The 144,179-nt window shown below is 42.6% G+C and overlaps 2 protein-coding genes and 2 long non-coding RNA genes across 7 annotated transcripts in view; 2 read left to right on the forward strand and 2 right to left on the reverse strand.

The window, feature by feature from the left end:
* Positions 1–10,836: 10,836 nt before the first annotated feature.
* On the forward strand, positions 10,837–60,332 carry LOC139551117 (fibroblast growth factor 12). 3 transcript variants are annotated; one of them, XM_071362519.1, is made up of 6 exons: positions 22,690–24,009; positions 25,378–25,425; positions 29,852–29,962; positions 39,903–40,006; positions 57,933–58,131; positions 59,214–60,332. In XM_071362519.1, exons 1-6 carry the CDS (start codon positions 23,811–23,813, stop codon positions 59,324–59,326), a joined length of 774 nt encoding a protein of 257 aa, XP_071218620.1. In that variant the 5' UTR covers positions 22,690–23,810; the 3' UTR covers positions 59,327–60,332. The 3 variants fall into 3 exon arrangements, with proteins under 3 accessions (XP_071218622.1, XP_071218621.1, XP_071218620.1); XM_071362521.1 differs by lacking the exons at positions 22,690–24,009; positions 25,378–25,425 and adding an exon at positions 10,837–11,528; XM_071362520.1 differs by lacking the exon at positions 25,378–25,425 and having other exon boundaries at positions 22,688–24,009.
* Positions 41,888–45,449, forward strand: LOC139551118 (uncharacterized). The gene is made up of 3 exons (XR_011670205.1): positions 41,888–42,808; positions 43,480–44,456; positions 44,580–45,449. It is a non-coding gene; the product is annotated as an uncharacterized lncRNA (long non-coding RNA).
* A 15,620-nt stretch (positions 60,333–75,952) lies between the features above and the next one.
* On the reverse strand, positions 75,953–77,006 carry LOC139551357 (uncharacterized). Its single transcript, XR_011670264.1, has 2 exons — positions 76,790–77,006; positions 75,953–76,357 (listed from the first exon to the last, which is right to left on the reverse strand). It is a non-coding gene; the product is annotated as an uncharacterized lncRNA (long non-coding RNA).
* A 23,460-nt stretch (positions 77,007–100,466) lies between these two features.
* The window catches only part of LOC139551119 (collagen alpha-3(IV) chain-like), a 69,015-nt gene continuing 25,302 nt past the window's right edge, over positions 100,467–144,179 (reverse strand). For both annotated transcript variants that reach the window (XM_071362523.1, XM_071362522.1), the window contains exons 2-52: positions 134,830–134,883; positions 134,600–134,689; positions 134,241–134,285; positions 134,099–134,143; positions 133,906–133,968; positions 133,078–133,131; positions 132,953–132,979; positions 132,800–132,859; positions 132,229–132,291; positions 132,094–132,129; positions 131,814–131,861; positions 130,938–131,012; positions 130,251–130,295; positions 129,761–129,823; positions 129,415–129,459; positions 128,617–128,670; positions 127,279–127,320; positions 126,982–127,081; positions 126,796–126,831; positions 126,524–126,697; positions 126,218–126,310; positions 125,935–126,024; positions 125,236–125,306; positions 124,098–124,286; positions 121,577–121,751; positions 119,361–119,453; positions 118,974–119,081; positions 118,735–118,829; positions 118,417–118,567; positions 118,051–118,167; positions 114,831–114,995; positions 112,156–112,242; positions 111,851–111,985; positions 111,487–111,585; positions 109,233–109,328; positions 108,754–108,893; positions 108,444–108,570; positions 108,270–108,350; positions 108,068–108,166; positions 107,913–107,960; positions 107,552–107,725; positions 106,959–107,089; positions 106,735–106,807; positions 106,075–106,149; positions 105,776–105,901; positions 105,429–105,524; positions 105,125–105,334; positions 104,143–104,320; positions 103,824–103,938; positions 102,653–102,825; positions 100,467–102,017 (exon numbers count right to left, since the gene is read on the reverse strand). In XM_071362523.1, coding sequence (XP_071218624.1) covers positions 101,936–102,017; positions 102,653–102,825; positions 103,824–103,938; positions 104,143–104,320; positions 105,125–105,334; positions 105,429–105,524; positions 105,776–105,901; positions 106,075–106,149; positions 106,735–106,807; positions 106,959–107,089; positions 107,552–107,725; positions 107,913–107,960; positions 108,068–108,166; positions 108,270–108,350; positions 108,444–108,570; positions 108,754–108,893; positions 109,233–109,328; positions 111,487–111,585; positions 111,851–111,985; positions 112,156–112,242; positions 114,831–114,995; positions 118,051–118,167; positions 118,417–118,567; positions 118,735–118,829; positions 118,974–119,081; positions 119,361–119,453; positions 121,577–121,751; positions 124,098–124,286; positions 125,236–125,306; positions 125,935–126,024; positions 126,218–126,310; positions 126,524–126,697; positions 126,796–126,831; positions 126,982–127,081; positions 127,279–127,320; positions 128,617–128,670; positions 129,415–129,459; positions 129,761–129,823; positions 130,251–130,295; positions 130,938–131,012; positions 131,814–131,861; positions 132,094–132,129; positions 132,229–132,291; positions 132,800–132,859; positions 132,953–132,979; positions 133,078–133,131; positions 133,906–133,968; positions 134,099–134,143; positions 134,241–134,285; positions 134,600–134,689; positions 134,830–134,883 — 4,911 coding nt within the window. In that variant the 3' untranslated portion in view covers positions 100,467–101,935. The remainder of the gene's footprint in view (positions 102,018–102,652; positions 102,826–103,823; positions 103,939–104,142; positions 104,321–105,124; positions 105,335–105,428; positions 105,525–105,775; positions 105,902–106,074; positions 106,150–106,734; positions 106,808–106,958; positions 107,090–107,551; positions 107,726–107,912; positions 107,961–108,067; positions 108,167–108,269; positions 108,351–108,443; positions 108,571–108,753; positions 108,894–109,232; positions 109,329–111,486; positions 111,586–111,850; positions 111,986–112,155; positions 112,243–114,830; positions 114,996–118,050; positions 118,168–118,416; positions 118,568–118,734; positions 118,830–118,973; positions 119,082–119,360; positions 119,454–121,576; positions 121,752–124,097; positions 124,287–125,235; positions 125,307–125,934; positions 126,025–126,217; positions 126,311–126,523; positions 126,698–126,795; positions 126,832–126,981; positions 127,082–127,278; positions 127,321–128,616; positions 128,671–129,414; positions 129,460–129,760; positions 129,824–130,250; positions 130,296–130,937; positions 131,013–131,813; positions 131,862–132,093; positions 132,130–132,228; positions 132,292–132,799; positions 132,860–132,952; positions 132,980–133,077; positions 133,132–133,905; positions 133,969–134,098; positions 134,144–134,240; positions 134,286–134,599; positions 134,690–134,829; positions 134,884–144,179) is intronic.

The following is a 144,179-nucleotide window of genomic DNA, read 5'->3' on the forward strand; positions in this document are numbered from 1 at the left end:
GGCTGTACAGCACAAACCGACATGGGACCAGGCTACTGCTGGGCCTCCAAGTTGGGGATAGCGGTAGAGAGAGATGGTGGAAATGTAGTTTCAAAGCATTACTGAAGATGTCCAGTTCAACTATTTGCAGATTTATTCCACATTTTTTACCAAAAAGTGAAGTAAAAATGGCTGAACAGTAGATAGTTTGAGGTAACTAGTGGGAGTGTGAGAGTGTGGGAGTCTTCCCCTTCAGCCTTCTTGCTTCTTTCTTCCTGTGTAGGCCTCTTCTCTTCTCACCTGATACAGCTGCTGGGCACTGTCATGTTGGATTCCGATTTCGCTTCTGCTGCTGGTATTGAAATATCCGACCGCTGCTATTTGCTTGTCGTTTACTTAAGCACGACCATGACCCTTTACCCTTGTGACAAAGTCACCACAATCGTGTAGCAGTCTAATGCTTGTGGCTAGCTGATGAAGTGGAGCTGCTGCATGGTCTTAGCGTGGTTGCTGTTTCTGTAATCTGTGAGGTAAGTTCTACAACTGTACAAATCCCCAAATGACCACTACGAATGTAATTTGTGTGCAAGAGGAGTAGAAAAGCAGTATGAGGGTCTGCGCTCAGTCTTGAATGAATGGTGGCCGGTGCGTGAGAGAGAGAGAATATTCGGCAGGTACTCCCACTCAAACCATAAAAATGAATAAAAAATCAAGGAGGCTAAGATGCAAAAATATACTTAATTTAATTCCATGCTCAAAATAATACAAAAAGTGCCAGTGTAAAGTGCTAAACAGAAAAGAGCATACCTTTTGTTGCAATGGCATCATTGTGCTGTACATTTTTGTATTTTTGCCTCCTTGCCTTTTTCCCTTTTTATGGTTTGAATGTGTGTGCCTGCTGAATTCTATGCAAGACGAGTGCCAAAAGTCTGTGGGTGGAATACAGTTCTGCACGTCTTAAAGAAAGAATCTTACATGCAAGTGAAAGTTGAATGTGAAAAAGAAAACAGAAATGATTTGGGCTTATTATTATTTTCTTAAATAGTTAACAACTAACTTTTGTTGTTACAAAGGATTGATTTTTACATTCACAAATGTTACATTCATAAAAGCTACCATTCACAGACTTTTGGTACTAAATTCACTCCATATGTGGAGTGCGTTTTTAGTGCCTAAATACATAAAACATGTATTTGAATAACAGGTTATCAAGTCATTTCACATGCTCTGGAACATGTTAGAATTGCAAAAGGAATGTGTTAATTTTCCGTTATCTGTAATTGAATAGTTTGGATCGTAACAACTTGCCATAAAAAAGATTATGCATGCAGCAGTGTGTAATCTAACAATAGCAGAGACGGACTGTCCATTTTTAGCCTAGTGGGACGGTATAAATTGGGGTTTAAGCACAGAATGATCATTATTTAGCTAATCATTGGGTCCTCAAATCAAAAAGTGGGCCGGTGTGGGGGCCTCGAAGAAAAAAATGGCCTGGTGTGTTAGAAATTCCCAGGACGATTTCTGTTCCCAGTCCCTCCCTGAACAATAGTGACCTTGCTGTTGCTAAGAAGCTGCAGCACTATGACATGGCATGTTCCAGAAATAGTTATTGTTTATTCTATATCCACATAAACGGATATTGACACATTTGATTATTGTTATGAGGGATCTCAACTGATGTTTATGATTACTGTATATTATTTACTGATAATTACTATGGCGTATAATAAGATTTAACTTTCACTTTAACTTTGAGCGTTCAGCTTTACAGTTCCTGTTACTGCCTGGTTTTAAGCTCCTATCACCTTACAAGGTGAACATTTTAACCTCGCTACTGTTGACATAATTATGTGAAAGGAGAGAGGGGTCGGGCCAAGCTTCTGGCAACAACAGTATCGCAGCCAATAATGAGTTGACTCAAATAGAATATATACTGATAGCATACTTATCAATGTGTAGGCCTATACATCAAAGGGTCTACATTGCGATATTTCCCTTTTAAATGTATTCTTAATTGCATAATTTGGTAGGAAATGGAAAGAGGCAAGCAGCAAGCACTGGTATATTCCCATATTAAAAAATAATCTATATGAATTATATAAGGATTCTTATATGGGTACTCCTGAAACATTTTAAGTAACATACAGTTGAAGTCAGAAGTTTACATACACTTCGGTTGGAGTCATTAAAACTAGTTTTTCAACCACTCCACAAATTTCTTGTTAACAAACTATAGTTTTGGCAAGTCGTTTAGGACATCTACTTTGTGCATGACACAAGACATTTTTCCAACAATTGTTTACAGACAGATTATTTCACTTATAATTCACTGTATTACAATTCCAGTGGGTCAGAAGTTTACATACATTAAGTTGACTGTGCCTTTAAACAGCTTGGAAAATTCCTGAAGATGATGGCTTTAGAAGCTTCTTATAGGCTAATTGACATAATTTGAGTCAAATGGAGGTGTACCTGTGGATGTATTTCAAGGCCTACCTTCAAACTCAGTCAGTGCCTCTTTGCTTGACATCATGGGGAAATCATAAGAAGTCAGCCAAGACCTCAGAAAGAAAATTGTAGACCTCCACAAGTCTGGTTCATCTTTGGGAGCAATTTCCAAACGCCTGAAGGTACCACGTTCATCTGTACAAACAATAGTACGCAAGTAAAACACCATGGGACCATGCAGCCGTCATACCGCTCAGGAAGGAGATGCGTTCTGTCTCCTGGAGATGAACGTACTTTGGTGCGAAAAGTGCAAATCAATCTCAGAACAACAGCAAAGGACATTGTGAAGATGCTGGAGGAAACAGGTACAAAAGTATCTATATCTACATTAAAACGAGTCCTATATTGACATAACCTGAAAAGCTGCTCAGCAAGGAAGAAGCCACTGCTCCAAAACCGCCATAAAAAAAGCCAGACTACGGTTTGCAACTGCACATGGGGACAAAGATCGTACTTTTTGGAGAAATGTCCTCTGGTCTGATGAAACAAATATAGAACTGTTTGGCCATAATGACTACTGTTATGTTTGGAGGAAAAAGGGGGAAGCTTGCAAGCCGAAGAACACCATTCCAACCATGAAGCACGGGGATGGCAGCATCATGTTGTGGGGGTGCTTTGCTGCAGGAGGGACTGGTGCACTTCACAAAATAGATGGCATCATGAGGGAGGAAAATTATGTAGATATATTGAAGCAACATCTCAAGACATCAGTCAGGAAGTTAAAGCTTAGTCGCAAATGGGTCTTCCAAATGGACAATGACCCCAAGCATACTTCCAGAGTTGTGGCAAAATGGTTTAAGGACAACAAAGTCAAGGTATTGGAGTGGCCATCACAAAGCCCTGACCTCAATCCCATAGAAAATGTGTGGGCAGAACTGAAAAAGCGTGTGCGAGCAAGGAGGCCTACTTAAAGGCAATGCTACCAATTGAGTGTATGTAAACTTTTGACCCACTGGGAATGTGATGAAAGAAATAAAAGCTGAAATAAATAATTCTCTTTACTATTATTCTGACATTTCACATTCTTAAAAGAAAGTGGCGATCCACACTGACCTAAGACAGGGAATTTTTACTAGGATTAAATGTCAGGAATTGTGAAAAACTGAGTTTAAATGTATTTGGCTACGGTGTATGTAAACTTCCGACTTCAACTGTATGTGGTATGTCTTATAAGACGTAGGCCACAATCATACACAGGCATAGTACAATATTCATATTTTTTTTACTTATACGTTGTATATACCTACTGTATATGTGATAAACACATGAATTGTTTAAGAATTATAAGTGTTTTTTGTGTTTTCTTATAGGAAGTAGGCCATAATAATCATATAAGATTGACTTGTATGACGACTGACATAAGTAAAATGTGTATGAATCCTTTCCATATGGTTTGGCAGAGAATCGTCTTGTACAGTTTATACTGTAAAAACACAACATCATTGGTGTACACCCCTTCTATCTGCACACTGTTTAGGGTCTATGTTATCTTCTCATAGTTATCTTTTTGTCACCTTCTTTTGCCATTTCCATCTAAGGGCAAAATCTGTGAGACTTCCTGCTGTTCAATATTCACATAATGATATATTGATATTTGAAGAATTAAAACTTATTAATAATGACCTTATCCATTAGTACAAGTGTCTTACTGCATCTTAACTCAAAATCTAAAGTTGTATTGCTCCATTGTTTATGTATTTTTTTATTTAACCTTTATTTAACTAGGCAAGTCAGTTAAGAACAAATTCTTATTTACAATGACAGCCTACCCTGGCCAAAGCTGTTTCTCCACTGACTATTGGATAAAGGGAACCATGAGGTGTTAACAACGCTCGCTGGAGACTAAAGATTCTGACTGCCAATGTGTCCAGCCTGAGACATGCCCTTAACACTAGAACCGCTGGGCCTCGAGGGACGCCCCTTCAGAAGCGCTGGGCCTCGAGGGACGCCCCTTCAGAAGCGCTGGGCCTCGAGGGACGCCCTTTCAAGTTAAAGAGCAGTCATTCTGATTTCAACATTCTAACAGTGTAATTAATAAATGTCATATATGCTATTTGCAAAAAAGAATAATTTGGTTGTGTTTATAAAGGACTTGGGTAATATTAGAATAATGTTTATTTTATTTCAAATAACGCAATAGCCTTTTCATTAGTTTATGTTACTGTAGGCTATATGTAAAAACAAAAAACACAAATTCAAGTGTTCAATCAATTTTATTCATGGAGTGTCTTTGTTACAACTATGAAACAGAAAGCATATGTGTTGGAACACGGTAACAGTTTATTTTTATAACGACAAAATAAAAAACTATACCCCAACCAAATTATGAAAACATATCCTAAACATCATAAGCGCCAAGTGGCCTTGATTAATAGTGAAACTCAATAGTGGCATATACAAAACATTGCGCACCCCCCCCCCCCCACCCCTCCCTCCAGATAAGCCTAAACTCTTCGGGGCATGGACTCTACAAGGTATAGAAAGCATTCCAAAGGGATGCTGGCCCATGTTGACTCCAATGCTTCCCACAGTTGTGTCAAGTTGGCTGGATGTCCTTTGGGTGGTGTACCATTCTTGATACACACAGGAAACTGTTGAGTGTGGAAAAACCCAGCAGCGTTGCAGTTCTTGACAAAACCCTACTACCATACCCCAGTTTAAAAGGCACTTATATTTTTAGTCTTGCCCATTTTCCCGCTGAATGGCACACATACGCAATCGATGTCTCAATTGTCTCAAGTCTTAAAAATCCTTCTTTAACCTGACTCCTCCCCTTCAGATACACTGATTGAAGTGGATTTAACAAGGGACATGAATAAGGGATCATAGCTTTCACCTGGTCAGTCTATGTCATGGAAAGAGCATGATTTTAGTGTGATGGTTTTAGTGTTACATTATCCTGACACTCACACCTCACCATTGTTACAGCTCACCCTCCTTTGTCCCCCCCCCCACCCTTTATTAATTCATCATTGCTACCAACACACAAACGGAGCGTGAGTTAGCTACATCGACAAATCTATTTTTAGTAACAGAGTGTTGTCCAGACAAGTATGGAATAGATGGCTACCAGATTGAGCTACTCTTCTTTGCTAACGTTAGCGAGCTTACGTTAGCTAACGTTGGTCAAAGATAGAACGAACAAACAAACAAACATGTTTTCTCTGCTGAAGGTACCAGTCTAGCAGTGACTACCATGGCATAGGCGTAATTGCTTGACAGGTTGTATCCAAAATATAGTCATCGGCTAAATCATATAACGTAAACTCACCCCATTCTGTACAAATGTGCGCAACCGCAACATTCAAACGAGGCTACAAGGAAAACTAATGGGACTGTAGCGACTGTGTTGACTTCAAAATCGGGGGTGTGAACTAGGTTTCTATTCATGCGTTGATCGACATGGTAATGGCTCTATAGTATTGGAGAAAAGTTGAAAAAACGGACCCTCCGTTACATCGTGACGTGTCATGTCGTAACGTACAGCACACATAAAGCAACTATTTCTGTCTTACAATCTCTCTCCACCAAGTGTAGCACTTCTCTCATCGTTTAAAAACAAGAAATGGACAGTGACGGGGGTAAGGGGGGATACCTAGTCATTTTTTGCGTCATCATTGCATGCGATCATCATTCTCAAAGCCGCTGTTTACTTCTAAGATCACTTTAGCACCGCCCTAAAAACCTGATTCAAATTCGACACAAACCTTCAAATAGGTATGTAATGACACATTATATAAACTCTTTATAGTGTTTTATTTACATTTTAGAGGCGATAAGGTGATAAGTGGGACAGATCGAGTGAAAAAAAGCAATTTTCCCACACAACATCTCTCTTTCTCACTATCACGCATTAGTTTCGTTTCCCCACCCGCCATTTTTAAAAAGACCCGACGGGGCTCATTGCCTGCTTGAATTATGCAGAAACGGGCAGCGTTTAGGTCATGTAATTGATTCTGTTGTAAAGGGGAGAAAGTGTGCTTTACAATGGTATTGACATTACAGTTGATCTGGAAGTATTACGTTTTTGGGGCGCTAAAATAAAGGCAATTGTACGGACCAAGGCGATGTACGAGTTTACGTGAGTTTACGTTAGCTAGCTACCTTTCAGAGTTCAATACAGGACTGTAACATTAACGTAAACTCACTCTCTTTTGTACATCGCCTTGGTCCGTACAATTGACCTTATTTTAGCGCCCCAAAAACGTAATACTTCCAGATCAACTGTAATGTCAATACCATTGTAAAGTACACTTTCTCCCTTCAATGACACCTTCCCACTCTCCCTCCTTCTGCTCTCTTTTTCTCTCCATTGTCTCTCTATCCCCCAGCCAAGACCCCACTCATCCCTAAACCCTCTTATACAACGTCCTAATTCAATCAAAGCCCACATTTGGTTTATGTCTGCTCCAGGGCAATCCAAACACACCAAACTCATAAGCATGACTACAGTTCTACCAGTCCCTGTTCTCAATGTGTCTCTGAGCGTGGATACCATTACTGTGTCGTACACATGTTCTTGATACAGCTTGTTAGTGTAACAGTTTTGCTTCCATCCCTCTCCTTAGTCCAACCTGGGCTCGAACCAGGGACCCTCTGAACACATCGACCACAACCACTCACAAAAGAATATTGACTTTCCACACCTACCAATGAATGATGGCATATGTCTTGGCAGGGGACCTTGATCGAACTTTGTGGATGTCTTGAACTATGCTACTTTCTCCACCTCTCCCTTTCCCCTCATCCTTGTCTACCTCCCCCCCTCCCTGTTTAAATCTCATATTCTCTTCTCGGCTCACTCTCCATGGAAATGTAATCATACAGCGCCCTCTACTGTAAAATAGGATGTATTGTGATTATATTGTGCTAAGCAACGCTGAGCAATAATAGACACTACAGCGTCCTTTATATTGCTTTATCATGACTTTTTAATGTGAGCACTGTGTAGGGAAATGTAAATAATCAAATGAATTAATGTTTGGAAACATTTGCCTGTTAACAAAATGATGTGATGTAAGCACTGTTTTGTTCTGGCTATGTGTGATCGGGTCATAATCCAATCACAACTGATCTTGGGTCATTTTTAGTTACCTCATTTTTTTGGCTGTTAGTTTCCAGGGTTAAAGGAAACAAAACTCTTCCCATGCTGTGAGAAAGTACTCTATGGTTTTCCCAGAAACGAAAAGGCTCTGTGCTGAAACGGTGACAGTACAGTGTTTCTCAATAGAGAACAAGCATTTTATCTGGAATAATGTTGTCGATTTTTCAAACAGAGTCCAAAAGACACAGAACTCTGGACTTTTTCAAAACAGTAGTTGCCTTCTCAAAACACAAATGCATTAATCAAAGCTATATTATACTATCAAAATTGGAAATACATGAATCAAAAGAACATACCCGTTGGCAAAAAGATGAATGCAAGCTGTTAGTCTGTCTTTTAAAAATCCCAGTAGATCAATACATTTTCTTTGCATTCACTCAATTATGACGATCAAAACTGGAAGTACAACTATCCAAAGTTGCAGAATTATGGGAAATTACTCTCCTTTTACGCATATTCCACCAAACAATTTCATACACATCAAATAAAATATTATTAAAATAAGCACATTGTGTGCAGGATTCATTCATCGGTATCATCACAATCCAATTCCATGTATTCAATACAAAGGTTGGTTTGCTCATAGTTTTGTAGACTTTCCAGTGGCGCACAGAAACACAATCCACAATAGCAATAAGGAAAGATAAATACAATGGAAGATCACAACTGATATGAATGTATAGGCATAAATCCACACCAAAGGAAATCTCTATAATGGAAGATCATGATGATTTAGGACTTAATATTCCGTGAACAAAACACTTAACAGTACATTTGTATTACTGATGACATTTGTATTTCAATTTGAGCAAAAGATGGTCAAAGTACCTGACTTGCAGATCTAAGGCAAGAAAATGATCAGAAGTTCTGTAAATGTATTTGAGCATTTGATCATTGCTGTTCTGCTATAGATACAGTACATTTCAACACAGATCTAAAAATGTACACGATTAATAAAAACTGTTAATGCTCTCAACTGTATCCCCACCTCTCGCTTTTCAATGGTATGTAGGCTAAGGGGATGAGCATTGACTGTGTAACGATGATCGCCTGTATTATTAATTGCCCGGAAACTCAGTCACAAGTTTTGGCATATCAGGGGGTCCCCTGTGCAAAGCACCAAAAGCAATGGTGTAATTGAACATCATTATTGCCTTGTTAAATAAAGGTAAAAAAAATGCCTCATCATAATAGACAAAAACACCATCATCCCAATAGTTAGAATTACAGGTTGACCGATTAATCGGCATGGCTGATTAATTAGGGCTGTTTTCAAGTTTTCATAACAATCGGTAATCTGCATTTTTGGACGCCGAGGAGACTGCGTGGCAGTCTGACCACCTGTTGCGCGAGTGCAGCAAGGTGCCAAGGTAAGTTACTAGCTAGCATTAAACTTATCTTATAGAAAAAACAATCAATCTTAACATAATCACTAGTTAACTACACATGGTTGATGAAATTACTAGTTTAACTAGCTTGTCCTGCGTTGCAAATAATCAATGCGGTGCCTGTTAATTTATCATCGAATCACAGCCTACTTCGCCAAACGGGTGATGATTTAACAAGCGCATTCGCGAAAAAAGCACTGTTGTTGCACCAATGTACCTAACCATAAACATCAATGCCTTTCTTAAAATCAATACACAAATATATATTTTTAAACCTGCATATTTAGTTAAAAGAAATTAATGTTAGCAGGCAATATTAACTAGGGAAATTGTGTCACTTCTCTTGCGTTCTGTGCAAGCAGAGTCAGGGTATATGCAGCAGTTTGGGCCGCCTGGCTCGTTGCGAACTGTGTGTAGACCATTTCTTCCTAACAAAGACCGTAATTAATTTGCCAGAATTTTACATAATTATGACAACATTGAAGGTTGTGCAATGTAACAGCAATATTTAGACTTATGGATGCCACCCGTTCGATAAAATACAGAACGGTTCCGTATTTCACTGAAAGAATAAACGTTTTGTTTTTTCGAGATGATAGTTTCCGGATTTGACCATATTAATGACCTAAGGCTCGTATTTCTGTGTGTTTATTATATTATAATTAAGTCTATGATTTGATATTTGATAGAGCAGTCTGACTGAGCGGTGGTAGGCAGCAGCAGGCTCGTAAGCATTCATTCGAACAGAACTTTCCTGTGTTTGCCCGCAGCTCTTCGCAATGCTTGAAGCACAGCTCTATCAACTCCCGAGATTAGATTAGATTTTTATTTATGTATTAAGTTAAAATAAAAGTGTTCATTCAGTATTGTTGTAATTGTCAATATTACAAATATATATATAAAAATCGGCCGATTTAATCGGTATCGGCTTTTTTGGGTACTCCAATAATCGGTATTGGTATCGGCGTTGAAAAATCATAATCGGTCGACCTCTAGCTCGAATGGTCCATTGACAATGGAAAATGTGGTTTCTGAGAGCGCTATGTACAGCTGACCATAATGGCACAGATACAAAGATGAGGCCTCTTTATATCTCTATGTTGTCAATTGGTTAGATTGTGACAGTTTCGGATTGGACAAATTATACTTATTTTTTTACTTATTCACTTTCTCGAACGTTTACAGACAGACTACTCACCACGTGGCCATGCTGGAGAGTGGTGGAATCTCTTTGTCTTATTATATTTGTAGGGGCTTAAGACACACACATTCTAGTCTTTTAATGTGTGTTTCGGTAGTGACATCAAAGTTGCCACAGCATTTTTTGAGAAAGATGTTTAAAAATAAACGAATTGACTAATTATATCAGTATCTTTCAATGTAATAATTGAACAACTCAAGATGTTCTATGAAAAATAATAGTGTTGAAAAAAATGACAATAATCATTCCTCTTTATTTTCAAAAACTTCCATTAAGCACTTGTAGGGGGTACATCCATCAAGAGACAATGGTATTTGATATTAATCAAATCATATTATTATATCACTTATCATTAAGATATTCACAAGTCACAGGAACTTTCATGTCTGTTTTATTTCACCTAAGATTGGGGAGCTCAACAGAATTGGTACTGGTACCTATTGGTACTGCAAGAAATTATTTCAAAAATCTGTCCTGGCCAAATATAGTCGTATACCCAGATGTCTAGGTTGCCTACGTCATCACCAGACAGTGACCAGTGATATGTCTATGCACAGTAGGCTAATAGTTGATGTAGAACTCAGAGTGAGTCAACCTTTGTAATAGACTTGACATCTGCATGGTAGGCTATTGGCTAAAAGTTTCTTTACGCTACTCTTTCATCATGACCGTGCATTTGCTCATCTTTTGTCTTTAAACTGTCGGCTGCATCTGACGTAGGTTCTACGTTGTCCTCCGGTTTCCTATGGATCGCGGAACATTGGCGTTTTAATCCCAACAGCTGTGCAGCGTCTCTCGCATTGTCTCGGCTGGACAAACAGCACGGTACCGCATTACCCCATTCATGGCCGTCCCGCCACTTACCCCTGCAGTTTAACTTTTGCGTGCACGCTGCTTGCACTAGGACTCTCTCTCTCTCTCCCCCTCCCTGATATTACGTTCGCTAGTGAAGACGCGGAGACGAGCTGTACAAATTAGGAGCACATTCTAACGTCCTTGCGTAGCCTAGCCTTGGAAGACAGAGTGTTCTGAATGACCGTCGGTGGACGAGAATAGAAGAGGGAAAAAAACACTCACTATGCCTCATTTTTTCGTAATTTGTCCTGGAGACTGTGCCCTTCCGGCGTTTTGAAGCTTGTGAACCTAGAGAGCGGCTACTCTAAATCGAGGTGGCTATACGCTATGCTACCTCGCCCAGTGTTGTGATAGTGTGTCCGGATTGCTTGGATTGAGGAAGGCTCCCACCAAACCAAATCAATGAGGATTCTGAGGTCATTCCTTCAGAAAGGAGCGCATATGCTGCAGTGTTTCTGTGGAGAACGATCGAAGTCGACCACAATTACCGCCGGTGAGACATAGCCTCTACCCTTGCATGCTTTCTCTCTTGGGCGATGATGAAAAAGAGGGGGGAAACGATTTCATTGGCCACCCGAGTGTGTGAGTAACATCTTCCGAGTCTGCGGTATAACAGGCTCCCCTTGCACTTGCACTTGCCTCTGTCCCGAGTTTTGCCTCTCGCCCGCCGAAGCGCGGCGCAGTGACGGCAGTGCGCGAGACTCGTCATCCCAACACTACTGTAGAAAGACCCAAGTATTTGTGTTCCAAGTCCTCATACAATCTAACACACATCAGACATGTGGTCTTGTTCATCGGCTTTATGTGACATACCTGCCATTTATAGAGCTATTAGGAAATGCTATTTTAGGAATTAGTAATTTACAGCACTGCATATTAAGCAGGCCATCAGGACAGCCAATAGGCGACAAAACGGGTTCATGTCTTAAACTTACGCGGCCTGGAATGTCATTTCATACATTTCATAACCCTAGACAGCAACCCAGAGCTTCCAATACGTTTAGGTTTAAGCACCAAAGACAACGAATCATATCTTTCCATGTATGCTTGCGTTTCAACACCATGGACAGCATACACAGTCGCAGTCTTGAACTCAGTTATGCTGGGAGTAGATTCCCCTGCTTTTACCATTTCACTCAATATTTATGTTTCAGCACCATGGACAGCATACATATTCATAGTCTTTGTTAGTGAAAGATGCCAGCATCAGTTCACCCAGTTAGACTTGAAGACCCCTGGCAAGTCCTGCAGTCCCCTCGTCCCACAACACACTGCAACGCTGCTCTCTGCAACGATCCAACTCACTTCCTTCATCAATGACACTAAACACTATTAATATTCCTCATCCTGATCTGATCAAATTCAGTTTCTGTTAAATTGAAACAAAGGCAACACCATCCCATCACACTTCCTTCTCATCTCATCACATAGGACCTCAAGTCGTTTCAGTTCTAGCGCTTCTCAGATTCAGGGCAGAGACAATTAGAAACTCCATTAAGCACAGTTGATTCCTGGGGGGTAGTTGGACCAAAAGCAGCATCCACACTGGGATCTCCTGGATAGAGAAGCACAGTCACTGACTATCCTATACAGCAATTTTGAAGAAGTTCAAGTGAACTGATTAGACTTGTAATTATACTTATACAACAAGAGTCAAATCATGGCTAAAACAGCATGTGATTATGACTATTTTGTTATAGTATTCTAGTGTCAATTTAAGACATCACAGATGAGTGGTTAAAAAGGACTTAACGGCTTAAATAGTGAAGACACCCTTTAAGAAGTTGAAGTGAAGGGAACTACAACAATCTCCTTCAAAGCTAATTCAGCAGTTCATTTCGCTTGTAATATCATTGATTTGAGACAGATATGCCCCTATAGAGATATCAGTATAGGTACTAAAGTCATCCCCGTTATACTAAAGCTTATTGGTGAATCGGTGCCTTATACAGATGTCTTGAAGTTACACTTCCATATTCTTACTTTGTTTTAAGTTTCACATTTTCCATTCTTCCACGTGACAGGAAATGGTATCTGCAGCAACTTGTAAATCTTACTGAAGCAACTTAGAAAAACGAATAAACTAAACTCAGCAAAAAAAGAAACGTCCTCTCACTGTCCTCTCACTTTTCAGCAAACTTAACATGTATGAATATAACAAGATTCAACAACTGAGATATAAACTTAACAAGTTCCACAGACATGTGACTAACAGAAATGGAATAATGTGTCCCTGAACAAAGGGGGGGGGGGGGTCAAAATCAAAGTAACAGTCAGTATCTGGTGTGGCCACCAGCTGCATTAAGTACTGCAGTGCACCAGATTTGCCAGTTCTTGCTGTGAGATGTTACCCCACTCTTCCACCAAGGCACCTGCAAGTTCCCGGACATTACTGGGGGGAATAGCCCTAGCCTTCACCCTCCGATCCAACAGGTCCCAGACGTGAGATCCGAGCTCTTCGCTGGCCATGGCAGAACACTGACATTCCTGTCTTGCAGGAAATCACGCACAGAACAAGCAGTATGGCTGGTGGCATTGTCATGCTGGTGGGTCATGTCAGGATGACCCTGCAGGAAGGGTACCACACGAGGGAGGAGGATGTCTTCCCTGTAACGCACAGCGTTGAGATTGCCTGCAATGACAACAAGCTCAGTCCGATGATGCTGTGACACACCGCCCCAGACCATGACGGACCCTCCACCTCCAAATCGATCCCGCTCCAGAGTACAGGCCTCGGTGTAATGCTCATTCCTTCAACGATAAATGCAAAGCGTCTCACAGTGCGGACATTGCAATTTCTTGCCCTGGCCACATCTGCAGTCCTCATGCCTCCTTGCAGCATGCCTAAGGCACTTTCACGCAGATGAGCAGGGACTCTGGGCATCTTTCTTTTGGTGTTTTACAGAGTCAGTAGAAAGGCCTCTTTAGTGTCCTAAGTTCTCATAACTGTGACCTCAATTGCCTACTGTCTGTAAGCTGTTAGTGTCTTAACGACCGTTCCACAGGTGCATGTTCATTAATTGTTTATGGTTCATTGAACAAGCATGGGAAACAGTGTTTAAACCCTTTACAATGAAGATCTGTGAAGTTATTTAAATTTTTACGAATTATCTTTGAAAGACAGGGTCCTGAAAAAGGACATTTCTTTTTTTGCTGAGTTTAGCTAAGTCGATTTTTATTAGACAATGGTGCATGACTGAGATTTTGCAGACTAAACTAGATTTTCTAAAACTAGCCTACTATTGCAGGTTTCTGACTGTATGCGATGCAGATTATTCTTGGGGTTAGCTTTGTTCCCACTTATGAGAACATTGTTCTGTCATTGTTTCACGACGTCTGTTTGAGAATGTTAGGGGAGGGTTCATTCCTAGCCTCGGTACAACTCTGTGCGGTCATGCCACTCCTTTCCACTCATTGTCATTTGGCATGACAAGGAGTCGACATGATAGCACAGACAGATCTGGGACCGGGCTAGTTCATTCAATAGATACAAGGTATGATGTGTATAATGCAAATAACCATTTGTGTCAATGACATATCTATAGTAGTCCCAGGAACCATCATTTCAATTTACAATGAAGTAGAAGTACAATGAAGTAGAAGTACAATGAAGTAGAAGTACAATGAAGCAGTTCAAACCAAGTGCCTGTCTTGCTAAGTGGTTTCACCTGTGCAAAGTTTACACCCGTCTTTGTTTCCATGTTTGTTATTATGTGCAGTCAATTGGTGTAAAAGATGGAGACTCACGATCAATCAGAGAAACAACAGGTACGAAGAGAAGAGTTTTTAAGTTTCGTTTTGGTGAAGAAATTCTTGAGTTTTACTAGCAATTATAAATATTTGGGTCTTGAATGAATATATTACCTTTCTTATCGGCAGCTCAGCAGGTAGAGCTCTTGAGGGGAAAAAAGAAGAAAAAAAAGAAACCCTCAAAGATATTGGTTATGCCAAACTATCAGACATGCGTGGGTCCTGTCCATAACAGAGCAGTGCGTTATACTTTTAGGTCCAACAAGTTTGTGCCTATATTGGCAATAACTGGGGACATGGGCTGGGAACCATGTGAGGTGAGATGGAAGGTGTGCATGGTGATAGACTGTTGGCTATGCCAATTGCCAGAATAGCCAGCAAAGTTTTTCAATGGGATCTATCCATAGGGGGAGCCTCTGCAACCAAAATGTCTGACCTTTTACAACAGTCTGACTGTGAACATTTGTACAAAAAACAAAGTTGGAGTTTTCCAACTGCAAATTAGATTTAGAAACTGCAAATTAGATTTTCACATGATTGTTTTTCATATATGAACTTGCAATTCCACATGTGAAAGTGAGATTTTCACATGTCCATGTTTTTTTCACATGTTAAACTGCATATCCAATTTTCATGTGAAATTATATATATTATAAATTATATATATTTATTTTTTCCTTTGGTACTTTTTACCTCTTTCGTGATATCCAATTGGTAGTTACAGTCTTGTCCCATCACTGAAACTCCCGTGCGGACTCAGGAGAGAGCCATGTGTCCTCTGACACACAACCCCGCCAAGCCGCAGTGCTTCTTGACACACTGCTCGCTTAACCAGCTCCACCAATGCGCCCAGCCCGCCACAACACAAGGCGTCGCTAGAGGGAAATGGGACAACACCCGAGTCTGTAGTGACACCTCTAGCACTGCGATGCAGTGCCTTAGACTCCTGTGCCACTCAGGAGGCACCTTACATGTGAACGTTTTTAACATGTGAAACCGCAAATTTCACATGTGAAACTGCAATTCACATGCGAGGTGAAAACATATTATTCTCCTGCAATATGAAAATAAATGGGTGGAGGAGATTAATCATAAACCCAAATTGAGAACCTTATGTTTGATTAACCTTTTACTGCAGTAGGCTCAATCAGGGTCATCCAGAGTGTTATTGGTAGTCTTAAACAAATCTACTTTGAAACAAAAGTATACACCTCACACACATGGTTATGGGCTTAAAAAAATAAGACACCTGTACCATGTCAGATATAGAGTTAAAACGTATTCAATTTTGAGTTTGCATCCCAATATTACACTTCACAGAAGACTGAAATATAACAAAACCATTTGACATGATTCTCGGCTGTTTTTTTAATGTTTAATATTTATTAAAATATAAAAAATATTATTAACATTCTACCCATGAGGCCACTAGGTCATTTGACTGCAGGAAAGGGCTTTGAGTGAATTTGTGCTTGCGATATATATTATGTACAACCTACCTAAAAGCAAGATATCGCTATGTGCACAGGTAAGATCAGCGTATTGAAACAGGTCAGTATTGTGGTCAAAATGGAAGAGGAAAGAGTATGTAATTACTGTGACATCGAAGAGATCGAGAATTAAATAAATATTATCCTCTATTGAACTTTCTGCTACTGTAACGCTCGTCGTATGAAGTAGAAGGAGACCAAGGTGCAGCGTGGTAAGCGTTCATGATAGTTAATCAAACTGAACAATGAAACAAAATAACAAAGTAGAACAAAACGAAACAGTTCTGTCAGGTGCAGACACAAAACAGAAAACAACTACCCATAAAACACAGGTGGGAAAAGGGCTGCCTAAAAATGATTCCCAATCAGAGACAACGATAGACAGCTGCCTCTGATTGGGAACCACACTCGGCCAAAAACAAAGAAATAGAAACATAGAATGCCCACCCTAATCACACCCTGGCCTAATCAAAATAGAGAATAAAAACCTCTCTATGGCCAGGGCGTGACAACTACGATATGCGCTTGCCCTTATTCCAGAAAGCCCACCAGATATACCCTGGTATTATGTGGCTGAGCGATGAGGAGAAACTGCAATGTTTTCTGAATTTTTAGTTAAAGCCTGGAATAAAAGAAAAGCGGTGACCTATAATTAAAGTATACAAATATTTATCTCCAGACATATAGCAAAGTGCACATACTTGTATGCGTGTAGGCCAATATCTCTCACACTTGAATCTTCTATTTGTGCCAGACCGGGTTTAAACGCCTTCCTTTTCATTTCTCTGTATTTTATTTTTTACTGCTCTAGGGTTATTATTATTGCTTGGATCACCTTATTTACTATTATGTATTGATTTATTTTTCATGATTTATGTGGTGCGCACTTGCACAGAACACCAGAAGAATTATCACTGTGAATCATTGTAATGTTTGTTTATGTGTCAATTAAACCCGTAAGGGATGGGATGCCAACTGGCCATTTGACACAAAAATTGTCATTCATTCATTCCAAGAGGGACTAAAATGCAAAGGTTGGCACTAAGTGTAAAGACAGATTATATTTTATTGTAAAGTGTAACTAAAGGTGCATTCTGTGATCTGTTCCCCTCTGTAAATAACAGGTTGATACATGCACACAGTTGCAAACGTTTTGTAAATCTGGCCCCAGGTTCTTTGCTACGTCATCCCTTACAGAATAATTTTTGTGAACAGTATTATACTGGTTTTAAAAGGTGGATATGCCTGTTAATATCATACACACTTCAAAACCTAATAGCTAAATGACGTTATATTTGTGGTCACTCTGATGTCATTCTCATATGAAAATGAAAGCAGAGTAGTAACTGGGTTTCATTTAACTTCCCATCTTTCATTTTTTTGTGATCGTTTAAAAATTTTTTATGTACATTATCAGGGAGTACAGAGAAAGGCAATATAGAGCATTATTCACATTGATCCTCCCCCATTTCCCTCTCCTCATTGTCCTTTACCACAATTTTAGTCCCAGCATATTATATATCACATAACAGTTACAAATGGGCTGGAAGCACATTTTCATTGGTGGAAAAGTAAGACAGCAAATACTGGAGGACAAAATGTAGGCATCCTATTGATAATCAACCTAAACAAGCCGGACGAGGGATTTGAAACCTTTCCCTTTCCCGCCCAGCAGCATTGTGTCTATTGACTGACATTATTATCATCTCCATAGGCAATTATAACACAAATTCCTCATTAGAATTTCAGCGGGGTATTCGGGAACGGAATCAATAGTAAAAGATGATAGCAACGATTATGTAGGTTGCCAGAGATTTGACCCCATCATGGCCTGCTTTATGTCAGAAGTTGACCTCATCGCATGCATACTTGGAATATCCAAAAGTGTGTGTGTTTGTGTGTGTGTGTGTGTGTGTGTGTGTGTGTGTGCGCATGCTCTATTACAAAATAATGGCCAACTGGGCATTTTTATACATGACCCTGAGTATGATGAGAAGTTAATTGCTTACTTTGTATCCCTCATTTACTCAAGTATGCCCTTTATTTTGGCAGTTACCTGTATCTACTCTGACCTTTCACATAATAGGTGGCAGGTAGCCTAGTGGTTAGAGCGTTGGACTAGTAACCGAAAGGTTGCAAGATTGAATCAAAATAAAGAATCTGTGGTTCTGCCCCTGAACAAGGCCCCAGAACAAGGCAGTTAGCCCACTGTTCTTAGGTCATCGTTGAACTTTTCAATTTGTTCTTAACTGACTTAACTAGTTAAATAAATATAACAAATGGAGTTCAAAGCTATCAGAATGTGTACTGTTCATGGTGCTGAAACGTAAACATGTGCATAAAGCTGGCCATGAAATGTATACTTTATTACCCGAGGGCACTAAAACTGACATTCCATCATGCTGCATTATGGAATGGGGGAGAGGGTTGCAACTATGTATTCCAATAGTGACAAGAGTGCCAATAGAGTATACAACGTAACACAATCTAAGATGCACTTCTTATTATATCATGAAAAAGTTCAGTATCACACTTCCCTTTGTGTCACATTTCCAGTACAGTAAATAGTTTTATATACAAGACAAAACAAATGCAGTATGCTCTAATGACAAGACAACTGAAATTGAGCACTAAAATACTTGACGCATGACAAAGACGCAATGTCCACAAGATGGCGGTAGATATAAGGAAATCTGTAGTGCTCTTCTTGGAACGCCGTGGCCTGCTGTGGCACTGCACCGTAGGGTTGACAGGCTCACAGCTGGTGAACAAGATCACATTGGCCACGTTGTTGTAAATGTTTCAATACTTTCAGAATTTGAAAGAATCTATTAAAATTCTAATTTTGTTAGTGATATTATGAGTTTCCTGTCTAGTAAAAGGAGAATCACTCTACAACAGACTGAATGCTGATTAAAGGCCCAGTGCAGTCAAAAACGTGAAATCCTATACATTTACATTTAAGTCATTTAGCAGACGCTCTTATCCAGAGCGACTTACAAATTGGTGCATTCACCTTATGATATCCAGTGGAACAACCACTTTACAATAGTGCATCTAACTCTTTTAAGGGGGGGGGGGGTTAGAAGGATTACTTTATCCTATCCTAGGTATTCCTTAAAGAGGTGGGGTTTCAGGTGTCTCCGGAAGGTGGTGATTGACTCCGCTGACCTGGCGTCGTGAGGGAGTTTGTTCCACCATTGGGGTGCCAGAGCAGCGAACAATTAAAAAAAAAAAAAAAAAACTATGTTTTATATTGTAACGACCCTGGGTTTATAAGCGCGGAAATCGACTCTGCCGTTCGAGCATGCGCCGGACTTCGGGCTAGAAGGTCGAGGGTTTGAGACCTGCTCATTTCAATATGTATTGAATATGTACTGTTTCATTACAATATGTATATTTCCACACTAGGAGGTTGGAATAATACTGTGTAATTGTGAAAATTATGATAATGCCTTTTTAGTGTAAACGCTGTTTGAAAATATGGCCTGAAATTTCAAACTGTTTTGATGTGATGGAGTTTTGGCCTGCCTGGTGACATCACCAGGCGTTACATTTGTTAATAGACCAATAAGAAAGAGTTCCAAACCTCTCTGCCAATAACAGTTCGTTTTCAGTTTCCCCCTCTCCACTCAGACCCCTCCCAGACAGTCCGACCAAAATTCTTGCTTGAGAAATTGATCTTTGCTAAGAAGCTATTTTTGTTTCGTTTTGACCATTTTCATATAATTTTTTTTCTCAGTAAAATACTTAATTGTTACCCAGAAATGATTTGATATTGATGTAAAAACAGCTGCATTGGACCTTTAAGCTTTGTTGAGACAAAAATGACTTCATTTTGTTGATTAACAAATAAAGGAGCATTTGTATCCCACAGTGCAAAAACTGGTTGAATCAACGTTGTTTCCACATCATTTCAACCCTAAAAATCTTTGTGATGACGTTGAATAAACGTGGAAAACTAATTGTCATCAACGTAAGAGCATTTCATATTTTTTTCTCACCCAACTTTTAACCTAAATCCAATGACATGGCGATACATTTATTTGATTTCACGTTGAATTCATGTTAGTTGACAACTCAACCAAATGATCAATCAAAACTAGACATCGGAACTGAAGTCTGTGCCCAGTGGGATTTGAACAGTGACAACTACACAGGAAGTATTTCCTAACATTTACATACACATATACTGATATGCTCTGATATATGTTGATTATTGCCTACAATATGACAAGTGATGAAGTAGAAAAACATAAAACCTTAAAAAAAAAAGGAATGACAAAAAAAATATCACTCACTTGACTCTGATGGGAGACATTTCAGGTTATTGATAGTAGAAAATAATGAATGCTAATCAATGATCAATGCTACACCGTAAATATATTACCTATAGGGGTATATACTATAGAGAAAACAAAAACAAGAATAGGTCATGTAATAGAGACTGTTTAATGTTGACATTTCAGCACAACAATATAGATTGAATAGAGTTAAACAATGATAACATCCACAAAATGAAAACAAACGATGAGGGGTTTCTCAACTACTTGTGTTACAGTAAATAGCACCACACACAAGAAGACATTGTGTGTGGACAGATGGAATGAGGCAGTAGGCATCTTGAGGAGAGAGAACTTACATATAATGTAGAATTCACTTTGCGTAAAGTAGTTACCCATTAGGGAAAAGCTTATTTTTTTATATATTTTTTAAATCTTATTGTGACAATGACATACGTCCCCGTTGGGCCTGGTCTTTATTCGGCATCACAGTGGAGCCACCATAGAGAGCTATTCTATAAGAGATGATATATAATTTAATTATGTGGGAGCCACTTCCCCTTTCCAAGAATTCTCCATAATACCCATGAACCCCTTCTCCACGGAATGGTATATCAGAGAATTACGTGGGGCGACAGACAGTGAACGCATCCTACAGTAAATGGCATCCTAATCCCTACATATTGCACAACTTTTGACCAAAGCCCTATAGGCCCTGGTCCAAAGTAGTGCACTATTAGGGAAATAGGGTGAAATAGGGTGACATTCAGGGCGACAAACAGTAAACATGATAAATTAAGTCATTTGGGATTTGCTATTGATTATATTTTCTGGTAGTAATTAAATATCAGTTTCGACATATATGCGCTTGGACCCCCCCACCTAACAATATGCATGAACAATTTGGCACTAACTCACACTGCGAACACACACACACACACACACAAACCCCTTTCACCGCCCCAGACTTATAAGCTATGGATCCCAAGTGGCCCCTAGGTTGACAATTTTGTCTCTTACTTTGAAACTTACTTGAGAAGACAGGGGGTAGAGTCGAGACAAGGAGCGAGACAGTAGCTTCCTCAATCATTGATTCCGTTTTCAGAGAAGAGATGTCAAACCCAGACAAAGTTTACCCCTGAATGTTTCATGCCAACTCTCTGTGGCAGGGAGGCAAGAGGTTTTCCATGTATTGTATGACTCACGTCATTCTCCCTCCCTAAGACGCTGTCGTGTGTGTGCTCCTACATGTGGACACACACGTGATATAGGACACAGCACCAGAAAAAAATAACACACACACACACACACACACACATATACAAACACACACCGCCATTCATCAGTTAATGCAACAGAGGTCAGGAGTTGGCACTTTCATTGAGAGGGCCTGCCACTGCCAGAACACTTTAACACGGGCAGACTTGATATAACACTTGTTATAACGTGTCATGACACCCTTGTAATGTAATGACACTGTAATAACGCATGGAGCAGAAAATATTACTTTCACCAAATTAAAATTCACAAAGTTACTGTATTTCATGTGATCCATGTGTGTGTATATGTCTGTAATTTCGTTATGTTGTGTTGTCGCTGCCTTATCAATGTGTGCTTTATTTCTACCCGTATATGCGTTGCATTGTGCGCTGGGATTCGTATACGGTGATGTTGCATAAACGCTTTAGCCATCACGTGTCCATTGACACTTCGAACTAAGGTGAGACCCAATTAAATAGGGATGTACTTGAATGCTGCAGTATATAAAACAATATAATATAAAACTGATGTTTACGAAATTAACTCATAACCCAATGGAATTTGAATGGTATTAGTGTGAATGCCATTGGGCCAAGTTGTCTCTGTAGCACTAGATGATATAACATTCTTCACTCCTCCATTTCAAACTGAAGAAAGACTCTAGTCCCATTGTCCCATGAAAAAAATGTGGTACCGACGTGCTTCTCAAATTCGTGGACAGTTTGGGGTTGACCGCGTGTAGGGACGACAACAGCACACCGTTCTTTTGGAGATCCGCGCTCTCCCTCTCTCTCTTACGCATACACGTACACTCTCTCTCTCGCTCTCTCTCTCTCTCTCTCTAACATGCACGTGTACAGACACACACTCTCCCTTGCTCCGCTGCCCCTCCTGTCCCTCTCTCTGTTGTCTCTCTCTCTCTCCGTGCCCCTCTCATTTTTTCCGTGCCCCGTTGAATTCCTCATCCAAACCTCAATCACGTATGATTGCGTAGAGTGAGAGAGCTCGAAAGGTGAGCCCATTCACGCTTTCCTGTCGGCGAGAGCACACGCCACACATCCATACGGAACGCATTGGAAATACTCCTTTAGGCTACACCAATGGTTTTGTAGGCAATAAGAAAAAAGGCGTTTTGGGAAATCGTTATAGCCTACCTACGGACAATAATAACAACAAAACGCATATTTGTTTTCTCTCATCGTAAAAGCCCAATCACCATGTTGCTGCTGCATTCTCGCAGACCATTATCTTTCCTGGACAGTGCTCGCGGGGTCTGCTACTGGTAGAGAGGCTGGCGCGCTGGCACAAATGCCCGTAGTCCTCGAGAGCGAGTGGGGCAGCCAAATAGACAGTCGCCTAGCTCTCGTCGCCTCTCGATTCGGCGTTGTATTTGGCTTAATACGTTGAAAAGTTATGAGGCGTTGCATTAACGCTGCTGTTGATGAAAGTGTTTACAGTGAAGTTTAAGGTGTCTCGAATGCATTATGGTGCTGGATATTTTGCCACTTACCGACTTTCCGTGCACATGAGGATTGCACAGAGGGGTCAGTCGATCTTGTCAGATTTGGCGCCATTCAACCGGAATACCTGAGACTCAATTGTGTGCACGCACGCTCTGACAACACACACACTTATTTACCACTGTTGTAATTTTATTTTTATTTTTAAATAGCCTACATTTTGTAGCCATGCTTTTATCCATGCGTAAATTGGCGGCATATGTTTTATGAGTCAATGGCATTTGACGCTTTCCCTGCAAGGAATTTGTGACTGTAGGCTGGTATCGTTCCCCAGGATGCAGTATAAAGCCCGATGATGCGCGGGACTTGGTGGATTTTCTAAAGTGGATCGGAATGACATTTGAGTAAACCCCCGTGGACCGTAAATTCGATTTTCTCCACCCGGTTCTTTTTGCACCAAACAGCCGCACACAACTCGACATCTGTCCAACGATTCTGGGCTCGGTTTCGGTTCGGCTCGCCCGCGAGGGAGATGGCCGCAATCGCCAGCTCCTTGATCCGACAGAAACGCCAAGCGAGGGAGTCAAACAGTGACCGGGTCTCCACTACTAAACGGCGCCCCAGCCCCAGCAAAGACCCACGTTCCATATGCGAGCGGCATTTCTTGGGGGTCTTCAGCAAAGTCCGTTTCTGCAGCGGCAAGAAAAGACCAGCCGCTCGGCGGCGACCAGGTCAGTGCTGTAGTTTTGTGTGCAACGGTTCCCCCTGCCTCTGCCCCTCGACCGAGCCTAGCTAAGACACTACTGCAGTCGAAGGCTCTAGCTAGCCTATCTAAAAAGGCTGCAGGTAGATTTATCCGCGGTGCCTGAGAATGCGATGCGAAAAGTCCACCTGTTCCATAGCTCACATAGCTCTGTCGAGAACCACCGCAAGACACTACAGTTTACCCACATCCTACCGTATCAGCCTCAATGCAAAACTATGTATATGTTGTGACGTTACCAATATGTATGTTATATTGCTGTGGTCAGAATGATCGTTTATCTTGGCACCATTATTGCCATCCTATCATATAGTCAAATGCTGTGCATTTCTATTAGAAGGCAAGGCAAATATTGGCTTACATATATTAACATTTATTTTTAATCCAGATTTTTTTTTACATCTCCCTTGCCAAGTAGAATAATGCTACCTTAAAGAATTCAATAATGAATGCAAATTGAGACTTAGTGAAGATAAGTTGCACCACAGTGCACCAAGGCTCTTTTGAGATGAAATGTTTAATGGTAAATGTTTATTGCAGTTTAGTGAGGTAGCTATAGTGATTAAGAGGCTACCCAGCCGTATTGATGGACACAGGCTCCGTTCCTACTATGCTAAGGTATCATTCTTCCCATCCTCCTGGTGCACAGATAAAGAGGAACGGGCAAATCATTCCTTATCGAACCAAAGGCTGTCATGTAATGTACAGCAGGTGCACCATCCCCACAGACAGACAGGGAGACAGACAGGCCAAAACCACAGACAGGCAGGCAGGCAGACCAGAACCAAATACAGACAGACAGACAGAAGAGAAACACAGACAGACAGACCAGAATCACAGACAAACCAAAACCACAGACAGAGAGACCAGAACCATAGACAAACTGACAGACCAAAACCACAGACAGACAGACCGGAACCATAGACAAACTGACAGACCAGAACCACAGACAGACCAACACCACAGACAGATGGACCAGAATCACAGACAGAACAGGACCGTAGACAGACAGACAGAACAGGACCATAGACAGACAGACAGAACAGGACCATAGACAGACAGACAGAACTCTCTATATGAACTATAGACCGATAGACAGACAGAACAGGACTATAGACCGATAGACAGACAGAACAGGACTATAGACCGATAGACAGACATAACAGGACCATAGACAGACAGACCGAACTGGACCATAGACAGACAGACAGACAGCACATGTCCTTTACCTCATATCCCTATACTGCTATAATGATTTTAGCATTTTGACAAACAGCCAATGCTGGAGGAATTTGTCTGTTAAAAGAATCTTGTTTTTCCTTTTATCCCCTGTAAGATGCACCCTCCAAACCTCCACAGGTGTCCCGTAAGGGCGGCAGGCTAGGTTAGTAGCTCAGCCTCCATCCGTGTGTGCTGTGTTTTTTTCCGTCTCCACCCCCCGCCCCATCTCGCGCCCATGTCGATACCCCTGTTGCGAGGGAGGGGAGGTGGGTGGGTGATGGCTTATAGCACCTGTCTGGTGCCGGTGACCCCTCTGCTGATTTGTTTGACACTATGCTTTCAATTTTTATTTTTGTATTTTTATTTATTCCTTGTAACGCTCTCTTCCAGTAGTCTCTTTGTCCTTGGCTACTCTCTCCCTCTCGTTTCTTGTCTCAGTCTTTCAGTTCGTATGTGTCAGATCAGTTTTTATTCTCTCTCTTCGTTTTCCTCCTCCAGTGTGTCTTTGTTTGTGTTTAACATGTGTGTCACATGTGGAGCATTGCTGTGTGACTGGGTGGCGGTCTGTTTATTTGTGTGCGTCGACCTGCTGTGTTTTCCCTGTCTAACTTGTCGACGATCGCAGTTGAGGTGATCATTCGCCATTTCATGGTCATAACGCCATTTGTCAACATACCCAAATGTCCCTGTGTATGTCTCTGCATCGGTACACGTAAAGTTGTGCAATTTTGAATGGCTCCAGTCAGCATTCATACACACAGGCACATTCTCCCGTACTAGGCATATCCCAAGCGCAAAAACAGGTCATTTGCTCCTTCACTGTCCACCCGTTTCTCTCAAACTCATACTTAAAACACTCCCTCGCCCTCTATTTCTTTCTCCTCTCACACATACCAGCATACTTCACTTGCACGTAACCGCACCCGCGCACACAACACAACACACAACACGCACGTCCATTCTGTTTCCCGCCCCTCTGAATGGAGCTGACGCGCTCTGCTGTCAGGGATTACTTAGCCCTTTATTTACAGAAGTGCAGTTATCACATGTGATTTAGTGAGGTCCCCCCAGCTAGCCCCCACTCTCTCTGCCCTACCCATGATGGATGATGGCGGGCCTGTCCCAGAGATTGATGGCTCCACCCCCGAAGGGAAGTGAGTTGTGGGTTGATGGACAGAATAGTGTACAGCTGAGGCGACATGAACCTCCACTGCTGCGAGGTCAGCTTGCAGGCCAACCCTGGGCTCAACTACAGTATGGATCAAATGCCACTAATCTGCTCCAGGACCAGCTCTGTAGGCCTACAGATCCACTGTGGACACTAGCCATGATTCTGATGCTACACCATCAGCCTTATCTGAACCCGTCCACATGTTCCCACTACACCTCTAAAGATCTGATCTTGATCAATGAATGGTTTGTTTAATTTAAAGACCAAGAAAATTCAATTGAATAATGAACTTGCATCCAAACACAATTTTGTTTGTTTAGCAAAGTGAAGGCAAAGTGAAGGATTAATTATGCGACTTTCACTCTCAGTTTGATGATGAACGTTATTTTAAACTTTCACAGATTATACGATGGTTGATCCAGTTGGATCACAACTGCCTTAACTTCAACCGTGCTTCAAATTAACCTTTGCATGACTCCATAAGCAGCATCACTTCCACAATATACAGTGCCTTTGGAAAGTAATCAGACCCCTTGACTTTTTCCACATTTAGTTAGGTCACAGCCTTATTCTAAAATTGATTCAATCGTTTTTTCCCCTCATCAATCTACACACAATAGCCAATAATGACAAAGCAAAAACAAGCTTTTAGAAATGTATGCTAATTTATAATAATAATAAAAAAGGAAATGGCACATTTACATAAGTATTCAAACTCAGTACTTCGTTGAATCACCTTTGGCAGTGATTACAACCTTGAGTCTTCTTGGTATGACACTACAAGCTTGGCACACCTGTATATAGAGAGTTTCTCCCATTCTTCTCTGCAGATCCTCTCAAGCACTGTCAGGTTTGATGGACAGCTATTTTCAGGTCTCTCCAGAGATGTTCGATCGGGTTCAAGTCCGGGCTCTGGCTGGCCCACTCAAGGATTTTCAGAGACTTGTCCTGAAGCCACTCCTGCGTTGTCTTGGCTTTGTGCTTAGGGTCGTTGTCCCGTTGGAAGATGAACCTTCGCCCCAGTCTGAGGTCCTGAGTGCTCTGGAGCAGGTTTTCATCAAGGATCTCTGTATTTTGCTCCGTTCATCTTTGCCTTGATCCTGACTAGTCTCCCAGTCCCCTGCCACTGAAAAACATCCCCACAGCATGATGCTGCCACCACCATGCTTCACTGTAGGGATGGTGCCAGGTTTCCTCCAGATGTAACGCTTAGCATTCAGGTCAAAGAGTTCAATCTTGTTTTCATTAGACCAGAGAACATTGTTTCTCATGGTCTTAGAGTCTTTAGGTGCCATTGGCAAACTCCAAGCGGGCTGTGCCTTTTACTGAGGAGTAGCTTCCGTCTGGTCACTCTACCATAAAGGCCTGATTGGTGGAGTGCTGCAGAGATGGTTGTCCTTCTGGAAGGTTCCCCCATTTCCATAGAGGAACTCTAGAGCTCTGTCAGAGTGACCATCAGGTTTTTGGTCACCTCCCTGACCAAGGCCCTTCTCCCCCGATTTCTCAGTTTGGCCAGGAGGGCAGCTCTAGGAAGAGTCTTGGTGGTTCCAAACTTCTTCCATTTAAGAACGATGGAGGCCACTGTGTTCTTGGGGACCTTCGACGCTGCAGAATTTTTTTTGGTACCCTTCTCCAGATCTGTGGCTCGACACAATCCCGTCTCGGCGCTCCAGGGACAATTCCTTCAACCTCATGGCTTGGTTTTTGCACGGACATGCACTGTCAACTGTGTGTCCTTATATAGACAGGTGTGTGCCTTTCCAAATCATGTCCAATCAATTGAATTTCCCACAGGTGGACTCCAATCAAGTTGTAGAATCATCTCAAGGATGAACAATGGAAACAGGATACACCTGAGCTCAATTTCGTGTCTCATAGCAATGGGTCTGAATACTTATGTAAATAAGTATTTTTTTAAAATATATTAACAAACATTTTTCTAAATCTGTTTTATCTTTGTCATTATGGGGTATTGTGTGTAGATTGCTGAAGATTTTTATTTATTTAATACATTTTAGACTAAGGCTGTAACGTAACAAAATGTGGAAAAAGTCAACGGGTCTGAATACTTTCCAAAGGCACTGTAGGTGCTCCTTTCATGCCTCTGCTGTTCAATCCAAATCGAACACGTGCTTTCATAAAGGCCAAATATTGAACGACCAAAAATCCCAAATGCAAGATAGTTTACTCCGAATCTATTTTCACTGCTAAGTGCTACCGGTGATGAGCTCCATCGAAATGAAACTATCCACACAATCAAAATAACTGCATGTGAATCATTCCTGAGAGTTCGCAGATGATTGCTTCTCACAGCGTGATCTTCTAGCACCCCCACCCTTTCCCAACGATAAACAGTCTCATTCACACATACATTTTTTTCTTGCCTTGGGAGAGACGACTCCTATAGCCTTGGGCTAAAACTCCGTATCCACCTGCACCCTCACAAGTGTTGATTGCTGCAACCAGAGCCCAGCACTAGCTCGGCTCTCCTCCAAATATCATCAGCACCACCAAGTTGGAAGGTAACTCAGAGTTATTTATAGATGGTATAACATTTTGGGCCGACTCTCCTCAGGATATAACCATAGCCTTTTGATTTGGGGATCAGTTGTGGTGTTGAAAGCCCTAAACGGCACAATCAACATACAGTTGTGGATTTTTGTTACTCAAACCCACATTATGAAGTCCCGGCTCACCGACGTTACCAGGCCCATCTAGGAGCAAACTGTTACTTAGGGCAGAATACCAGTTTGAGATGATTGTGCACAACTGTTGTTTTTGCACAAATATCCCAACGACATCAGTTCATTGTTTACCCAAAAGTTCAACTTAAGCACATAAAAGGTTAGGATTCATCCCTTGGTGAACAGTGACAATCTGAATATTCCCACAAGGCAATCATCTGATAAAAATTGTGAAGAACAGGCAAATCTCAACCCTCAAAACCCCCAAACTTAGGCCAGTTGCTGTTGCACCATAATATACTGTATTACATTTCAGATTACATCATTACCTTCAAGAACCACTCATTAACATCACCAGTCTACAAGAGTGCAGTAGATATACATCATTGTTACAGATGCATCCGGATTCGAGGGTCAGTTTGTCATATAAATGTTAGGAGATACCTTAGCTAGCAAGTTGGCAGTACAACAAGGTAACAGTTAAGATGTGTAGGTTACTGTCGTGACTACGAGCCCACCCATTGATTCTCTTGAATTTTCTTGTTCTATGCCAAGTCAATTCTCACCCCTGACCCCAATCTGGAACCCAGGCTTTTTACCGTTAACCACATCCCCAACATCTGTTTAACTAGTTTGTCAATGTGAGCAGCAGTGGCGAGGTGTGACGTGATAGGGGCGTGGTCTGACGTGCCCCTGGGGGGTGGGGCGTGGTGGGGGTCTGTCCTTTGTTTCAGAGCCGCAGCTGAAAGGCATCGTGACACGATTGTTCAGCCAGCAGGGCTTCTACCTGCAGATGCAGCCGGACGGCTCTATCGATGGCAGCAAGGACGAGAACAGCGACTACAGTGAGTAATTGGGTTCGGCACTACGACTCCCAGCATGCCGCATGGTTACCACTGGCCCAATTCCAATTTCTTAAAAGCGTGTCCTTCCTTTTCTCGACAGAATACTGGTTAGACATGATTTGACAGGTGAACGCAAGGGCCCCACCACACAGCTTTCACCTGTCTAGTCATTTCTAATCAGTGATTACTTTAAGGAAGGAAGGAAGCACTTTTAAAGAGTCTGAACTGGGATACTCACGTTACCCCATTTAGTATGACTTCCTTTACGGTATGGTATGATCAAAGCATGACAGACTTGCTAAGCTAGCCAATTTGGCCTGCTATTTAGTATTTACTGTGAAACAAAACGTGTGTGCAAATGTGTGTGCAGTTTTGTTATAGTTAAGTGCTAACATCTACTGCCAAGATATATAACTATGTAAAATACACCAGCTGCGAACAATCAATTGGGCGAACTTTTAAACAATGTCTTGCAGATTAGCAATTTGCATATATAATTTTTTGCCTCTTGTGACAGTTTTAGACAATATTACACATCAGTGTAATATTGAGAAATAAACAGCCTAGGGTTTGTGTCAAATCCATTAGAATTTTGATTGAAAAGAAAAACTATTTGGATAAAAATTTTCATGTCCAACTGAGAACACTAAAATATGTTTTTTTTAATATCAAATGGAAGCACCTCCCGGCGCCTAGCAAAACATCCCTTGTGTGCCACTGTGTGGATGTAAGTACCACATTAACCAGGTTTCCATTCAACCTTTTTATGCAAGTCAAGCACTTTGGATAAAGAATGTCAAAACGCCTGATGGAAACAGAAAATGTGTCAGTAAACGTTCCAATTGTCGACAAAACAAAAAATGCTAGACCAGGTAAGGATCTTTTTGTCGGTAAAATGAATTATGCGAGAAATGTCGGTAGAAATGCTTTTATGGACAAATATTTATATAATAACCATATATATCGAAGTCAACTTGGATTCACGCGGTGACGTGTGGTCCTCCCACTACAACTTGTCGGGGAAAGCATGCAGTTTATTAGGCTACATTAAATAAGTTATAGTTATGATGAACTTCACAGGGTGGTGAAAGTGCAAGGTGATGAGCTTGATGCTCCTTTCTAATAAATATTGAGGGTCTTATTCTGGTGACATAATCATCGATGCTTAGCTGCCGTTTGACAAATTCAAATAATTTTGGTCTTTTGTCCATAATTATCTCATAATGTAGGCTATACCCACACTGTATCTGTGAGCTGTTGGCTAGAGCACAAGTGCCAATACCAGAGTGGGCACACGCTATATAACTCAACATGTTTGGTGAGAAAACCATCAGTAGAGTTGAAAATGTGATGAAAACATATTTAACTTGTATTTTTTATTCAATGTATGGGAATTTAACAGCAAAGGGTATTTTTATGTGCATTACATCATCACGCACAGCCTTTTATCCGCAACAAGTCAAATTCATGGTAAACCCATCTGGTGGGAAATTGCACATATTGTTTTAATGCAAATCTTAGAATATTCGCATGAAAATCTGTCACCAATTGGATGGAAACCTAGTTAGTGTTTTGATTTATTCAGGTCTAAAGCCTGTGATTATCACAACTGCACTTTCGCTGTGGATGTTCATGGCGGGGAATAAATCCAATCGAAGGAACTTCATTCTCAGGAGAAATCTGGTCCAAAGGATCATTCCACGAGTCATTTCCTTCCACTTTTACAGTGGTCGCTCGCTCCAAATCATCTGTTTGCCATGCACCGAAGCAGTAATCTTTACAGTGTCTCCCTAGGAACCTTGTCACAGTGAAGAAACAGCTTTCCCTAAAGGAGTCACCCTGGAGGAAAGTGTCTCAGGGGGTAACAGTCTCTGCATTGTGAACAATCCCTCAGGAATAGGGTAAGCCCCAGGATCAGTATTTATGTCGAACAACAGCTTCCTAGTTGCCAGTGGCGCTACTCAAGGACTACTTTGCCCTCTAGGAACCGTAGTTGAGAGAATGCCAAGAGTGTGCAAAGCTGTCATAAAGGCAAAGGGTGGCTACTTTGAAGAATCTAAAATATATTTGTTTAACAGTTTTTTGGTTACTACATGACTCCATATGTGTTATTTCATAGTTTTGATGTCTTCACTGTTATTCTACAATTTAGAAAATAGTAAAAATAAAGAAAAACCCTTGAATGAGTAGGTGTGTCCAAACTTTTGACTGGTACTCTATATTATATATATATATATATATAATAGTGTAATAAGGTAGTGTATATCTATATTATATATATATATATATATATATATATATATATATATATACATACACTACCGTTCAAAAGTTTGGGGTCACTTAAAAATGTTCATGTTTTTGAAAGAAAAGCAAATTTTTTGTCCATTAAAATACAATCAAATTGATCAGAAATACAATGTAGACATTGTTAATGTTGTAAATGACTATTGTAGCTGGAAACGGCTGATTTTTTATGGAATATCTACATAGGCGTACAGAGGTCCATTATCAGCAACCATCACTCCTGTGTTCCAATGTCACGTTGTGTTAGCTAATCCAAGTTTATAATTTTAAAAGGCTAATTGATCATTAGAAAACCCTTTTGCAATTATGTTAGCACAGCTGAAAACTGTTGTTCTGATTAAAGAAGCAATACAACTGGCCTTCTTTAGACTAGTTGAATATCTGGAGCATCAGCATTTGTGGGTTCGATTACAGGCTCAAAATGGCCAGAAACAAAGAACTTTCTTCTGAAACTCGTCAGTCTATTCTTGTTCTGAGAAATGAAGGCTATTCCATGCAAGAAACTGAAGATCTCGTACAACGCTGTGTACTACTCCCTTCACAGAACAGCACAAACTGTCTCTAACCAGAATAGAAAGAGGAGTGGGAGGCCCCGGTGCACAACTGAGCAAGAGGACAAGTACATTAGAGTGTCTAGTTTGAGAAACAGACGTCTCACAAGTCCTCAACTGGCAGCTTCATTAAATAGTACCCGCAAAACACCAGTCACAACGTCAACAGTGAAGAGGCAACTCCGGGATGCTGGCATCAATTTGATGTTATTTTAATGGACAAAAAATGTGCTTATGTTTCGAAAACAAGGACCTTTCTAAGTGACCCCAAACTTTAGAACGGTAGTGTATATGACAATTGTATCAATTGTGTAATTGCGTGAGATGATAGCATTTTGCAAACCATCTCCCCCATCGCCCCAAGATGAATGGTTCTGACCACAAAAGTTTTACTCCACTACACGCTCTACTGCTTTGATTGGTGTAACGTTAGCTAGAAAAAAGTGTCTATCCAGATATTGAAAAGGCACATGCAAAAGAACATTCAAGGAACTTATAGGACAAGAACTGTGACTTCCTTTCCTCTCTGGAGCAGGGCTCTGCTGAAAGGAGTGATAACTGGAGTGGTGTTAAGTGTTGAGGAGGATCAACTGAAGTTCGCAGTGTCTGTGACACCCGCCGTTTGGTGCGACGCAGACCCAGTGGAGAGTGTGGTGAAACAGAGAAGACACTTTCTGTACTACTGAGTTCAGATAAAGTTAAGTTAGGATGGGTCCGTTATCCCGTGAGAGCTTTTGTCTCGAATCCATTACGTTGTTTTAGGTGTCAAGCTTATAGTCATGTGGCAGCAGTGTGCATGAGGGAGTTTCCTAGATGTGAGAAAAGTTGTGTGTGTAAACTGTAGGGGTTCCTATGGTGCTGGAGATCAGAGGTGTCTGGTGAGAGAAAGGCAGGTTGAGGGTTCCAGGATCCGAGTGGTACAGAAGGTGTCGTATGATGAGGCAGTGAAGAGAGTAGGAGAGAAAGATGGGTCCAGGGTGAGGGATCTTAAGAGGCTACCTGTGAGTAGACTGAGGCCAATAGAGGGATAGGAATAACGTGCTTCAGTAAGGTTGTTCTTTTGGCATTCATGGCCACGGTTGTCAATTGTACCGCAGGACTGGAACGTAAATCACAGAGGATAGATGTTGTGGTGGAAGCTGCAGAGAAGTACTTGGGTGTACGCAGTGGCGATTTTAGCAGATAAATCTTGGTCGGGCAAACAAAAAAATATGTGGGATGCATGCCAGCATAGCCACTACACAACACAACACTAAACAATACATTAATTGCACTATAACGGTGACAAACGGTTAGGGCCTACATAAAGCTGTCCCAACAGCTGTCCCAACACCTTACCACTGCTACACCTAGCGGAGCCTTGTCTGGCAGCGAAACGGTTCATTCATCCTCATTTACTGCATTTAAAAAAAAAAAAACATAGCTGATATGGCTGACTTGCTTAAACAAATGTGGTTGAGATGTACAAACTATGGCATAAGGGGACGACAAGCGGATAAGAGGCAATCCGTAATTTCGATTAAGACATTAATGAGCGAGCGATGACGGACGTAATCAATATAACTATTTGTTCAGCACTTTTGAAATGTACAGAGACAGAATTCAGAACATGGGCCGTTCTTCCATTGTACTCCCTGTACACCAAGTCAGAACCGTAGGATAAATAAAGGGGGCATATAAGCAGACAATGAAACTCATTTTCGATGATTACATTTCTCTAAAACAGGTTATAGGCTATATGTGCACCACCAAGAAAGAACAGTAGGTGAAATTAAGAGGTGAAAATAGACCAAATTATTAGAGTGAACCAGTTTGGGTCTTTGCGTGTCAAAAAAGGATACACGTCAAATAACACTGATTCCTTCCAAACCACTCATTGTTGAATTTGCGATTTCCAATTTGTTGTGTAATGTTTATAGCCGATGAGCACCGATACATTTTATCTATTATTTCTCGTCATTATTTCTCTTCATTTGACAAGGATTAAAAAGGATTTGCCAGTAGATTGTCGACTTGATTCATGATGATGACTGCTAGCTAAGATTTTGAAAGTAAGATGTTGACATGATCAGCTACTGTACATACAACGTGATTTGATGTCATTTTATCTGTGGCCAATGACCTTGAGCCTTCTTGGCTCTTGGCTTCTTTGCTCAAGGGCTCGTCTAATGTAACTCTATGGCAGGACCCAAAGGGTATAAATGTTCGATGTCTACCCTTACTAAGGACTTAGACCTGAAAGCCAGTTTCTCATGAGAGCCAGTTTCATCATAGTGCTTGATGGTTTTTCCGACTGCACTTGAAGAAACTTTCAAAGTTCTTGAAACTTTCCGTATTGACTGACCTTCATGTCTTAAAGTAATGATGGACTCTTTGCTTATTTGAGCTGTTCTTGTCATAATATGGACTTGGTCTTTTACCAAATAGAGCTATCTTCTGTTTTCCACCACTACCATGTCACAACACAACTGATTGGCTCAAACGCATTAAGGAAAGAAATTCCACAAATGAACTTTTAACAAGGCACACCTGTTAATTTAAATGCATTCCAGGTGACTACCTCATGAAGCTGGTTGAGAGAATGCCAAGAGTGTGCAGAGCTGTCATCAAGGCAAAGGGTGGCTATTTGAAGAATCTCAAATATAAAATATGTTTTGATTTGTTTAACACTTTTTTGGTTACTACATGATTCCATATGTGTTATTTCATAGTTTTGATGTCTTCACTATTATTCTACAATGTAGAAAATAGTACAAATAAAGAAAAACACTTGCATCTCGAGTGGCACAGTGGTCTTAGGCACTGCATCGCAGTGCTATCTGTGCCACTAGAGATCCTGGTTCGAATGCAGGCTCTGTCGCAGCCGGCCGTGACTGGGAGACCCATGGGGCGGTGCACAATTGGCCCAACGTCGTCCGGGTTACAGGCTGACTACACTGTGCGCTCGCGTTGCAAAATAATTTTTGAAATCTATACTATTCAATTATTGCACCCACACTGCTCACGCACGCCAACGAGCGTCTGAGTTTGTCATTCATAATACAGCAATTCTTTCCCCACCCACAGCATTATCCCACAATGCACCATAATTTACAGTATGCTGCAGTAAAACATTTCTGAGTATTTTACTGTTGATAATACCCCAAATGACCATATAAATGACCGTTTTCCATTACAGTGTGGTTTGGGTCAGTGGTATCTCGGAAATCTTCTCAATACCCAGTAATGCTGGCCGTGGGATGGAGGAGTGCAGTAAACTGCAGTAAATAATTCAGTAAATAGAACTAAAAATACCTCCTTCTCCATTTGTACCAAATTAATAATTCCCTCTGCGAGAAGCTTCATGTTCAGCGACAGACTGAAGACGACACAGAGAGGGAAGGAGAGAAAAACCTGGCCTAGCTGGCTCATGATGTCTTAATGTTATAACTTCTGTTTATTGTATAACCAGATTGCAACCAACTGCACTGTTGTTCATTTGAAGTGCTTTTACTGATTGGAATGATTGAAAATTGCACTCTGGTTCATTCAACCTTCTATTCAATTTTTCTGAAATCAAATTATGGTTTTGTCATATCAATGTGATTTTTTAAAATTGAATGAACACTTCTAAGTTGCTTTCAACACCTTGCGCATGTGCGTTGAATTGCGGTGGGGGCAATATAGCGGCGGCAGCCTATCAGAGGAGTTGGAGGCATGGCTAATTTGGGGTGTGGCTTTCAGGTTGTAATTTTATACTAAAGAGTCTGATAAGGTTTCTGTGTTAAGGTAGCCTTTGCTTGGTTATGATATTGTGCTTGCTAAATGTGAAGGTCTTCTGTAAATAATATAATATTTTATTATTACAATTTTTCAAGCTGTTGAATAAACTTAGTTTACAGGGAATTTATTTCATTCCAAAGTAAAAACAAGATGGTTTGTATTTACATTAAATATTAGTCTGTATTTGTTATTTATTAGGTTTAACCAAAGGGGAAAAGTTGAACTTGAAATATAGGTTTGTTAATAATCAAATATAACAGTTGACATTGAATCATATAATTGGTTTCAACAAATGTAGTGTCTTTCAATTGGGAAAGACAAACTCATTTACTAGTAACCAATTGAGGTATTTTTGGCTGGGTCATTTTTTACATTGTGGTTTCTTTCAAAACCAGGTAAAGATGCATTTTTGCCATGATGAAATCAAATTATTCAAATTGTCATGGTAAAGACGTCATATTTTGGTTGTTACCTGGTTAGATATCCAGATTACAACCAGATAAAAACTGCTTGCTAAAAACCTTTCCCTAGACAACCCCTATACAACGTGCCCATGAACATTTTTAGAATACAGTAAGAATACAGTAAGAGAGAGCTGGAGAACTGTTGAGCAATAGTTACTAATAGGCATGTAGGGAAAGGAGGGAGGTTTGAGAAAGGAGAGGGAGAGAAACGGAAAGTGAAAGCTTGGCATTCAGATCCTATTGATCTGTGTGATGGATTATTAGAATAATAGATTACCTCCACCCTTGAACCGCTCGACCTCCGACCTCTGCTACATTATGTGATGCCGCGATGGCAGGAATAATTTACTTTCAGGAGACGGTTTGGTTGTACTTTTGGGATCAGCGGAAAAAACACTAACTGCATACTAGGTGTGACCAGCTATGGTGAAACCAAACAGACATTTCAATTACATTAACTTTCCTCCAATAAAGAATGGTCCATGCTTATTCTTTAGGCAGCAAGCTGAAGGCAAATCTGACAAGGATAAACTGTTGATTTCAGAGAACAGGAGGAATTCATGCACAAATACAAAACATTCTGTTTAATTATCCAAAATTAGGCATTTGGTTTCTAAATGTCATGATATTTGTTGGTGGGTTGATAGAGCTGGTTTAGGGTGCAGGCGGCTGCATTTACAGTACTGAGTGGGCGTTTTATTGGTAATGTGATTGACTGGTAGGTTAGTACACAATTGCAAGAGAGTGCTGGAAACCACCATTAAATTCATTACCAACCGTGTTCAATTTTGAGTCAGCAACCCGACACTAATTTCATCGCGTATTCGGTTGATCGCTCCTCTATAAGTACCTGCACAAATTGAGGCTCATGAAGACATCACTGGTTATGGAAGACCAACTCTATATACAGTGCTAGTTCTTCGCCTGCTCTATCATCTCCATGGCTAATGCTCTTGTTTAGCATTAGCTGTTAGTGCAGCTGAGAGAGCCTTGTCTATCTGTCACAGTAAGCCCCCTACTTCATCTCACCAAATTTCACCCAAAGGATGTCCCTCAGGATTTTAGGAACTGCTCTTCCCATTTGCACGGCCCAGCATTTTCTAAACTGTCCCGGGGTTTTATTATCTACCGAGCCCATATTAGCGCATCAAACAGGCTTACCATCCCTTTTGGATTCGCCTTGGCCGATTACAGCTCCTTCGGAGGGCTGACATTCCTAGGAGTTGGCGTTCTTGAGTCACTTTGACACGTTTGTCTGCCCTTTTGATGAATGAATATTTCTGGAAATCTTTTTACACTCGCACACGGCAGGTTAGGCCAGCTTTAGCTGGTGTCTGTCAGCTAAAGTTGCAATTATAGACGTGTGAGTTACGCTTGCCTAGTTAAATGAAGGTTAAATAAATAAAAATGAAATAAAAACTCGCTGTTTGCCAATGTCTTTGCATGCATAAAGGCCATGATTGTTGAATCATTCGATAAAGTAGGGTTTTCTCTTACGGATTCGAATGTAGGACAGCTCCTGTCTCATTAGTTAAGTCACAGTTGTTGAACAAGTCAAATGAGAGCTCTGGCAGCTATTAATCATTTCATGATTTCTACTCCACACATCCTACCACTTCTCTGATCTCAGGCAATGGCAATGTAGGTCTGTCTGAGGGGACTGCATCTGGTCTGATTGAACCCTACAATATGTCTAGGTCTGTCTGAGGGGACTGCATCTGGTCTGATTGAACCCTACAATATGTCTAGGTCTGTCTGAGGGGACTGCATCTGGTCTGATTGAACCCTACAATATGTCTAGGTCTGTCTGAGGGGACTGCATCTGGTCTGATTGAACCCTACAATATGTCTAGGTCTGTCTGAGGGGACTGCATCTGGTCTGATTGAACCCTACAATATGTCTAGGTCTGTCTGAGGGGACTGCATCTGGTCTGATTGAACCCTACAATATGTCTGTGCGTTTGATGGCTGATGTAGCGGCAGCTCTCGTCCAGAACATTCTGTCTCACGCTCATGAAGTCATGCCCAAATCCTCGGCGAGACAAGTTTGGTCATCAAAGCAACACAGAGGCCTCCGTCAGAAAGTGCAACCGAGCGAGGGATGAATGAAAGAGAGAGCGAGAAAATGGAAGAAAGAAAGGAAACTATGAGGTGCTGGACAACCCCCGCCACATTGGGCCCAGAGTACAGTAGCTGGAAGATCCAACAAAGCCCTTTCAGTGTAAGTGTATCTCCCGCCTGGAGATCCTCGGGGGACAATTTATACTATAGCTAGGCGAAAGCGGCATGTCGATTTTTATTGAGTGAAATTTAATCTGCTGGGCGGACAGACGTGTGTTGGCACCTCTCCTCTAATCCCTGTGAGCTTCATCTAAGCTTTATCTGATTCCGTCACCACTTACAATCTTCTTAGTGCTCGTGCTGTATCCCTAACCACTCGACATGGAAATCCACCACTGGAGGAAGTCCACTTTAGGACAGAGTCCACCTGAGAGGGATGTCCACGTTTTGTCAAATATTTGCTCTCAGGGAAGACACTTCAAAAGGAGTGTCCACTTCAGAGGGGATTCTGCCTCAGAAGGAAAAGACATGCTGTATAACTGCAATGTCAGCCACTGTTCAAAAACGCCACTTTAAGAGGTGTCATACAGGAACATCAGTCAGGTCACACTGGTGTCAGAAGTGGGATCCATCTCCTGGGTAATTCAGTTATAATTGCGCACAGCAGGCCGTTCACAGGAACAAGTTAAATACTAAAAGTGCAAGGTCAAAAGGTCTCAGATGAGTAATACCTGTCTTTTCTCTCTCTCGCTCTTTCTCTCTCTCTCTCTCTCAATCGCTCTCTCTCTCTCTCAGCCCTGTTTAATCTAATTCCTGTGGGTCTGAGGGTGGTGGCCATCCAAGGGGTGAAGGCCGGCCTCTACATTGGCATGAACGGAGAAGGATTCCTCTACAGCTCAGTAAGAGCCACCGCCTCTCACAGGCGTGTGTGTATGTGTGTTTGTGCCTGTTGGTTTATGAGTCCATGCGTGTCTTTTAGTGTGTGTATGAATACATGCTAATGTTGTGCAGTGTGCATGCATATGTTTTTGTATTTGCTGTTCCTGTTTTGTTCCGTTAAAGGTTTTCCTTCATTGTACATTACCACATTCATTCTACATTGATACATATTTCAATTTCTGTATTTGTGTGTGGAGCCGTGTAAAACACTTGTTTTATTGTGCAATAATTGCTACCTTGTTCATTATTTCTTTCTAGTACCGTGCATGCACTTAATGCAAAAACGGGTTTCACTTTAGAAAAAAAGACTACCTGCCCCTAAAATCAAACTTCTCCTTTGACAACTGCCTATGTGGCATCGATATGTGTCAGAAACATTTATTCTTGTGTGAAATGTATTTATTTTTTCTCCACAATTTCGTGATATCCAATTGGTACAGTCTTGTCCCATCGCTGCAACTCCCGTACTGACTCGGGAGAGGCTAAGGTCGAGAGCCATGTGTCCTCTGAAAGACGACCCTGCCAAGCTGCACTCCTTCTCGACACACTGCCTGCTTAACCCGGAAGCCTGCCGCACCAATGTGTCAGAGGAAACACCGTCCAACTGGCGACCGTGTCAGCGTGCATGCACCCAGCCCGCCACAGGAGTCGCTAGAGTGCGATGGGCCAGATATGTAGTGACGCCTCTAGTACTGCGATGCAGTGTCTTAGACCGCTGCGCTACTCGGGAAGCCCTCTTGTCTCAAAATTGACTACAAAGTGTAAATAGGATAGTTTTGGTCATGAAGTCAGTCTCGTCCAAAACAGAGTTTGTAAGTGAGTTCGTCACGACTTACTGGAGGGTTGCGTATGGGCTACTTACAGTTGAAGTTGGAAGTTTACATACACCTTAGCCAAATACTTTTAAATTCAGTTTTTCACAATTCCTGACATTTCATCTGAGTAAAAATTCCCTGTCTTAGGTCAGTTAGGATCACCACTTTATTTTAAGAATATGAAATGTCTGAATAATAGTAGAGAGAATGATTTATTTCAGATTTGATTTCTTTCATCACATTCCCAATGGGCCAGAAGTTTGCATACACTCAATTAGTATTTGCCTTTAAATTGTTTAACTTGGGTAAAACGTTTTGGGTAGCCTTCCACAAGCTTCCCACAATAAGTTGGGTGAATTTTGGCCCATTCCTCCTGACAGAGCTGGTGTAACCGAGTCCGGTTTGTAGGCATCCTTGCTCGCACACGCTTTTTCAGTTCTTCCCACAGATTTTCTATGGGATTGAGGTCAGGACTTTGTGATGGCCACTCCGATACCTTGACTTTGTTGTCCTTAAGCCATTTTGGCACAACTTTGGAAGTATGCTTGGGGTCATTGTCCATTTGGAAGACCCATTTGCAACCAAGCTTTAACTTCCTGACTGATGTCTTGAGATGTTGATTCAACATATCCACATAATTTTCCCCCCTCATGATGCCATCTATTTTGTGAAGTGCACCAGTCCCTCCTGCAGCAAAGCACCCCCACAACATGATGCTGCCACCCCGTGCTTCACGGTTGGGATGGTGTTCTTCAGCTTGCAAGCATCCCCCTTTTTCCTCCAAACATAACGATGGTCATTATGACCAAACAGTTCTATTTTTGTTTCATCAGACCAGAGGACATTTCTCCAAAAAGTACAATCTTTGTCCCCGTGTGCAGTTGCAAACCGTCGTCTGGCTTTTTTTAATGTCGGTTTTGGAGCAGTGGCTTTTTCCTTGTTGAGCGGCCTTTCAGGCTATGTCGATGTAGGACTCGTTTTACTGTGGATACAGATACTTTTGTACCTGTTTCCTCCAGCATCTTCACAAGGTCCTTTGCTGTTGTTCTGGGATTGATTTGCACTTTTCACACCAAAGTACGTTCATCTCGAGGAGACAGAACGCGTCTCCTTCCTGAGCGGTATGACGGCTGCGTGGTCCCATGGTGTTTATACTTGCGTACTATTGTTTGTACAGATGAACGTGGTAACTTCAGGCGTTTGGAAATTGCTCCCAAGGATGAACCAGACTTGTGGAGGTCTACAATTTCTTGTCTGAGGTCTTAGCTGATTTCTTTTGATTTTCCCATGATGTCAAGTAAAGAGGCACTGAGTTTGAAGGTAGGCCTTGAAATACATCGACAGGTACACCTCCAATTGACTCAAATGATGTCAATTAGCCTCTCAGAAGCGTCTAAAGCCATGGCATAATTTTCTGGAATTTTTCAAGCTGTTTAAAGGCACGGTCAACTTAGTGTATGTAAACTTCTGACCCACTGGAATTGTGATACAGTGAATTATAAGTGAAATAATCTGTCTGTAAACAATTGCTGGAAAAAATGACTTGTGTCATGCACAAGGTAGATGTCTTAACCGACTTGCCAAAACTATAGTTTGTTTAACAAGAAATCTGTGGAGTGGTTGAAAAACGAGTTTTAATAACTCCAACCTAAGTGTATGTCAACTTCAGACTTCAACTGTACATGCCCACTTTTGCCGATGATGCCCAATTGCCCAGAGACAACACATTGTGGTCTTTCCTCAGCTGCCATGTGGACATTTGTTGTCAAGTTTGCATATGGGTGACACACACGCACATTTCACTCGGCAGATTGGAGGGACAATTTGCTTCCATAAAGTTGAACAAGACTTCCAATGCATTTCAACAATATTGCCAAATGGCCAGGAATGGATTTCCTCCGACACGGTCACTTCTGCCGCATGTCAACCGTGAAACCGCTGGTGTTGGTGAGTACTTTAGCAAAGTAGATAGCTGGTCCTAGCTAGTAGCGACGTTTGGTTATACAACATAATTTGATCATGCTAGCGAGCCAGGCTAGCTATGATACCACAGATGAAAAATGAATGATACTGTACTGTAGCTAGCTAAATACATAGAGCTAACGTGTAATGTGATGTAACTTGTCAGAGGAAGATGTGCAGCTCATGTTAGCTAGCTACCTTGCTAACAACAGCTAACTGTAGCCCATTGGCATTTAGGGTCAATACAGGGCAGGCACTTGGATACTAGCTCTCTAGCTAATCAGAGGATGTAGCAAGCTTGCTTTCAATAATGTTTCAACTCAAACTGGCTAGTCAACGTTAGCTGGCTGGCCAACTCAGGCAAAGATTTGCAAGAGTTAGCTAGCATTTGGGGTCTTCGTCTGCTCACCCAAAACAACATGCCTGTTCTCATAAAAGTCGATTGTGTATTTTCTAGGGCAAAAATAAATATAGCTATGGCTCTGTCAGCAAGCATTCAGCAAAGTACACAGTTGGTTGCATATTAACTGTGTCAGCATCACCGGCCTTAATCTATTGTGTCGTGGCAGCCCCTCTATTAGCATATAAATTACTTCCAAACTAAAGTAAGTTATTTTTCTCGCTAAATGTTTATTGATATTTTATTTATTTCACAGGCTACGTACAAAACCTACCATATCAGGAGCTGAGGCAGTGGCCAGACACCAGTCCTGCTTCAGAGTAATGGAGGACACTTGAATAAGGTTGGTCACATTTGATTTGGTTAAAAGTCCTGGAATTCACCTAACCACCATTGATAATGTAACCAGTGCTGTATGATGGAGGAAGGCCACAAAAAATCAGAGGAAGGCCCAAAACATTGTCAAAGACTCCAGCCACTCAAGTCATAGACTGTTCTCTCTGCTACCGCACGGCAAGCTGTACCAGAGCGCCAAGTCTAGGACCAAAAGGCTCCTTTAACAGCTTCTACGCCCAAGCCTTAAGACTGCTGAACAATTAATAAAATGGCCACCTGGACTATTTACATTGCTGCTACTCACTGTTTATTATCTATGCATAGTCACTTTACAAATTACCCTGACTAACCTGTACCCCTGTACATTGACTCGGTACCCCCTGTATATAGCCTTGTTATTGTTTTTATTATTATTATTTTTCTTCACTTTAGTTTATTTTGTAAATATTTTCTTAACTCTATTTAATCAACTGCATTGTTGGATAAGGGCTTGTAAGTAAGCATGTCACGGTAAGGTCTACACATGTTTTATTCACCGCATGTGACAAATAAAATTTGATTTGATTTGTGTACAGTATGTGTGTCTTGTATGTTGTAAGGAGGTGCCCCCTTCCACTGTGCCAATGGTCTACTCCTGGGCCTGAGTGAGTAATGTCAACCAGGCAGTGCCATGCTGGCACGTGTCCCTTGTGAATTAGCTGTGAATCATAATCTCTGATTGGCTATGTTCAACAGTGTATTTACTGTTGGCTTCCATGACTGTATGGTGACAGACTTTCTCTCTCCCTCTGTGATATACGAGCTGGGTCAGATATAGGAGCCTAAGTCAGGCTCCTTTATGACCAGTATCTGTGACAAGAGGGACCTGGAGCCGATCAACGCTGCCACGGACATCAGGTATTGGCAAACACCACAGAAAGGACAAAAGCTGATAAGTAATAAGAGAGGACATCACAAGTATTTAGTAATATCACTCTTTCAGTACATGTCACTCATCAACTCATCCTTGTTTTACTACAGATGGAGGACAGAAGAGATGCTTTTGAAATGGAGTCCTCAGGTTGATATTGATGTCTGAACTGGGACAGAGATCTTGCACTCAAGCATTCAAATTATACAAGACATCTACTACTTGTTGTGGTCTTTTGTTATTATTGAATCGGACTGTACTATCCATGGGGGGACGGGGGGGGGACGGACACCATACAAAAAGGTATAATATTTGCACATTGTTATATTAGCAGAACACTGCTTCTACAGTGTTATGTGAAGTAGGGTTTATTCTACATGGAAGTGTTGCACTTGAAAGTTATCTACGTAAGTGGCTCTGGATAAGAGCGTCTGCTTAATGACTAAAATATCAAATGTAATAAGTTCAGTAGTTGCACTCTTCTAATATTACTGATTAGGCTACTATCCTTCTGGAGGAAGCTTTGAATAGCCTACAGAGTGATATGAGAAGTGCGCCATCCTCCACATCGGCCAGTAGTTATTGAACTCTGCCTGCTGGACCCATGGGTTGAAGCGAACTCTGTCATATCCAGGATGGAGTGTCATGCACTCCACTTCTCCTGTCCCCTGACAGCACCTGTCCAAAACTTCTAAAACATGACATAGATGGAAGGGACTTCATCACCCACTGGAGACTTGAAGACAGAACCTCACCCAGAGAGCTGTACATCTCAGATTAGGCCAAATAGAATGCCATTCTAGTTCTGGTTAGACAGCTGAAGTTGTACAATACATACAACATATTTGTATTTGCTAGGCAAGTGCAGGCATACTGTCTTAATCAGCACATCAATATGATATTTACAGCATAAAATGTATTGTCTTTGTAACACGAACACACATCATTTTGTTGTTGTTGATAAATGTATCTACACTCAAGTTTGGTGATATTTGTGCGAAGTTGACATGTAGCTTACACCTGTTGGGATATTAGTAGATCTAACAGCGGGCATAAGAAGAGATGAGATGAGAAAAATTGTGCCAGTTAAAGAACTAGTGTTGTAGGAGAGCTGAGCTGACTCAAGACCGGGCATTGGACTCACAGTTGACACCATTTCCACAGTAACATATCTTTACATGAAGTGATGAAACATTGAAACTAAGTTGCAAGCTATTTTGGTAGCAAGGTGTTGTAGAACAAGTGTCTTATGGAACGCATACCAGACACTGGCTCTTGCTATCTTGCCTTAACTGATTTCACAGAGAAATATCAGCTCGATAGGCTAGACAGCTACAGCTATCCCCAAGCTATACTAGCTAGCTGCTGTCAGCTTGGCTAAACATAAGGTCAGCACAGGCTTTAGCCTACACAAATAACTGAATTAGCTGACCACCTTGAGATGACAAGTCAGTCAGGTGGGGAGAAGTCCTTCACTTCAATATTTGGTTCTCTCCATAACAAAGCCAGCTAAGTTTACCTCACTGTACTCACTACTGCCTTGTTTGTTGCAAAGACACACCCACAGCAAACCACACCCACAAGACAACTCGTTTGGCTTCAGTCATGGCCACTAACATTTATTCATGACCAAACTTCAAAATAAGGCCAAATCAGGAAATTCAGTCGTTCTTTAAGTTTAGGATGATACAATGTTTCTGTGGGGCTCAATTGTGGGTGGGGGGTTGGGGTTTGTGTGTGTGCGTGATAGCTATGGGGAGGGCGTCATAGCTGTTCCAATTGGTGACGAATGCATGCCTCTGCACTGACCGGAGAGGCTTGAGCACGTTTGTGGGAATGTGGTGCAGCAGAGAGAGAGAGAGAGAGGAGGATCTCAGATTGGTTACGTAATGGACAGCAGCACAACTTCCTAATCCTGTTAAAGACTATGTACGCGGAGAAGAGGGGCATGTGGTCCCCCAGGAGTGTCTGACTGCTGAGGGACTTGTGGTGCCGCTCTAATGGCCATCTGATCACTGCTCAGCCGTGATGAGTCTGTCAGAGAGGCTAGCTCGGCTTTAGACGTCTGGTGGCAACAAGTTCACAGAAATACACATACACAAACGTATTCCTGCACGTACACACACATGTCCACACAAATGTATATAAATACATAAATAGAGATACGAATGCTAACATATTTATAATCACATGATGCTAGTACACCCACATACAGATACATAAATCCACCAATACTTTTACAAATATACTCACACAATCACAGATACACAATATATATACAGAGACAAGTAAATGACCACATATACACACCAACCAGTACAAACACACTTAAACTTAAAAGATACAAATCACAGATTATTATGTACATCACATGTGCATTACATTACAGTTGAATTAAACAGTAATTTAACAAACATTAACTCAATGCAAAGCTAATTTAGAGTGTGACAGTGGAACCGCATTTCTCCGGGATCTCCCCTATAGTCAGTCAGGTTATAACATTCAATTACCAACATCTTGGGAGCCAGACAGACTTTAACCCCAGTGTCAAACAGCAGCTTTTAAGGCTTTGCTACACAATCCTTCATCACTTTTATGGGCTGGAGCACAAATCTTTCCCCTTACACAAAGAAGATAAGGAATATGTCAGAAGCCATAAAGGCTGAAAGACCCATTTTAATTAAACAGAGAGCAGCCATATACAGTGGCCCATCTCTCCAGACATGCATCATGGGAAATTAGCATGACGTGGCAGAACGCAGATCACAGAGGCCTCGGCAAACAGTTGAACCGGGTCGTTAACCCGTGCTGCCCTCAAACCAAGACTGCTAATTATTTATAGGCTGTTTTTCAACATTTCAAATTCAAAACAGTTTGAATTGAGGTGTGTTCCGCCTCCTCATGAATTCACATAGAAGTATCCCATTTCACTGTTTTGGACAATTTATGTTTGAGGCTTTACTAAGCCGGACAAACTTCTCTTTTCGAGGAGAGCCCAAACACTTTCACAGTGTTTCCGCAGATCAAGTATGCAGACATTTAGTCTAGCACAAACTTTTTCCCCCTAGCACATTTTATGGCTGGCGCTCACATTGCCTTCATTTCTGTTTTCCTTATAAATAATAACTTTGGACATTTGTGCGTTCCTAAATGCCTTATTTTCTGTTGTGTTGTCGTTTCTAGTGGAGCATACTGTATGTATGTATGTATGTATGGAGCATAATGTATTTACAGTTTTATTCACGCTTTCAAGTATTGGGTGACAAATCATGCATTCCGATTCTTGCATAGATTTTAATGGACACATACAATGTGTGTAAAATACCTTTTGGCAAGTTGTACTGATTATGATGAACTAATGCTAAGCTACACTACATGACCAAAAGTATGTGGTATGCTCGTCGAACATCTCATTCCAAAATCATAGTTATTAATATGGAGTTGGTCTCCCGTTTGCTGTTATAACAGCCTCCACTCTTCTGGGAAGGCTTTCCTCCAGATGTTGGAACATTGCTGCAGGGACTTGCTCCCATTCAGCCACAAAAGCATTAGTGAGGTCGGACACTGATGTTGGGCTATTAGGCCTGGCTCACAGTCAGCGTTCCAATTTATACCAAGGTGTTCGATGGGGTTGAGGTCAGGGCTTTGTGCAGGCCGGTCAAGTTACTTCACACCAATCTCGATAAGCCATTTCAGTATGGACCTTGCTTTGTGCATGGGGCATTGTCATGCTTGAAACAAGAAAGGGCCTTCCCCAAACTGTTGCCACAAAGTTGGAAGCACAGAATCGTCTAGAATGTCATTGTATGCTGTAGAGTTAAGATTTCCCTTCACTGAAACTAAGGGCCTTAGACCAAACCATGAAAAACAGCCCCAGACCCATACAGTTGACACTATGCATTGGGGCAGGTAGAGTTCTCCTGGCATCTGCCAAACCCAGATTCATCCATCGGACTGCCAGATGGTGACGCGTGATTCATCACTCAAGAGATTGTGTTCCACTACTCCAGAGTCCAATGTCGGCGAGCCTTACACCACTCTAGCCGAAGCTTGGCATTGCACATGGTGATCTTAGGCTTGTGTGCAGCTGCTCAGCCATGGAAACCCATTTCATGAAACTCCCGACGAACAGTTCTTGTGCTGACGTGTCTTCCAGAGGTAGTTTGGAACTCTGTAGTGAGTGCTACAGGGCAATAATCATTTAGTTCAGTTACCTTCGCTTTCTTGAGTACAGGAACAATGGTGGACATCTTTAAGCAAGTGGGGCCAGCAGACTGGGACAGGGAGATATTGAATATGTCCGTAAACAATCCAGCCATCTGGTTCTGCGCATGCTCTGGGGATGTGGCTAGGGATGTCGTCTGGGCCGGCAGCCTTGTGAGGGTTAACACGCTTAAATGCCTTACTCATGTCGGCCATGGAGAACGAGAGCCCACTGTCCTTGGGAGAGGCGCTGGCCCACATCGGCAACACTCTGTTTTCCTCGAAGCGGGTGAAGAAGGTGTTTAGTTTGTCCGGTAGAAAGACATCGGTGTCCACGACGTGGTTCGATTTCCCTTTATAATCCGTGATTGTCTAGAGTCCCCACCACAATCTCAACCATATTCCCAGTCACCTTTCCGTGGTTAAATGCAGTTGTTCGCGCGTTCATTTTTGTGTGAATGCTGGCATCTATCCATGTTTTTTTGGTTTGGATAGGTTTTAATCGTCACGGTGGGAACAACATCCCCTATAGACCTCCTTATGAACTCAGTTACCGTGTCAGTGTATGCGTTAGTGTTATTCTCAAAGGCAACCTGGAACATATCCCAGTCCGGGAATGATCAAAACAATCTTGAAGCATGGATTCCGATTGGTCAGACCAGCGTTGAACAGTCCTTACCATGGGTACATCCTGTTTGAGTTTCTGCCTATAGGAAGGGAGGAGCAGAATGGAGGCGTGATCTGATTAGCCAAAGGGAGGGCAGGGGAGGTCCTTGTAGCCGTCCCAGAAGGGATAGTAGCAATGTTTTTCATGTGCGAATAGCACAGGCAATGTGTTGGTAAAACTGCGGTAGCGTTTTCCTCAAATTTGCTATGTTAAACTCTCCAGCTACAATAAATGTGGTCTCAGGATAGGTGGTTTCCAGTTTGCATAAAGTTCAGTGAAGTTCTTTGAGGGCTGTCGTAGTATCCAAAAGTTATTTCCGGCTGTATGTAATAATGCCAAAACTTTCTGATCTAATAATATGAGAAGTAACACAAAAAATATATATTTAATGCAAAGTTGCTTAGGAGCCAGGAACGAGGCGACCATGTCTATCGGCGTCATCTTGTTCAGTTGAATAAAAATTCCAAGTGTTGGATATCCCTAACTTCGGCTGGATTCCAATAGGAATTACACAAATACTTTGCAAGCCAGCATAATGTGACATGCAAGTAGGGTTTCAAAATTCCGGTTGGAAGATTCCTGGAAATCCTTCAACCAGGATATTTGAGAAAATCTGGGACTTTTAGGAAAGTCTATTCAGGGATTATTTTGAGGAGATGGGAAACTCCATTGGATTCGTTTTTGAGGTTGCTAGTTCTCAAAATAAGGCCTTATGAGATACATTATGTATTTTCATAAAGAGTTTAATTATAATGAAAACGATTTTTCACAGTGACTATTATCATGTTGAGTAATGACTACAAAATCACTTTAAGTAACTGTACTCCGGTATATTAAGTGCAACGGGTTTCCTCAAAGGTTTGTCTAATGACACCACATTGGGGTTTACAATGTAGTCAATATGACCTCTGATTGGTATTAGGCATGCTGCTCATGCTACCACGAATGAGATACTTCACATGTAGTGGATGGGGAGATGTTATTCACCATAATGGAAGGAGTATAAGGAGAGGGAATGGTAAAACATTCTACCTTCCTTCACTCTTTTGTTTTTTTTATGGTCTCTTCAAGTGTTGCTGTCTGAGTGGCTTTTCTAATGCTTTTCTTTTCTAATGTATCAGACCAGAGCTGCAGTGTTGTGTTCCCCTTGGGAGGTAATTACAGAGGTGTATCCTCCTACCTCTCTAACACTCCCCCCCTCCCGCCTGTGCTCCGGACCATAGGGACTAGTGGAAAGAGGTTTCAGTGTTTCTTTGGTTCTTTGGCCTGTGAACTTGGAGAAGGGCTGGGTGTGAGTGTGAATTAAAGAATTGTGGATGAAAGTTGGGAGTTGGTGATCTCACTGATCTGTGGGAGAGGGTGTTGAGTGATCGGTGTGATGTTGCTCGATGGTGTTAAGGTCAGTGTTGAAGAGGGGTATCTTGGAAAGTTAAGTGTTTTCATTTGAGCAATAATATTCTAAGGTTGGTTATCGTCCTGGAGATAATTTCTGGTCCCAAAATGTATTGTTAAGTGTAACAACATAATTTCTGTGGGCTTACATGTTGTTTTCAGAGCTTGGCTAAAAAGAAAGTGACGTCTGTGGTTTTTTACAAGCTTAAGTTGGTAATTGGTAACACCTCATGGAAGGCAATTAAGTTAACTCCATGACCAGAGGCTTGCATTTTTGAGAGCAAGTAAAATACACTGAGTGTACAAAACATTATGAACACATGCTCTTTCCATGACATAGACTTATCAGGTGAATCCAGGTGAAAGCTATGATCCCTTATTAATGTCACTTGTTAAATCCACTTCAGTCAGTCTAGATGAAGGGGAGGAGACAGGTTAAAGAATAATTTTTAAGTCTTGAAACATTTGAGACATGGATTGTGTATGTGTACCATTCAGAGGGTGAATGGACAAGACAAAATATTTAAGTGCCTTTGAACGGGGCATGGTAGTAGGTGCTTGGTTTTTCCGTCAAGAATGGTTCACCACCCAAAGGACATCTGGCCAACTTGACACAGCTGTGAAAAGCATTGGAGTCAACATGAGCCAGCATCCCTTTCAACACCTTGTAGAGTCCATGCCCGGGGGGGGCATAGCTCAATATTAGGAAGTTACTCTTAATGTTTTGTACACTCAGTGTATGCCATTGTGTATGTGCCAAACTCACTACCAGGTGAGTGGGATGTTATCCTGATTTTTTTTAAATATAGCAATTTTCTCACTGGGGAGTGTTTTAGGGAAAAGTTTGGGAAATACTGGTACTTGCTGCGATGCTCAAGAAAACCGGTTCCAACTAAGAACATAAATGACATCATGTCAGCTGTTCAACAAAGATAAAAGGAGGCAGAATTTTTGGTTTGATTCTTTGCATTCATCCCAGGTAATATCACCACGTTTCGGTTTCAGTTTAGATTATTAAACAATAATCACCGTTTTCGATTTCTTTATTTTTTATTGCGACTTTTTCATTGAATGCAGTATGCATTATGTGGGTTGAATGCTGTAACAACACAGAATAAAACAATAAAAGGACAAATATACAATTAATGGTAGTGACGGCCTAGTACTGCTGGTTCTATTTGATGACTTTATTATTTAATTCCAAGACATGTCATCTCTATAGAGATGCTGCCTATACTGTCTGACAAAATCACTATTTTACTAGATCTAAGTAAATAAGGCCTACTTGAGGGATGAATATCAACTATCAATCACTTAGATCCTGTATTTTCATGGTAGAGATACCTCGCGAAGCAAATGCTTTCTATCCCTCTCGGTCGCTCGTTCTCTCTTCTCTGTCTGCTCCACACTGTTCTTATAATTTTCTCTACTTTTGGATATTTTTGATTCTGAACGTCGTCAGATCTTCAACCAAAACCTAACATTAGATAAAGGGAACACGAGTGAACAAATAACAGAACCATTACATACTTATTTCATTTATTTCATAAACAAAGTTATACAACACCCAAAACCTCTGTGTGAAAAAGTAATTGCCCCCTTACACTCGATAACTGGTTGTGCCACCTTTAGCTGCAATGACACCGACCAAACACTTCCTGTAGTTGTTGATCTGTCTCTCACTTCGCTGCGGAGTCATTTTGGCCCACTCTTCCATGCAGAACTGCCGACATTTGTGAGTTTTCAAGCACGAACTGCTTGTTTCAAATCGTGCCGCAACATCTCAGTTAAGATTAGGTCTGGACTTTGACTAGGCCATTCCTTTGACTAGGCTTTTTAGCCATTTTCATGTAGACTTGATTGTGTGTTTTGGATCATTGGCTTGCTGCATGACCCACCCAACTGTGCATCAGCTCACAGGCGGGTGGCATGACATTCTCCCGTAGAATTATCTGACACAGAGCAGAATTCATGATTCCTTCTATGAAGCAAGTCATCCAGGTCCTGAGGCAGCAAAGCATCCCCAAACTATCACACTACCATCACCATGCTTGACCGTTTGTATGAGGTTCTTACTGTGAAATGCAGTGTTTGGTTTTCGCCAGACATAATGGGACCCATGTCGTCCAAAAAGTTATACTTTTGAATCATCTGTCCATAGAACATTCTTCCAAGAGTCTTGATGATCATCCAGGTGCTTTTTTGACAAACTTGAGTCAACTTTTTGGACGAAATGGGTCCCATTATGCCTGGTGAAAACCAAACACTGCATTCCACAGTAAGAACCTCATACCAACGGTCAAGCATGGTGGTATATTAGGTTTTGGTTGAAGATCTGATAACATTCAGTATAAAAAATATGCAAAAACAGGGAAATCAGAAAAGGGGCAAATACTTTTTCACGGCAATGAAGCTCATTGTAGTTAAATTATGTTGAATATTGGCCTCTTGGAAACTACAACTCCCTACTACATCGCACAGTTCAGGCTTGATCTGATTTATCTCTATAGAAACGGCACATTGAGCTCACAGAAGAAGAAAAAAACGCAGCGAAGTGGAATTAAAATAATTGAACTGAAGTCGGTCAATTAGTCGTTTAAAAAACGGTTTATCACTCAGCACTATAAAACGGCCACCATATTTCAACTTTTTCAATAGAAATCAACCAAATGAGGACGTTAACCTTTTGTGTGTTATTTTGAGTACTGTGTATGTTGAAGTATTGAGATGATTGACTATCAGTGCAGTGTGGATGTGAGTTTACATAGTTCAGATGCTGAGTACTGTAGCTAGTCTTGGTGTCCTACAGTCTTTGGACTTGGGATCCGGAACGATGATCAACAATGCTGATGTTGGTTTGGTTTGGAGGGTGATGCTGATGTTGAGAGCTGGGATGTGTGGGGGTTCATCTCCAGTGAGGAGATCTCCATTATTTATAACACTCACTGTGACCTACTTTGCAGCACAGCAGTAACCACTCGCTCGCTGTATTTCAAAAAGCATCTATCTTTAACTAAGGGACAGGAGGCACGTACACACTTACACTCTCAAGCAAAACATGAAAGTGAAGCTTAATAAACGCAAAGCCTCACATAAAGCATACCGTTTATGTGCAACCAATCACTCGAGCACTCGTGCATACCATTAGACTCACACACTCACACACACATTTACACACACACACACACACGGGCTGCTGATAATCCCGCCCTGCAACTGCTCTCTCTCCTGTTGTACCTGGCCTTCTAAACGGTGTCTAAATTGTTCCTATTGTTTCTCTCAATCACCCACTGACCTTATTGCTTCTTATTTATGCCTGTGCCGCCAGAGACAAAAAATTGTGCCGCAGTAAAACCATAGAGTGGAGGCTGTGGGGAGGAAGTGACCGAAGGGAGGAGAGGAGGGGAAGGCAAGACTCCAGTTTTTCTTTTTAGAGATGGGGCCGCCACACCGCAAATGAGAAAATATCATTTTTTTGCGAGAGAGTGCTGTGCAGTGTCTCTGTTCTCCAACCAAAGACTGATGTGAGTATGTGGAATGGAGCAGATTACTGTGAAGGTGCAAGCTCTGCAGTCTGATAAAGCGATAAGACTGTGTTGCGGCTGCTAATGAGATCTAGCCTGGTGGCCTTCTGTTAGAGAGAGAACACTGGAACAGAACTATTCATTTCATTCTCTCTCTGAGGGAGCCCCATAAAAATTGTTCTTGCTGTAAATTGTGTGTGTGTGTGTGTGTGTGTGCGTGTGTGCGTGTGTGCGTGCGTGCGTGCGTGCGTGCGTGCGTGCGTGCGTATGTATGTCTCTGTATGTACGAACATGTCCTTGTGCATGTGTAGGTTCTGTCTATGTGTGCGCTTGTGTCTGTTTTCGTCTGTGTGTGTGCATATGTGCGTTTTCTGTGTGTCCGTTTCCATGTGTGTCTGTGTCCGTTTGTGGGTGTGTGTGTTTGGTCATTAACTGTGTAATATATGTCCTCTGTGTCGTTCCCACACTCCCAATGTCACTGAGGTAGCTGTCTAGACTAGAGTGGTACAGCCCCAAGCTGGAATGGTAATGATACCGAGTAGAGGGGATTCAGACCCACAGAACAACAAATCTCGATTCAGATTCAATTGAAGGGCCTTTATAAATATTTATATATTTATATATGTTGTTTCAATTGCTGTATGGTTTCAACATGAGAAGGGGACTTCTAAAGCCTGAGGAAAGGTATGGGCTAGTCAGGAAACACAGGATTTTATATTGGTGAGTCAACTGGATTCACTTTCTGTCAGTTTACACTGAACTGGATTCACACTCTTGGGCTGGGAATCAATCAGTTTGTGCGTTGATTGAGCCGAGATATACAGTGTTTCCTGTGAATGCGATCTCTGTGAACGCAGGAACATTGCTGTTAAAAGGCACATTGACAACAACGTGCTGTTGAATCGTGTCCCGGCCTTAATCTGTTTACACTGAACTGCATTCAATTTCAGTCTGTTTAACTGAACTGGATTCACTCTGTCTTTCCACAAACTACTTTACATTCTCTACCCTTACTGTGTGCTTGGTCTACCATGTTTGCACTACATGTTGTGCATATATCTACGCATCAGTCTGACTATTGTTTACATACAGTATACGTTGAAGCTCCGCATGTACAGACCACTCGGTCTTGTTTGTATACTCTGTGTCCATTCTGTGTCCATCTGCTCTATTTCTATCTCTCGTCTGTCTGTCCTGTCTATGTGCTCTACACTCTTAGAAGTAAAGGAGCCTGGAAGAGCCATTTGTGGTTCTAAACATTGCCACACTGGAAGAACCTTTCCGGTTCAAAAAGGTTCCTCGAGGAACCCCCATGTAAAAGTTCAAACCGGAACCTTTTTTATGATGGAAGGGTTACATTTTGAACCTTTTAAATAATATATTGTAGAGTTGGCAGCCTATCAGAAGATTGGAGGCATGGCTTATTGGTGGCGTGGCTTTTCAGCTAGTTCTTTTTGGCCACCCGTTACAGTAAATGTAATTCTTGTTCCTCATGTTAAGTTTGTACACTGCAGCTTTCAATTTCCTTGAATATTTACACATATTACCTGTTTGAACATAATGTTAACATTGCTGATTACATATGGTAATAAAGTGTTTACATGGTAATAAACTATTTACATTTTGGGATTTGAAGCTACAAAACTGTCAGTGTTCAACTTTAACATGTGATGACAATACAACAGAACAGGAAGGACATTTACTCCCACCGGTGGCCTAAAAAGATCTAGCTGAAAGCCACGCACCTACTACGCCATATGCCTCCAGTCCAGGGTTTCTTCTGGAATGGTTCCTTGAATAACTCCAGGGTTCCTTGAGGATCTCTAGGGTTCATCGAATCACCACTAATTCTTAGAGTGTATATCGGCTCCTCCTGCATTTACCAGTTGTTTGCTCTCCACTGTTTCTCCACTGGGCTCCGAGCTAGTCCACCCGGCTTGTTTATCCTGCCCCAGTGCCTAGTACTGGAGGCGCGCGAGAGCCCCCTCATGTGCCCAGTTTCACTAACAAGTTCTTTCCTTCTCCTTCAGAATTGGGTCTGAATATAAATTAGCGTCCTTTTAATCAGTTTAAACTCTCCAAGCACAGCTTGTTACTCAGAAAAATGGCGGGGTGTTTTTTTTTTACCCTCCTCGGTGAGCTAGTAACAGCTTCTCTTCATTATGCATTCCTGGCAGAGGAGCCAACTTTTAGCACGGCACAAGACCTGTGTACGTGTGTGTCAATGCAAATGTGGGTTCTTATCTTTTTTGTTTATACCTGTTTTCTCCCCACAAACTTGTGCACAATGTACGCTCATGTCCTTACAATCTCACACCTCTATCACCATCCCATTCACTATCCATTCGACAACATACACGATAACAAATACCATACACACCTCTATCATTCCCCCATCGAAGCCTCCTACGCACCGTATGACCTTCCCTGCTATGCTACAGGAATAATAGACATTAATAGAGCGATGTCCTTGTGGCCAAGTTTGGAGGGGATTTCAGAATATGTCAGTGTGGTTGACAGAGGGAGGGGTGGTTCGGGGGTGTGGGAGCAAGGTGTGAGGGGACCTTGGCATAGATGGGGGAAAAGGGAGATGGAGGTGGAGGAACCCTGGCTGAGTTGCCCACCGTGGGACAGGAAGGATGTGACCCCGCGACCTCCCACATAGAGAGGCGTCTGCTTTCTGACAGAGTGTCAACAGGTCCAGATAAAACCGACCACTCCAACTCCCCACTGCGGCCTGTCCACAGTCACACGCCTGCTGACCGGCTTACACGCCCCCACACGTACCGAGAGTCCTTCAGACTGCCGCCGCGTGTCGGACAGCGCCAGGTGTTATAAACGAGCACTCACACAAACAGTGTGAGATAGTGCCACGCAGTCTCATGCACGCGCCTATTCACATATTAAGTATTCATATTCAGGCTTGAATGCACAAACATGCATCTCTCTCTGACTCTAACACACACACACACACACTCACTCACTCACACACACACACAAGTTTGCCTGTGGAACATCTCCAGCAGTGAGCAAAATTGGGCTGTCAGTCAAAGGGACATCCTTAAAAGGGCACATAACCCTGAAGGAGACAGAGATGAATGAAATATCACCACACACACTGCTGAATCACTTAGCCCAGCAGTTCCAAACAAACTCATTCACCTGGACCATACACAGTCTGAGACACCAATTCAAGAGAACCCAACCAAACCTTGTCAACACACATACAGTAGCTAGTTCCATCTCCATTTGGCAATGGAGTTTTGTTGGATTTGAATGATGGCAGTGCCTTCTACCCAATATCATCCTAAAAACAATATAATCCAAAGCGATTTCTCATAGGCTTGTCTATTCTGCCCATCTCTCCATCATCTGTTGACCTGTGTCCGTTTGTCTGTCGAATGCCTTGTGGATCACCAACGTCTCGTAACTCAAACCATCTCGTTACCGCAATAACAACCCTCACTTGCCTCGTCATGTTCAGTGGGGAGAAAACAGTTTGAAACGTGAGAGTGAAATCTGACTTTGTCTAATAAGAACACAGATTTCCAATTTCGTTGGCAAAACGTTTTGGGTGATGTTCCCTACTGAACATGATCCGACTTCCTGAACTTTGATCCGACTTCATGAACATTACTCTAACAACAAACTCCCTTTGTTGTTTGGCACCAAAACAGGAAATGTTCACGCCGGAGTGCAAGTTTAAGGAGTCGGTGTTTGAGAATTACTACGTGATCTACTCGTCCACTGTGTACCGGCAGCAGGAGTCCGGTCGGGCCTGGTTCCTAGGCCTTACCAAGGAAGGCCAGGTCATGAAGGGGAACAGGGTCAAGAAAACCAAGCCCTCCTCACACTTTGTCCCCAGGCCCATTGAAGGTAAGGCATCTGAATGCATCTGCCGTCTCATCTGTGTATTGTCTTTTGCAGGTTTTGATCGCCTGGAGTAAGTTGGTTAAAGCCCTATATGGTGAAATTAGGGCCCTCTTTTAAAATACATTTTCATGCACAGATTTGATCGTACATTGTGCGTACGATGAAATCCACAGCCACATTGTGATTTATAAATCTTAAACTTGACCAATGGAAATAAGTCATGTACTTGGATTTGCATGACATTTCATGATTTATAAACGAAACGCTTTTATGTGATATGCACAACATTATCAGAGTGTCAACTAATTGTACAAATTGCATTTCCTCACACTGCCGCTACAGTTTTCCTCATTCTAATATTAAGTACAAAAAGTTTTATTAACATGGCCGCTGGGGGATAATGTTTGACCTATGTTGTCAAATACTTTAGCTGTATTTATTTACTTTGCACAATGGAACCAATTAAATACTCACACAAGTGGGTAACACTTTATAATTATGTCCATTAATAAATAATGTATATGTTTTTTAGAAATAGTCTGCCCACCATTTTAGTATTCATTATTCCTACACTTTCTTATGTCAGTAAGCTAGTTATTCATGCGTTTATAAACATATTTATAAACAATGTATTGCTGGTTAAAGGTATTGCCATGTAAAAGGTGTTTAATATAAATACTTATTTATATTAGACGTTTGCAGTAGGCTACCTGATCGAAAGAAAGCACTATCTATACTTTATAAGCAACCTGTTTATAAAGGACCTGAGTAATTACTCCCAAAACGCTGGACATGCCATTAGTAGACATTCCAGCAGTACCTGAGGTCTCAAAATTACCTAAAACATATCCATGGTGAAAGAGTAACCACCCAACACAGGAAGTTACATTTTTAAGGACAGATATTTAATATTTTATTCCAAAACAGGTTCCAAGAGCAGCTTCCTACACTCTGTGGGAGTCCCTGAGCTCGATCTGACTTTGTCTCTCTGTTTGCCCATCCATCTCCTCATTATTTGTCCTCCATGTTCTCCTCTATCCCCCACTGCTTCCTGCTTCGTCCTCTACTACATACACTGTCTGCAGTGTGTATGTACAGGGAGCCGTCGCTGCATGAGATCGAAGAGAAACAGCGCTCCAGGAAGAGCTCAGGGACTCCCACCATGAACGGAGGGAAAGCTGTCAACCAGAACTCCTAGCAGCAGGGCCCCAAGGGTGGGGGGGCACTAGGGGGGCCCTGATCCCCCCTCTCTTAAATAGAGGGGAGAGAGGCTACAGACCCCCCTCACCACCATGCCCTCTGACGGGATGGACCGCCACGAGGGGGAGGAGCTACACCCAAGATGACTAAAAACTGAACTCTCGCCTGTGAAAATCTTTTAGACGAATATCAAGATAAACCCAGAGGAAAACAAAAAAACTACGACAAACATTTTCAATCAGGAGTTGACCTACGTTTTATGCAAAAAAAAAAGAAGAAAAAAAAGCTGTGACAAAGGAATGGTGGTCTCTTCACAATACAAATATCTATCGTTTCCAATTTAAGCTGTGAAAAATTAGCTTTAAAGACATGTTCAATTTCCCATGCATTGATTTTATGAATGCTATGGCACCCTCACATGCTTAATTGTGTTACTGTTGTCCAATAATAACAATATTACTCATGTGTTGATAACTCTTCATCCCAATTTAGTATCATGGGTATTCTGTTTTTCATTTGAGACTGTAGACATGAACAATTGTTGGTATTTTTTATTGCTTGACATTGAATGCACTTTCACACTGCATACACTGGTGTGAGGGTAAAGAATGAATATATATGAGAAGTCGCTGGTTGGCTCAGTAGGAACAGGAATGGGTGAGTGGGATGGCTTTTGCTCAGGTGATGTGTGTGGAATAGGTTGTGTGGATCTTGGATTCCTTTCCTATCTCCACACACTCTTTGATATGACAGGACTAGACAACTAAAAGCAATATGGCGGCTACTCCACCAAGCCTCATAGTAGTCCTCTAGCATATTATGGTGCGTTCGAGTGCTGATGGAAATGTGGAAATACGAGTTCCTGACCCAGGAATAATGATTGAACGACCCTCAAAGTCTGAGTTCCAAGTGGGAAACACGGTCCAGAATGAAGATATTGAAGTTTACGAGGTGTGAAATTTCATCACTGACCTTTCACCTTTTCGACCGCTAGACGATTTAAACCTTAACCTTAACAACCTTAACCATCTGATTAATGTAGCTCGGTGGATCCATACAGTATATAGTTTGACATATTGTCAACATAAGCGACTTTAGCTAGATTAGCCATCTAGCAAGAATGTCATTGGTTGAAGAGTTATTCTGACTTCAAACGCACTTGAAAGGACTCATGTTGTATTTACAACTTCACCAACTGGGAAACATTAGATTCCGAGGACCGTTCGAACGCACCATTACTCTCAACGATCCAGTCCTGTGAACTTAATGGTCAAGAGGGAAAGGATAGCCTTGTAATATTATCAATACTCGGGCAAAGTGGGTATAGCCAGGAGGAAAAAAGATCGATAGAGCTTCTGGTTGTTTTTGTTTGGTGTGCCAGTACTAATAAGGGTATTTTTTCTAATAAGGTCTGGGTTGGCCAATCCTAGGGGGAAATGCAATATTCTCTCCAAAAAAGGAAACTTGGCTAGTATCCGCCAATCAAGGATTCTTTAATGATTATTTGGAACAGGTCTACTTCACCTCTTTATGAGCTTTGACAAGACTTTCTTCGAAGTGCGTCAGAGAATGCTTTTAGTCGGTACAAATAAATCATGAAAATCTCCTTGGGAAGGCACGTTGTTGTGGCTTGTGTACGGGCTCAGCAGACTCGGGCTGCTTGGGGCTAAGGTGATTGTGAAAGCTATCCAAGTATTCGTCCCAATACTCTTAAGAAGCTTCCTCTCTTTGTGTCTTTATCTTTGTTATCAGTCCACTGAGCAGACTAGAAATGTCACAGTGATCGGTTGAATGGGGTGTAGCGCATTCATTTGATGTAATCAGTCTCTTTTATATCTGTGGCCACGAGGGAAAAGAAACAAAGGAAGTATTTTAAGATACTTTTCGACGAAGCCCCTGTGAGCTCCTCCTCTTCCATCATTACCCTTTCACCTACGACACTGTAATCAATAATAACCTAGCACAATGCAACGGGAAGGAGCCCAGTCATCCAAAACCAACAAAAACTCATTTGGATGCCGGAAGGTTCGTTTGCCCTGAGAGTCTGTAAATAATTCACTTTTTTTGTACTTACAGGCTGGCATCCCAATGGCTTCCATCTCAGTAGGTTTTGTGAGCCATGAAATGAGCCGATTGCTGCATTGTGGAAATGAGCCCCCGCCATTTCATAAATCAAATGTAGGAGAGTGGCTGTATATACGAAGAGTAAAAAGGCTGGTTAAACCAGTAGGGAAGGCAGGGAGGAATATCCCCCATCACCAAGATGGAGAAGTCACCATGTCCACTGATCCTATTGTTCGTCTAACTCAGGAAGTCCCACTCCAGTCTAATGAACGGAGTCTGACAACAAGGCGGGCCACCCTTGCCCAGCACCTAATGCACAAAGCCTGGCCAAAGGTGTGGTCTTGGGGGGGTTGGGTCAGGGGTGTTGGTGGCAGAGTGGGGGGTCTGGAAGTCTTGGGATCTGGCCAGGGCATGAGATAGGGGATGTCAGGGTGTCATGTCAGACACTTCCTCAATTAACTGCGGCAGGTCATGGCAGAAGACCAGCACAAGTCTTCCACTGGGATCAGGAGAGAGCTGGGCTCAGTTCTGCAGTAGTTGCTCCAGTTTAAATAGCCCAAAGGCACAGATCTAGTAATCGGCTTACTCTCCCTCAGTTCTAACCTTAACCATTAGGGGATAGGGACGCAAAACTGACCTTGGATCAGCATCAACTTCATACTACTCGGAAGGATGTACTTTACATAACCTGCTGGCAGAGAAGAAGGGAAGATATAAATGAGGGGTTAAGAATAGGGAGTGAGAGTAAAATAGGGGATATGTGAGTGAACTAAGAGAGCACTTTTGGGAGACAAAAGGAAAATGCCAGAGCGACAGCGCAGGGGCTCAATACTGTGTAAAGAGATATTATATTTATGTTTAAGTTTGCAAATGATTTCACCGTAAATGGAACACAAGCATATATGCATTATGAATTGTGAGATGAAAAAAATGCATTGGTATTTAAAAATCAGAATGAAGTTAGTGATTGTTTAAGAATAAAAATACATTATCAAAAGCTTTCACTTATTTATTGTACCGCTGTGCTCTTGTTGATAACCTTGTGCACTGTATTATTCCCCCTGATAACAACATCCCCAAAAAGACTCTATTTCATGTAGAGTATAACTTTTTCTACCCTCTCGCCCAGATTTCAGATAGTATCCTTTATGTACGAGAGAGCGCCCAGTATCAAACCAGTGGAGGTGATTTATCATATCATCTAGGCTCGAGTCTAATGTGTCATTTTGGGATTGCGCTCCTGCGCCCCTTAATTCTACTGTTGTCATGGAAACAGACTTCCCCTACTGTCTGCAAGGAGAACGAGGAGGATGAAGGCCCCATGACTTTCAGGGCTGTCTTCTCAGGCTGATGACTGCTGCACAGAGAACGGTTTCTTTTTTTGGGTTCCGAGTTTTCTTTTTTTATATTTGGATTTTCTCCCTTGTTTTAGGTTAGCACCTGAAAGAAATGCAGCACTTCGACAAGGGATGAGTGTACACCCACACACTCACAGAGAGAGAGAGAGAGAGAGGGGAAGATAGACCCAATTATCGCTCTAATCTCTCTCGCTCCCATATACACAGGCACACAATTCACTCACAAAACCCTCACACACATGCACACCTCTCACAAAAGGCTTGCACCCTTCTCTCTCAATTCAATTCAAGGGGCTTTATTGGCATGAGAAACATCTGTTTATATTGCCAAAGCAAGTGAAATGGATAAACAAAAGTGAAATAAACAATAAAAAGTGAACAGTAAGTATTACACTTACACAAGTTCCAAAAGAATAAAGACATTTCAAATGGCATATGTCTATATACAGCCTCTCTCTCTCTCTCTGTCTCACACACACACTGTCTAACTCATTCATTAGATTTGAAAACATTTTTTTTTACTTTTGACTTCAAAGAAAGCTCTTTTATCCCTGGCTCTCCCTGATGAAATCATTTTCAAGCTGTGCTAATTTCTATGTTAGATTGGAGTAGTATTGCGCCAAGATGTTTCAGTCTATAGAGCTGAATAGATTTGTGCTTTTGAAGGTATTTTGATTGAATTGATTGTCCAACTCTGACATGGGAACTGGAACAAAGTCATCAGTTATTACTATGTTTAAGTGATAGTTCGTTAAAAAATGTATGAACCTTTATAAGTCCAGTATGTAGCTTTGTGCTCGACCCATCCAAATACACATAGAAATGCGAGTTATACCGTAGATCTGTCATTCTTATTGAAAGCAAGTCTGATAAGCGGTAGATCCTTTCAATGCGTGCTATTTCGGCTTCCCTTCTTAAGTCAGGTTTTTGCGTCTTTTTACTTTTGGTTTTGTACACCAGTTTCAAACAGCTAAAAATACAATATTTGAGGTTATTGAAAAGATATTTCACAGCAATTTCTGTCTACATTATATAATGCATGTTTTGTCACATAAAGGGAAAGTAGGTGAACATGCCATTTGTTCCACGCTATCTGTTGTTTAGATCCAGCTTTTGTTATTACTGTGTAATATGTGTCAATCACAATTTTATGGGAAATATAAAAAGCAGGGGTTCAACGAGCCCATTTTGATATCTGAACATACTCGCCACCACAACCATGTGAAAAACATTATGTAATTAACAGACAATTTTTACTTTATTTGGGGCTATGGCAGTCAATTGAAAAACAGTATTTCTGATTGTCTTCTCAACTCAGACATCACACACTTTTAATGTGGGGCTATGACAGTCAATTGCAAATTAATCTGACATAATGGCTCTTATCTCACCACCACTAATGAGATGGGTGTGCTTGATGCATGTCGGCGTCTGAGTTTCTCAAAGTCAGGGGGTGTGTTCGACAGTGCACCCCTCATCTTCGCTGTCTCATCCAACCTGGATCGATATTTAGGTTTTAATGCAGACGAGAGTACTGAATCCAGCTCCACACATGAGCTGGCGATGGGTAGCCTACCATGAGTTTTGTGGTACTTTTAAGGTAACTGGGAACTCGGAGCTCTAGAAAGAAGCCTGAGTTCCCAAGTTGGAATTCCGAGTTGGATGACCTTTCAAAACTATTTTTCCCAGTCTGAGCTTTTTTCTTTCCGAGTTCCCAGTTATCTTGAACGCACTTAAGTCGGAAGTCTGAGATTTCTGAGTTCCCAGTTCCATGTTCCCAGTAGTTTTGAACGTGGCCTTAATGCTCAGAGGGAGACGGCAGGATACTATTCCCTGGATATTATAGTCAGGAACCAAAACTCATCCGTAGTAACTCATCCGTAGTAAAGAATGCGTTGTTTGCAGCAGACAGGTCGATCAGCTGTTTGATTTCAACTCCCGGCATGTCAACTGAGCCAGGATCACAGTCAAACGGATTGGAAAGTAGGTCCCAAAGTGCTCTTCCAAGCGTTGGAGGTGAGCATTTTATTTTTAGGGGGTAGATCAGCTTTAGTATTGCAGATAAATTGTAGCTTCCATCAATGTAATTGTCTGCACCATTTCCAATCCCCCACATATATATATTTTTAAATATATTTTCCTTTATTATTTTCCCCTAACCCTCCACCCCTCACCAAATTGGAGTAAACTAATGGACAACATTTAGGCTTCTGCTTCCAGCTTATACACACAATATACTGTACATTTGACAGACACCGTATATTTTACAATAATTCTCTTTTGCTTGTTTTAGTCCCATCCTTTAGCTACCCTCAACCCCTCCCATCTATCGCTGAACACCATCCAGTATTGATTTCTATTTGCCTTATATTTTTCAACTGTGCTGTGATGTTTCACAAAAGTTCTGAACCTTTCTATTCTCATAGTTTCTACAGATTGTAAATTAAAGAGAGAGAACATTTATTATATAATTTATTGATTGACTACGACTTTGTAAATCACCCAGCAGTGCTATTTGCAGAGTTAGCTCCAGGTAAATGTTGCAATTCTTCAGCCATTCCTGAATCTGCGACCAAAAACAAGCTACATATGAAACTGTAACTAAACAAATGATCTGATGATTCTGTCTCGTCGCAGCAAAATCTGCAGAGCTGGGATGGTTGTATCCCCCATATATATAACGTTGCAAGAATTTTGTATAATAATGTAAATAAGAAAACTCTTGAATCCAGCATCGTTTTGTGTATCAGTTCATAAACCATGTGCCATGGAATCGGTACATCAAAAGTCTCTTCCCAACTATTTTGCAATTTATATGGCACATCTGTCCATTTTTAAGGTCATCAAATGAAACTGGTATACTTTTTTATTTATCACAATGTTCATTAATCGATTTTGTTCTTTAATGCAGGGCCAACAGACAAGTTCCTTACTTTTTCCCCCTTCCACTTGCCTCTTCCATTTTTGCGGTAATGATTCAATTAGTTGGTTGTAATTTTGAGGAGAGCCGACATTTCCATATATATTTTTTACTGTAGCTGCATGTGTGACAACTCCACCATTCATATTCATGATATAATTTACAGAGATTATACAGTTTTTAAACTTTTTTAACATTCTGACTTTTCTGGTGGTTAAACTGAAATTGCAACCAACTTTCTATGGCTTGTTTTAAAAATAGCGACAGTTTGGAGATTATTTCATTTTCAAATAACCGAAAGTGAGATGTTGTAAACTGAATAAAGGGAAAAAGGCCATTCTTGAACATGGGGTGAGACATTCTTACTAATCTGCTAGAGAACCAGTTCGGATTTAAGTATAACTTTTGTATGACTAATGCTTTAATATTTCATAATTTCTGCCCTCCGAATTCATATTAATTATATAAATAGGCCCGTTTAATTTTGTCTGGGTTGCCGTTCCAAATAAAATGGAATAATTTTTGCTCATATCATTTTAAAAAAAACAGGTCGCTAGGTGTAGGCAGGGCCATATGGAAATAGGTAAACTGGGATATGACTAAAGAGTTAATCAGGGTGATTTTTCCACAAATAGACAGGTATTTTCCTTTCCATGGTAGCAAGATCTTATCTATGTTTGCTAACTTTCCAAAAATATATTGTAGTGAGATAATTTCTTTCTTTCGGGATATGAATACCGTGTATGTCCACTTCACGGTCAGACCATTTTATTGGAAAACTACACGGTAATGTAAAAGTTGTGTTTTTAGTTATCCAATATGTAATATCATAACATAACGTACCATCACTTATCATAATTTGGTTGTAATCCAGAGAGGTTAGAAAAATTATTTAGATCCACTATGAGGCTGTGGAGGGATCCAAATTGTGGATTTAAAATAATGAATTGTCAGCGTACAATGAATGTCACCTTTGTTTGTAAGCCCTGGATTTCTAGGACCTTGATATTATTGTTGGATCTGATTTTAATAGCTAACATTTCGATGGCCATAATAAATAGATATGCCGATAGTGGACAACCTTGTTTCACTCCTCTTGACAGTTTAATACTTTCTGAAAAGTAGCCATTATTTACTATTTTACACTAGGGTTACTATACATAACTTTAACCAACCCGTCTCCAAAATTGAAATATTCCAGGCATTTATATATAAATTCCACTCATACTTTATCAAAAGCCTTTTCAAAGTCAGCTATGAATACCAGGCCTGGTTTCCCAGGTTTTTCATAGTGTTCCATTGTTTTTCCGGTGCTTGTCTTATATTATCTCCAATGTATTGTCCATGTAAAAAACCTGTTTGGTTGGGATTAATAATATCTGATAATACCTTTTTGATTCTATGCACTATGCATTTTGCTAGACTTTATGCATCACAACACTGAAGTTGCCGGAAGCTCTGGACTGGGAACTGTCGCCGGAAGCTCTGGCCTGGGACCTGTCGCCGGAAGCTCTGGACTGGGAACTGTTGCTGGAAGCTCTGGACTGGGAACTGTCTCCGGAAGCTCTGGACTGGGAACTGTCGCCGGAAGCTCTGGACTGGGAACTGTCGCCGGAAGCTCTGGACTGGGAGCTGTCGCTGGAAGCTCTGGACTGGGAACTGTCGCCAGAAGCTCTGGACTGGGAACTGTCGCCGGAAGCTCTGGACTGGGAGCTGTCGCCGGAAGCTCTGGACTGGGAGCTGTCGCCGGAAGCTCTGGACTGTGGAGGCGCACTGGAGGCCTGATGCGTGGGACCGGTACAGGTGGCACCGGGCTGATGACACGCACCTCAGGGCGAGTGCGGGGAGGAGGCACAGGACGTACTGGACTGTGGAGGCGCAGTTGAGGCCTGATGCGTGGGACCGGTACAGGTGGCACCGGGCTGATGACACGCACCTCAGGGCGAGTGCGGGGAGGAGGCACAGGACGTACTGGACTGTGGAGGCGCACTGGAGGCCTGATGCGTGGGACCGGTACAGGTGGCACCGGGCTGATGACACGCACCTCAGGACGAGTGCGGGGAGGAGGCACAGGACGCACTGGGCTGTGAAGGTGCACTGGAGACACAGTACGTATGGCCGGCGCAGGATATACTGGGCCGTGGAGGCGCACTGGAGGTCTGGAGCGTAGAGCAGGCACAACCCGTCCTGGCTGGATGCTCACTTTCGCACGGCAAGTGCGAGGAGCTGGCACAGAACGCACCGGGCTGTGGATGCGCACTGGAGACACAGTGCGTATCTCCGCAAAACATGGTGCCTGACTGGTCCCACGCTCCTCACGATTTTGGTGTCTTGCTCCAGACACCAAAACATCTACTCTACCTCATCACTCCCCTCAACTATCTCAAAGTACTCCTCGCTCAGTCTATCCCAATATACCTCTTCGCTCACAGACTCGCCCCTCGGCTTCGCCGACCAACCCGTGTGCCCCCCCCAAAAAATGTTTTGGGGCTGCCTCTCGGGCTTCCGTCGTGGTCGGGAACTTCGGAGTCGCCGTTGATCCTCCTGCGTCTGCTTCCATGGAAGGCTTTCGTCTCCTGCCATTATCTCCTCGCAAGTCCAGGATGTCTTCTCCTCCTGGCGGCGCTGCTTGGTCCGTTTGTGGTGGGATCTTCTGTCACGTTCGTCATAAGGAGTAGACCAAGATGCAGCGTGGTATGTTTCCATCCTTTATTTTGGAATAGAAAACTTCAAAGAACAAAAACAACAAAACGAACAAGCGAAACGTGAAGCTATAATAATGCTCACAGGCTATACATAGACAAGATCCCACAACGCACAATGGGAAAATGGCTACCTAAATATGATCCCCAATCAGAGACAACGATAAACAGCTGCCTCTGATTGGGAACCATACTAGGCCAACATAGAAATATAATTCACCTAGATAACCCACCCTTAATAACACCCGGACCTAACCAACATAGAGAATAAAAGCTCTCTATGGTCAGGGCGTGACAGATATTTTATTTTCATTACACAGAAAGTCAACCAAGTCAGATTTTTTACATCCATTGTGAATAACAGTAGTTTCTCTCTCAATACAAAAAAATATTTCCAACACTCCCCCTTGATAACCATCAAGCCTCTGTGTGAAATAGAACATTGCTCGTATCCCATAGATCCTTTGCTATGAGACTCGAGACTCATCCTGTTTCAATTGATCATCCTTGAGATGTTTCTACAACTTGATTGGAGTCCACCTGTGGCAAATTCAATTGATTGGACATGATTTGGAAAGGCACACACCTGTCTATATACGGTCCCATAGTTGACAGTGCATGTCAGAGCAAACAACCAAGCCAGGAGGTTGAAAGAATTGTCTGTAGCACTCTGAGACCGGATTGTGTCAAGGCACAGATCTGGGGAAGGGTACAGAAAATAATTTTGCAGCATTGAAGGTCCCCAAGAACACAGTGGCCTCCATCATTGTTAAATGGAAGAAGTTTTGAACCACCAAGACTCTTCCTAGAGCTGGTCGCCCGGCTAAACTTAGAAATCGGGGGAGACGGGTCTTGGTCAGGGAGGTGACTAAGAGCACGATGGTCACTCTGACAGAGCTCTAGAGTTCCTCTGTGGAGATGGGAGGACCTTCCAGAAGGACAACCATCTCTGCAGCACTCCACCAATCAGGACTTTATGGTAGAGTGGCAAGACAGAAACCACTCCTCAGTAAAAGGCACAAGACAGCCCACTTGGATTTTGCCAAAGGTCACCTAAAGACTCTCAGACCATGAGAAACAAGATTCTCTGGTCTGATGAAACCAAGATTGAACTCTTTGGCCTGAATGCCAAGCGTCACATCTGGAGGAAACCTGGCATCATCCCTACGGTGAAGCATGATGGTGGCAGCATCATGCTGTGGGGATGTTTTTCAGCTGCAGGGACTGTGAGACTAGTCAGGATCGAGGCAAAGATGAACAGAGCAAAGTACAGAGAAATCCTTGATGAAAACCTACTCCAGAGCGCTCAGTACCTCAGACTGGGGCGAAGGTTCTCCTTCCAACAGGACAACAACCCTAAGCACACAGCCAAGACAACACAGGAGTGGCTTAGAGACAAGTCTCTGAATGTCCTTGAGTGGCCCAGCCAGAGCCCGGACTTGAATCTGATCGAACATCTTTGGTTAGACCAGAAAATAGGTGTGCAGCAAGCCTCCCCATCCAACCTGTCTGAGCTTGAGAGGATCTGCTGAGAAGAATGGGAGAAACTCCCCAAATACAGGTGTACCAAGCTTGTAGCCTCATACCCAAGAAGACTCAATGCTGTAATCACTGCCAAAAGTGCTACAACAAAGTACTGAGTAAAGGGTCTGAATATTTATGTAAATGTGTTATTTCAGTTTTTTTTTTTTTTTTTATAAATTAGCAACCATTTCTAAAAACCTGTTTTTGTCATTATGGGGTATTGTGTGTAGCTTGATGAAGAAAAAAAACAATTTAATCAATTTTAGAATAAGGCTGTAACGTAACAAAATGTGGAAAAAGTCAAGGGGTCTGAATACCTATACCTCTTCAGGATTTAGGAAATTCTCCCACAACCCTATTTTCATATCAGGCAACCCCATATTGGATGGCGACCCCTAGTTTGGGAACAGTTAATATCAAGGTTCCAGTTTATTTGGGATTGAGGCATATGGCATAATATCGTGGGACCCATCTCGACATTTGACCACTCTTGAGAAAGTTGTCTGAAAGTAACTGACAAACATTGTTAAGTGAATTGTGCCTTTAATATTATGATTCACAGTAATACAAGATCTCTACGGCCTTATAGGAATCTATGTTGCCCTTTTCAGCTTGCCTACTGATAAACTTTTTTAATAGGAAGAAAACAGCTCACAGAAAACCTTTCCTCTGTAAGTGGATAACAGGGTCAGCTGTTCAGACTCCCTTGGCACCCGAGGTGAGTGAGAGTCAAGGGCTGCACTCTGCCGAACTCTGCACCCTCCGACATGTAAACATGGAACAATGCAAATTATCAGACTGCAGCCCTGCCTCACGCCTCGCCTCTACTGCGTGAGCACGAGGAAACACTGGATAGACGGCAAGTTTCCGTCCTCAGTTTATTTTCTGAATACATTTAATGAATTATGACACCCAATTTGAGTTGATACCAGAGTGAGTCATCATCAGAAAATCATCAAAGCCTAATAAAGATCACATTTCTACATATGTCTCTCTTTGTTTGCCTCATTATCTTTCTTCTCTTTTTCTCTCTATTCCATATATAGGGCACTCTATTCTCTATATAGGGCACTACTTTTGACCAGAGCCCTATGGGCACTATAAAGGAAATAGGGTGCAATTTGAGACACATCCTCCTTGTTGTTTAGATATGGGTTGGAGCCTTGGGAACCCTCCTTGTTTTCTTCTCCTCTCCAGACAGAAAGGGGAATTCCTAGCTCTGAAGTAGAACAAACGTCCTCATTAAAAATAATTGGTCTCCAATCAATTAAGACTTCAGCGGTCTGCCTTTGATCTAAATGAGCTAGCAGGTGTTTCTCATGTCTTTTCCTCCAAACCTACTGTTCAGAAGTTAAGAAAGTATTGGATAATAGGCTTTAATTCTTCTATTTCCTGGAGCAAGGGAGAAAAGCAAGTTGGCTGTAAATGAAAGGAGTTATACAAGTGGAAGAGACTGCACAGAAGTCTTGGAAGTTTTGTGTAAGTCAGAAAAGACAGATGTTCCCACAGAGAAAACAGAGAATTTCTTCCTTTATATGCTATGAAACATTTTCTCCGTTGTGTGTTGTAGTATTCACCCAAAGACACACACACACACACACGTGTATAGGAACACAGACTTATGAAGCACCCACACAAATACTGATATATGTAATCCAAAACACACACCTAAAAAAACACACTTTTATTTTATTTACCGTTATTTAACTAGGCAAGTCTGTTAAGAACAAATTCTTATTTACAATGACGGCCTACCCCGGCCAAACCCGGATAACACTGGGCCAACTGTGCGTCGCCCTATGGGACTCCCAATCACGGCCGGATGTGATACAGGCACATACACACGCCGCATAGACACAAATATATTCTGATACACGTACACTTCAACAGAGACACGCATGTTCACACACGACGGCCCCACATAGTTGAGGATTACGTCAGTCAGGCTTATGTTTTTCGAAGGTGTGTGTACATTCCAACACACATATGCATGTACACACACACACACACACAACAAGCTCTGCAGTATGATCATGTAATTCTGCTGTTTCCTGTTACATTGCGATGCTGTTCTGCTCAATCCCAGTAGCCCAGGGACGGAACGGACACTAAGCCAAGCTCTGACGTAAGCTCTGTTACACTGCTGCTTGAATGGTTCACACACTCTCTCCATCTTACTCCTCGCTCTTTCACTCCTCTATTCACTAAAATTGTTCTTTCTACATTTCTTTCCTCTCTTCCCCTCTCCTCTTTTCTCTCTCCATCTCTCTCGCTCTCTCCATCTCTCCTCGCTCTCTTCCTCTTGCTGTGTCTCTTATCTCTCTATTCTCACCCTCTCTTGCGAGTTTCTGGCTACTTTCTCTTTAAGCCCAATTTGATATTAATGAATGCATATTTATTTCTCTCGAGCTCAAGCTCATGCAGTAATACATACATAATATACAGTGCATTCAGAAAGTATTCAGACCCCTTGACTTTTTCCACATTTTCTTACGTGACAGCCTTTTTCTAAAATTGATTAAATGTTTTTTTCCCTTCATTAATCGACACACAATACCAAATAATGACAACGCAAAAACAGGTTTTTAGAAAGAATTGCAAATGTATTAAAAACAAAAAACTGAAATATAACATTTACATAAGTATTCAGACGCTTTACTCAGTACTTTGTTGAAGCACCTTTGGCAGCGATTACAGCCTTGAGTCTTCTTGGGTATGACGCACACCTGTATTTGGGGAGTTTCTCTCATTCTTCTCTGTAGATCCTCTCAATCTCTGTCAGGTTGGATGGGGAACGTTGCTGCACAGCTATTTTCAGGTCTCTACAGAGATTGGGTTCAAGTCCGGGCTCTGGCTGGTCCACTCATGGACATTCAGAGACTTGTCCCGAAGCCACTCCTGCATTATCTTGGATGTGTGCTTAGGGTTGTGGTCCTGTTGGAAAGTGAACCTTCGCCCCAGTCTGAGGTCCTGGGTGTTCTGGAGCAGGTTTTCATCAAGGATCTCTCTGTACTTCTTTCCCTCAATCCTGACCAATCTCCCAGTCCCTGCCACTGAAAAACATCCCCACAGCATGATGCCGCCACCACTATGCTTCACCGTAGGGATGGTGCCAAGTTTCCTCCAGAAGTGACGCTTGGCATTTAGGCCAAAGAGTTAAATCTTGGTTTCATCAGACTAGAGAAAATTGTTTCTCATGGTCTGAGAGTCTTTAGGTGCCTTTTAGCAAACTACAAGCGGGCTGTCATGTGCTTTTATTGAGGAGTGTCTTCCGTCTGGCCACTCTACCATAAAGGCCTGTGCTGCAGAGATGGTTGTCCTTCTGGAAGGTTCTCCGATCTCCACAGAGAAACTCTAGAGCTCTGTCAGAATGACCATCAGGTTCTTGGTCACCACCCTGACCAAGTCCCTTCTCCCCCGATTGCTCAGTTTGGCCGGGCGGCTAGCTCTAGGAAGAGTTGGTGGTTCCAAACTTCTTCCACTGAATGATGGAGGCCACTGTGTTCTTGGGGACTTTCAATGCTGCAGATTGTTTTTGGTAAACTTCCCCTGATCTGTGCCTTGATACAATCCTGTCTCAGAGCTCTACGGACAATTCCTTCGACCTCATGGCTTGGTTGTTGCTCTGACATGCACTGTCAACTGTGAGACCTTACATAGACAGGTGTGTGCCTTTCCAAATCATGTCCATTCAATTGCATTTACCACAGGTGGACTCTTGTCAAGTTGTAGAAACATCTCAAGGATGATCAATGGAAACAGGATGCACCTGAGCTCAATTTCGAATCTCATAGCAAAGGGTCTGAATGCTTATGTAAATAAGGTATTTCTGTTTTTATTTGTAATACATTTGCAGACATTTCTAAAAACCTGTTTTTCATTATGGGGTATTTCATTATGGGGTATTGTATTTAGACTGATTAGGATTTGTTTTATTTAATCCATTTTAGAATAAGGCTGTAACTTAACAAAATGTGGGAAAAATCAAAGGGTCTGAATTCTTGTATATGCATTCTTGAGATATACACACATGTTTTACGTGCATAATGCATGCATACTGGACGTAAAGTACATAGTTCCCTACATACAGTACATACATGTGTGCACGCTCACTCATGCACACACAGTGGCGTTTGCACACACACGCAATACACTCACGCGCCACACAGGAGGTTGGTAGCACCTTAATTGGGGAGGACAGGCTCGTGGTAATGGCTGGAGCGGAATTGGTGGAACGTTATAAAATACAGTACATTCCATTCACTCTTTTCCAGACATTATTATGAGCCGTCCTCCCCTCAGCAGCCTCCACATACATGCATCAAGTATAGTCAGAAACACAGACTACCCAGCACAGGCAGCAAAGGAAGTTGTCAGAGCAGCTTACCCAGCCCATCTGTAAATAGCCCATCCAACCAACCACCTACCTCATCCCTATATTTGTTTTTGTTTTTCTGCTCTTTTGCACACCCGTATTTCTACTTGCACATCCTCATCTGCACATATATCACTCCAGTGTAAATGGCTAAATTGTAATTACTTTGCCACTATTGGCCTATTTATTGCCTTACCTCCTTACTTCGTTTGCACACACTGTATACAGATTATTCTATTGTGTTATTGACCGTACGTCTGTTTATCCCATGTGTAACACTCTGTGTTGTTGATTTTTGTCGCACTGCTTTGCTTTATCTTGGCCAGGTCGCAGTTGTAAATGAGAACTTGTTCTCAACTGGCCAACCTGGTTTAATAAAAGGTGAAATAAAAAGAATAAAGATGTAATTCAGTTAATGTCATATAGTGCACGGGCAACTGAATATCCATATAGAATGATGGGTGTTTATATTTACTACTGTAGTGCATAGATCATTGATGTAAATCTAGGGTACTGCAGACATTTGATGGATTTCAGGCAGATTCATTGAAGCACCAGGCAAAGAGCCCCCCCTGTTGACGAAGAAGTGCTATAGCGCATGATACGCCAGCTATCAAAAAATAATACAAGGACTAAACCCTCCTAGATTTTAATTAAAGATAAAGGGGCAATCTGCAGTTCGAACACTAAAAAGTGGCCACCCCACCTGTAGTGACTTCGTATCCAAATCAAAAGTTCTATAGCCACGGCCAACCGGGGACATGAGTAACGACGTGTATTCCAAAGAAAATAGTTCCTTATTTGAAAATCAATGAATTTCTATTCACCGTAGGCTAGGCCTACTCACTGTTTAGTGATGATTGCGTCGGGTCCAACAAGTGGTTGATAGCGGAGGTATAGTTCATACAAACTGAAATCATATACATTTCTAATACCTTATATTAAACATGAATCATAAAAGCCTGAAATGAAATGCATGATTCGAAATCAAACAAAACTGTGTCTTTTCCCCCGGACTAACAATCCCGCCCACGAAGTAGGCTACCCCATCACTCTTCTTATAGAATGGGTAGGCTACTTCACAGGGATATCAAAGCCTATTTTGCATTTCAGGTAAGTAGATATTTCCTACATATAACAATATTTTCTTCAAGCATAAAGGTAAATATTTTCCTATAGATATTATTGTTCGCTCAAAATTATAAACATTGGCTTTTTCATAAATGTCTCCAACACCACCACTGTTTCGGGAAACAGCTGAGGGATGGAGCTGGAGTAATGTAACCACTCTGAAATTCATAGACAGAGCTATGGAAACAAGGCTTGACCATCCATGATATTACAATTATAGTTTGAACCATGATTTGAGGCTATACAGTGTTTGTTTACAATTACATTGTATACAAACTATGGAGTAAAACAAGGTTATATTTTTGGTTCTGATAGGGTACGACAGTTGAACTAAGCTTGTGAGGCGTTTATAAGTTATATTCTTCAAGAATCAATTGGTAGCCTATACATCATTAATATATAAGTTATAATATAATATATATAAATATACATATATATATATTTACATTTGCATATTGGCCCTTTAAAGTGCAGTCCAATCTGTATGATCACATTCTGTTCTAAGAAATGAGAGAGAGAGAGAGAGAAAAAAGATTCTGGATTCAAACAATGAATAAATAACTCACATTTTATTACAACTTGACATATATAGCTTCACAACAACGTCAATAAGTTGATAAGTTACCATTCATAAAAAAAAAATAAGTTACATTACTAATTGCGGAAAAACTTTGGTAAGCTGATTTGGAATGAAGGCTCTCGAATCGAAAACCAACTGTTTTGGAGTAAACAGTAGGCAAGTCTGTCAGCATACAGTCCATGACTTCCAAAAGAACATTCTGCATCCGGCTTTGCGAACGCGCTTGTCCTTCTGTGGCGTAGTCTCGCGCCTACTCTCCTGTATCCCGCCACTCTCTGGTCCAGGAGGGCGAAAGTTTGATTTGAACTGGTCGCTGTGTGACTTTAAAAGCTTGTATAGCAGCCAGGCGAGGTTGTATTTGTCGTCGGTGGTCACCTGTGAAAGGTTAAATATATGTTCTTATAGCTTATTGTCAAATCCTGTGAAGTAAGTTAAGTCTGCATAGATCGACAGTGGACAGTGTTAGCAATATTTGATGTGTAGAATATAGGCTAAATATAAGATGTTAAATGCATTCCTTGTTAGCAATATTTGATGTGTAGAATACAGGCTAAATATAAGATGTTAAATGCATTCCTTGTTAATTAAGATAGTCTATAGCCTAGCATAGGTAGGCTAGCCTACTAAAAGGAAACATCTAAAGTGAAGTAGCTTACCATTTTGTGTGTTTACTACCAATAAGCAATTTCAGCACCATGGACAGATCCACTCATTTAATTCAGTGCAGGCATGTTCCACAAAGTCAACTTTATATCGCCTAACTTTCACAAACCCCAGAAAAGGGGAACAGAACACCATACTTCTTACCCTTTTCTCCTGTAATGTTTCGAGCCACGTTAGTTTATCTTGGTGGTTGAGGTTGCGATCCGACAAACCTCCGACAGAGTCAATCTTCCCTGCCGGACACAGCGTGACACATACAAATGCAAATGCACACAAGACTCCGGTGAGGGCCATCTGGTATTTCTCTTCAGCTGGTAGGTGCGATGTTCCAAGATTGAATGTCGAAGGAAACTGTGACTACATTTCAGCTACCTAGGTAGCCGGTCTTTTTAAACCAATGTATTGCGTAAAATGAGGGTGAGGTAATGAAGATAGTCCTCAAATTGTATTTGTCCTTAGTGATGCAGTAAAGCATGTGACAGATAATTTACAACAGTCATTAAGGGTCAAACTATAACGGGTGAAGCTAAACGCAACGTTGTTGTATTATTTGCAATACTGAATATTCTACAAGATGTTAACATGTTGGATCATAATTAAAATTGTTACAGCTAATTTTCATTTGTAGCCTATAGCCTTTAATTAATGAGTGTGCGTGTGCGTGTGCGTGTGTGTGTGTGTGTGTGTGTGTGTGTGTGTGTGTGTGTGTGTGGACGTGTGGACGTGTTTAACTATACTTGTAGGGACCAGGGTTAGGGTTAGTTGTTAGGGAAAATAGGATTTTGAATGGGACTGAATTGTGTGTCCCCACAAGGTTAGTTATACAAGACTGTGTGTGTGTGTGTGTGTGTGTGTGTGTGTGTGTGTGTGTGTGTGTGTGTGTGTGTGTGTGTGTGTGTGTTTGTGTGTGTTTGTGTGTGGCCTACACATATAATATACTAGCCTAAACTAAGCACATCACAATTCACAGAATACTAAAGGTCGCAGAGGGATGTACAATATTTGGTGGGAGAAAGACTGAGAAAGACAGTTCTGGTAACTTTTTAAAAGAACATTCTACTCCAAAAATGTATGGGAAAAAATGTATGCTGAAATCGAAAATATAACTCCCCCCTCCAGAAATGAGCCCAATAACATATTGGTCCATATTATAAGGCAGGTGTGCTATTTAGCAATAAGCATTATCACCTGATGTAGCCCACCTGATGGAGCATAATAATATGCATTTACCCCATTGAGGAAATCATTGTAACCTACCTGTTACAGCTCCAATATCCTCCTCTTTTAACAGTGTTTTCCTGCAACTGTCACGCCCTGGCCTTAGTATTATTTGTTTTCTTTATTATTTTAGTTAGGTCAGGGTGTGACATGGGGTATGTGTGTGTTTTGGGTGATTATATGGTATAGGGGGTGTTGGTTGTAGTGTATGGGTTTGTGTTGAGTGTATGTGTCTAGGTATGTCTATGGTTGAGTGTAGGTGTTTAGGAAAGTCTATGGTTGCCTGATTTGGTTCTCAATCAGAGACAGCTGGTTATTGTTGTCTCTGATTGGGAGCCATATTTAAGGTAGCCATAGGCTTTAGGTGTTTGTGGGTAATTGTCTATGTTGAACGTTTGTAGCCTGTGTGTGTGCACTACGTTTATAGCTTCACGGTCGTTTGTTGTTTTGTATAGTTTGTATAAGTGTTTCGTTTCGTGTTTCATCTTCGTCGTTCTAATAAAAGAAGATGTATTCATATCCCGCTGCGCCTTGGTCCGTCTCTCCTCCACACGATCGTGACAGAATTACCCACCAAACAAGGATCAAGCAGCGTGATCAGTGGCAACAGGAGCAAGGAACAAAGGATTCATGGACATGGGAGGAGATTTTGGATGGAAAGGGACCTTGGGCACAACCGGGAGAATATCGCCTCCCTCGTGAAGAGCTGGAGGCAGCGAAAGCCGAGAGGAGGCGATATGAGGAGGCAGCACGGAGGCAAGGCTGGAAGCCCGCAAGTACAACCCAAAAATTTCTTGGGGGGGGGGCTTAGAGGTAGTGGGCCGAGGGCAGGTAGGAGACCTGTGCCCACTTCCCAGGCTAACCGTGGAGAGCGGGAGTACGGGCGGACACCGTGTTACGCAGTAGAGCGCACGGTGTCTCCTGTACGTGTTCATAGCCCGGTGCGGGTTATTCCACCTCCCCGCACTGGTAGGGCTAGATTGGGCATTGAGCCAGGTGCCATGAAGCCGGCTCAACGTGTCTGGTCTCCAGTGCGTCTCCTCGGGCCGGCTTACATGGCACCAGCCTTACGCATGGTGTCCCCGGTTCGCCTACATAGCCCGGTGCGGGTTATTCCACCTCCCCGCACTGGGCGGGCGACGGGGACCATTCAACCAGGTAAGGTTGGGCAGGCTCGGTGCTCAAGGGAGTCAGTACGCCTGCACGGTCCGGTATTTCCGGCGCCACCTCCCCGCCCCAGTCCAGTTCCACCAGTGCCTACACCACGCACCAGGCTTCCAGTGTGTCTCCAGAGCCCTGTTCCTCCTCCACGCACTCGTTCAATGGTGCGTGTCTCCCGCCCATTACCACCGGTGCCTACGCCACGCACCAAGTCTCCTGTGCGTCTCCAGAGTCCTGTGCATCCTGTTGCTGCTCCCCGCACTAGCCTTGAAGTGCGTGTCCCCAGCCCGGTACCACCAGTGCCGGCACCACGCACTAGGCCTAATGTGCGTTTCCAGGGTCCAGTATGCCCTGTTCCTTCTCCCCGCACTAGCCTTGAGATGCGTGTCTCCAGCCCGGTACCACCAGTTCCGGCACCACGCACCAGGCCTACAGTGCGCCTCATCCGGCCAGAGCCATCCGTCTCCCCAGCGCCATCTGAGCCATCCGTCTCCCCAGCGCCATCTGAGCCATCCGTCTCCCCAGCGCCATCTGAGCCATCCGTCTCCCCAGCGCCATCTGAGCCATCCGTCTGCCCAGTGCCATCTGAGCAATCCGTCTGCCCAGTGCCGTCTGAGCCATCCGTCTGTCCCGAGCCATTAGAGCCGCCCGTCTGTCCCGAGCCGTCAGAGCCGTTCGTCAGTCAGGAGCTGCTAGAGCCATTCGTCAGACAGGATCTGCCAGAGCCGCCAACCAGACAGGATCTGCCAGAGCCGCCAACCAGACAGGATCTGCCAGAGCCGCCAACCAGACAGAATCTGCCAGAGCCGCCAACCAGACAGGATCTGCCAGAGCCGCCAACCAGACAGGATCTGCCAGAACCGCCAACCAGACAGGATCTGCCAGAGCCGCCAGCGAGCCATGAGCGTCCAGAGCCGTCAGCCAGCCATGAGCGTCCAGAGCCGTCAGCCAGCCATGAGCGTCCAGAGCCGTCAGCCAGCCATGAGCGTCCAGAGTCGTCCGCCAGCCATGGGCAGCCAGAGTCGCCCGCCAGCCATGGGCAGCCAGAGTCGCCCGCCAGCCATGGGCAGCCAGAGTCGCCCGCCAGCCATGGGCAGCCAGAGTCGCCCGCCAGCCATGGGCAGCCAGAGTCGCCCGCCAGCCATGGGCAGCCAGAGTCGCCCGCCAGCCATGGGCAGCCAGAGTCGCCCGCCAGCCATGGGCAGCCAGAGTCGCCCGCCAGCCATGGGCAGCCAGAGTCGCCCGCCAGCCATGGGCAGCCAGAGTCGCCAGTCAGCCGGGATCGGCTGAATCCGCCAGTCAGCCAGGATCTACCAGAGACACCGAAGCGGATATTGACAATGCTGGAGTGGGGGCCACGTCCCGCACCCGAGCCGCCGCCATATTAGGGCCCACCCCGGACCCTCCCTTTATATGTCAGGTTTTGCGGCCAGAGTCCGCACCTTTTGGGGGGGGTACTGTCACGCCCTGGCCTTAGTATTATTTGTTTTCTTTATTATTTTAGTTAGGTCAGGGTGTGACATGGGGTATGTGTGTGTTTTGGGTGATTATATGGTATAGGGGGTGTTGGTTGTAGTGTATGGTTTTGTGTTGAGTGTATGTGTCTAGGTATGTCTATGGTTGAGTGTAGGTGTTTAGGAAAGTCTATGGTTGCCTGATTTGGTTCTCAATCAGAGACAGCTGGTTATTGTTGTCTCTGATTGGGAGCCATATTTAAGGTAGCCATAGGCTTTAGGTGTTTGTGGGTAATTGTCTATGTTGAACGTTTGTAGCCTGTGTGTGTGCACTACGTTTATAGCTTCACGGTCGTTTGTTGTTTTGTATAGTTTGTATAAGTGTTTCGTTTCGTGTTTCATCTTCGTCGTTCTAATAAAAGAAGATGTATTCATATCCCGCTGCGCCTTGGTCCGTCTCTCCTCCACACGATCGTGACAGCAACTGCATAATGTTTTTAATTATTATTTCTTTCTTTTACCCCTTTTTGTGATATCCAATTGGTAGTTACAGTCTTGTCCCATCGCTGCAACTCCCGTACGGACTCGGGAGAGTCGAAGGTCAAGAGCCATGCGTCATCCAAAACACGACCCTTCCAAGCCCCACTGCTTCTTGACACAAGGCTCGCTTAACCCAGAAGCCAGCCGCGCCAATGTGTCGGACAGAACACTGTCCAGCTGGCGACTGAAGTCAGCTTGGAGGTGCCCGGCCCATCAACAAGGAGTGCCTAGAATGCGATGGGACAAGGAAATCCCTGCCGGCCAAACCCTCCCCTAACCCGGACGACGCTGGGCCAATTGTGCGCTGCCTCATAGGTCTCCCGGTCACGCCCGGCTGTGACACAGCCTGGGGTGGAACCCGGGTCTGTAGTGATGCCTCAAGCACTGCGATGTGGTGCCTTAGACCGCTGCACAACTCGGGATGCCCCCGCAACTCCATTATTAACAATTGAATAGGTAACTATTCTATTATGGAGAGAACAATTTTTCATTAGATATAAATTCAAATAACCAAAGGTACCATGTCTTAGCATCTGCCTGGCTCTAATTTGGATCATAGGTGCCGGGACTTGGACCCCGCAGGACCCTGCGCAATTTAAGCCCTGGCCGTGTCATGTGCATTCACGTGAAATAAAACATTAATGACACCAACAGGGATCTCATTAACCAGTTTTCCACTCCATAAAGTTGAGGCAATGGATGTCCACTCAACCGGAACACATTATGGAATCCAGAGGTCATGGAAGTCAATAATCATCGCGGCATGCTCACACCGGTTCCCTTTGCCTAGCCCATTAATGAGATTTACGCTCTGTTCGACATTTGTCGTTGTCCCTACTCTCCCACCTCTCTAATTACAGTTGTAACCTACACAGCTGGAGACATTCCATGGACGATCTCTGAGATCTATTATGGGTATCCGGTGGCAAGACAAGGTCTCCAACTGGGAGGTAATGCAGCAAGCTAACAGCACTAGCATTGAGGCTAACATCAGCTCCGATGGACCGGCCACACCATCAGGATTCCCCAACACTGTCTCCCAAGACGGATCTTCTTTGGCGAGCTGCAGAAGAGGCACTGGAAAACAGGCTGACCCAAAAAGCGCTTCAAAGACAACCATAAACACAGCCTCAAGTTCCGCTATATCCAGCCCGCCATCACAGACATCGTCTCTACCCGATCCACCTGGCACTCCAAAACTCTCACAGTAGTAGACAACTTTGAGAGGGTCAGAAAAACTGTCTTACTGCAGCCAGAGCAAAGCTTCATTCACGCACAACCGGACCAACAAGACCAGCGGAAGCACATGTCTGTCCCTCATGCCTCAGTCTATGCTTCAAAACTTGGACGCCTGAACCACTCAAGAACCCACAATAAACCGAAGTGACATGCACGAGTAGTCATCGAAATTGACGGACTACCAGAGAGAGAGAGAGCCTACACTCTAAGAAGTAAAGGAGCCTCAAAGAACCTTTTGGGTTCATAATGGGGGAACCTTTTCAGTTCAAAGGTTCTTCGAGGAACCACTCTGAAAAGGTTACTTGAGAAACCCCTTTGTAAAGGTTCAAATAGAAACCTTTTTGTGATGGGAGGTTCAATTATTAACCTTTTATTAATATATTGTGGGTCCAGCAGCCAGATTGGAGGTCAGAAGATTGGAGGTGTGGCTTATAGGAGGAGTGGCTTTCAGATATATATTTTGGCCACCCGTGAGTGTAAATGTCATGCCTGTTAATCTGTTCTGCTGTATTATCATTATAGGTTGAACTTGTACATAGCTAGTTCTGAAGCATTGTTAAAGGCTTATATAAATGCATGTGATATACTAAAGGGTTGAATAGTCACCATGTGAATCTCCAGAGTACCTTAAATCACCTCAAACTTTTTATGAAAACACAACAGAACAACAGGCATGCAATTAATGGTTCAATTCAATCCATAGCACTAAAAATGCTGCCTATGTTGGCTCAATCAGAAATTACCTTTAAATTCCAATCACCCTATAGCGTTGAATTTTAACAATACGTATTGAATCAAGCCCTTACTCTCACGGTTGGCCAAAAATAACCTTCTGAAATCCACGTCTCCAATAAACCACACCTCCAATCTTCTGATAGGCTGCTGCCACTTCACTATTATTGCTGTTATCGATATTATTATTATTGTTATTTATAGTAAATATATTGTGTGTTAATCAACCCAAGAAAACACACCCACTGTGTGGCCTACCAATTTGATCAGGGAGTTTTTGTTCAATTACTTTTTCTGTTCATTTTTTCAAGCAAACCCTTTAGATACTGTGTACCTTTAATTTGATTTCATTGGCAGAAGACTACAATGTAGATTATGGAGAATGATTTCAGAATATGTAAAGATAGCCAAGCAAACATATACATATTTGTCTCCGTTTCAGAACCCATGGTACATTTAAAACACATATTTAACACATTATTTATGTTTAGGGAATCATCATGAATCCTACTTCATGGAAGAATATGGTGGTTTGATTCATTCTGAAAGTTGTCACGTTCAGTGAATCAATGGCAATGTTGAAAGTAGTATACAATATTATTATAATATGGAGAATAGTACACAACAGTATAATATAATAAATATAGCCTAAAAGCTTCTTAGGGCTAGGCGGGACACCTTGACAACTTCCGGTGAAATTGGAGGGTGCGCAATTCAAATAAATAATCATAAAAATTATGGATATTAAACATTTAGGTATATGCAAGTGTCTTATATCGGTTAAAAGCTTGTTCATCTAACTGCATTGTCCGATTTACAATAGGCTTTACAGCGAAAGCATGCCATGCGATTGTTTGAGGAACCCATGCCCCACATCAAAATATTTTGCAACCAGCACAGGCTTCATAAAATCCCAAATAGCTATTAAATATTCCCTTAATTTTTGAAAATCTTCCTCTGATTTGCAATCCAAATGGTTCCAGGTACAACATGCATGGTCGTTTTGTTAGATAAAATCCTACTTTATATCCCAAAAAGTCAGTTTAGTTGGCGCCATCGATTTGAGTAATCCACTCGTTCAACCTGCAGAGAAAGGAATCCAAAAAGCTACCGCTAAACTTTGTTAAAACAAGTCAAAATACGTTTCTATTAAATCCTCAGGTACCCTAAAATGTAATTAAACTATAATATTTCATACGGAAAGAAGTATGTTCAATAGGAAAGCAAAATTAGCAGGTGCACGTCCTCTTCGTCGCGCGCGCACAGACTGATTTCCAACTCTGACTCCCTGCACTGATCATGGAACTGTTTGATGACAGGTGCCTAGTTACAATTCTCCATAGTCTACATTGTTGTCTTCTGCCAGTCAAATTCAAATTAGAAAGTCCTGATTTATTTCTACTACAATTTGTATTCTGCCTTCATTAAATAGTATCCACTATTACTTGACCCTCGGCAACAACCACAACAAATTGACAGCATGTACAGAGGAAACAAATACAGCTAGGCTAAATCAAACAAGGTAATGGAAGGATACGAATTTAGGGTAGGGCCTACCAACTGAAGGGAACGTACAGTAAATTGGCAGTTAAATAGAGTATACATAGTTATTACTTACAGTTGCTACTGATAGTGGCTAAGAATATTTAACATACTGTATCGCCTACAAATGGAAAGAAACAGGAAAAGTCAGGGCATATGACTAAAACTTTCTAGACAGCACAAAGATTCAACTTGGCGCAACTCTTTGCATTGTCATCCCATTGGCTTGGGTCTCCAAATTGAATTCCTGCATGTTATAAAGCCATACAATTAAAATTCTGCATAACGACACAGCATTTCATTTTTCACTGTGGGAAAGGCGCATAAATATCTGTCCTGTTGATATGCTTCTCAGTTTCCTGCCATATGGCTGGTTTCACATTCATCTCCAGCGATCATAAGACAAAGTACTGTAGATCTAAAACAATTGTCATTTTGCCTATATTTACAATCCCATTATCCAAACGGACTACTCATTTACATAGCTCGTATCAATAGCTCTTGTCAATTTATAAATTACAGTGCATGGTTAATGCTGTTATTTCTATCAGGGAAAAATTAAGAAAATGTTTTTCCACTCGCTGAACCTTATTCATGGTTTCCTCACGCGTAAAGGTGGTGGAATTATGAGGCAATTACAGTAAATCAAGTTCAGAATAATACGTATCTGTAGACACACCTCTGCCACACCTTCATTTCTATTTTCTCCACCCAAAATGTGTACCTGGCTGGCACTGGCATTTCCCCATGCTGAAATTCAAGGTCAGAATACGCATAGAGAGAAAAGTGCATAAAAAAGTGAGCTAAATTCCATTTTCATGCACATACCTCGGGTCTGAATTCCCCCCACAGCCCATAGCTGACCAGTCACTTAGATTATGTTTAATTAAAACGCATTCAGAATTCCTATACCTAGAAAGTCATGCTTGGCAAGCCCAAGACAAAATAATGTGGCGCCTCTTATTGAAGTTCACCTTGAAAGGGAAGGAGGCAGGCCGGTAAGGGGATAGCACACGACTTTATATGATTAGATACTGTTGGAGCCCAGCCATTAGTAAGGCTACTACCTCTTCGACTGAGTGGATTAATCCTATTAGTGCAGAAGGTAGTAGTACACTTCCCTAACAAGTTCATGGCACAGTGCTTGGTGTCGACAAGGTCCAATGAAGACTACTATAAGGCGCAAATTAGAAAATGTCTTTATACTGAAGGTATTTTAAGATTAGAAGAGGTAGTGCCGTAACCTCGCGAGCCGCCTGATCATGCGAGTTTACAGTACATGAGTGGTTTGCTAGTAGTGCACACTCTTAGAAAAAAGGTTTCCAAAAGGGTTCTTTGCAGAGGGATAGGGTTCTACCAAGAACCGTTTTCTTCTGAAGAACCCATTTTGGAAGAGAAGGGTTTTTTGTAAAGCATAAATCATAGCCCACAGACTCTGAGACGCGACAGTTCGGCGTCCCATTGTGACATAGCAATGTGGCTCTGAGACCACCACCCATGGGGGACGGACAGCTCGAACACGCACGACCCCACAATTCCCAACCAACACATCTCCAGTACGCGTCCTCTATTTGAATGTGTTAACAGTTAGAGAAATTGCTTGAGCTGCCCTAAGAATTCGAAAAGCATGAAAGCCAACGGTCCAATATTCTAGAACTCTGCTGTGCACACACATTTGGTACTCTGATATACCCTTTTGAATATCACATTGCAAACCACCATAATGTGACAAATTAAGAAATATTCAAAAAAGGCTTTACACCTGTATAATTAAAAGGAAGTAAACTGAAAAATAAATGTACTCTGCTGGAGTTGATTGTTAATTCAAAACAACACTGAAAATAGTAAAATAGCAACTCTTTGAGAGTTGGATATTTACTATATTTTGTGTCATTTTAACTTTTAAAATTGTTACATTTGACTCCATAGGTGTTGCGACTTTACTGTGTACACACTATTATGACTCCACCATCGAAAGGTGAGACTCTCACGAATATGTCATTTTGCTCTAGGACGCCCACAAGCCTCACAAGACTCATCTGAAGACAGCCCGGTCCCCGTTAAAAAAAAATATGAAAGTATATGTGGAAGTACTTTCGTGGCAAAAAAGGGGTTAAATATGGGTTAAAAAATATAGAATAATTTCCTGAGATTTCTTATATATCGCAGATATAAGACACAGACTTCAAAACACTTCCTTTTGATAAATTGTTTGACTATGATATGAATATGTTATTCAATGCATTTCTATGGGCTACTAGCAGTAAGGCCAAATAAAAAAAATCCTCAAATATACAATACCAATCAAAAATGTGGACACACCTACTCATTCAAGGGTTTTTCTTATTTTTTTCCCTTATTTTCTATATTGTAGAATAATAGTGAAGACATCAAAACTATGAAATGACACATATGGAATCATTTAGTAAGCAAAAAGTGTTAAACAAATCAAATATATTTTAGATTTTAGATTCTTCAAAGTAGCCACCCTTTGGCTTGATGACAGCTTTGCACACTCTTGCCATTCTCTCAACCAGCTTCATGAGAAATTTTCCAACAGTCTTGAAGGAGTTCCCACATGTGCTGAGCACTTGTTGGCTGCTTTTCCTTCCCTCTGTGTTCCAACTCATCCCAAACCATCTCAATTGGGTTGAGCTCGGGTGATTGTGGAGTCTAGGTCATCTGATGCAGCACTCCATCACTCTCTTTCTTAGTCAAATAGCCCTTACACAGCCTGGAGGTGTGTTGGGTCATTGTCCTGTTGAAAAACAAATGATAGTCCCACTAAGCGCAAACCAGATGGGATGGCATATCGCTGCAGACTGCTGCTGTTGGCCTGGTGTGGCCTGTAAACCAGAAATTTCCTAACACCACTATGTTAGGGTATAACCAATTGTGTATATAAACCCTGGTTTGCTGATGCTATGTATTGGCCAATGAGAGGCTTTGAAGCCACTGGTCAGCCAAATTGGCACTCCCCAAAAGAACCAGTCCTCCATCGGAATTAATGGAATTCTACAGTATTTAAATTCAAAATTTAAAATTAAATGTATTTAAGTATTGGGGACAGTAACATTAGAACTTTAAAAAATATATATACTTTAATTTAAAAAAAATTATGTTACATATTATTTCGCTCACATAATATATTTAAAAGTATGCATGAAGGTGTCTGTAATAGAATAAACGTGGCAAAAAAAATGTAGACAATAATATTTGAATTTCTATAGCTTTCAAAAAATAAATACAATGGGAGAGTACCAAGATGGAGGAGCGGTGGCTTCCAAACTACGCCCTCTGTCAGTCATCTAGTGAACATGTAAATCATTGATTATAACTAGGCCCTCAAGGAAAGGTATATGTAATGTACTGTCATATATGTAATGTATTGTCATAAATAGTTCAAATGAGGCTAATATGGCTGGTGGAACCGTTTATAGAGGATTCTAGGAGGAACACTTCAAATATAAAAGGTTTCTTGGTAGAACCCTTCATAGAGGGTAGAACTCTCTGCAAAGAGATCTACTCAGAGTCATATATGGAGAGTTCAGATAGGTTTTAAAACGGATTTCATGTTAGCGCCTTTATTCTCCAAATTTTGGTGATGTAACAATACTAGAGCGCCTCCGACAATTCCCCACGAAATGATCCGCTCGCTTGCAAAACAAAACAGAGCTCAATTTGACCGACTATTTATTGATTAGCGCTCGGGATAATGTGTTTCCAAATCTGTACTGTTTTGAGGTGTCAACAAATTGCATATCTGCTTTCGCTGGAGATCTTAATAGGTTCAGAAAACTATTAAAAAAAAATAAACAACACAATGCAGAAGTGTCAATTATTACTTAGCAACGGCTAGTGTAAACGCTGCGTGTAACACATCCGGTGTCAGGATAAATAAAAAGCCAGGTCTGCTAACTTTCTTTAATTAATTATGTTTAATTACCGCAGACAATGAATGGCAAATGCAATTTTCGTATATACGGGTTCGCTGTATCACCGCGCAGGGTTAACAGGGAACTGGCAGGAAGTACGTAAACAGCTGTTCTTATACCGTGATGACGTAGTTTCAACGCGTCTGTTGGCCTATCACAGTAGAGGCTGGGCGCGGTTTAGACTTTGCCCCGCCTTTGCTTTGCGTTCCTTTTGTCCACATCTGGTTGCTGGGTAGATTAGATCCGTCTTGTGTCTGTCGATTCTACACTGAAACAGTTCCTAATATGGTATTGTCCAGTATTCTAAACTCCTGGTTGGTCTAGAGAGATGCACCCCTCCCCTCTCCAGACTGTCCACAGCTTTTATGGCCTGTGTTGGTCAGTCCTTACACCTACACACACACACCCCTCTGTATTGTTTGTGTGTGTGTGTTTGTAACAAAACAATATTCCTCTTCAACCAATATGCTAACAGCCTATAGTGCATAAACATAAATCCTAACACTAGTTAGGAGAAATTGGCACTCTCAGAACATTCAGACAGAAACCACATTGGCCCAACTCTATTCATGGGTTGCACCTCCGTCACTTGGTCGCGTCATTGCTATTTTTATCAACGTTCTACAGATGCCGCAGCATATTGATGTCCGACTGATGGTTTCATCAACATTACAAACATTACACTATAGTGGCTTGGAAATACAATGGCATTGCTAAAGTAGACAAATAATGAGTAGAAAACAACTTTGCCATCATTATGATTTCGTCACGTTAACTTTAGCGAGATGGCAATGTTGCCAATATACTCAAAGGTGAATCAGCAATAGCTAGCAATGCTAAAGTTAGCTACCTCAAATTCCGGTGCCCTCCCCTCAATCTTAGCTAGCTAGCTAAAGTTATATTGCATCTAAAGTCAATTTGGCGACATCACAATAATGACAAAAGTTTGCCCTACTAATTATTTGCCTTCTTTTGTCACCAGGTTTCCAAGCCAAAGTAAAGCACTTTAGACTAAATCTTAATCAGCACCTATTGAAACTGAATTTAGGAGAACGCTCAGCTGGACATCAATCCTAAAACTAATGTTAAAAACAATCTTATAATGAATATGGCTCTGTTTCTACCTAGCACCAAAAAGGGTACAACCCGAAAAAGCCTATTTAGGTGTACTTAGCACCTTTTTTTCTAAGAGTGTATGGCTTCTTATGATGCCTTCAGTCAAAGCAGTGTTAGGGTGCAAATGAGAAAGTGTCTTTCTAGGCTTTGGTAGTATAGTACCTTCATAGAGCTTCCTATGCTCTGCAACAGGGTCTCATTAGAATATGTAAAAAAAAAAATAGTTACATTTAACCATTGTATGTTGTATGTCACTTACGTCTGTAATTTCCTTACATTTAAGGTACTACATGTAACAATTCAACCCCGAACCGTCTCTTGCTGTCAAGTTGTCTGGGGCCAGCAAATCACTTGTTGTCAAATTGACTGTGGACAGCAAATCTGTTGCTGTAAAATTGACTGGTCGGTTGTTGACTTGACAACAAGATATTTGCTCCCGAGTGACGCAGCGGTCTAAGGCACTGCATCGCAGTGCTAGAGGTGTCACTACAGACCCTGGTTCAATCCCGGACTGTATCACAGCTGTGATTGGGATTCCCATAGGGCGGCGCACAATTGGCCCAGCGTCGTCCGTGTTAGGGGAAGGTTTTGCAGGGGTAGGCAGTCATTGTAAATAATAATCTGTTCTTATCTGACTTGCCTAGTTAAATAAAGGTTCGAATTAAAATAAAAATTGCTGGCCTCAGTCAATTTGACAACAAGACCTGGTCCGTCTTTTGTTGACCAATAAGAAGGCTGCAACATTAGAATGCAATTTTGTGTGGGCCCAATTCACGAGTTTAACGACCAGACAGTAAAATGGGTTTCCAATATTTATTGAGGAAATGGAATAGATGTGAGAATGAGGATTCAGGAGGGGAGTGAGAATGGACCGGATGAAGCAGAAGGCTGCAGATGAATGGGTTTGGGGGTGTGCTCTGTCTCAGGCAGACATCATCATCAGGCCGTGGTAGTTAGGCTGCTGCAGTGATGGCAATCCCCCAAGGACATCCTTGGAAGAACGTAAGATATACTAGATAGAAGGTGGGATGCAACACTTGATATGGCTTGTAACACACATTGTCATGCAACACTGCAGAACAAGAGGAGGAATGGTCAAGTTTAAGGGGGGTACCTAGTCAGTTGTACAACTGAATGCATTCAACTAATATGTTGTCTGCCACATTTAACCCAACCCCTCTGAATCAGAGAGGTGCGGGGGGCTGCCTTAATCAACATCCACAGCACCCGGGGAACAGTGGGTTAACTGCCTTGGGGCAGAACGACAGATTTTTACCTTATCAGCTCGGGGATTCGATCCAGCAACCTTTCGGTTACTGGCCCAACGCTCGAACCACTAGGCTACCTGCCGTAGGATGGCAGTGGTGATTAAGGCTAGTAAGGATACGTGTGGAGGCTGATTATGTTTTCTATATTTTTCTCTGCGTTGTTGGGAAGGGCATGTAAGTAAGAGTTTCACTGTTAGTCTACCAGTTATTTACGAAGCGTGTGTCACATTTACATTTTTTTGATTAGCAATGAGTTATAACTGATGCTTGTTGAGGAGCTGTGTTCAAGGCAACTAATAGTTAGTGTTGCGTTCAAGTCTGGTCCCCTCTCCTGAATTTTTGTTAATTCTTCACACCATTAACATTTTGTGGGGAAAATATTGTCAAACACTATCATTCCACCATTACTGTAGATATACTAAGGACATTTTCTGAAATTACAATGCAAAATTATTGCATATAGCTTCTTTAAAGCAGTGTGTGTTAAATATGCTGGGGCTTTGTTATCCACTGTGGTATAGGGATTTTCAAGCTATTGACCACAGCCATTGCAATGGTTGAGTGAGTTAAAGTGTTCTACCATAGGGGGCCAATACTGCTCTTCTGATGATAGTGTGACCTAATGACTTCTTTTCTACTGAATAAAGGAGAAAAGAGACGATGGAATCATCACAGACAGTTCAACACACTAGAAGTTGATAGAATGAAAAGTGGCACATAATACAACATTATATTTTCTCCTACCATGCACCATTGGTTCAGGTTGCCTGTGGAATTAGCTGTTTAAAATGTGCAGCTACCCGGCCGGCATTCACACGCATAAATACAGACACACAGACATACGCACTCACACACAGGCGCATGCATACACCTAGGCAGGTGCGCACACACAAACATACACTGATTTTTAAGAAAGTTGCCCTACTATGTCGTTGCTGTAGCACCTTTATGAACCTTTCTATTGGCCTTCAGCTCTTTGGACAGCTACAGTATGTTGCTTGTCTTGTTAATGAGGAAATTAAGGGATACTTGTTATAAGGATTCCGGCTGTGGAATTTAACAAACCAATAATGTCACAACAGGACATTTCAAGAACAGGATGCCGGCAGTTTGGTCTACAATAAGTGGTCATTTAGTATGTTACGCCTCATAAAACCGTGGAGTATAATTCAAGTGTGTAAAAACAAAACAATATAGGAGTTAATGTAGACAGACGTACAGCAGCATGTGGATGTTCCCAGTACCGGCTACAGTCTGCATTGAACAGTGCACAAATTCACAACATCATTTGTCATTTACAAATTGCTCCTATGTCCTGTCAAGACCTGAGGGGTATTCTACGAAGCAAGCTAGATCTACTCCGGGTTTTTAAAAGCTAACCAGCTTGACTGTCACTAGCCGGCTACCACCCGGTTACCCAACCCTGCAAGTTAGAGGCTGCTGCCCTATGTACAGTACATAGACATGGAATCACTGGTCACTTTAATATACACTGCTCAAAAAAATAAAGGGAACACTTAAACAACACAATGTAACTCCAAGTCAATCGCACTTCTGTGAAATCAAACTGTCCACTTAGGAAGCAACACTGATTGACAATAAATTTCACATGCTGTTGTGCAAATGGAATAGACAAAAGATGGAAATTATAGGCAATTAGCAAGACACCCCCAATAAAAAAGTGATTCTGCAGGTGGTGACCACAGACCACTTCTCAGTTCCTATGCTTCCTGGCTGATGTTTTGGTCACTTTTGAATGCTGGCGGTGCTTTCACTCTAGTGGTAGCATGAGACGGAGTCTACAACCCACACAAGTGGCTCAGGTAGTGCAGCTCATCCAGGATGGCACATCAATGCGAGCTGTGGCAAGAAGGTTTGCTGTGTCTGTCAGCGTAGTGTCCAGAGCATGGAGGCGCTACCAGGAGACAAGCCAGTACATCAGGAGACGTGGAGGAGCCCTGCAAAATGACCTCCAGCAGGCCACAAATGTGCATGTGTCTGCTCAAACGGTCAGAAGTTACATTGTGTTGTTTAAGTGTTCCATTTTTTTGAGCAGTGTATTTTATCAGGTCGTCCCAGTGTATTTCCTGTTTTTCCCTGCTCTCTAGTTTTTGTTTCTAGCCTTTCCGTTTCTGATCTTTCTGCTTGCCCTGACCCTGAGCCTGCATGCCGTTCTGTACCTGCCTGATTCTGACCTGGTTACAAAACTCTGCCTGCCCTCGACCTGCCCTTTGCCTGCCCCCGTGTCATAATACATTCTGAGAATTGAACCATCCGCCTGCTGGGTCTGCATCTGGGTCATATCCTGAGTCGTGATAGTACGAACTGGCCATGACTGACCCAGCAGACTCGGACCAGCTCCGCAACGCTGTCTCCGTCCAAGGAGTCTTATGGAAAGACTCCAGACCTTAGAGGAATGCGATAACCACGCTTTCACTGCGTTGCTGGAGCAATTCCGTGAGTTATCTACTAAGCAGCAAGCCACAACAGTAACCCCCCAGACTGTCAGTTACCCTGCTACCAGCGTCGTGTCTTCCCAATCTACCCTGGCTTCCTGAGAACGCCGCTTACCTCCTCCGGAGCGCTACGCTGGAGATCCAGGATCCTGCCGGGTGTTTCTTTCCCAGTGTTCTCTTATCTTTGAGCTGCAGCCCTCTTCGTTTACCTCGGATCGCTCGAGGATAGCGTACTTGACAATACTGATGTCTGGGAGGGCTCTCGCCTGTACTACAGCGGTGTGGGAGCAGCAATCCATTGTTTGCCTCAGACTGGAGGAGTTTGTGGTGGAGGTAAGAAAGGTGATCGATTCTCCATTGTCCAGGAGAGAGGCTGCTCGTAAGCTACTGAAATTGCGTCAAGACTTCCGTAGTGTGACAGAGTAGATTTGCCTGGAACCCTGGAGCTCTGTTCGACACGTTCCTGCATGGATTATCGGAGGTGGTTAAAGACGAGCTAATGACGAGCCCATGGATCTCGACTCTCCCATAGCCTTGACCATTCCGACCGATGAGCGGCTACAGAAACGTAGGAGGGAGAGAAGGTCTGCTCCCGGTCACACTCGCTTGTCCACGGCGCTCACCTTGCCTCCGAGGATTTCTGGAAGTCCCCGGGAGAAGCCGATGTCACCTGAGTTCCCTCAAGAATTCCCGAAGGCTGTCGACTCACTTGCTCCGTAGCCCATGCAACTGGGCAGGGCCAGATTGTCTCCTGCTCAACACTTATGCAGACTGAGCACCAAGAGCTGTCTGTATTGTGGAACATCGGGACATTACATATCTACCTGTCAATTAAAAGACCAGGCTCATCAAGTAGGTACAAGTACGCTGGTGAGCCGTACTGGGAGTTCCCCATTACTTGTACCCCTCTCCATGCCATCCTGTTGTGGGGTGACCAGTCCAAATCTCTCCGGGTGCTCATTGACTCTGGAGCCGATGAGAGCTTTATGGACGCTACCTTGGTGTCAGAGCTGGGAATCCCCACACAACCCCTCGCCATTCCCATGGACATCAAAGTGCTGGATGGGCGCTCTATTGGCAGAGTCACCCACAATATGTTTCCCATTAACCTGAGAGTGTCAGGTAATGAGCAGTTCCTGCTCATTGAATCCCCTCAGGCACCCGTGGTTTTGGGGGTTTCATGGCTCCAGAGGCACAATCCTCTGACCGACTGGGCTACTGGTTCTATCATGGGTTGGGGCCCGTTCTGCCACGCGCATTGCCTGAAGTCCTCGCAGCCTGCCCCAGGACATCTTCCTGCGAGCTTAGGAGAAGCCACCAATCTCTCCGCCATTACCACGGACCATAAGGACCACCGGGAGGTTTCAACAAGGCCTGCGCTACATTTCTCCCTCCGCATTAACCCTACGACTGTGCCAATGACCTTCTCCCGGGGGACAGCTTTATTCCCTGTCTGGTCCGGCGATTGAAAGGTACATTGAGGACTCTCTTGCTGCAGGGAATAATCGTCAATCTGCCTCCCCTGCCCGTATATCGACTAAAGGGCCCTTAATGACATCATGGTTAAAAACCGTTACCCTGTACCACTCATCTCCTCGGCTTTCAAGCCTCTCCAGGGGGTGACGATTTTCTCCAAGTTGGACCTTCGCAACGCCTACCATCTGGTTCAGATACGGGAAGGAGACGAATGGAAGACAGCTTTTAACACTGCTAGCAGGCACGACACACATATGATAACATACACACACGTACACATGGATTTTTCGTTTTTCGTTGTAGATATGTGGTAGTGGAGTATAGGCCTGAGGGCACACACTTAGTGTGTTGTGAATTCTGTAATGAATGTATTGTATTGTTTTTAAAATTGGATAGCTGCCTTAATTTTGCCGGACCCCAGAAAGAGTAGCTGGTGCCTTGGCAGCAGCTAATGGGGATCCATAATAAATACAAATACGAGTACCTTGTTATGCCATTTGGACTGACCAATGCTCCCACAGTGTTCCAGGCCCTGATCAATGACGTGCTCCATGACATGTTGAACCGTCAACGACGTGCTCCATGACATGTTGAAGCGGTTCGTGTTCGTGGGCTTTCCCCCTCTCAGCACTCAACTCTCCCAAGGTTTCGTTCACATGGTCTCCAGCAGCTGACCGGGTGTTCTCGGACCTCAAGCATCGGTTCACTACAGCTCCCATCTTAATCCATCCTGACCCATCCCGTCAGTTCGTGGTGGAGGTCGACGCCTCGGACATCTAAGTGGGGGCCATCCTGTCCCAGCGTTCTGTCCAGGACCAAAATCTGCATCCCTGCGCTTTGCTTTCCCATCGTCTTAACCCCGCTGAGAGGAACTACGATGTGGGAAATCGAAAACTCCTCATGGTGAAGATGGCGTTGGAGGAGTGGAGGCACTGGTTAGAGGGGGCAGAACATCCATTCATAATGTGGACTGATCACAAGAACCTGGAATATCTCCGCACCGCCAAGCGCCTCAACTCTAGGAAAGCTTGATGAGCCCTGCTATTCACTCGGTTCAACTTTACCACCTCCTACCGTCCAGGGTCCAAGAATGGGAAGCCTGATGCGCTCTCAAGCCTCTATAGCCCCGAAAACCGTCGGATCCCCGAGACCATCCTCCCTATCTCTTGTCTAGCGGCCACAATCTGGGGTATAGAGAACCAGGTCCGTGAGGCCCGGCTAACCGGATGTTTGTCTTGGACTCTGCCTGTCCAAATAAATGTCACCAGAAAACAGCTTAAACAAATGCAAATGCAGCTACTGTTGTTACTCTGGCTGCACTGTTTGACGTCGACTGTAAATTACCCTTAGTTGACTAGCTAGCAAGCAAGCAAGCAACGGATAACAACGTTGACGGCCTGTACGGCAATGGAACATTTAGAATGAACGACTGGGTCGCGTCCATAGATACAGAACAAAAAGACTGAATGACTGGGTCCCGTCTCTAGCAACAAACTGATAGAACACACGACCAACCGGCTTGGGTAGCAACCCTAGATTTGTGTCGAGACTTCGTCTCGGGCCAAACACTCGTGCCAATGTATTCTCCAAACACCGGCTTCTCGGGCATTTTCACTTAATTGTGTTGACAGCTGGGCTGACCGAAGGCCTGGCATTCAACTCACAGTCGTTGATATCGTTTCCACGGTAACATGCCTTTACATGACGTGATAAAACTTTGAGTTGCAAGCTACTTTGGTAGCAAGGTGTTTTAGAACTAGTGTCTCATGAAACACATTCCAGACACTGATACGTCTTGCTAAATTGGCATAACTGTGATATGACAGAGAAATATCAGCTAGCTAGATACCCACATCTGGCTAGCCTATCAAATCAAATCCAATCAAATTGTATTTGTCACATGCGCACGAATACAATCTTACCGTGAATTGCTTACTTACAAGCCCTTAACTCTATTTCTTGAACTGTCACGCCCTGACCATAGAGGGCTATTTATTCTCTATGTTGGTTGGGGCGTGACAGTGTCTAGGGTGGGTCATCTAGGTGAATTGTATTTCTATGGTGGCCTGATATGGTTCCCAATCAGAGGCAGCTGGTTATCGTTGTCTCTGATTGGGGATCATATTTAGGTAGCTATTTCCTCATTGTGTTTCGTGGGATCTTGTCTACAGATAGTTGCCGGTGTGCACACCAGTAGCTTCACGTTTCGGTTGTTCTTGTGCTTTATTGTTTTGTTTGGTGAGTTTCAATTTATTTAAATATGTGGAACTCTACGCACGCTGCGCCTTGGTCCAATCATTACGGCGATCGTGACATGAACTGCATTGTTGGTTAACAATTGTAAAAACAAATCTAATATAAGTAACAAAATAAAATAACAATAACGAGGTTGTATAATTCTGTTGTTTTTCTGTTTAAAAAAGTGTGACTTTGAGAACAAAACCGGAAAAAACGTAAACCTGTGAATTTCGGGCTCAGTTTATCTGTTTCAATAATAGGCCTAATATTAGCCTACTTGCACAGTACATCTTGGGTTAGCCTGAATGTGAAAGACCAATATAGGATTGATATAACTTTTCACACAAGGGCGCTTTTCCTTTGCCGGGTGGCCTGTTTGGAAACGTTTTGGCAAAATTAGTGTATACCCACTTCTCTAAGCTATGCTGATGACGCTTAGCTGTATGTCTCCACAAACACTGACACTGCCAATGCTACTGCACTCCTGGTCAGCTGCCTGCAGGACATCAAAGTGTGGAGGCACTTGAGTTTCCTGCAGTTAAACTGCAAAGACAGAGGTCGTCCTGATTGTCAGTCGCACCATCATAACTAAAACAGCTACAGCCTCAATATGGGCGGTGTCAAGGTCCTCCCCTGAGGTTCGCAACCTGGGTGTGATATTTGACAGTCAGCTCTCCTTTGTGGTCCACATCAAGAGTGTGACCAATGTCAAATTTTTCCATCTACGTAACATTCCCAGGTTATGGTCTATGCCATCACAACTGCAGCTGGGCAACTCAATCAATCACTCAACTCAATACCACTGCTGGCTTGCTTCTGAAGCTAAGCAGGGTTGGTCCTGGTCAGTCCCTGGATGGGAGACCAGGTGCTGCTGGAAGTGGTGTTGGAGGGCCAGTAGGAGGCACTCTTTCCTCTGGTCTAAACAAAGATCCCAATGCCCCAGGGCAGTGATTGGGGACACTGCTCTGTGTAGGGTGCCGTCTTTCGGATGGGACGTTAAACGGGTGTCCTGACTCTCTGAGGTCATTAAAGATCCCATGGCACTTATCGTAAGAGTAGGGGTGTTAACCCCGGTGTCCTGGCTAAATTCCCAATCTGGCCCTCAACCATCACGGTCACCTAATAATCCCCAGTTTACAATTGGCTCATTCATCCCCCTCCTCTCCCCTGTAACTATTCCCCAGGTCGTTGCTGCAAATGAGAACGTGTTCTCAGTCAACTTACCTGGTAAAATAACGGTAAAATAAAATTAAAAAAATCACGCCTTTATTTCATTCCGTCTGCACTATTGTAACACCCTTTTATGGTGGCGCATCTGTCAAGTGCCTAAACAGGCTACAATATGTACAGAACTCTGTTGCATGTGACCTCACCCACACGTCCCCCGCGAGCACATCACTCCAGTGCTGTTCAACATCCGCTGGCTCCCCATATGCTCACCCATCAACTACAAAATCCTGGTTCACACCTAACAAGCTATCCACAACTCTGGACCCAAGTACCTGTCTGACCTCCTTCTACCCTCCTGCCCAGCACCGCACCCTTCACTCCTCTAGGTCTGTCTCCCTACAGCAGCCCCGCAGCAGGCTAAAAACTATGGGTGACAGAGCTTTCAGTTGCACGGCTCCGCGGCTGTCGAACGCACTTCCAGATACTATTAGGGCTGCAGAGTCTATGTTCTCCTTTAAGGCATACCTCAAGACCGTGCTGTTCAGAAACGCTTTCAATGACCTATGCTAATTCTGTTCTTCAGTCCACCCGGATCTGACGACGCCTGTATATAACTTTGTTGTCTGTGTTCTATGTTCTGTGTTTCTGATTGTTTTAATTATTATTAAGAATTATTATTATTAAAAAATATATAGATAATTATTATTAAAATAAATGAGTGCCTTGGGTGTGAGAAAAGCGCTTATCAAATTAAATGAATTATTATTGCCAACTGCTGTGATTGGCCATGAAGATTATTGAAGATGATCCTGCAGCCTCGGATCAAAGTCATTCCACAGTGGTGAATGGGCTTCAGTGGGCCTTGGGGGCCTATTGACCTACTCATAAATACTACTGTACCCTGACAGCATGACAAGGAGAGAAAAGACATTACAAGGAGAGACGTTACACAACAACACCAAGTAAGCAGAGATGGGTTAGGGCTTATATTTGTATTGCATTTAGACCAAAGACCTAAATCCAGGAAATGTACAGAAATCGATCTCCAAGTGAATGTTTATTTGGCATCATGCAACCAGTGTAATAAAAAATGGTGTAAATGCAAAAATCACATGTTTTTTTGTGAGAGCACCTTTGTAGAAGAGCATAACTAAGACACATTATCAAATATGCTTGATGAAATGACAAAAGACCTGAAAAACATATAAACATTTCAATTTAAACTAACCAAACACAAAATATGCTAGATACACACACAATAGAGTTTCATAACACTCGGGGCTCAGTCCTGAAGACCAAGGGCTAAGGGGTTTGTGGGTCCAAGAAAAAAAAGAGCCTTTTCTAAAATAATCTCCTGCAATTCTGTCATTTTACATGACTGGAAACAACACTCTTTTTTTAATACCACACAAATGACAAGCCACTCTGACATTGACATACTGAGATCAATTAAACAAACGACCCATGTCTTCAACGCAACCAATATCATAGACCAATGAAAATCCTTTTAGATCAAAACACTTTGTTTAGAATATCTACCTCAGTGCAATTGCTGACCTTATGTAGATATTCTAAACAACGAGTTTTGTTAAACTTCCAAGCGTAACAGTTCCATGTAGAATGAACCATCCTTTATATTTGAAGCTTTGGCTGTGTTTGCTTCAGGATGTACGGTATGTAACAAAGCAGTTGTACACGAGAGGGCTTGTTAAACAACTTTTTTAGCATGTCTGTGCAGCGGTCATAGGTATAGCACGAGGAGGAGCAGAGTACCGTAGATCAGCACAACCTCGAGTGTACAATTGCTTTTCTACAACAGGTTACCAATTCAATAAAACACGTTATTTTTGATGTATTCGTAGGCTACTCATTTCGTCCCTCAATGAAAATATAGGCCTAGTCCAGACATCTATAGTTGCAAAACAACTGTGGGAACGCACAGTTACCGGGAACGTACCGGGAACGCACTGCTACCTAGTCATGCAGGTAGCGCAGGTTAGCCGTCAGCTCGTCCACTTTCCCCTTCAAGGATTGGGCGTTGATTGGCAGAGTAGTCGGCAAGGGAAGTTTATTCCTCGTGGCTTTCCATCACCACCGCATCCCACCGCATTTCCCTTGTTTGCGTGGTCATAGCTGAGTCTACTTGTGCTCGCAAATATACTTAAAAGTATTAGGATCAGTCCGTAGCTCCACGACGTAATTGCTATGATTAAACACTGACGATCAAGTACAGTTGATAAAACATCACATGAAAACAATAAAAAGACGCCAACAGCTGCGGGTTAGTTACCACTTTATTACTATACTAAATAAGCAATGTTGTTATGTTCAGTGTACAAACTGAACATGAACAGGAATGACATTTACTCTAACCGGTGGTCTGAAAGAACTACCTGAAAGCCACACTTCAAATAAGCCACGGCTTCAATGTTCTGATAGGCTGCCACCTTTACAATATGTTATTATAAAGGGGGGGGGGGGGGGGATGGAACCCCTCCATCACAAAAAGGTTCCGGTTTGAAAATGTACACAGGGGTTCCTCAAGGAATTGGAAAGGTTCCAACAGTGTGGCAATTTTTAGAACCCCAAAAAGGTTCTTCCAGGCACCTTTACTTCTATGAGTGTATAGCGTCAAAATACGGCTAAAAGTAGAATGTTGATATCAATGATGCATCCATAGCTCTGTCTATTAAATTTGAGAGTGGTTACATTTATCCAGGCACATCCCTCAGCTTTTTACCAAAACAGAGCTGGGGTGACCGCTTTGTTATGGTTTCAATTAAGGACTCTGGCTTTAACGACATACTGTAATTATGTCAGTCTGAATTACATATTTTATGTCAGTCTGAATGACAGTGTTATGAAGTCAAGTATATTTCCTGTGTCATTAACCACACCAATCAAGCTGCTGTCTGAACACCCCCATATGGAGGTAATGAGTAGTCTCTCTGGTCAGCTATGTATGTTGGACTTGGTACCAGACATGGGTTAAAATATTATTAGACAGTTTCAAAAAACTTAATTGAGCTTGTCTGGTAAAATCGAACTGCTTGAATAGTCCCAAAAGTGCAAACCCTGCCATCTGGCAGTCCAGGCATCCTCTACCACTCAGCTAAAGTATTTTCAAAGAAAACCAATGCCATTTGAACCAAGGTCTGTTGGACACCATGTGGTGACCTGACGTGGTAGTGTATTACCCTGCATACAGCCTCAGTCAGTGCAAAATGAACCCTTACTTTGATGGGATTTGAACAATGATGGGATAATAGTCATATTGTAATGTCTTCATAATGGGGTGTTCTTTCGGACATACTCCAACCACACAGTCCCTTAGAAACATGGCTGACGGCCGAGGACAAGGTGATCACGCACAAAAACAATTCAAACCGCTCCACATCCGTACCCGGAGTGAGGGTAGCACTTTATTTTACAGTACAGAAAAGAACAAGGTATCGTTATGGCGATTTCACATGAATAACATGTGCATGACTTATTTGGGATTCATTAAAACAAGCACTACTAAGCACCATTCAATACCAGGTAGTTACAAAGGGTGGTGAGTTCTTGAAGAAAATACCAGAAAGTACCTGTTGTTAGCAAACAAACTCCTATTAAATAATAGTGGAAACAGTACCATAAAATAAAGTGCTACCGAACAGTGACCTACACGACCTGTCAGTCAATCTCCTTAGCCCCTCCTCCCGATAGTAATTTACCCAACTCTTGTTCCGGCCCCTGGCAATGTTCAATAGGGTTTCCTGCAGACGCGGCAGCGACTGATGACATTCTCTAGAAGACGCCCCTTCACAGTCTGGGGCACAGGCTTACTGCAGGGGAGGAGATCAAAGAAGAGGAGTTTAGTGTGGTGTGTAGGTAAGGCCAGAAAGAATCTGGAGAGGCAGAATGACCTCAACTACCCTAAAAGTATTAGAATGATCCTAAACACGGTCACAAAAACATAAATAACTAGTTGATAAAAAAGACAATGCTGTACAGGCATTGAGAAGAAAACATCCCCGTATGTGGCCATACATATTGCTAATTCAAATCAAGCTTTATTTATACAGCATATTTCAGACATGGAACGCAACACAATCTGCTTTCACAGGACAAAAACGAGTGAAAACAATGAAAATAAAAACAGAAATATTTACTACGCAGCGAACATAAGAGGATAAAAAAGCAAAAAAGAAGAACAATAAAAACGGAACGACTAAAAAGCACTCTACCGAAAAGCAAAGCTAAAAAAGAGCACTCAAAATAAAGCTTGATTTGAACAGTGTAGTATTGTATACAGTGAAAAGAAATTGGTGGCTAAACGCTAATCACCATTCGCGGTGATTAGCGCTCCCTATATCCCTAAATAACGCTCCCTATATCTTCTGTGCATTTTTATTTTTTAACTACACCACTGATCGTATTGTATAGACACTGAATCGATCTCTGATGTGATGACTCTAACCTGAACATGCGATCCGGGTCGAGCGAGGCCAGCCAGTAGCTGTAGGAGTCTGGGAAGTAGTTGCAGGTTCCCCGGCCGTGGCACTCGATGAAGGGAACCTGGCGGAAGTGTTCCAGGCACGAGCCTGGGGAGACTAGCGCCTGCCCCGAACCCTCAGCACCCGCACCCGTTTGCTGGGAAGAACAGAGAGGAGGAGCAATGGGGTATGGAAAGGAGAGGAGTATAGAGAACAAGCAGAGATGAGGAGAAAGGGACAGAGGAAAGAGATGACACGATGAAGGGCCGGATGGAGAAGAAGAAGTGAGGAGGAGAGGAGTATAGAGAACAAGCAGAGATGAGGAGAAAGGGACAGAGGAAAGAGATGACACGATGAAGGGCCGGATGGAGAAGAAGAAGTGAGGAGGAGAGGAGTATAGAGAACAAGCAGAGATGAGGAGAAAGGGACAGAGGAAAGAGATGACACGATGAAGGGCCGGATGGGGAAGAATAAGTGAGGAGGAGAGGAGTATAGAGAACAAGCAGAGATGAGGAGAAAGGGACAGAGGAAAGAGATGACACGATGAAGGGCCGGATGGGGAAGAATAAGTGAGGAGGAGAGGAGTATAGAGAACAAGCAGAGATGAGGAGAAAGGGACAGAGGAAAGAGATGACACGATGAAGGGCCGGATGGGGAAGAAGAAGTGAGGAGGAGAGAAGTATAGAGAAGGTAGAGTAAGTTACACTGAGTTTTGAATTATGTCACCATGGAGTGTGCAACGACATGCTCCTACTATGATGTTTCATTTGCAGCGTTATCATTCATAGCATTATCATTCAACCACAAATCCAGATGTGCAAAGCTGATACAGACATACCCAAGACGGCTCAAAGCTGTAATCGCCGTCAAAGGTGCTTCTACAAAGTATTGACTCAGGGGTGTGAATATTTATGTAAATGTGTATTTATGTATTTCATTTTCAATAAATGTGCAAACATTTCAACAAATATGATTTCACCTTGTCATTATGGGGTTGTGTGTGTAGATGGGTGAGAGACAAATAATGATTTAATCTGTTTTGAATTCAGGCTGTAACACAACAAAGTGTTGAATAAGTCAAGTGGTATGGATACTTTCTGAAGGCACTGCAGGTACAGATATCAAACAGTATATCGATACGGAGCAGGTTGTTACCATGACAAAGGAGTATCCAGTCCAGAGGGATTCCCAGTCACGAGGACAGTCTGGGGTCTGGGTGGTCTGGCTGTGGATGGCGATGGCATTGGAGCTGCCCTCACACACTGAACACCTAAATCACACACCACCAACAAGTGTAGCGTAGCATCATTTCTGTGTAACATGTTCAAATGTGTTCCAAAATAACAAATGCAAACTGTAGAGACCCTGTATTTTAGTAGCCTGCAAGAATGTGTGTGTGTGTGTGTGTAAGCGTGCATGTGTGTGTGTGTGTGTGTGTGTGTGTCTGTCCCTCCCTCCTCCCAGGGCTGTGTACCTGCTGATGTAGCTCCCGATCTCATCTCCTCTGATTAGGTCCATGCTGCGCGGCATGGACTTCTCCGTCGACAGCCAATAGGAGTAGTCGTTGCGGGCGGCGTAGCGACAGGTGTGGTCCGTGTCACAGAACAGGAAGGGCATGGTGGAGAAACGAGGTAGGCAGCTGCCCATGGAGCCTGGGGGGGGGCAGTGGTGAGGTCATCAAAGAGAGACAATGTCAAATGAACAGGAAAAGTAAGAGTGCTGAGTTAACATCACAATTTTTAGAAACTCATTTGCTCAATCCCAAATCGAACTGTACCCTCTAGATCTGAGATGATTGGATGCGTTAGGTATTAACCAATATGCTATTTTACACACTGCCTTTTGATATGCTTTGTAAGAATTTCACCATATTGCTAACTTACACCTATTCATGGTTTGCATGTTATATCACAATATTGTTCTGAACTTTCGTTTCGGACTGATGCCCGACTGAGCATCCTACTCAATGCATCGTCTATGAGCGCTAATGAAGATTTCATCAGAATCTTGGCTTGGAAATACAATGAGATTCAAAAGGAGGCAAAACAATGAGTAGGAAAACTTCCTAGTATAGCCTTTTTTTTCTTCTTTTTTTTACAAACTTTCCTAGCTAATGACAACATTATCATCTGTCTAAAGTCAATTTGACAACATGATAACGCTGCGTCCTACTAAAATATATGACTACTTTCGCAATGTCATTGTATTTCCAGGCACCATAGTGTAATTTAGACACTCCGCCCAGAATGACTGGGCTTATCGTGACTTTAGAGTGCCACTGTTGTGCCGCTGGTAGAGGCCAGCTTGAGAACGTTCAGACCGACGGCATGACGCGCCCGAGTGACGGAGGTGCAACCTATGAATACAACCGCTCTGCGTTTGGTGAGTTTTTTTTTGTGTTGAGCAGTGTGTGTGTGTGCCTCATTAGTATTAATGTGTGTCTCCATGCTGTTTACCTAGGTCTTGTCCGTGGGCTCTCTCATTGCCATTGATGAAGAGCAGAGAGTATCCAGAGTAGATGAGGGTGGTACCTCTGGGGCAGTCAGGCACTCTGATCGTCTGGCTGTGTCGGGCCAGCAGGAAACTGTCAGCCAGGCCTGCCGTGCTGGAGCCCCACGGGCCACGAGAACCCTTCTGACCCGGAGACCCCTGGTAGCCCACCGGCCCTGCCAGAGCAAAAACACTTAGATAAAATACATGTTTTCCAACTGTTCGCCTCATGTTCAACAAGATCACCGCAACACACATTTATATAAATACCTGTCCGTCCTGGTGATCCCTTGTCTCCCTTGCGTCCAGGGAACCCAGGCAGGCCTGGAGGGCTGTGTCCATGCTGACCCTTAGGGCCTGTGGGGCCTGGCAGTGAGAGGGAAAACTCGATTTTGGCAAGCAATTTAGTTAGCCAAAGCTAAAGTAGGAGCTATTGAGACCCATTGTGCTAATGTTAGCATGCCAGTCAACACAAGCTAAGACATGGCATAGGTTGCATTCACTCTTTCCCCATAGACTATTCCATTAGTAAGAAAGAATAGGACGTTTGGTTGAAGTGAATCATGGTTGGCCTGACCATGTGGCTTGTAGTTGCAGATGATAAAAGGATACCGAACCTGCAAATCCTGGCCGTCCTGGCGGCCCACTTGGACCTGGAAATCCTTGGTTCCCAGGGTGACCAAGTGGGCCTGGATCCCCTTGATAGAATCTCACTTGTCCAGACACGTCAAGCCCTGGACGACCTGTAGATGTGCATGAAAAAAACCTTTGATTGAACCACTAGAGAACAAATTCTGCTCAAGATTCCGTTTAGAGTTAGGATGCGTTGACGAATTGAATATTGACCCAATGGTTTTCAGTGTTGAATTTTCAGTGTTAAATGTTGAGTTGTTAGTGTTAAATGTTAAATATTGACCTGGTGGTCCTGGCCGGCCTTTGGCCCCATTTGGTCCTTTCGTGCCGGGGTTATAACTATGATCACCCGTCTCACCTAAAACAACACAGTTCATCAAGAGACACTGAATCACCAACTGCACCACACACACAGTTGGGTAAGGATACTTTCGAAATGTAATACAAGCACATGTTACAAGCACATGTCCAAAATTGTAATCAGTAACTTAACGTTTGGATTACCCAAACTCAGTAACTTAATCAAATTCCTTTTTGGATTACTTTTCCCTTAAGAGGCATTAGAAGAAGGCCAAAACGATCCATCAAACACATTTGGTGTCATCATTGTGGTATCAGACTTGTGTTCAAAATATCTCAATTGAAACAAACCAAACACATTTCCTACACGCACATCACACACTATCTAGCATGTCATAACTAAAAAACCTAGGGATGACATTTCGATGGCTGCAACACATGGCACACATTAACAGGAGGCACAGTCATTTTTCCAGAGCATGTCACCTTACTAGGGAAAACTCTTTGCCCTAGAACTAGAACCCATTTCTTCATGGTCAGGATAAACTCCTGGCCACACTCAATACTACGGTGTAATGACAGATTTGTCTTTGTAAATAAAAAATGACAATGCAGAGGATTGTTGTCGATGCAATAAGATTACCGGGGATTCCTGGGGGTCCAGGGTGACCTGGGTCACCTATTGGTCCTGGAGGTCCAGGGATGGCTCCTGGTCCCTAGAGGGTAGAAAGCAATTCAAGCAATAATCCAATACTTCAAATTATACATATAATTACTTATAACACCTATTTTTTCCAACGTTCAAGGGATATTCCAAAACGTAAACAACATTTAGTTGGTTTTGTACTCTTCAATGGAGTGACTCACCCATGGCCCTGGAAGCCCTGGGTACCCTCTGGGCCCGTCGAAGCCTCTGCCCCCTGCAGAGCCTGTGTCTCCCATGTCCCCTTTATATCCATAACCTCCAGACCCTGGCTGTCCCCGTGGACCCCGTTGCCCTGCAGACAGAAATTATTTCAGTCAGAGGCATGTTTTGGTAGAGCAGCATTCAGGGCCGGTGGGAATAAGGGAGAGGTTGAGTTAGAGTCAGAGATAGAGTTTGACTTACTAAGTCATAACTATTGAGTTTTGGTTAGTCAGGAGGAATAAGAGTTTGAATGAGTGAGTTAAAAACTAACCAATAGTATGAGTGAATCAGAGACAGTTGTTCATAATGAGTCTGAACCTAGTCATTGACTAAGAAGCACTTAATTCTCTATACTGTCCAGAAGTAGGCTTAATCTGTGTCTGGGAATCCGGCCTATAGACTACAGGCCCACAGAGTCAAGGATAGAGATTGAATTTGATTCAAGGGTAGAGTTTGTGCCAGCACAACTGACACAGTTTCAATTAGATTCAGGTATAGAGCTAATCAGTGACAGAGTTGGTGTTCAAAGCCACAAAGAACAGTGCGTCCTCACCAGGGCTTCCAGGTCTGCCGTGAGGACCAGTGTCTCCTTTCAGCCCTTTGAGACAAACGGCTCGGTGCCCTGGCTCACCACGAGGACCTTGGGGTCCTTCAATGCCTTGGTCTCCAGTAAACCCTGGGAGCCCCAAAACATTGGGGCCAGGAAAACCCACATCTCCATTTGGACCTATAGGGAAACAGAAAACAAACCATTTTAGCCAGTTACACCAATTTTAGCCATGAACGGAGCCGGTAATAACTTATCACAGAACCAATTCTAATTAATAACACGAGTTTAGCCGATAACAATCCAATGTCGAGCCAGTGGTACATGGCTGAAGGTATAGGAATGATGTCATCAGTCTGAGACTCACCTGGCTGTCCATTCTCTCCACGTAGGCCAGGAGTCGACCCCACAATCACTAGAGAGAGCACAGAGGATATATTATATCCCCAAAATGTCAAATTATTGGGGCAAGAAGCATAGATATAAACACAACGCAAGTAGAAGTCAAGGTGTCTGTCTTACATGTCTCTCCCTTCTGACCAGCAGGTCCAGGAATGCCATCGCGACCCTGGTTACCTTTAGGACCACAGGGACCAGGAGGGCCAGGTACCCCTGGTTGTCCTATGAAAGAAGATATGGTCAGACACCCCAAAAACATATATACACATACTGTATTTTCATTGATATACAGTATTTCCTGAATAAACCTTGGTGATGTTCTGACCTGGAGCTCCATTTGATGGAGTGGGTCCTGGGGGGCCTGGAGGACCATCGGTACCTGGTGGCCCTGCAGGACCTAGGGGTCCTGGATCACAGAAAGAAAGATGGAAAGAAAGAAAACATCATCCTCATGATCATCTATCATAACTATCATTACTAGTATTTCAGTGGTAGTAACCATGATGTCCATGATGTCCTGGGTCTCCTTTGGCTCCAGTGGGCCCTTGGGAGCCTGGACGACCTGCGCAACCAGGAGAGCCTCTCTCTCCCTTGGAACCATGGCTGTTACACAAGGCTGGCTCGCCCTAAAGAAAAGGTGGAAGGAAGGGAGAGAGAAAGAGAAAAAGAGACAGAGAAGGGTGTTATCAGAGCCAGGTAACAGTCACCTTGGTGTTTAAATGGTATCTGTAGTTTTACAGTATTGTGTTGCACAGTGGCAGTGATTTAAATTGCTGGGAATAGACTGTGGTTCTGTTTGTTGAACACACCTTTTGTCCAGGTGGTCCTAGGCGGCCTGGTTGAGCATAACTGGGCTCTCCTTTAGTTCCTTTAGGCCCGTATGGACCGGGTCTACCGTCTTGTCCCAGGCCTCCATGGTAACCCAGAACTCCCTTTATTCCATGGGGACCTAAGAGATCACATCGACACAACTCAATAAGAACAGTAAGAACATAATCAATTGTCTTTTAATTCATTTGAACCATTTTCAGTATGACATCATAAGCTGGTATGCGATGCAGTATGCCAAGCATTCAAGGATACTTTTTGTTGTGATTGTGTGTGTGAGTGAGTGTGTGTGTGCGTGCGTACACATCTGTGAGTGTGTGTGTCATTGTGTGTGTGTGTGTGTGTGTGTGTGTGTGTGTGTGTGTGTGTGTGTGTGTGTGTGTGTGTGTGTGTGTGTGTGTGTGTGTGTGTGTGTGTGTGTGTGTGTGTGTGTGTGTGTGTGTATATATGTGTTAGTTACCTGGTAAACCCATGCTCCCAATATCTCCCCTGGGTCCAGATGGGCCTGGTCCTCCTACTGAATATAGGTCATCGGCTCCACGATCACCTGGGGGACCTAACATACACACGTCATTAGTGTCCATGCAAAAAAATAATAATTTAACTCTCGAAATCTGACATACTCTTGTTATAAATCATACTAAAACAGTTACTACTATTACTACTACTGCTGAAGTCACTACCAATGAAATGACTACTGCAGTCATTACCACTTCCACTGCACATGTTGTTTAACCCCACTGACATTTATAAATAGTTTAAATATTCCAAGACAAGCAAGCACACACATTTTATTTAGAAAATGTCCTTTTCTATTTTTGAGGAGAAAGGTATTAATGGGTTAAGTGCACACTGCACAGTCATCCTTCTACTTTTGCATGTCTGTGATGATCCTTAGGATGAGCTGCATTTGGTTACAGTATGAAGTAAGGACACAGGTGTGTTGTGTCACTGGGTTTGTTCAGCCCATCATCCGCAGGGTTGGACAACTGCCGTGTATCAGTGGTTCCTAATAGCCAATGGGTGGTAGGGCTTCTGCAGGGCCGACTCCTAACATTGAGGAATGCTTTGCTAGAAAGCATCAAAAGTGCATCATCTGCATAATCGCCTTATCGGGTTGGAATATGATTTATTATGAATTTGTTATCATCAATATGTTTTACCACTGGTATCAGCAGTGTGATTTATTCGTCTTAAGTCATTCTTAAGATTATTAAGCTAATTTTAAAATATATATATTTTTTAAATGTCCCCCTGAAATGTATCCGGTTAAACTCGGTTCATGTACTTTATGGTTCCGGTGTGTTCGTTAGTATATAGTATAGCTGAACTCTGTGTGAACTCTTGTTGATGGTTCTGACTTCTGAAAATCAGGTTCCGGACAATTACCACTCCCACTTTATCCTTGATCGATAGAGCGACTATTGCCTTGATTGATAGCGTGCTGCTTCTTGTGCTGAGTCTACATACAGGAGGTTGAGTGTGTGTCTGTAATGCTGAACTTTGCTTTACCTCTGGGCACCGCTGTACTATTGATTATGTTATAAATATTTTTAATTTAGTGCTTTTTTTTTATTACATTGTGTGAACAGCGTGTGCAATGTCGATCTTGCCCACCTGCCATCTTGTTTGCCAAAGAGGATCAAAGAGGATCACAATGGAAATAAGCCTTCAGACTGTATCCTGTTTTTACCCTCGATAATATTTAACGTATGCAATGTTGTCTCCGACTGGAGCAGCCTACTACTTTTAATTATAAAATAAAATGTGAGTGGAGTTGAGCCGCTCTGGTGCTCCATGTCCTTTCCTGCTCTCTGCTAAAAACCGCTCCGTGCTCACAGGGGGGGGAAAAAGTCCCTCTCCAAATACGCTCCATTCATTAAAATCCCAATTTTAGAAGGCCAGCATCCAGAGTTGCCTCTTCACTGTTGATGTTGAGACTGGTGTTTTGCGGGTACTATTTAATGAAGCTGCCAGTTGAGGACTTGTGAGGCGTCTGTTTCTCAAACTAGACACTCTAATGTACTTGTCCTCTTGCTCAGTTGTGCACCGGGGCCTCCCTCTCCTCTTTCTATTCTGGTTAGAGAAAGTTTGTGCTGTTCTGTGAAGGGAGTAGTACACAGCGTTGCACGAGATCTTCAGTTTCTTTGCAATTTCTCACATGGAATAGCCTTCATTTCTCAGAACAAGAATAGACTGACGAGTTTCAGAAGAAAGTTTTTTGTTTCTGGCCATTTTGAGCCTGTAATTGAACCCACAAATGCTGATGCTGCAGATACTCAACTAGTCTAAAGAAGGCCAGTTTTATTGCTTCTTTAAATCAGCACAACAGTTTTCAGCTGTGTTAACATGATTGCAAAAGGGTTTTCTAAAGATCAATTAGCCTTTTAAAATGATAACCTTGGATTAGCTAACACAACGTGCCATTGGAACACAGGAGTGATGGTTGCTGATAATGCGTCGCTGTACGCCTATGTAGATATTCCATATTAACAATGTCTACACTTTATTTCTGATCAATCTGATGTTATTTAATGGACAATTTTTTTTTAGCTTTTTTTCAAAAACAAGGACATTTCTAAATGATCCCAATCTTTTGAACGGTAGTGTATATATAGTTAGTCCTTATGGTTTTTAGGCAAAATAACCCAATCAAAACAGTCACCCCCACAAAGCAGGACATGTCCTTTTCACACGCACGCGCACACACACACCTCTAGGCCCACGTTTTCCTGGGTCACCATCCCTCCCATCAATGCCTTTTGGTCCAGGATATCCAGGGTCTCCTCTTGCACCAGGAAAACCAAGCAGACCTATTGTACAACAGATAATCCACATTAAATGACCATATTACTCACAATATTTGATTACATTTTTGGTCCGTGATTCAAATGGAACCTGTCATAGTATTTTTTTGCACAGTGTCCTTGTGTATTTGCACTCTGACAACATCTGCCCACTGTACCGGTGAGCTGAGTATACCTCATAGTAGTAGTAGTAGCAGCTTTTTACACAAACTGCATAAATACTGCATTGTGGGTTTGATTGAATTGATCGCAGAGTCCCTTTGGTGCTCACCAAGCTTTCCAGGGTCCCCTGGGAGCCCATATAAGTCTGTGATAGGTGCTGGTCCAGAAGGGCCTGTGGTTCCTATGTCCCCCACAGGGCCTGGTACACCTCTATGGCCTTTATCCCCATCACGGCCATCCGACCCTGCCCAGAAACACACAGCATAATAATCCTTATACTGTATATCAGTATCATCATCATCATCATCACCTTTATCATCATTGTGTTTTACAGTATATATGGTACTTGTGAGTGTGCGTGTCTGTGTGTGCGCACGCCCATGTGTGTAAGGCGTGTCTGTACATATGTGTGACCTATGGGGCCGGGTTGTCCTCCAGATCCAGGGAATCCGTCAGAGCCCGATCCAGATCTTCCATCCAGCCCAGGATCACCTCGAGGACCTGTGGTAGGTAACATACACTGCATCAGCTACTGTAGTAGTAAAAAATGAATTACCTAGGTCCCTGTGAGGCATTAGACTAACTAAATGTAATGACACTGGAACACTCAATGTCTTTGCAGATTACATCTAATCAAACTTTATTTGTGATTGGTAACTGTTTGACACTAGATAATACTTCACAGGAGGGCTGTTTGATTTTTTTTTTTTTATGCTTTTTTGGGGTATGATACTTGTGCCTCTAACTTTGTCCCTCATCATTATTCACAATAAATGCATGATTATCCTTAATCATGGTAGCATCCATATTAATGTAGAAGCACTCAGAAACATATTCTATTCTTATTTACAATAAAAGTGATATACAATAAATGATTTACCATTCATTTCTATTCGCCACAACATAATCTGAAACAACCAAAACAAACTACAAATGAATCCAACAAGTTTGAAGAGTCACAAGCTTGATGTAATCATTGCGTGCTAGGAATACGGGACCAAAGACTAAACGTTTGACTGCTTTAATACACTGTAAGTGAATTTCACACCTTCAAATAGTGGTACTAGATACATAAAATGCTTTCATTTCTAAAAGGTAAAACAGATATATATGAAAATACCCTTAAATGAAAAGGTGACATTCTGTACTGTCGCCTCATACACAGAACAAAAATCTAAACGCAACACTGTTGGTCCCATGTTTCATGAGCCGAAATAAAAGATCCCAGAAATGTTCCATATGCACAAAAATATTATTTCTCTCCAATTTTGTTTACATCCCTGTTTGTGACCACTTCTCCTTTGCCAAGATAATCCACCTGACAGGTGTGGATTTTTCTAAAATGAACCTTTAACTAGGCAAGTCAGTTAAGAACAAATTCTTATTTACAACGACGGCCAACACCAGCCAAACCCAGACGACGCTGGGCCAATTGTGCACCGCCCTATGGGACTCCCAATCACGGCCGCATGTGATACAGCCTGAATTCGAACCAGGGTGTCTGTAGTTACGCCTCTAGCACTGAGATGCAGTGCCTTAGACCACTAAGCCACTCAGGAGCCCTTGTGCTGGGGACAACAAAGGGCCACTCAAAAACTAGCAGTTTTGCCACACAACACAATGCCACAGATTTCTCAAGTTTTGAGGGAGCACGCAATTGGCATGCTGACTGCAGGAATGTCCGCCAGAGCTGTTAAAATGTCATGTTTATTTCACTACCATAAACCGCCTCCAATGTAGTTTTAAAGAATTTGGCAGTACGTCAAACCGGCCTCACATCGGCAGAACACGTGTAACCACGCCAGCTCTCAGGACCACCTCAGGACTTTCAGTGGGCAAATGCTCACCTTCGATGGCCGCTGGCACACTGGAGAAGTGTGCTCTTCACGGATGAATCCCGGTTTCAACTGTACCGGGCAGATGGCAGACAGCGTGTATGGCATCGTGCGGGCGAGCGGTTGGCTGATGCCAACGTTGTGAACAGATTGCCCCATGGTGGTGGGGTTATGCATGGGCAGGCATAAGCTACGGACAATGAACACAATTGCATTTTATTGATGTCAATTAGAATGCACAGAGATAACGTGATGAGATCCTGAGGCCCATTGTCGTGCCGTTCATCTGCCGCCATCACCTCATGTTTCAGTATGATAATGCACAGCCCCATGTCGCAAGGATCTGTACACAATTCTTGGAAGCTGAACATTTCCCAGTTCTTCCCTGGCCTGCATCCTCACCAGACATGTCACCCATTGAGCATGTTTAGGATGCTGTATGACAGTGTGTTCCAGTTCCCACCAACATCCAGCAATTTTACACAGCCATTGAAGAGGAGTGGGACAACATTCCACAGGCCACAAATCAGCAGCCTGATCAACCCTATGCAAAGGAGATGTGCCGAGCTGTATGAGGCAAATGGTGATCACAACAGATACTGACTGGTTTTCTGATCCATGCCCCTACCTTTAAAAAAAAAGTATTTGTGAGCCAACAGATGCATATCTGTATTCCCAGTCATGTGAAATCCATAGACTAGGGCCCAATGAATTTATTTCAATTGACTGATTTCCTTACATGAACTGTAACTCAGTAAAGTCTTTGAAATTATTGCATGTTGCGTTTATATTTTTTGTTCAGTTTATAAAACATTTGATCTCAAAAGTTGGTACACCAGTTTTTACATTTTCAAAGCAGCGTTACTTTCCCATTACTTTCTAAAATTGCAGTGTATGATATACCATTTTGAAGCTCCGACTGTACTTTTATAAAGTGTAAAGAACAGTTTTTGTCAAAAATGACAATAAGCCTAGGATCCTGTAACCAGTCACATTTGTCCCCTAGGTGCATTTCCTATTAGGGCTATGGGGATGCATCAGACACATACAACAAACAGGGACAGACAATACATAGACAAGAACATTCTTTCGTTTGAGACCACTGTAACTTTGCTAATCCTTATAATAAGACAGTATAATATAAACGCTCATACATGCTTATAACATATATATATATATCTATATATAGCACATTATATCTGTTAGCTTTGAAGTGTTACCAATGTGTTGAATGTGTCCGTTCTGTTAATGTACCTGGTGTGCCTGTTAACCCATCTCTCCCTCTGCCTCCCTTCTGTCCATCTAGTCCCTGCACTCCGGGTCCGGAGACCCCAGGGGGCCCAGGGTCACCAGCCGGGCCTGAACGTCCAAAACCTGGAGCGCCAGGGGCCCCAAGCGCACCCGTCTGTCCATTGAAACCTGGGCGAGGGGAGGGACAGTGGTCGATTAGTGGATGAGAGCCAAACAATGTAATTTGTCAACGTATTGTGACGTGGAATCTACATGGAATAGACATTGGATTTTTTTTTTAAGTAATCAACGTAAACTGCTGTTTTGAGGGTGAAATGTCAACCACAGGATTGTCATCATGCTAACCAAATTTAAACATAGAAAAACCTTGAATAAAATATGTTGAATTTGTACCATTAAAACAATGTCAGATCTTCAACGTTATATCCACTTTAAAAATATATATATATATATATAGTCTGGGCACCCTTTGGTCTCCTATACAGGGTTTTAATCCAGTCTAGCCCTACTAAATTATGATATTTGTCATTGACTATATTACCAACGTTCTATTTTGAGAATGATTGTTGAGAGATCTCTACTTAAAAACTAAACAGATTTACTGTTGCTATTGAAGTCATTCCAAAGGGTAGCTTTAATAGAGCAAATTAAATGTAACCATACTTGATCACTCTTTTCATCAATGATGCTATTTAGCAATATAGTATTTGATGTTATATAGCATTTGCAGTCATAAACAGCTATTGTTTCAATTCAACCCAGAATTCAACTACAAATAGACAATACAATAGGACTAGGATGTCAAGCTCTGGTTGATTTCAAATGTAGTGATGTTGAATTTGTCATTCCCTGATCTGTTCCACCTATCTCGTTATTGTTATTGTCTCCACCCCCTCCAGGTGTTTTCTCCTATGTATTTATCCCTGTGTTTCCTGTCTCTCTGGGCCAGTTCGTCTTGTATGTTTTCAAGTCTACCAGCGTTTAACCTTGCTCCTGCTTTCTATTTCTCTTTGCTAGTCCTCCTGGTTTTGACCCTTGCCTGTTTTCTGGACTCTGTGCCCGCCTGCCTGACCACTCTGCCTGCCCCCGACCCTGAACCTGCCCTGAACCTGTACCTCTGCCTTCCTCTGGATTACCGACCTCTGCCTGCCTTGACCTGTCTTCTGCTTGTCCCTGTTGGAACATTACATATTGTTACTTTGACAGTCTGCATCTGGGTCTTACTTTGATTCCTGATAGAATTATGTTTGGTTGTCAATACAACCAGATATCAACATTTGAAGGAGTTGTTTCTTCTGCTTGGATAGTTTCATCTGTGCCACTGATTTAGTCTGGATTTAATTCCATTTTGTCTACAATGAATAAATTATGTTGGATACACGTCTCCCCCTCAACCAAAAATCTAAGTTAAAGAATAGGACTAAATACAATCAAACTTTTTAAAGTGCATTTAAAATTTGATTTGATCCTTTTTATAACATAGTTTTGGTTGAGATGGAAACGTGAATCCAACATATCAATTATTAATTTGTAGAGACACTGGAATTAATTAGTCAGCGGCACAGGTGGAACTATCCAAGCAGTAGATAAATCTCCGTTAAATAATTATATTTAGTTGCGTTTGTCAACCAAACACAATTCAATATTACTTTTATAGTATAGTGACCAGCCTAAAGTTAAGGCTATCTTACAAACAAACTAATGTAACATTAAACCTTAAAATGTGACCATGGATGTGTCACTCATTTTAAGGTCACTAACTATACATTTCTACTGAGGTAATCATATACAGCATGCATAGGTCATCGCAGGTCTGTGGAGATTGTTTTGGAAATTCAACACCATGTCTTGGAAATTACCACCAAGGACACTCGAAGTCAATCCTAAATGAATCATCCTTTATTATCAGCGCGCTGGAGAGGTTCCAACCAACTCAATGCACCATAGTACACATGTCAATCAGGAGCTCTGCTGGGGCAGTCCCAGCAGTTGTCTTATATACGGCTATACACAGACAAGTTATATTTACATGATTTAACATAATTAATTCATCATTACTGTTTTGTTTCATTCATGTGACTGACCAATACTGGTTCATAACATGTGACAGACCAATACCTCCCTAGGCTTCTTCTCTCTAAGCTGAGACCTTGACACTGAGATAGCTTTTGTTCTTAAAACAAAGGTCTGGGCGTACTGCCAAATTGCAGCTACTGATAGTGAGGATTTGTACAGTCAGTCACTTGCATGATCACAGAAAACGGTTAATAGAAAAGCACAGACATAAAAAATTCCTGCACAACATCTTCACACTTGCTGTAATAATCTGATCACTTGCACCATGTGCTTTTAATTGTCACGCCCTGACCTTAGAGATCCTTATTATTCTCTATGTTTGGTTAGGTCAGGGTGTGACTCGGGTGGGAAATTCTATGTTTTCTGTTTCTTTGTTTTTGGCCGAGTGTGGTTCCCAATCAGAGGCAGCTGTCTATCGTTGTCTCTGATTAGGGATCATACTTAGGCAGCCCTTTTTCCCACCATTAGGTTGTGGGATCTTGTTTTCTGTTTAGTGTCTGTGCCTGACATTACTGTTCGCTTTCGTTTTCTGTCGTTGTTATTTTGTTTTGGTGTAGTCAATAAAAAGACGATGTACGCCTACCACGCTGCACCTTGGTCCGGTCATTCTACAAATGAGAGCCGTTACATTAATGTAATCTCAACTGTAATCAAAGTCATTTGGTTCTGCTATTAGATTAAGCACAGCGATAACACAATCTGTCATATAAATAAAGAAAGTATCTGACAATGTATTCCCATTCGAACTTTCCTGGGCTTTTAAAATGGTTGAAATCGCAGTTTAAGACATTTGGGTGACAATTTACCCAAAAATCTGACATTGTTTCCCCATTGGAATTTGGTTGTGCTTTTAGATGTTTGAAAGCATAGTGATAACACATTGGAAATTCAACTATCTTTTGGCTGTCTTTTTGAGTGGGTGAATATAGATTGTAATCTGATTGATCAATGTCTCAACCAAACATTACCCAATTATCCATGTTGAAATGACATGGTGCTCCCAGTGATGAAAGAGAAGGAAGAGCGAAGAGAAAGGGAAGAAGCCACATAAGAATAATCAAGAATGAAGGAAACTGAGTGAGATGCCTTGAAGAAAGATGTATTTTCTGACATGGTGTGGGGACATTAGCAGGCTCCACGGGCTCACCTGGAGGTCCGGGTCTGCCTGCTGGTCCTGGCGGACCAGGTGGTCCGGTTGTGGCTCCTGTACAGTCAGTATGTGCGTAACCAGGTGGTCCTTGGGAACCTACCCCACCTTTACTTCCTACAAACAGACAAGGCCATAACTGCTTTGGAAGTACATGCACCAGTATGTAAATGCATCTGTGTGTATGCTGTTGAGTGTGGATGAATTCGTTCAGAGAGCTTTAGTGAAGTGTGTGATAGAAATGGAGTTAGCAAAATGTGGGTGTGTCCCACGTCTGTATCTGTGTGTGTGTGTCCCATGCCCATCCCGTGTCTGAGTCTGTCTGCCTGTCCTATCTCTGTGTCCATCCGTGTGTACAGTAAGTACCTTTGGGGCCTGGTGACCCATTGAGTCCTATTGGTCCTGGATTCCCTGGTCGTCCCAGTAGCCCTGGGTCTCCTGGAGGTCCCCGGGCCCCAACACCACCTTGGAAACCTTCAGGGCCGACTGGAGCTGGGGCCCCAAACCCAACATCACCCTGAAAGTAGATGGAAGGATGCATAATGGTTAGCGGGATGGATGGAACGACTGAGGGAATTTTGAAGGCTATATGGATGAAAGGATGGAATGGTGGGGGGATGGATGGATGGGTAATGACAGACATAGATCGACAGACAAACATGGCAGGTTCGGTGTTCAGTTGACCTTTGACCCTGGAACCCCAGGGATTCCCAGTGGGCCGGGTCGTCCAGGGTAGCCGCTTCCAGAGGTACCTGGGGGTCCCGGGTGCCCTTTGTCACCTAGGAGACAGACAGCAACACTAGTCCTACTAACAAATGCACACACACATACATTCACAAGTAACTGGATGTAAAATTTTGGAAAAAAATTGAATATAATACAATGTAAAATTTATATTTTAAAGAGATGTAGGCATGACTCACCTTTCGTTCCAGTGGGTCCTCGTCCTCCCAGGGTGGAGAATCCACCACTGTCTCCTTTCTCCCCCTGGTAACCATGTACTCCATGTAAACCAGCACTACCACGAGGACCTGTGTGGACAAACTCAACTCAATGATTATTTCCTATCATGTTTTGACCATAACGGTCTTTGTCAGGTGCTAATGGCAGTAAAGCTACTAAAAGCAAAACTTCAATTTGGGTCGGAGTGCAGTTTGGTGTTCAATTCTAGCCTGGAAGCAAAGATGATTTGCTCTGTTTAACCATTGTAACAAAGCATATCGGTTTGGAAATGCCACCAAGCTCAGCGTAGTATAGACCTCCAGCCACCTCTCTCATGCTGTGGTTAGGGCCCCATTTGGGTTGCTCACCTGGGGGGCCCTGTAACCCAGGCAGTCCCATCTGTCCTGGTGGGCCTGGGACTCCCTGGTAAGCCACTCTTTTGCTGGGCTCACCTTTCTGACCTGGTGGGGATCGAGGGGGGGAGAACATTGGGTCAGACCATCAGCATAAATAGGGGCAATTATCAGGACGACAGTCATCATAGACACACACACAATTAAAGAGTATAATATACGCAAAGGAGGCTCAAATGTGGTACAAGTGTATGTGTGTGTGTGAGCCATGGACTGTATATGAATGGTCAAAGTCATAGATCACGTGACACCATTCATTCCTATGTAAAGACTCAATAGCGCATTTGAAGCCAAGTAAGTCGATTTTAGTGACTAAGATGGCGTCTCATGGGGGAGATTTTCAAGACATAACATGCGTTTGAGCTACTCCAGGAAGTGACGTTGCAGGCTAGCTTTGTGTTTCCCCCTCATTGAGTATCTCAAGTTGGTCGACCTGGGTACTGCAAGCTGCTGCTATTAGCCACTAAATTATCCTGCAATTTTTAAAAAAATCAATTGAAGGACATACAGTTGAAGTCGGAAATTTACATACACCTTAGCCAAATACATTTAAACTCAGTTTTTCACAATTTCAAGCATTTCATCTTTGTAAAAATTCCCTGTCTTATGCCTGTTAGGATCACCACTTTATTTTTAAGAATGTGAAATGTCAGAATAATAGTAAAGAGAATGATTTATTTCAGATTTTATTTCTTTCATCACATTCCCAGTGAGTCAGAAGTTTACATACACTCAATTAGTATTTGGTAGCATTGCCTTTAAATTGTTTAACTTGGGTGAAACGTTTCGGGTAGCCTTCCACAATCTTCCCACAATAAGTTGGGTGAATTTTGGCCAATTCCACCTGACAGAGCTGGTGTAACCGAGTCAGGTTTGTAGGCTTCCTTGCTCGCACAAGATTTTTCAGTTCTGCCCACAGATTTTCTATGGGATTGAGGTCAGGGCTGTGTGATGGCCACTCCAATACCTTGACTTTGTTGTCCTTAAGCCATTTTGCTACAACTTTGGAAGTATGCTTGGGGTCATTGTCCATTTGGAAGACCCATTTGCGACCAAGCTTTAACTTCCTGCCTGATGTCTTGAGATGTTGCTTCAATATATACATCATTTTTTAGAGAAGTTCACCAGTCCATCATGCAGCAAAGCACCCAAACAGTTCTATTTTTTTTTCTTCAGACCACAGGACATTTCTCCAAAAGTATGATCTTTGTCCCCATGTGCAGTTGCAAACCGTAGTCTGGATTTTTTATGGCGGGTTTGGAGTGTGGCTTCTTCCTTGCTGAGCGGCCTTTCAGGTTATGTCGATATAGGACTCGTTTTATTGCGGATATAGACACTTTTGTACCTGTTTCCACAAGCATCTTCACAAAGTCCTTTGCTGTTGATCTGGGACTGATTTGCACTTTTCGCACCAAAGTACGTTCATCTCGAGGAGACAGAACGCGTCTCCTTCCTGAGTGGTATGACGGCTGCGTGGTCCCATGGTGTTTATACTTGCGTACTATTGTTTGTACAGATGAACGTGGTACCTACAGGCATTTGGAAATTGCTCCCAAGGATGAACCAGACTTGTGGTCTTGGCTGATTTCTTTTGATTTTCCCATGATGAGTTTGAAGGTAGGCCTTGAAATACATCCACAGGTACACCTCCAATTGACTCAAATTATGTCAATTATAAGCTTCTAAAGCCATGATATAATTTTCTGGAATTTTCCAATCCGTTCAAAGGCAGTCAACTTAGTGTATGTAAACTTCTGACCCACTGTAATAGTGATACAGTGAATTATAAGTGAAATAATCTGTCTGTAAACAATTGTTGAAAAAATGACTTGTGTCATGCACAAAGTAGATGTCCCAACCGACTTGCCAAAACTATCGTTTGTTACAAGAAATTTGCGGAGTGGTTGAAAAACGAGTTTTAATGACTCCAACCTAAGTGTATGTAAACTTCTGACTTCAACTGTACATCTGGTGTAACAGAAGTAATTATTGGTTCCATGATTGTCTTCAAATTTGTTGTTTATTTACACAAATATTGCCCAAGAACATTGCAATTTTCACATTGACTATAGGGGAGGATTCTGCTTTCGAAAAACAACAGCTTGCAGTACCTCGGTCTGCCGGCTTCAATGAGAGGTGGTGTGCGCATGCAAGTATGTGTTTTGCTTTACCTGGGTAGCCAGCTATGCCAGGTAGACCTGGTACCCCACTATTGCCTTTGTATCCTGGGTGGCCAAGAGGTCCTATGCCTACTGGACCTGGAGACCCATCTGGTCCTTGGTATCCCTGTGGTCCGGGAGGGCCTGGGACACCAACATCTCCCTTCAGGCCCGGCGGCCCATAGTACTGGCAGAGAGGACAGACCATAACCTCAGTCCGTCATCAAACATCAGTTCTTCACAAAACATTAGTTACTGCTTCACAGTAACAAATGTTGAACATTCATAAAATGTCATTTCCATGTAAAAGGACCCATTAGCACCAAAATGTAAAGTTAATTGGAAAATGTCAAATTGGGCGTCAAATGAAAGCTAAGAGACTATATTTTGGGGAAATTAAGGCATCGATACATTTTTCAACCATATTCCCCCGAAAAAAATCTGGCATTAGCAAAGGCTTTGATTTCAAGTCAAACTGATGGAAACTACCAGAAAAAGTCTTAAACGGTATTGGAAATCCACCAAAACACAATAATGTTGAAGTAAAGACCCCTGCTAACTAATATCAACATTTATATTTAGTTTGAGAAATTATTTGATACTGATACTGTAGTTAACTAAGGGACGGCAGGTAGCCTAGTGGTTAGAGTGTTGGGCCAGAAACAGAAAGGTTGCTAGATCAAATCCTTGAGCTGACAAGGTGAAAGTATGTCGTTCTACCACTGAACAAGTCAGTAAACCCACTGTTCCTAGGACGTCATTGTAAATAATAATATTTTTTCTCAACTGACTTGTCTAGTTAAAAAAATAAATAAATCTAAAATATATAATATGGCTCTGGCAGAAAATAACAAAACTTGTTAGCAAGCATTCAGCAACGTACACAGCTGGCAGTTGCATAGTAACGGTGTCACCGGCCTGAATCTATTCTCTTTATAAAGAATATATATATATATATATATATATATATATTATAATCCAGGCACCCTCCACTCTTAGTGTGCGGAAATACACCGCATAGTCTGCAACACTGAGGGAGTCCTACCGAAGCTGGAGTAACTTCCGTGCAGCCTCTCTCCCGAACACCTTAGCTTCGGAAAAATGTTCACCTCCGCCACGAATACCTCCAGACTGAGGCAGACGGTGGATTGTTGCTCCCACACCACCGTGACCCAGGCGAGTGCGCTCCCGGTCACCAGCGTAATAATGTACGCCATCTTCAAGCGGTCCGAGGGGAACAAAGACTGCTGCAGCGTGAAAACGAGGGAGCACTGGGAGAGAAAGGCCCGGCAGGTTCTGGAATCTCCATCGTAGTGCTCCGGGGGAGGTAAGTGAGGTTCCCGGGAAACCGGGGTGATGGCGCTGCTACGAGCCGGGTTACTGAGGGGCTGGGAGGTTACCGTCGTGGTAGGCTGCCTAGTAGCCAACCCACGGAATTGCTCCCGCAAAGTGTCCAATGCTAGGACGTGACATTCGGCCACATCCTGGAACCTTTCCATCAGACCACGAATCATGTCCTCGTGTCTACGAATGAGGGCTCCTTGGAGGAGATGGCGTTGCAGAGCTGGTCCAAGTCTGCTGGGTCAGTCATGGCCAGTTCGTACTATCAGGTTTCAGGTAAGATCCAAGTGCAGACTGTGTTGAAGTAACAAGACAGGAATGTCAGTGTCCTGCCATGGCCAACGAAGAGCCAGGATCTCAATCCCATTGAGCACGTCTGGGACCTGTTGGATCGGAGGGTGAGGCCTAGGGCCATTCCCCCCAGAAATGTCCGGGAACTTGCAGGTGTCTTGGTGGAAGAGTGGGGTAACATCTCACAGCAAGAACTGGCAAATCTGGTGCAGTCCATGAGGAGGAGATGGACTGTAGTACTTAATGCAGCTGGTGGCCACAACAGATACTGACTGTTCATTTTGATTTTGACACCCCCTTTATTCAGGGACACATTATTCAATTTCTGTTAGTCACAAGTCTGTGAAACTTGTTCAGTTTATGTCTCAGTTGTTGAATCTTGTTATGTTCATAAAAATATTCACACATGTTAAGTTTGCTGAAAATTAACACAGTTGACAGTGAGAGGACGTTTCGTTTTTTGCTGAGTTTATATAAGAACCAGGTTTGTCGGTGAGGTTAAACTCTCTGCAACACACTTTAGAGTGTGCGGTCGACCAGCTTCATCATTTAAACAATTAATCAATATTAAATAAAGATGATTGTTTGAAGAAATGAGAAAGTCTCTCTCACTTGATTGGAATATTCCACGACACGAGAAGTCTTCAACTTCAAAACTTTTCTCCATAGCATAACTAGCTTTGCTTACCTCTCCATTGCCCTTTTTCCCCACATGAAACCACACCACCAAACCACACTCCCAAGATAACTTACGTTTGGCTTCAGTCATGTCCACTAGCATGCTAAAATATCAAGGCCAAATCAGTAAGCTCAGCCCCCCTTTAAAGGGACAGTTTACTTAAAAATGCATTAAAATCATTGCTCTGCATTTCAGAAGAAAGTAGCTATTGAAAATCCTCACCGGATCACCCTTGGGGCCTCGTTGGCCCTTGAATCCAGGGAAGCCAGGGTTCCCGTGATTGCCGTCCTGCCCCGATCTGCCAGCTAGTCCTGGGGATCCTTTCTCTCCCTTTATCCCGTGGTGGTTGTGGGAACCTGGATTTCCCTTCATCCCCGGGGGCCCTGGAACACCTGAGGGGCCGTGGGGACCCTGTAAGACAGACAGGAGTTGTCATGGATATGGTAACCCAGAAACCTTCAATAAATTATTGCAGCAATACCATAGATACAGTATCCTAGCAACACCATGGATGCGGTATACCAGCAGCACCATGGATACAGTACCCAAGCAACACCAATGATATGGTATCCTACCAACAACATGGATACAAGATCTGAACCAGTGGTTTTCAACCGGTGGTGTGCCTTGAGGAGCTCAGGTGTGCTGCAAAACATTTCCTCATCTTGATCATTTTTTGGAACACTTAGAAAAGTGACCTGTGGAATGCACATGGCATTTTGAATTGGGAGAACCAGTGCCGCTCAGATAATAAATTGAACGGCACATGGTTACATCTGTATCGTGCGCTCAGGCTGTTACATTTGTATCATTTGAGGGGCGCGCATCACGAGAAAAGTCACTTGTATCATTTTTTTCTGCTTGTGAGAAACATTACCACAGATTTGCTATAGAAACAAACAGAGTATTTGGCTTTGTGTCCATGGTTGCACCTTTACAACGCATACAACCGCTGGTCTCTAGCTCAAACCTTTCAAAACTGAAGACTTATTTTACTGGAGCTTTTTTTCTTTCTGGCGAGGATTGCGGGACGCTCTTAAAAGGGGTACACAAAAATGAATAATGCAAACTATATTTCAAATAAACCCTATTTCATCTATTAAAAATGTTTTGTCACAGAAAATAGATGATTTGCAGTATGGATCCGATGAGATGGCGGTCAATAGATACATTTATGGGGAAATTTAACAGTTCAAAAAAGTTTGGGAACCACCGATCTCAGCAACACTAAAAAGGAAGAGGTGTCACTATGGAAATAATACAACTGCAAAACCCCAGGCAGCGTCACAGTGACATTGCAAGGTAAAATAAAATAGCATTTAGTATCTGTATAGTGGAGTAATGATGTAGGTAGTCTTACCGGTCGTCCAGGTGGTCCTGATGGGCCTTTGAATCCTGGCTCTCCTTTGGGCCCTGGTCCTGCATTAAAGCCTGTGAGACGAGGGTGTATTCAAATGGACTCTGAGTGTTACAGGTAGAAATATAATGAAGAGCTGACACTATCCCCCGTTCTATGTGACAGACAATCAGTTTTGTTCTACACAATAAAAATGTTCTGTGGATGTATTTTATCCCCTTTCTCTCCTCAATTTCGATCTCGTCTCATCGCTGCAACTCTCCAACGGGCTCGGGCTCGGGGGGGGGGGGGGGGGGTTGAGTCATGCGTCCTGCGACACATGACCCGCCAAACCGCGCTTCTTAACACCCGCCCGCTTAACCCGGAAGCCAACCGCACCAATGTGTTGGAGGAAACATGTTCGCCTCACGACCGAGGTCAGCCTGCATGCGCCTGGCCTGCCACAAGGAGTCGCTAGAGCGCGATGAGCCAAGTAAAGCACCCCCGGTCAGACCATCCCCTAACTCAGACGACGCTGGGCCAATTGTGCGCCGCCCTATGGGACTCCCGATCACAGCCGGTTGTGATACAGCCCGGGATCCAAGCCGGATCTGTAGTGACGCCTCTGGCACTGCAGTGCCTCAGACTGCTGCGCCACTCGGAACGCCCTTACACAATACATTTCTATGTGAACATTTTTTTTTATGCTGCAGGTGTTGTTACCTGGGATTCCAGGCTGACCGGGGGGTCCTGGGGGTCCCGGCTCTCCAGACCCTTTTCCTGTACACAACCTACAGACCTCTCCTTTCTGACCTGTAGTGGAGAAAGAGTGACACAATGACACAAAGTGACACACACACTTGATACCAAGTGACACACCACAATGCCAACGTCGGTGGAATTCCACCAATGAGACAGAAGGGTTTGTGGACAGCCCCGTCAACAAGCAGTGATGACCCCAAATGACCATCCAATCAGAAACCATGAAGAATCAGAGGGAGCTCACCATTTAAACCATTTTGCCCACTGTAACCTTGTTCGCCTGTCAAGCCCTTGGCTCCCTTTTCCCCTGGAGGTGCTATAAAGCCCTTAAGATTTCCTACAACGAGAAAAAAAACAAGTACCTTATTTTTAATCAAACAAGATCCCAGTCGAATCAAAAATTTCTCAATAAATTACTGTGGGAGTAATTTATTGATTTGCTTCATTCCTCATGTGAAAAGTAAACGTGAGCTCGTGAGATCAGGTTGACTTAACAAGGCTGGAATATCAGAGCTGTGAACATGACATTATTTCTGGAGAGTAAGTCTACCTGAGTCTCCAGATGGTCCTGGGGGTCCAGGGTCTCCACTTTCCCCAGTTGTTCCTGGAATGCCCTCTCTGCCCGGCTCGCCGTGGATGATGGGTCCTTGGTCTCCTTTATCTCCTTCAGGTCCACTGAGGCCCTTCGCTCCGCGATTGTAGGGATCATCTCCGTAGTTAGGAGCTGTGAAGGAGGAGATAGAGCCTGTGTACACACTTGATTGCGATGATGGAGAATGAGTGAGTGAGGGAATGAGTGAGTGAGTGAGGATCAGCACTTACCTGGAGGTCCAGAAGGCCCCTGGAAACCGGTGCTACCTGGAAAACAGGTTGATATGTTTAGCTATACAGACACACTTATTGGTCAAGTTGGTGAATGAGGCGGGATTATACAGTGCTACTCAACGTCTGATTGGATAGGAGGGTGAATATCAATGAAGGTGTGTATGCTAGATGTGCGTAGAGTACCTGGGGGACCAGTAACTCCAGTGGGACCCGGAGGGCCAGCCAACCCTTGTTGTCCTTTGGCACCCCCGGAGCCGAACACGGCCTCGCCAATCATGATCACCTATTGGGAGACCAGAGAGACCAGGGCATGTGTTCCTAAAGCGTCTCAGAGTAGGAGTTCATGTAATCTCAGTCATTCTAATTCCATCATTATGATCTAAAACGCTAAACTGATCCTAGATCAGCACTCTCTGAGATACTTCTCTACCTATATTGATACTGACATTATCAGGCAAAATCTCAGGCACATTGACTCACCTCCCCGGGGTCACCATCTTGACCGTGACCACCTTTCTGTCCCTGTAGACACATTAAAAAATCTATCATTGGCAGACACGCACGCACACGTACAGTGCAGTCGGAAAAAGTCCCTTTTTCCACATTTTGTTAAGTTACAGCCTTATTCTGATTAAATAAATATTTTCCTCATCAATCTAAACGCAATACCCCATAATGACGAAGCGAAAGCAGGTTTTTAGAAATGTAAGCACATTTAAAAAAACAGAATTACCTTATTTACATAAGTATTAAGACCCTTTGCTATGAGACTCTTTGCTATGAGACTGAGCTCAGGTGCATCCTGTTTCCATTGATCATCCTTGAGATGTTTTTACAACTTGATTGGAGTCCACCTGTGGTAAATTCAATTGATTGGACATGATTTGGAAAGGCACACACCTGTTTATATAAGGTCAGACAGTTGACAGTGCATGTCAGATCAAAAACCAAGGCATTAGGTTGAAGGAATTGTCTGTAGAGCGCAGAGACAGGATTGTGTTGAGGCACAGATCTGGGGAAGGGTACAAAACATTTCTGCAGCATTGAAGGTCCACAAGAACACAGTGTCCTCCATCATTCTTAAATGGAAGAAGTTTGGAACCACCAAGACTCTTCCTAGAGCTGGCCGCCCGGCCAAACTGAGCAATCAGGGGAGAAGGACCCGATGGTCACTCTGACAGGAGTGGCAAGACGGAAGCCACTCCTCAGTAAAAGGCACATGACAGCCCGCTTGGAGTTTTCCAAAAGGCACCTAAAGGACACTGACCATGGGAAACAAGATTCTCTGGTCTGATGAAACCAAGATTAAACTCTTTAGTCTGAATGCCAAATGTCTGGAGGAAACCTGGCAGCATCCTTATGGTGAAGCATGATGGTGGCAGCATCATGCTGTGGGGATGTTTTTCAGCGGCAGGGACTGAGAGACTAGTCAGGATCGAGGGAAAGATGAAAGGAGCGAAGTACAGAGAGATCCTTGATAAAAACCTGCTTCAGAGCACTCAGGACCTCAGACTGGGGCGAAGATTCACCTTCCAACAGGACAACGACAGATTGATGAGGGGATAAAAAAAAAATCTATTTTAGGATAGGGCTGTAAAGTAACAAAATGTGGAAAAGGTGAAGGGGTCTGAATACTTTTTGAATGCACTGTGTACACACACACACACACACACACACACACACACACACACACACACACACACACACACACACACACACACACACACACACACACACACACACACACACACACACACACACACACATATTACACACACACATATTATAAACATGAAAATAATTGTGGTAATGACTGACCCATGGTCCAGGGATTCCATCAGGACCTGCTGAACCGTGATTCCCCTTTCTCCCCTGAAGGGCAAGACTGTATAATTAATCTAACCTTACAAATAGCACTGTTGTGAGATGTGGAAAGCCATAGTCAATCAATCAACAGTATAGTCATTACTAAAAAATATAAATCTTCAACAATCTGTAGATACTATGCGATTAGAAAGGTTAAGAATTTATTTAACACATCTCAGCACCGTTGAAAAATATATGGCACGTGGAACTCATAAGAGGGAGGTTTATGGAGATAGGTGGGATGGGCTGAGAGGTGAGATTAAAAGCTCATTATCTATAATATAGTTATAAATGCATACCGGATCTGTTTAAGAACTATCTATCCAGATGTAATGTTTGTCAAATAACTGATTAGTTTAGGTTAAATGCAGAAGACACATTTTGTTTGAATGCATTCAGTTGTGCAACTGACTAGGTATCCCCCTTAGTCTTTACTCTCCCGTTTTACTGTGTAAAGAAAGTGCCATGTATGTAAAATGTGTGTAGAACGTACATGTAACAGCAAAAACGTTAAGTTATCTCTGTCCTCTGAAGAGAATGGGACAATAAATGAAAAAATCATACATGAAAATAATAAAATAGTGTAATCAACATAGTTATATGTACAGTCACACAACATGCATCAAAACACACACACACACACGCACGCACGAAGTTTTCCTTGTTTTACTATCCTTGTGGGGACTTCCGGTACCCACGAGGATAGTACGACAACCCCTGGATTTCCTGGTCAGTTGATAAGACAGCTACCTCATATCCAGCGAGTCCTCGATCCCCATCCTTCCCTGGCCTTCCCTAAAAGGGAATTCATGATAGTCAGTCCTCCAAAAGGAGAAGGCATATCTCTCAGTCCTCTTATCACTAAGTACTGTTTCACAGCTAATCATCAAAACCCCCACCACATTATCACATTGCATCACATGTTCATTCTATCACACTGCTCAGAGGCATGAAATCCTCCCATCACTCTCATCATCCTAACCACATCGGTCATAACACCATGTATCGCGTGTCATTCCGTAGGTCAGTCACTTATACAGTATACTGGCATAATGCTCAAATTACATTTATACCATATGTGGAGTCAGTGTTATACCTCAGTACCAAGGTTCCCTTGGTCCCCTTTCGCTCCTTTAAAATTGATGTGGCCAGCATAACCCTGAGGGCAGACAGAGAGATTGATTGAACAAACAGACAAGTCAAGACAGGACAGTTCATCTGATTGACTGTTAAACCTCCGAATCTAAAGCTAGGACTCCAGGAGACACTATATGATCGCGTCACTATGACATGAACATGAAGGCGTTATAACATGTCCATTTACGACCACTCATGTCAGGTGACCATTATCGCGACAGAGGTAGCCGGTTTGCATTACAACTGTACTGACATAACACCCATGGACAGAAACCTCCCTATGTCAGGGGGCGTCATATGGTAGACTAAAATGTCATAGTGTAACGACACTGTCATATGCATGCCATACGACCCTGTCAAATAAGATGTAAGTGGATTCTGCCCATAAAACATACTGTAGATGATTAAAAGCTAGACATGCACGAGTGAGAAACAAGGAGATGACTTACAGGTGAACCCTTACAGCCCTTCTCACCCAGTTCACCCATCTCTCCCTGCAGAGAGAAAAGACGAGGGTCAGCTGACCTCCATCACACCAATCAGTGAGGTTGTCTGATTTGTCATACAGATTTCTTATAGGGTAGATATTACTCCACACACATCACAGTATTTATTGATTAATCACAATAATGATAATCTTAATCACTAAAAAGATTATTATCCGTTCACAATTGCGGGCACTAAAAGGTCATGTTGTGGTATTGGTAATCTCTCGTGGACAGACTACGTAAACATAAATGGTACTGTAGATCTGTCCGGTGGTTGGACAAATCACGATTTTGCAGGAGTTGGCATCTTTTGAAATTCTGAAGGGGAGGGGACATAGATTTGCCCGTAACTTGCAAAGAGAGAGGGTGGAGCTCTTCGTTCAAACTCTGATCCTCGTTTGATCTCTTCTCTTAACCCGTATGGACCCAGAATTTAATGGAGCATCTGACCAATTACGGAATACTTTAGATCTGGGTTAACCGAAATGATGGTAAAACGTCAGCTGTGCTCTACTGAACTTGCCTGTTGCAATGAAACCAATCGAAAATAATTAAAAAACACCCACTTCACACTCCAGGCAAATGCTCAAAGTAGTTTATATATTTCAAATAGTGTTTGAACCCAGGTCTGACATGGCTTGACTATACCTTCATATCGAAGGGAGCGTGGGCATATAGTTTGATCCCTTTCGGTCCTGGGACTCCAGGAGGCCCTTGGTGTCCCTAGAAGAGAAATGGAACCAGTCACACATATATCCTGTACATTGAATGGAATTCATATTTCATCCCCCTGTATGTGTAAAGGACATCACACTGCTTGTTTAGCAAGTACCACCTCCTCCCGAGTCGGCCCATACCTGGCGCGAACTCTGGACCTGTGGCTCGCAAACACACGTGACCGTGCTCCCTAAAGCATTTTAGCTGATCGCGCCACCTCAACAGCTGGCTAATGAGGCGAAGCAAGCTGGACACTTAAGGCTGAGGAGTAGTTTCACACATCCCCATGGGCTACATATACAGTACATGCACATGATGATGTTAGGATGCTAGGATGAGCTAGTCATTGAGAGAAACCTGGTCCAAGAGGACAGCAGGGTTAGTATAACAGATACCGGTAATCACATTAACACACATTTACATTATGGTATACATGTAACACAAACAAGAAAACACAGAGAGTTCTCGCCTTCATATTTCAAGTGCAGTTCCACAGACTGGCCACACGGTGGCAGTGCAAAGAAGGCCATGTCTTAATAACTACAAAACATACTCTAAAAGGCATTCAATGCCACCATTTATAAGGTACTGAAGTAATTGGATTCTGTATAGGTACAAATTATGTTTATGGTTATGAGTTTTAGCATAAGAGAAACGAAGGCGAGATACAATCAAGCATTGAACGTAAGCAAGTATTCCATTTGAGAGATTCAGCTAACGGAGATCGGAGGACTAGGAGATTTAAGCGAGTTACACATAGGATGAATAAAGCAAAAATAATGAGTTACAATGAAGGACTGTCCTTACCTGTAGACCACGAGGGCCAGGGATACTAGAGCTGCGTCCCTCTTGACCCTACAGAAAAGGTCAACAGTTACAGCACAACTGAGCTACCTTCCATTGACCTCAAATAGCCCAATGTCATACTGTTAACACACACACACACACACACACACACACACACACACACACACACACACACACACACACACACACACACACACACACACACACACACACACACACACACACACACACACACACACACACACACACACACACACACACACACACACTAACCTATTACCTTTAATCCTGGTGCTCCAGGTAGGCCTATCAATCCCTTGATAGAGAGAGTAACAATAAGTATTTTGCTACATTTATATAGCATACGGTATGTGTAGCATAGCCAAGCTCAGTCCAGGCAAAACAATGAACTTACCTCAACCCCACGAGGCCCAGCTTCCCCTGGTGGTCCCGTCGGTCCTGGTGACCCAGAGACACCCTGTGAGACACCACAGAGAGTTGGGTTAATGCCTATCTCTGATAAATCAAATCAAATGTATTTATATAGCCCTGCTTACATCAGCTGATATCTCACAGTGCTGTACAGAAACCCATAAAGACAAGAGAGACATGCCCAGTCCCAAATGCCACAAGCCCATAACCCATATGCACTAGTGGATGACAGAGGATTTGACAAGTGTAAGCATGGCAAACATTACATCTATCCTATCAGTAGGCAAGGGGATCCATATTGCTAATGTAAAGGACGACACGCTGCTTGCTTGGCGAACACCACTTCTCCTTGATCCGGCTCAAGCGCAGGAAGTAGGGGTCCATTTTGGATGAAGGAACAGGATGAATAGATACAGAAGAAGAAGACATATCGAGGATGTAGAGAGGAGACGGAGGGTGAAAGAGAAGTAGAGTATGGAACTGGAGTTTGAGGAGGGACAGAGAGAAGGGAGAACGACGAGAGTGATGTTATATTATGGGATGCTGCTGGTTACCTGGTCACCGTCTCTCCCTCTAGGTCCAGGTTGCCCACTTCCAATTGTTTGAGATTCACCCTGCACATGTACACACAACATTTTAATTCTGCGGATTATTACAATGATGGTGATGATGAAGGTATGAGCAGGAGGAGGAGGACGAGGGATTACCTTTGGTCCAGGTGCTCCAGGTGAACCCTGTCAAATAAAAGAGAAATATGAACATTACGGTAAAAGCGTATTTTGACAGACAGTAGTGAAACACACAAGTCAAGATGTGTATGCATCCATCTTACTCTTAATCCATCACTGCTGTGGAGACCAGGTGGACCAGTTGTACCCCTCTTCCCCTGTAAAGACAATTGATAGCACCAGTTAGAAGGACTGTTAGCCTGGCGACTCACACTCAATCATTCCGCTGCTGTCGTTCGCCACATACTTTAGTCTGAGACAACCATAATTGAAGTTGTTTGTGGTGACGAGGGGCCTGAGACGCGTTGCACAAAACAAAGTTATCAGCGATTGGATGGTATCTAACCAATTAAAGCATCAAAGCTATTGACACATTGTCAAACCGCCGCTTTACCAACGTGTTTTCTGGCTCTGGCCCAACCCATTCGTTTCTGGTCCAATCAGACGGCCCGAATGTGTTGGCATTCGGTGAAGGGTCGGGGCAATACTCAGATCCAGACTCATTGCGGAGAATAAAATACCATCCGTTGGCGTGGCGTAGCGTTTGACTGCATCAAGGAGCCTGGGTAGCCATGCAAAATGACTGTGGCACTGCATCCAAAATGACACACTATTCCCTATTTATTGCACTACTTCTGACCAGGAAACACAAGGCTCTGGTTGAACGTAGTGCACTATTTAGGGAATTGGGTGCCATTTGAAACACACTTTGGATGTCTCATTATATGTCATGATTGTGATACTATATGATAAACAGTAGTGATACACACTACTAATACTGCTGTCTACAGTAGTTAAAGTGTGTGACTATAACTGTGAATCTGTCCACATCTGCATTGAAAGAGAGCATACATATCTAGCTTGGTGTGCTACCTTTTGTCAGAGAGGTTCACATAGAGAGAATATGGCGACAATAGCCACTGTTACTGCACCTCTGTTCCATTGCATCCTGGGGCACCTTGTTGGCCCATTGGTCCTTGAAGGCCTGGGATGCCCTAGAGTAACAGTTTGGCAAATATTACACTGGATGAACACACACACACACACACACACACACACACACACACACACACACACACACACACACACACACACACACACACACACACACACACACACACTTACCGGTAGACCTGGTGTCCCAGCAAATCCTTCTTTACCCTCAGGTCCCTGAAGAAATAAAAATGATTGTAGTCTTAGGAACTGCAGGATTATATAAAATATACAGCAACAAAAAAAAACTCTGACATGTATTGTGGAAAGTTACCCGATTGCCATTTTGTCCTGGAGGTCCATGAGGGCCCACGTCCCCCTGGGAAAGACAATCAAGACATGATTCAGGTATGCTTCTTTTCGCAGGTATGAAAACGTGCAACCTTAGGTTCTCAAGGCTAGTACACAGCTAACTGTATCAAAATCTTGGACAATGCAGTCATGTGTTAACTTAAGAGTTTAAATAGCTAACTGTGCTAATCTAAGATCAGGTTCCCTCTGTCCATATAATAGTTTATAAAAGGCCAAACTAATCCTAGATCAGCACTCATTTTAGACGCTTTATGAATACGGGCCATAATATTGCCATTTAATTTTATGTGGAGCATACTGTAGTGCAGGTAAGGAAAGTACCTTTGGTCCCACTGATCCAGCTTGACCCTCTGAGCCCGGATAGCCAACCGACCCAGGTTGACCAGTCTCTCCTGAGTAACCCTGTTCTCCCTGTGTGTGTTTGTGTGTGTGAGTGAAAGAGAGCGAGAGAGATGGAGATAAAAACAGAAACAGAGAATATTGAATAGTGTGATGAGAAAAAAGATTGCAACAGTTACAAGGGTGCTTGCCTTGGCTGGTGGTCTGCTTACCTTATTGCCTTTCACTCCTTCACAGTGACACCTTGACTTCCCAGTACACGCACACTAGAACAAAAACAGCACACACTCATTATAGCTGGCTTATTATTTTGTTGCCCAGCACAGAAACACTGTACTACAATTTCCATGTACAGTGGGGAGAACAAGTATTTGATACACTGCCGATTTTGCAGGTTTTCCTACTTACAAAGCATGTAGAGGTCTGTCATTTTTATCATAGGTACACTTCAACTGTGAGAGACGGAATCTAAAACAAAAATCCAGAAAATCCCATTGTATGATTTTTAAGTAATTAATTTGCATTTTATTGCATGACATAAGTATTTGATCACCTACCAACCAGTAAGAATTCCGTCTCTCACAGACCTGTTAGTTTTTCTTTAAGAAGCCCTCCTGTTCTCCACTCATTACCTGTATTAACTGCACCTGTTTGAACTCGTTACCTGTATAAAAGACACCTGTCCACACACTCAATCAAACAGACTCCAACCTCTCCACAATGGCCAAGACCAGAGAGCTGTGTAAGGACATCAGGGATAAATTGTAGACCTGTACAAGGCTGGGATGGGCTACAGGACAATAGGCAAGCAGCTTGGTGAGAAGGCAACAACTGTTGGCACAATTATTAGAAAATGGAAGAAGTTCAAGATGACGGTCAATCACCCTCGGTCTGGGGCTCCATGCAAGATCTCACCTCGTGGGGCATCAATGATCATGAGGAATGTGAGGGATCAGCCCAGAACTACACGGCAGGACCTGGTCAATGACCTGAAGAGAGCTGGGACCACAGTCTCAAAGAAAACCATTAGTAACACACTAAGCCGTCATGGATTAAAATCCTGTAGCGCACGCAAGGTCCCCCTGCTCAAGCCAGCGCATGTCCAGGCCCGTCTGAAGTTTGCCAATGACCATCTGGATGATCCAGAGGAGGAATGGGAGAAGGTCATGTGGTCTGATGAGACAAAAATAGAGCTTTTTGGTCTAAACTCCACTCGCCGTGTTTGGAGGAAGAAGAAGGATGAGTACAACCCCAAGAACACCATCCCAACCGTGAAGCATGGAGGTGGAAACATCATTCTTTGGGGATGCTTTTCTGCAAAGGGGACAGGACGACTGCACCGTATTGAGGGGAGGATGGATGGGGCCATGTATCGCGAGATCTTGACCAACAACCTCCTTCCCTCAGTAAGAGCATTGAAGATGGGTCGTGGCTGGGTCTTCCAGCATGACAACGACCCGAAACACACAGCCAGGGCAACTAAGGAGTGGCTCCGTAAGAAGCATCTCAAGGTCCTGGAGTGGCCTAGCCAGTCTCCAGACCTGAACCCAATAGAAAATCTTTGGAGGGAGCCGAAAGTCCGTATTGCCCAGCGACAGCCCCGAAACCTGAAGGATCTGGAGAAGGTCTGTATGGAGGAGTGGGCCAAAATCCCTGCTGCAGTGTGTGCAAACCTGGTCAAGAACTACAGGAAACGTATGATCTCTGTAATTGCAAACTAAGGTTTCTGTACCAAATATTAAGTTCTGCTTTTCTGATGTATCAAATACTTATGTCATGCAATAAAATGCAAATTAATTACTTAAAAATCATACAATGTGATTTTCTGGATTTTTGTTTTAGATTCCTTCACTCACAGTTGAAGTGTACCTATGATAAAAATTACAGACCTCTACATGCTTTGTAAGTAGGAAAACCTGCAAAATCGTCAGTGTATCAAATACTTGTTCTCCCCACTGTATATGTAATACGTTTGTGTAGCCTACAATGTCAAGTTAAGATTCGGTTGGTATGTTTATCTCAAGTTTTGATGTAAAATAGCCTAGGGGCCTTGTAGTGGTCGTAGAGGCTGGAAATCAGCGGAAATTAAGCAGGTTGAAGTGCTCAATGTGTATATTTACAGTTCTTGGTGATCCAACGGTGAGACATACTTTATTACAAATAAGTGTAGTACACTAACAATACACTGGCAACAGCTAAAATAAAAGCTTCTGAATCAGGAAATGTCCATATATACTAAACAACAATATATACGCAACATGTAAAGTGTTGGGTCCCATGTTTCATGAGCTGAAATAAAAGATCCCAGAACTGTTCCATTCGCACAAAAAGCTTATTTCTCTCAAATTGTGCACAAATTTGTTTACATCCCTGTTAGTGAGCATGTTTTCCTATACCAAGATAATCCATCAAACTGACAGGTGTTGCAGATAAAGAAGCTGATTAAACAGCATGATCATTATACATGTGCACCTTTGCTGGGGACCCATGTGCACCTTTGCTGGGGACAATAAAAACTCTAAAACTCTCAGTTTTGTCACACAACACAATGCCACAGATTTCTCAAGTTTTGAGGGAGTGTGCAATTGGCAAATGACTACAGGAATGTCCATGAATGTTCATTTCACTACCATAAGCCGCCTCCAATGTCATTTTAGAGAATTTGTCAGTACGTCCAACCGACCTCCCAACCGCAGACCACATGTAACCACGCCAACCCAGGACCTCCACATCCGGCTTCTTCACCTGTGGGGTCATCTGAGCCCAGCCACCCGGACAGCTGATTAAACTGTGGGTTTGCACAACCAAAGAACTTCTGCACAAACTGTCAGAAACCATCTCAAGGAAGCTCATTTGCAAGCTCGTCGACCTCACCAGGGTTTTGACCTGACTGCAGTTTGGCGTCTTAACCGACTTCAGTGGGCAAATGCTCACCTTCGATGGCCACTTGCACGCTGGAGAAGTGTGCTCTTCACGTATGAGTCCCGGTTTCAACTGTACCGGGCAGTACGGCGTTGTGTGGGTGAGCGGATTGCTGATGTTAACGTTGTCAACAGAGTGCCCCATGGTGGTGGGGGGGTTATGTATGGGCAGGCATAAGCTACAGACAACGAACACAATAGCATTTTATCGATGGCAATTTGAATGCACAGAGATACCACCGCAATCATCTTATGTTTCAGCATGATAATGCATGGCCCCATATCGCAAGTACTTGTGCACAATTCCTGGAAGCTGAAAATGTCCCAGTTCTTCCATGGTCTGAATAGTCACCAGACATGTCACCCATTGAGCATGTTTGGGATGCTCTGGATCGATGTGTATGACAGGGTGTTCCAGATCCCACCAATATACAGAATCTTCACACAGCCATTGAAAAGGAGTGGGACAACATTCCACAGGCCACAATACTGACTGGTTTTCTGATCCACGCCACTACCTTTCTTAAAGGTATCTGTGACCAACAGATGCATATCGGTATTCTCAGTCATGTCAAATCCATAGATTAGGGCCTAATTCATTTGTTTAAATTGACTGATTTCCTTATATGAACTGTGACTCAGTAAAATCTTCGAAATTAATGCGTGTTGCGTTCATATTTTTGTTCAGTGTACATTGCTACATTGGTAGCCTACATTCATCTAAAGCAGACCTAATCACAATATTTATTCACAGTTCTTATATTGAACACTTTACAACATGTTCTTCCAACTCATAGAAGCTTACTGATGCCCAATCGTGGCACGCGCACGCAACGTCTTTCTATTCGCGCTGAGGCAACAGAACAGAGAAACCAGACGCACGAACACATGGGAGTGCTCATTTAAAATAGCAGAAACCTCTTAAATGGAATTCAATAAACCCAAAACTTTTTCTCTTGAACGTAGTTGTTTGTTTCAAACTATCTCTGAGAATGAAAACAGTAAACGAATGTGATAATGTGTATTCTCAGTGGATTTGGTGATGTTTCCATCCCATCTTACATCCTGATATCATCAGGTTCTTACTTGCTATTAAGTTTTATTTATTTTTAAATACACCCCCCCCCCCCCCCCCCCATTGTTAAAGGGATAGTTCACCTAAATTACTAAATTACATTTGGGTTGCTGTCATACCTGGTCAATAGACTGCTCAGACTGGTGAACTATCCCTTTAACAATGTGTGGTGGTGGTGGTGGTGGGATTCCTAAAAACGTAATCACTTAATAGCGAGAACAGCACCATCTAACCTAAACTTACGTAAACTCGTACATCGCCTTGGTCCGCACAATTGACCTTATTTTAGCGCCCCAAAAACGTAATACTTCCAGATCAACTGTAATGTCAATAACATTGTAAAGCACAATTTTACCCCTTTACAACAGAATCAATTACATGACCTAAACTCTGCCCGTTTCTGCATAATTCAAGCAGGCAATGAGCCCCGTCGGGTCTTTTTAAAAATGGCGGGTGGGGAAGCGAAACTAATGCGTGATAGTGAGAAGGAGAGATGTTGTGTGGGAAAATTGCTTTTTTTCACTCGATCTGTCCAACTTATCACCTTATCGCCTCTAAAATGTAAATAAAACACTATAAAGAGTTTATATAATGTGTCATTACATACCTATTTGAAGGTTTGTGTTGAATTTGAATCGGGTTTTTAGGGCGGTGCTAAAGGGATCTTAAACAGCGGCTTTGGGAATGATGACGCAAAAAATGACTAGGTATCCCCCCTTACCCCCGTCACTGTCCATTTCTTGTTTTTAAACGATGAGAGAAGTGCTACACCTGATGGAGAGAGATTGTAAGACAGAAATAGTTGCTTTATGCGTGCTGTACGTTACGTCATGACACGTCACAATGTAACGGAGTGTCCGTTTTTTCAACTTTTCTCCAATACTATAGAGCCATTACCATGTCGATCAACGTTTGAATAGAAACCTAGTTCACACCCCCGATTTTGAAGTCAACACAGTCGCTACAGTCCCATTAGTTTTCTTTGTAGCCTCGTTTGAATGTTGCGGTTGCGCACATTTGTACGGAATGGGGTGAGTTTACGTTAGTGGTCAGAACCTGGTACTATCAGGATCTAGGATGGTACGTAAACCCAACAGCTTCAGTTACTAAATTGAACAGGGGGGAAAAGTATGTGGATTTTCACAACCCTTAGTACAAAACTCAAAACAGATAATCAAATAGACAGTTCACACTATTTTTGATATGATTCTCTTCTCTTTTGTTAAGACATTTTACTATTACTTAATCCGACTGCTCTTAATCGATGATATCTTAAAATGTTGGTTTGGGGGAGGGGGATTTTGGGTGGTCATCCTGCTTTACTAAAATTGCATTGGCCAATGTTGTAATATATACCATATACCATTACGTACAGACACATTTATCCAAAGTGACAACAGTCCACACATTTTGGTATGTGACAGCCATTCAGACCCATAACTCTGCTGTTGCTAGTGACATGCTCTTCTGAACTGAGCCACTTACAGGACCACTACAATACACAAGTACAATAAAATACAATACACATTTACAATCCAGGTGGAGGATGTATGATTGCCATCCCCATGAGTGTACCACCCTCCTTTAGGCCATGGATGAGGCATGCAATGATTTCAATCCAGACGTACTATATGTCAGGCTTGGATTCGCCATCACAAAACGTTTTTCCCCAGGTGCATGAACAATGAGGATATTTACTGAGATTTTGATGAGACCCTATGGCCAAATGTTCGAGACAGGCTTGATACAAAATAGTGCCCGTTTTTTTTCCATTTGATTACATTGTGAAAGATATCTTCAATGATCACACATGGGATAGAAATTATGGAAATGTGATGTTCAGTAAATTTTTTATAAGTAGTGAAAGTGTATTGCCTAATGTGAAAACAGTGTAATGTACTTAAATGTACAGTACTTTAGCATACTACATTCAAAGGGAAAAATGTAAACATGTATCTTATTTTTTTTGTTATTGGATGAATTGGTTGTTTGAAGAACTAAATTGAGAAGATATTATGTGGTGTTTTGGTGATTAAACCAATGTAATCATTTCACAGAAAACTTATTTTGGATCAATGGTTGCATGCTGGAAGAGGTCTATAAACAAAATGAATGTACAATGAAAGGTTTTGAATGTAAGACAGGCTGCGTTACAAGCGTTACCAGCCTGGAGTTTTGTATTAAAAGTTTTGAAAATTCACGACATACACTTGAAAATAGTACCAAAGTGAGAAAAAAATTAATCAATAAAGTTACAATTTGCCAATTTAGGTGTAGTCAATTAGATGATTTCTCAGAGATCAAATTATATTTCAACAAAATAATGTTGAAGGAATGCTAATCTTATCCATTTCGAACATAAATAATTTCAGAACAATATGAGATGGTGGGTCTCAAAATCCTCTTGGTTTTACTTTTTTTTTTAGGTGGAATGGCCCAGCTGCTAAACAGCAACAATTGTGCTTAGTGTATGAGGCCAGGGTTGTATGTAACCAAACCACAACACTGTAAAACAAATCCTCTTGTTTTTACTGTAAAAAAGGAAAAGTATGTTACCATTCCATATTTTAAGTTATCCAATACTGTTGCTACTGAAATTGATTTACAGTACCAATAATTATACTGTAGATATTTTACAGCAACATACAGTGCCTTGCAAAAGTATTCACCCCCCTTGGCGTTTTTCCTATTTTGTTGCATTACAACCTGTAATTTAAATTGATTTTTATATGGATTTCATGTAATGGACATACACAAAATATCCCAAATTGGTGAAGTGAAATACAAAAAATAACTTGTTAAAAAAAAATCCAAAAAATAGAAAACAGAAAAGTGGTACGCGCATATGTATTCACCCCCTTTGCTATGAAGCCCCTAAATAAGATCTGGTGCAACCAATTACCTACAGAAGTCACATAATTAGATAAATAAAGTCCACCTGTGTGCAATCTGAAATGTCAGTATATATACACCTGTTCTGAAAGGCCCCAGAGTCTGCAGCACCACTGAGCAAGTGGCACCATGAAGACCAAGGAACTTACAAACAGTTCAGGGACAAAGTTGTGGAGAAATACAGATCAGGGATGGGTTATAAGATCAGAAACTTTGAACATCCCAAGGAGGGCCATTAAATCCATTATTAGAAAATGGAAAGAATATGGCACCACAACAAACCTGCCAAGAGAGGGCCGCCCACCAAAACTCACAGACCAGGCAAGGAGCGCATTAATCAGAAAGGCAACAAAGAGACCAAAGATAACCCTGAAGGAGCTGCAAAGTTCCACAGCGGAGATTGGAGTATCTGTTCATAGGACCACTTTAAGCCGTACACTCCCAGAGCTGGGCTTTATGGAAGAGTGGCCAGAAAAAGCCATTGCTTAAAGAAAAAAATAAGCAAACATGTTTGGTGTTTGCCAAAAGGCATGTGGGAGTCTCCCCAAACATATGGAAGAAGGTACTCTGTGTACTTTCAGTATTGAAGTAGACAAAGTGTTGACTAAATAAAATGATACTAACCCCCAGAAAATCCATTTGAATTCCAGGTTGTAAGGCAACAAAATAGGAAAAATGTCAAGGGGGGTGAATACTTTCGAAAGCCACTGTACTCTTACTGTAAAGCTTTATTTGCATATTTCCCAGAGTGCCTTTCCTTTCGAATGAATAGTAGTACCACCCATGACTGTATTTGTTAGTGAAAGAGAGATGTTGTATTCATCCATGTTCTGTCCTGTAGCCTTCAACAAGTGAGATCCTAAGCAAATATGTTATCATAAAATGTTTATTTTATAACACAATATGTATTCATAAGGCCTTATTTTGAGGGCCTAGTTTTACTCTTACACAGTGGCCTGAAAATCATGATTTACAGGCCACATCTGGCCTGCAAGTAGGGTTGCAAAATTCTGGTAACATTCTCAAAATTCCCAGAAATCCTGGAGGAATCTTCCAACTGGAATTTCTGGAAAACATGGGATTTTTGGGAAAGGTACCACAATTTTGCAACCCTATCTGTAAATCACATTATGCTGACTTGCAAAGTGATGTGTAATTCCTATTGGAAACCAGCCAGAGTTAGGATATCCAACAGTTGGAATGTATTCTCACCTGCAACCTGTAGTCAGAATGACTGCCAGGGTCAGACAAAAAAACTAAAAACATAATCAAACTAACTGATTGGATTAGTTTAGAAACATGTTATTTATCTTTGTGTAGCATAAGATGAATCAATCAATCATTTTGAATATTTACAAATACAATAAGTGAACTGCTACTGTGTTTTACATAGCATTTAACAGTCATGTCTAAAATACATCTAATATTTCCCGACTGTTCAATTTTTTCCCACAATGCAATGTCATTTATGGTAATCAACTGTATTAGGTTTATACAGTATGTGACTGTTGATTATATAGTAATTTAGCAAGACAATTACAGGATAATTCTTGTTTTTTTACAGTGTGGTAGTGACATAGTATTGTGCATCAACTAAGCTTATACTTGCTGTCCTCACTCATTTCCTCTCCTATTTTCCTGTCCTGAGTTTCCCTGATCCCTTCAAATTGACAACCTAAGTGTCCCTATACTCAGACTAAACACACATGCACACATACCATCTTCCATCCCCAAAATGCACTCGTCGGCCCCCTCAAACTTGAGTTAGTACGGAAAGGTGTAAACCCTCAAGTCCTAATGCACTTATGGCACCACAAACAAACACATTGGGACTCGCACACGTCTGTTTACTGGCCCATTCACATGATTGATGCTGTTTGCAAATCAATGCAAACACTGAACCACCGGTGTATCAAACCCCCCTAAATAGACCAGATTAAGACAAGTACAGTGTGTTCATCTTTAATAGCTTTTTAGTAGATTGCATATTTGTGAGACAGTAAATGTAATTTCATGTAAAGTAAGTCTGAGTAAAGCAAAGTCAGTTACATCAGACATCCAGTCCAAACATTGCCAGCCTCTATACTGTAAATGTTTTTCTAGAGCTATGGTAAAATGTATATTTCAAATCTATCACTAAATCATGTGACTTTGTTGGAAGGAGTTGTACTATCCATAAATAAGAATGACAGCAATTGATTGACAAACACCGGAATACTTTCCTGCCAGTTCTTGACACCATTTATCAGATTTCAGCAGCCACTACTCTTAAACTTGTGGATATGGAACGCTGTTTGTGTGCAAATAACCCTATTTGACGCTTCGAATAAGCTTTTAACTTGACACGTCAAATAACACAATTCCATTATAGAATGGTGAGTGTGCTGAATTTGCACTTGCAAGCCAAGCGCCACCATTACGATCACTGTCAAAGCTGTACAATACCGAGATGGTAATAAGACATTATTTGTTCGACCGAATGTGAAAACGTCTGTGAGCATTTGAAATTAGATCTGGATCAAATGAGCAGGCTCAAACATGTTTGCAAATATATTTGATACAGATGTTATCAGCAAATTCTGGGGTAACTAGCTAGCTTTAGATTGGTACAGTGGCTTGCAAAAGTATTCATCCCCCTTGACATTTTTCCTATTTTGTTGCCTTACAACATGTA

This window comes from Salvelinus alpinus, chromosome 23 (genome assembly GCF_045679555.1).
Source record: "Salvelinus alpinus chromosome 23, SLU_Salpinus.1, whole genome shotgun sequence".
Lineage (NCBI taxonomy): Eukaryota > Metazoa > Chordata > Actinopteri > Salmoniformes > Salmonidae > Salvelinus > Salvelinus alpinus.

What these genes read in the sequence shown, in the direction of transcription:
- LOC139551117 (XM_071362519.1), top strand. Translation starts at nt 23,811, where the DNA reads ATGGCCGCAATCGCCAGCTCCTTGATCCGACAGAAACGCCAAGCGAGG. An exon ending in CCGTAAGGGCGGCAGGCTAG is followed by an intron (nt 25,426 to 29,851) that starts GTTAGTAGCTCA and finishes CCTTTGTTTCAG; the next exon opens with AGCCGCAGCTGAAAGGCATC. An exon ending in AAGGATTCCTCTACAGCTCA is followed by an intron (nt 40,007 to 57,932) that starts GTAAGAGCCACC and finishes GCACCAAAACAG; the next exon opens with GAAATGTTCACGCCGGAGTG.